The 144,179-nt window shown below is 38.2% G+C and overlaps 7 protein-coding genes across 11 annotated transcripts; 3 read left to right on the top strand and 4 right to left on the bottom strand.

Moving 5' to 3' along the window:
* Positions 1-818: 818 nt before the first annotated feature.
* LOC124165222 (homocysteine-responsive endoplasmic reticulum-resident ubiquitin-like domain member 2 protein) lies at positions 819-8,814 on the bottom strand. Of its 2 annotated transcripts, none has more exons than XM_046542515.1 (6): positions 8,707-8,814; positions 8,179-8,358; positions 7,574-8,094; positions 6,824-6,987; positions 2,324-2,513; positions 819-2,239 (listed from the first exon to the last, which is right to left on the bottom strand). In XM_046542515.1, the coding sequence occupies exons 2-6, from the start codon at positions 8,317-8,319 to the stop codon at positions 1,906-1,908; spliced, it is 1,350 nt and encodes a 449-aa protein (XP_046398471.1). In that variant the 5' UTR covers positions 8,320-8,358; positions 8,707-8,814; the 3' UTR covers positions 819-1,905. The 2 variants fall into 2 exon arrangements, with proteins under 2 accessions (XP_046398471.1, XP_046398482.1); XM_046542526.1 differs by lacking the exon at positions 8,707-8,814 and adding an exon at positions 8,562-8,664.
* Positions 8,815-8,943: 129 nt separating this feature from the next.
* On the top strand, positions 8,944-18,674 carry LOC124165231 (acyl-coenzyme A diphosphatase NUDT19-like). The gene is made up of 4 exons (XM_046542538.1): positions 8,944-9,780; positions 12,453-12,657; positions 18,001-18,252; positions 18,370-18,674. The coding sequence occupies exons 1-3, from the start codon at positions 9,067-9,069 to the stop codon at positions 18,222-18,224; spliced, it is 1,143 nt and encodes a 380-aa protein (XP_046398494.1). The 5' UTR covers positions 8,944-9,066; the 3' UTR covers positions 18,225-18,252; positions 18,370-18,674.
* Positions 18,675-20,863: 2,189 nt separating this feature from the next.
* On the bottom strand, positions 20,864-49,053 carry LOC124165217 (membrane-bound transcription factor site-1 protease). The gene is made up of 15 exons (XM_046542502.1): positions 48,065-49,053; positions 47,589-47,739; positions 46,169-46,392; positions 43,879-44,063; positions 43,216-43,332; positions 42,610-42,747; positions 41,864-42,040; positions 39,634-40,056; positions 38,653-38,779; positions 37,157-37,401; positions 31,188-31,390; positions 26,943-27,092; positions 26,584-26,722; positions 25,481-25,591; positions 20,864-22,371 (listed from the first exon to the last, which is right to left on the bottom strand). Exons 1-15 carry the CDS (start codon positions 48,647-48,649, stop codon positions 21,978-21,980), a joined length of 3,369 nt encoding a protein of 1,122 aa, XP_046398458.1. The 5' UTR covers positions 48,650-49,053; the 3' UTR covers positions 20,864-21,977.
* Positions 49,054-51,570: 2,517 nt separating this feature from the next.
* LOC124165238 (cytochrome c oxidase copper chaperone) lies at positions 51,571-52,010 on the top strand. Its single transcript, XM_046542549.1, has one exon. It carries the CDS (start codon positions 51,610-51,612, stop codon positions 51,790-51,792), a length of 183 nt encoding a protein of 60 aa, XP_046398505.1. The 5' UTR covers positions 51,571-51,609; the 3' UTR covers positions 51,793-52,010.
* Positions 52,011-54,366: 2,356 nt separating this feature from the next.
* On the bottom strand, positions 54,367-54,669 carry LOC124153256 (dolichyl-diphosphooligosaccharide--protein glycosyltransferase subunit 4). Its single transcript, XM_046526357.1, has 2 exons — positions 54,552-54,669; positions 54,367-54,473 (listed from the first exon to the last, which is right to left on the bottom strand). Exon 1 carries the CDS (start codon positions 54,666-54,668, stop codon positions 54,558-54,560), a length of 111 nt encoding a protein of 36 aa, XP_046382313.1. The 5' UTR covers position 54,669; the 3' UTR covers positions 54,367-54,473; positions 54,552-54,557.
* A 4,490-nt stretch (positions 54,670-59,159) lies between these two features.
* LOC124165263 (deoxynucleoside kinase-like) lies at positions 59,160-71,157 on the bottom strand. Its single transcript, XM_046542593.1, has 6 exons — positions 71,020-71,157; positions 70,652-70,815; positions 70,446-70,579; positions 70,109-70,227; positions 62,473-62,627; positions 59,160-61,299 (listed from the first exon to the last, which is right to left on the bottom strand). Exons 1-6 carry the CDS (start codon positions 71,069-71,071, stop codon positions 61,168-61,170), a joined length of 756 nt encoding a protein of 251 aa, XP_046398549.1. The 5' UTR covers positions 71,072-71,157; the 3' UTR covers positions 59,160-61,167.
* Positions 71,158-71,237: 80 nt separating this feature from the next.
* Positions 71,238-116,419, top strand: LOC124165241 (trafficking protein particle complex subunit 8). Of its 4 annotated transcripts, none has more exons than XM_046542563.1 (26): positions 71,238-71,597; positions 71,675-71,869; positions 71,998-72,105; positions 72,259-72,442; positions 78,553-78,733; positions 85,770-85,937; positions 88,160-88,378; positions 89,134-89,237; positions 89,450-89,794; positions 90,576-90,999; positions 92,895-93,176; positions 98,410-98,612; positions 99,107-99,234; positions 99,334-99,578; positions 101,030-101,174; positions 101,438-101,556; positions 102,166-102,355; positions 103,722-104,019; positions 107,488-107,668; positions 108,629-108,728; positions 108,847-108,912; positions 110,418-110,470; positions 110,753-110,971; positions 112,660-112,934; positions 113,691-113,777; positions 115,144-116,419. In XM_046542563.1, the coding sequence occupies exons 1-26, from the start codon at positions 71,450-71,452 to the stop codon at positions 115,523-115,525; spliced, it is 5,049 nt and encodes a 1,682-aa protein (XP_046398519.1). In that variant the 5' UTR covers positions 71,238-71,449; the 3' UTR covers positions 115,526-116,419. The 4 variants fall into 4 exon arrangements, with proteins under 4 accessions (XP_046398519.1, XP_046398527.1, XP_046398532.1 ...); XM_046542571.1 differs by having other exon boundaries at positions 78,553-78,724; XM_046542576.1 differs by lacking the exon at positions 85,770-85,937.
* The last annotated feature ends 27,760 nt before the right edge of the window (positions 116,420-144,179 follow it).

Raw genomic sequence — 144,179 nt, forward strand, 5'->3', positions numbered from 1 at the left:
CTTGTTTTTCACACAAACTGTACACAATTCTACAGTAAATGTGGAGCACTCCAATTTCTTTCCAAATTTTAAGCAATGAATTCCATTACACATTATCAAAGGCCTCCACAAAGTCGACAAATGCCATAAAAGTCAAGTTTGTGCTCCCCCTTTCTCTTCCTTAGAGCCAAAATTACTTCTCTTGTGCCCTTGCTTTTCCTAAGTCTGAATAGGTCCTCAAACAGGAATTCTTCGGCTCTTTGTTGTACATATTCTGCCATAGATGTGCTTGATAGTACATATCTTCGATTTATGCGTCATCAGGTTGATGGTCATAAAATCTTCACACTTATCTGCTCTCTTCTTTTTGGGGAATATGAATGATGATGTTCTACAATAAAGATATTATAAGATACTTAGATAAGATAAGATGTAGATACTATGACACCTTTTTACAGATTTCCTCACTCAGTGATTCAACCTGATGGTTGGTTTGGATAGGTGAGGGTATAGCTCAACTGGGACAAATCCTCAGGGTAAACACACATTCATGGTATGAGGGCCAGTTCCTTTCCCTGGGCCACCTCACACTTCAAGAATTTTATTTGCAGATGTCCTAAGGCCTCTCCCAGGATTTTAACCTGGTCCCTTCAGTCAGCAGCCAAGTTCCCAATACCCCTATATTTATTATGCTTACCCAGAATTGATTCATCATGTTTAAAGAATTAAAAATGAAAATAAATTCCTTGCTATAATTCATACATACACATATGCAAGGAAACTTTTGGAAATTCAGTGGAGTATTGGAGTAACAATTTCACACACTAAGAACGATGGAGTGACTTCAAGCTGTGGTCTTTAATTCAATATATAAGCATATATACACTCAGATATGTACAAAGAATGACTAATAAACAAGAATTACACATAAAATTAGGAGCAATCATACACTGCTGCAGCAATGATTGTTTCAACAGATTTTTCATACCCAAAAAGGTATCATAATAATTTCACAAGCATTTTCTTCTAAATAAGGAAATAATCTTTGGTGTAGTGGTAGAAACATTAAAATAGATTATTTAAATAATTATGGGTAGCCATGCAAATTAAGTAGCTCGAGCAGTAACGACTCAAGAGACGATGGCAAAAAATCCGGTGCCAACTGACTGGTTGATTTAATGTTGCTTAACACATCATCAAATATAATAATTCTCGAAAGTATTCTGACCATCATTAGAGGTCTAACTCCTGAATATCTGCATGGCCCCTAGGAGGACAATGGAATAGCATCAGGGTCATCAGAGCAGATTACAAGGAATAGCATAAACATGAAGTTGAATGTATCCGCTTATCATGGGTACACAAAAAACTGGCACATATACCAACAAGATGGATGGATGACAACAAGAGAGTTAATTATTACACGTATGTCAAAAGGACAGTGTGGTAAATAAAGACCAGCTTCATCTTCTCATGGGAGTTTTCACCATTAACATATGGCACTGATACATCTGCATTATGGGTTAAAAATGAACATGCTATGGATAAGCCATGAGCTTGATGAGCTTAATAAGGAGAAATGGTGAAAATCAGCTTCATTCCTAGGAATGAATCGAAAAGGGCTGTTGAAGTCACCATCTCCAGCAATGGATGGTCAGAAGCCAACTATATTAATCTCGGTTAATGAAGGAGATTCTTATCATTTCATTCAATGCCAGATTTACACCTTGCACCATCTCAAGCTTGGGCAGCAACTGTCACTTTTGACCTGAGCTGATACACACTGGTGCACGCTTCTTATCCTGGTAAGGAGTTTACAAACTAAAGCATCCACCAATGCTTAGTATTTTCCAGGCTATTCCTTATTCCATCATTCAACTTGTGCGCTTTCCTTCACCCCACCAATCATCTGACCCAAGTATGCTTTCAAATAGCATTAGGGGAATCAGGAATGAGAGATGTAAAAAAGGATGTGAGAAAAGTCCAAGTTACGGCCCAAATGGTTGGCGCCTCAATCTCTTCCACCGCAGGGTGACCCCTGTTGACTCGTGCCTCCTCGTCCTCCGACCTTGCTGCACCCTCTCTCTCTGCCGTCGCATTGTTGACATCAGGAGCAGCTTCAGCTCCCCGTTCAGCAGGTCGCTGATTCCAGTCATCCGCATTGTTTGGGGGAGGATCTCTTACGTCTGCGTCCCTCACTGGGTCCCGCTGACCATTAGGAACAGGTGGTTGTTGGAGACGGAAGAAGCCGACCTTCCACCTGGAGAGATGGAGGCATGAGAAAGCAGATCTCTTCTACATACAATTTCTGACTTTTAAATGGCGCTCTCACAATTCAACTTACAGATACATTGCCATTCCAATTCCGGTGACGAGAAGAACACGGGCAAGAGTGGAGTAGAAATAAATAATGCTGAGGAAAACCATGAATCGGCTACCAAAATAGATCCAGTCAATCCAATCCCTGTTTTGACCAGGAGGAAGTCCATCTGCGCCTAATGCATCAGCGTCATCACCCCTATCAGCACCAGCATCTACCAAGACAAATCCAATGCACAGAGTCAGAAAAGAAAATGCACACTCACGACAAAGGAACGACACTATTACAGTTACGAGGATAGTTTGTTTTTTTTTTCTTGTTTCAAAAAATTAAAATGTCTCGAGTACATATTTGTCGCAGTTTGATTTCAAATTGATGATTTCTAATTGTTAACATCAATTAAAAAATGAAAATGTTAATACCACAATAAACATTTCACTCTGAGCATCACAGGAGATATTACGCAGGACAAATTGCCACGATTCAACCACCTGCCATATGATGGTGTAACAAACGGTTACAGACAATCAGCAATGGCATCTCGTAAAGGCCAGCTTGGTGGGATAATTTACAGTTCAAAACCTTTGTGACAGCACTCACTTCAAAACTGCAGATACCTTATTTTAGAAATAGAATCCTTTCTGCATCATAAAGGGTTCCACATAACCAGTGTCACACTTCAAAGCTTGCATCAGGCCTCGTTCACTCCCGTGACTTCTTCAAGAAAACCAAATTTGATGACGTTGACTTTTTAAATGATACTGTGACTTTCGCATGTTCAGTGAGTAATGCCATTGGCAATGTTGTTGTAACGTACATCATTCACTTTCCCAAAATAGTGGACACTAACACAGTGACACAATACAATCAGAAGAACCATAAAAAATCCATGATTAATGTAAGGTGTGCAGCTAATAAATTCCAAAACAACGATTGCTGTCTAATTCATTATCTTTTTTAATATTATGGTAGTTGTCTATTTCCTTTCTTTTGGAATGGATTCTTCACATACTATTTGTTTCATTGCATGCAATGCCATTTACTGAGATTTTCCTCATACAGTAGACTATTGTTAATACGAACAACGCTATTACGAAGTTCTCATTATAACAAAGCAAATAGTTGGTCCCGACAAAAAGGCCAATCTAATCCATAGTAATAGAAACGTTATTATGAAATTTTCGTTATTACGAAATTAGAAACCTCAGTCCCGGCCTTGGCGGTTACTAAAAGCACTTTATTATGAAGTACGATGGGTAAGCAACGGCATTTAGGAAGGCCGCTATACACAGTGAATGATCATGCTGAATGTTCATGTGATCATTCACAGGATCATGCGAGCAAAATAGAACATGTTCTAATTTTCACTGAATGATCATGCGCATGAAGGTTCATTCGCAAATTGTTCTGTCATACATGGTGAATGATCATGTGAATGAAATCATTCGCCGTGTATAGCGGCCCGGAGAATATACACGACGATACGTTATAATCATTGTGCCACTTTTAAGTTCTCCTTGTGAACTGTGCTCAAGAGGGTTAATTATGGTTCTTTCTTCAGTAGGAGATACTCAATATACACATAACATCATATTATAAGCTCCATTCCTGTGGAATCATGGTAACTCACTCATTACCGCTCATAAATTGGGTGTAAATGAAGTCCTCTTCTAATGAAAATTCGATTTACGAACTTTCAGAGATGAAAACATTTGCAAAATTCAAGCATGCCCTAAGGTTCAAATTTGGCGCCTTTGGAGTTACCCGGTGTGACACGGTGTGGCGTAGAGGAATTCGCACGTTGGGCATAATCTGAACAAAGCAACATTTAATCCATTGTGAAGTCAGGGACTGTTCACCGTTTTACCCGTTCTTCCTTCCTGAGGATAGCCTTTTTTCATCCGCTCTAGCTGCGTCGCACGTGCAATTTGAATGCCTAACAAAGGTTTATCAACTTACGAAAAAGATATTGGAACACACCTCGATCGTATACCGAGGACCTACTGCATTCGCAAAGATATCACCCTTTGATTATGTCATGCCGCATTCTTCTATATAGATACAACCAAAGGAATGTTCTTGTTCTTATATATTTGCTCATTTAATCGCATATATTATACACATGACTGAAGCTCTTCTGCAATGCGGCTGTAAGTATTGGATATTGAAGAGACATGAAATTTTGACAAAGTTTTTTTTGCAATGATTCCGAAGAGAAACGTTCATACAAACTTCGTTACTACAAACCTCTGATTTTTCGGTCCCGCGAACTTCGTAATAACGAGAGTCTACTGTATTGTGTACACTAAATATAATTTATCCGGGCATTAACCGGGCAAACTTAATTCATTGGTGTATTTAAATTTGCACCCGTGCACGTGACTGCGTACAAAGTTACTTGTTCCTCTAGTGCCCTGTAGGGCCAACCGACCCTGGATATGTCATCAGCCTCTACATAAACTGATCTTGCCCTACATACACCACATCAAGCCATACATGTGGCCGTTTTTGGAACTAAACGGGCCCTACTTGATCTAGTGCCCGAAAATTATCAGACGTCTTTTCTTAGTTTGGTAGTTAGGTCTCTTAACGCAACCAGGGGCCGTATTCTGTATCTCCAAACCGATCAAAGCAGCACCGATTCGTCGGGTAGGAACATCAACTCCTGGCAAGCAGTGGTGTGATTCTGTACGAACCAGATTGGTGCGGCACCGACGTGAGGACGGGAGATCATCGGTAGCCGTACCGACAGCAAAAAGGTGTCGGTACGGCCACCAAATAGTGGGTTTCATGAACTCCCCGGTGTGAATTGTACATTTTATTTTGTTTTCACCTCATCACCGAGTGAATTATGAGGTTTTCTGCAATGTTATCTTTTTCTGTCCCTTCAAATAGGCCACTATAATTCACTATGTCATCATCTATATTGATTACCTTGACAGAATTATAAGATATTGGTTAATAAACATGAGGTTTGCCACCGTATAATGTGGTGGAAAATTGGCACTGCACCATTATCTATTTCATTTCTGAGAACTTGACGACGGACTTACCCCACCACTTATGTAGGATTGACTGAGAAATGCACTTAGGGGCCTTCTGTTATGTAGGGACCGATATGTAGGATCAACTAGGAACACGGGCCTAAGGACTATAATTTTACAAATACCCATGCCCTGAGGGGAGAAAAGCCCACTGAAGTAGGATTTGACCCTGCGAACCCAGAATTAGCAGGCGAGGACTTAACCCTGCTGCCACCAGAATTGACTCAGTGAGCAAGGACCCATGTAAACCATTGATGCATACAAAAATAATAGGTCTGCAAAATGTTCTCAAGTATTATTTTGTATTTTTAACAACCTTAGAAAATTAGAAAAAAGCTCATTACGCTCATATGGCAGGGATTCTAAACAAACCAATGATGCCCAAAATACTTAAATGCACCCATATCTGATACATGATCTAAGAATTGCATTGAAATTACCAATATTAATAACCTTAAATAATTCCCTGCAACTCGGAGATTGACTTTAGGCATTAAAAAGAACTGCCTCACTTGTGCAATGATACATTTATCCTCTCTTTCCTCAGAAGACACATCAAATGAACCGCCCATCTACTGATGCAGGTTTTTTTTAAAGGGCAGAATCAACTGAATAATTTCGAAGTTTTTTAATCAAAAATACCAATTCCAAAGAATGGTGCAACAAATTCATTGACATCTTTATTTCACAATTCTCATTTAACCCATGTCCTCTGGCATTAAATTACATAAATGCTTGGCTACAGAACGGCAAGCAACTCAGCAGAGCCCCTTGTTGACATAGGGATCCCAAGCAAAGAGTCAAGAGTGCTGAAGACATTTTGACAACAATCTTCTATACTATTTCTACCGTATAGATATGTTTTTCTTATACGCAACCAAACTCTACAAATGAGGTACGAAAATGCACAGAATTTATCAGAGAACATGCGACGGCTTATCTTACTTCCTAAATATTGCTATTGTTTCCCAAAATTGGTTTTTAAATAATTAAAACAAAAAAAACTGTAAATATTCCTGACGTTTACGGCGCACAAACTGATACATTTGTTCATTTGCAACAATATCTCGTATTCTCTAAATAACTTTTATCAAAATACGGCTGATTCCACATTCAAGTCTCCTGTTGATACGTAAGTATGAGTCATCATGTGCGTTTAACAGAGGATAGTGTAATTACCTCCAATGTTGTGTTTAAAGAGGTCCTCTGACCTCAATTTGTACATGAACATTCCAATTAAATTTGTGCATAAGACTCTGCCTTTTAAAATTAGAAACGCGCCAATCCCTCTGTGGACCTGCATTGAAAAGAGCAGGGGAAGCCCGCTGGGAGCGGGCGCAGCACGCTTGTGCTAATTACATCTCTTTTTGTTTAGACAATGGTGACTGTTATGGTAGTCCTAAAAATTAATAATATACTAACTTGACCACTCGCTGAGAAATTCATAGCATACACTATTAGAAAAATAAAGACTAGGTACCTTGAGCAGCAGGCTCATTGTTATTGTTATTCAAAGGTGGTGTGAAGACAGGTGTTCCAGGGCCTGAGGACTCCGAATTGTTGAAGCCAGAGCCATCTGATGACATACCAGCTCCAAATGGTGTTGGAACAAAGAATCCCTGTGGTGCAGCACCAGACTGAACTCTGTATTAATGAAAGATTTCTATGATGAGAACAGGAGATAGACATATCGTGAAGGAAAATTGAAACTTCCTCAATGAGAAAATAACTTATAATGGAGAAGATTAAGAGCACAAGATAAAATGTTAATAAAAATGTAAATTCTATTGTTATCTTTTTCACTTCCTAAAATCTGTTTTTTTTTTGGAAGAGAGAAAGCATCACTTTTTAAAGAAAAGTAACCACAGGAAACATGTGAAAATATTTTTCAAAAGAGAAATTAACTGATTTCAGGCCAACAGCAAATGTATTAGTCAAGTATATTATAGAAACACCAAGAGCAGAGGCATTCCATGAAATTATGAAGAAATATTCCTCGTCAACCAATAATCAAACATTTATATTCTCTGCGTGTCTACTTATGGGGCTATGCGGGATCGAGGAGAGACGAGTTGGAAGCCAGAAAAAAAGTACATATTGGTATTGACAAGTGAAGATCTATTGGTACGCCTATCTTTAGTGCCCTCTCATAAAACTCAGAAAAGAGATTTAATCACTAATTCAATTTGATATTTAGAGTTATCAATGAAGTATCAAAACAATGTCTTACAATTGCATATACTGTGCAAGGTACTGAGCATAAGCCTGCTGCATCCACTGCATTTGCCATTGCTGCTGTGAACTTGATGACATCCCAATCTGCTCCATTCCTTCGGTGGTCTGCATTGCCCAAGCTGCCCAAGGGTTGATGAACATACCTCCACCCACACTGAAACCACCCTCTACTTCAGCCTGTCCTTCGGAAGTAAACCTATGCCTTAAACCATCACGAGAGACCTCATCACGCGATACTTCTTCATTTGCGGCTGAATTATTATCTTGCACTTGATTTCCAACGGTTGGACCACCGGATGAACTTCCATTTGTCGGGACTGAGTCTCTTGCGACAGGAGGGGTTTTATTTGACGTTGAAGACGAACACTGTGGCGGAGATGAAGCAGAACATACTAAGTGAAGGGTGTGTGTACTGGGGCCATCATCTTGACCTTCGTACCGCCTGAGAACTTCCTTCAAAGTAGATGAGTCGTGTAACAGATGACCGGAGTATATCAACTTCTGTTCCTCGGTTCTCTTTAAATGGAAAAAATGGAAATAAAAAATTACAACTCTGCTCGGAATTTATGCATGAAATGCACATGAAAATAATATACTTACCGGTTTACTAGGGTATACTTCGGAAAGATGGCTTTTGAGTTTATGAACAGTCCAGTTCAGTTGACACTGAATCGTTTGGTCTTCAATTTGTTGGTTTGGAGCTTTAACGATTAACGTCACAGGCATTTCCATGCTCTCCATTATATCACAGTGCGTAATCACACTATTTTACTTTTGCATCTGCAAAAAATTATTATTTTTATCCAAAATGAATACTTATAACAGTTTAAGAGACGAATTCGTTCTAATATGCGAACGAAAATGGTGCGCAATGTTTTGTAAACAGTAAATCCGTGACTACACTAAGAAGGGATACAATGCAGAATGGTAACGTCTAGAGCAGCAGAGTTGAAGACAATTTTAACTTTTATCACTGTCCGCACATTATGTTATCGATGAGGTCACCAGAATGCAGCATAAATATATACAACCAACTCAATTCCTTATCAGAGCGCTATCATTCAGAAGGACGAAGCATGACGGCCATGATGCAAAGAAAAACAGAACGTGAAAATAATTTATGATTACCTAGACAAGTTCTCAGCACCAAATATGAGATAGGACCACAACTTCAACCACGTAAATATTGTTCTCACAAACCTAATCACAGCTAAACAGACGAATCCATCGCACAATGGTAGTACGGAATATTTGGCAGGATGGGATTGGTGCACGATTGCCTTAATTCGATATCTGATTGGTCGATGTTGTAGCTATGGAAAGGGGTCGACATTTCGTCATGCTTTTAATCAAGTAGTTATGAAAAGATAGCGGAATGTTTTTCTGTGACTGTAGACGGGATAGAAGGGTTAAATTAGCAACGTCGCAATTGCTGCGAGCGAAATCGTCGTGAGAAGCTTCTTGCTGAGTTATTATACAAAAGCGGTCATGTCAAACTCTTGCATTAAAGCTTCTAGTGTTATTGTGTTTGGAAAATATGTCTTCTCGAGAGCATCTTCAAAGCTAAACAATGCTGGAGAAAAATGTCTCTCGCCGTTCGATTATAAAATTCTTGTTGCTAAGCGATCTGCTAAAAGTTCATTCATGCCAAATGGTATTGTATTCCCTGGTGGTATCGCCGAAGAAGCTGATTCCAGCCCAGCTTGGCTTAGCTTGTATCGTGGAATGGATTTGGGCCACGCTCTAGAAACTTACCCTTTCGTATTCAATCCCTCCTCGATAGACAAGAAAGTTAGAGGTGATAATTCACTTAGTTCCCGTAGCAACGGCGACTGGTTGCCTGACAATATATCCCGTAGAATAACTGCCATTCGAGAACTTTTCGAAGAATGCGGACTGTTGTTAGCTAAGAAAGCTAGTTATGTAGCCGATAAAGAATATTTGAATTCAGGTTGGTCCTCCTTTCTTCACAGTCACGAAATTTTGAAGTGGCAGAGAAGGGTGCACGATAACCCTGGAGAATTTATTAAACTATGTGAAGAAGTCCAATGTGTGCCCGATGTTTGGAGTCTAAAAGACTGGATTATATGGCTTACACCAATGCACTTACCCACTAAAAGATTCGATACTACTTTTTTTGTGGCAGCGTTAAATCAGATACCACCTACTGCCCCGGACTGCAAGGAGCTCGCTGAGTTGAAGGTACTAAACAACTTTGGAAATATTGGCTTAGTGAGTCTTGGATAAACAAATCGGTTGCAGTCATATATTTCCTGAAAGTCAACCAAATAACGCAGTTTTACAGAATGTGAATGGCTAGTTCCAACCTCGCATTTACTACCTAGTTTATCCATTGGTGCCTAAAAGACTATAAGGTGACTGGCTAATCAATGCACAATCATCCACAAAATTAACAGATTTGACCATCAATCCTATTGCTTTACGGCTGGCGTCAAACTCTTCTTACTCCTTTAACTCCACTCCTCAACACCTTAAATAGTCAGAAGCAAGCATGAACAATAATGGTCGACCTTGTCACAACTCAGCCAATGCTTCCCCACCCTGATCACCCTCACCTGAGCAATCAGAACCATACACAAATTTCAAATGTGAGTAATCTGCCCCTCCAATCTTCTTGTCTTTTTTTAGAATAATTATTTATTTTACCCAGTCCATTCTACAAAATTCTTTTTCAAAATCTATGAAGCAAAGCATAGATGTAGGTACTGGGTTAAATTTTCTTCTACACTTGGGTGCTCATAACCTCCATCCCATCACAGATTGACTTTCCCTCCCCAAATCTACGCTAATCTCTGCCATAGTAATTATTTGCCATTGCTTCCATTTGGCTATTTATGATCCTAAGCAACACTTTTGCTGCATGTGATATTATAGGATTCGGGGAAGAGCGGGCCATGTGGCCTCTTCAGATCCAGTATAAATAAATGAAAGTCAAATGTTATAGGCTGATACGGTCCCATAGTCTCCTCATGCTATGGTCTTCTCCTTTTTCAGTGGGTGCATACAGAGATATAGGATACCCTACCTTTCAGGGATCCCTATTATCAGGGAAAAAAGGAAGTAGAATTGACTTCATACAATCCTACAGTCTACGTCCCTTTTTGTGTATCCTTGGGACAGGTTTAATAAATGTTCCTGCATTTCCTACAATTTTAAAAAGCCATTTGGGTATATTTCCCATGCGTGGCACTTATCTTGCGCGTATGTTCAACATATTTGGCCTGATCCTGCTGTCTTATAGATTCTCCATGTATTTCTATAATTTATTTTGAACTTCTTCCTGTTCTGTTTACATCATTCCATTCTTGCTCCCTTATTTTGGCTTTAGTATGTACTCATTGGCATCATAGGCACTTAACCTTGTTTTAATTTCAAGTTACATTTAGTGGTTAAAATAAGCTATAACTTTTAAAGGCTTTGGTTGTTTTTCTAAAGATTTGAAAAATTTTAATCAAAGCTTCCAGTCAGGAATTGCATGAACTTTTGTCTTTTCAGGCATTTCAATGGCCAAGAAAGTATTAATCAAGGCTACTAATTGTGACAGATGCCACTCCTCATCCATTTCAATTACTTTTATTCGATAATATTTATAATACTACTTTAAATTTTGTAAGCCCACCACTCGTTCCTCTTAAGGGTAGCCCTGTTTTGTGCAATCTAATCATAGTTGAAGTCTCATACACCAACTGATGATTTCTGGTGTGGTTTTAACTGTTTCGTGTATGTAGGTACTAGGTACTCATGACAAAGCTGAAGCCATAAGGTTGGGGGGATCAAGGGTTCAAATGCTACCCCAAAATTATGGGGGGCTACAGTTCATGCGTAAAATCCTTTCCAAATCCTCCCTCCAAATAAAGCCCACCAAAAATTCCTTCTCTACTGTTTGCACCCCGAGTGGGGGGGGGGGAGTCATGGCATTCTCAAAGACTGGGAAGGGATGGAGAGGCAAAGATATTACTATATCCCAAATGTCTCAGGTGTTTCCTGGGTTTCCAAATGACAAATTGCCTCTCTGTGGCTTAATTACAATACATGCACTTGACTTTGAGTAAGTGTTGTAGTGTACACTTAGAGTGGTACCAACTCACTGCCTGTGAAAGGGGCACCACCCTAAGTGTACACTACAACATATTAAGATAGAACGATTCCTCACGACTGCGCCATTAAACACGGCGCAGTCGGTAGGAATAAATTTTACATTCAGAGCCCTGGCTCTTTCGACAACTCGCTCCACAACCTTATCATGATCCAATTCGGTTTTACCCATACACAACAGGTCGTCAAAATAGATAATTGACAGCCAAATGTTGCATTGAGTGACAACATTAAACAGTAAGTGTCCCACAGTTTGGGTAGGTTAAGCTGACATCCCTTTTCTATGCTGAAATTTTCATCCTCTAACGGAATTTTATGCTCTTTTTCTGCATGTACTGTGAGTTTCCCATCTAATCCCTTTGCCTTACCCAGTGCTTCCATGTTGACTTGCTTTACCTTTCCTGCAATGGCAGATGGGAACTACATTCACCTACTTTTCCAAGGAGGACAGCAAATCTTCTCCTCCAAGCAAAATTAAAAATATATCTTTGTTAGTGGAAAAGCAAGAAAGAACGCACCTAAAGAGTTGGGCCATAGCTTTTAGGGACCACAATAATGATAGCTCAAAGAATTATTTAGCCACCCACTCAGTTTTTTGCTGTTCCATTGAAAACCTATTTCATTGTGTTATCTCATGACTTTTATATTTAATATGTTACTACTTCATACATATTTGCACTCTAATTTGAAGTTAAAGTTGAGAAACAAATTTGATCTTCTTTGGTCGTCTCAGCTAATTAAATATTTTTTCTTTTAAGTGGATGGCACCTGATGAGTTGTTAGGTGAATATAATTCAGAAGGAATATGGTTACCTCCACCCCAATTCTATGAACTTTCAAGATTGGCAAATAATTTCCACCAAGTCCAACAACTTTTAGACTACTCTAATGCCTGGTATGGTTGCCCAAGGTGGATGCCTGTTGGCCTCAAAGCAGCTGATGGCTGGATATATCTTTTGCCAGGTGACGTTGGTTGAATAAGTTTAAACATTAATTTTTCAGATAAATTTTCATAGTAGTAAGTTTTGTTTTATCTTCACCATCTTCAATGTAATTTGTTGAAAATTAAGGTACTACTCCACTAAAAATACAAATAATATTTTCATGGTATTACCGGATATTGTGCTGAGCATATTTAATTTTTTATCCCAATGGAAGTTTGATATGATTTTCATTTGAATCTGCAACAATGAATAGATGACCCTTGAAAATCAAAATTTTCATTTGCTTCTGCGTCTTCAGCACCTGAAAATCTTGTAACCAGGAATACCTGGGTTGTTAACAAATAGTATTGATCGTTGAAGTTTTCTGGGTCTGGATATTCAGGTTGCCTAGAATTAATTTCACCCCTTTTGGTGTTTACCAAACATAAGAGTGCTGGCCCAAAACGTTATGCCCTTGAAAATCAGTTCCCAACTCTTAAAATAAATATTTGAGGAAAGGAGCTAATCCCCTGTGGAGGAGGGTGTTGTTAGTTCCATTTTTTTTTGTTTCTGAGCTATGCATCTTTATACTTATATGGTTCTCAATGTCTCCCCACAATGCTGAAATATTCTTTAAGTTGGAATGATCCCTCTGAATATTTGTTGATCGTTTATGTAGATGAAAGTAGAAGGCCTTAGTGGATAGGATTTCTATTAATTTGGATAATTTTTATGAATGGCTATCAACACTCCACTTACCCTTGGGCTACTGCCTTGCTGCGGTGGGAAGGCTTACACCTTCCTATGGCCCAGAGAGCTGCAGTGGCAGGGTAAATTTGTGATTACTCCCAATAGGGCCACCCATGCCAGATAGGTCAAAGGGTAGGAGCCAGGTGAAAGGTAGTCCACGTGATGGTGTCACGTGAAAAACACTGTTGGAATGGAAATGGGGAACCCTATCAACTCTCTCTTCCCTAAAAACGTTGAGTACAACCAAATGACCCTTGGGAACTCATCAAACGGGACCTGTCCGCAAAGGGCAGGTGTCGTTCACAGCAGTGAGGTCGGCAAGGTCCTCGGGGTTGTCAACATGTGAAATCCTTGCAGAGACTTGTCATCATCATCAGCAGCAGCAATGAAGAAAGAAGACCAAGAAGATGGAGAAAAAGAAGGCAGCAATAAATGTAGGGATGTGGAATGTAAGGACAATGATGGGGGTGGGGAAGATATAAAATATCAAAAGGGAAATGCAGAAAGGGAGGATGGATATCTTACAATTATTTGAAGTGAGGTGGAAAGATGGTGGGGACTACTGGAGTGATGGGTATGGTGTTATACATATATAGTGGTGGGAAGGAAAATCAACGAGGGGTAGCTTTAATATTAAACGGGGAGATCGGTAAGCGAGTGGTAGGTATAGACGTAGTGAGTGATAGGATTCTGGTGGTAGAAATTGAGGCGTGACCCACCAATCATGTGGTGGTTCAAGTTTACCTATATGCCCACTAGTAATCATAGGGAGGAAGAAGTAGATGAGGTGTGTGAACAGTTCGAGGTAATCAATAGAGAAACTTGGGAAAGAAAATTCTAGATTTAAAGAATTCTAGAAAATTCTAAATTGATGGGGGACTGGAATGCTTCTGTTGGGTTAGGGAGGAATGGAAATGAAATGGGAAAATTTGGATCAGGAATGCGGCATGACAGGAGGGAGAAAGCAGTGAAATTTTGCAGGAGGAACAGGTTACTCATCACAAACACGTGGTTCAATTTTTAAAGGGCAAAGGTACACATGGAAAAGTCCAAGGGATATGAGGAGATATCAGATAGACTATGTCACAGTAAGACAGAGATTTAGGAATAGTGTGAAAAATCTCGCATCTTCCCTACATTGGATGTGAATTCAGATCACATCCTAGTGCTTATGGAATGCAATGTAAGATTCAAAAGACTTCTGAAAGTTAGGAAGGGGAGGAAATGGAATGTATAAGCTTTGAAGGGGAGTATTAGGAGAGAATATCAGGAGGTAGGAGGTAGGTGGAAAATATGTAGTATCCATAAGATTGGAAATGCACCGGCTGTAGAGGAAGGTTAGGATAATATTAAAACTGCATCTTCCCTACATTGGATGTGAATTCAGATCACATCCTAGTGCTTATGGAATGCAATGTAAGATTCAAAAGACTTATAAAAATTAGAAAGGCAAGAATCTGGAATGTAGAATCTTTAAAGGGGACTGAAAGGAGAGAATATGAGGAACTAGTGGACAATAATATCCGGAAGACTGTAGAGGAAGGGTGAGATAATATTAAAACGGGAATAGTCAAAGCGGGATATAGGTATGTCAATTAGCTACATTGACAGCAGAAGGATGAAGAAGCCGTGGGTTACAGTGGCAATGGTAAAAGAAATGGAGGAGATACGGAGGTGGAAGAGCATGGACACACAGCATATAAAAAGGTTGTATAGAGAAATAAATAATTGACTACGGCATGATACTAAGAAAAAAGGTGTGGAAATGATAGTGTGAGGAAATAGAAAAGATTCAGAAGGAAGGAGAGGTAGCCTCATTGTAAAGTTGCTATCAGGTGGCAAAAGAGGGCAGGTAATGTCAAAAATTTAATCCAAAAATGTAAGGATGCCAACCGATTGAGACAAAGTACAGTAAGTGGAAAGAATACATACATGGAGGATCTGTATGACATTAGGAATAAGCTGGAGAGATTGAATTTAGAGGAGTGCAGTGGAGGAGGATAATCTTGGTCTGGGGATCTTCCCTGCGGAAATCGAGAGAGCCCTTTATGATATGAAAACTGTGGGTGAGGACTACTACATCCTATGTGAGCTTCTGAAGAATAAGGGGGGGATGGTAGGAGAAGATTTTTTTAAATAGAACGCAAGATCGATGTTGGCCGGAGGATTTCATGAAGACGTTTCTTATTCAACCTACCAAAAAAGAAGAAAGCTGTAGAATGTGGAGATAGTAGGACTATTAGCCAAATATTGCTTGCAGGGAATGTGTTACTGAGGACACTACTAAGACAAATGGATGTCTGCACAAACAAGTATGTGGGGAAGATCAGTTTGGCTTCAGAATACAAAAGTCAAAATCGTGCTTCAGTAGCGATAATGAGGTCCCTGGTGGAGAGGAATCGAGAATATGACCAGGACGGCTATGCCTGCTTCGTATATTTTGAGAAAGTATTTGATATAGTGAACTGGGTAAAGTTAATGGATATTCTCAAAAAAAATAGGAGTAGATTGGAGGGGTTGGCGACTCATTCATAATCAGTATATGGCCCAGACTGCTCAAGTAAGGATAATAGACAGATAATCTGGTTGGGCAACCATTGGCCGAGGAATGAGGCAAGTCTGTTCTCTATCTCCGTAGTTTTTATAACGTGAATGCCAAGCAGATGACAAGAGAAGCATGGGAAGAGTTGGAAGCTGGGGTAAAAGTGGGAGGAATGGTGTTGAAATCAGTGAGGCTAGCCGATGATCAAACGTTGATTAGCCAGTCAGTGAGGGGGCTGCAGGCTCTATTGGGTGTGTTAGACAAGCATTGTTGGAGTATGGCATGATAATTAATCACAAGAAGACCAAGGTTATGCAGTTTTGTAAAGCATCGTGAGCTAGGAATATGAGACTCAAGGTACAAGTTGGTGGGGAAAAACTAGTCCAAGCAGAGCAATTCAACTAGGAAGAGAACTGCCATACAAGGTAGGCGTTCATGAACAAGGAGGAGCTTATCTGAGAATCATTATGGAAGAGTCTAAAGAAAAGTTAGTGAAGAGTCTGATCTGGAGTGTAGCACTTTATGGTAGACACGTAGACGCCACGGAAGGATGAGGAGAGAAGACTGGAGGCATTTGAGATGTGGATGTGGAAAACAATTGAGAAGTTGAAGCGGACGGATAGGAGGCTGAAGGAAGTAGTGCTGGACATGGTGGGCGAGGAAAGGCAGCTTCTGGATGAGATAAGGAGTCAGAATGTATAGACGAAGCGAGTACTTAGCAGGGAGGGGATGTTGAAAATAGTATTGGAGGGTTGAATTTTAGGTAAAGGAGGTAAAGGAAGGAATAGAATTTTTTTGATATACCTAATTAAAAGGACTAGGCCTTATTGTGAATTGAAGAAGGAAGGGGAGACTGGCAGAATGCTTCTGAACCACTCCATGAAAACCTACCTTAATTGGTGGAATACTTTGATAATAGTCAACAAAGCACTGAAGGAACAAGTGACTTTTTACGCAGTCACGCGCACGGGTGCAAAGTTAAATACACCAAAGGATGAAGTTCGCCATGAAAAAATATTTGACTTAGCTTTTTTCATGGCGAACTTCATCCTTTGGTGTATTTAACTTTGCACCCGTGCGCGTGACTGCGTACAAAGTCACTTGTTCCTTCAGTGCTTTGAAAATCGTCGCCGCAGACCAGCGGAAAATAAGGGTTTTTCTCCCCGACAGTGGCTAAGTAAGCACGACCCTTGCCACATGAGCCACAGTGTGGACTTGTGACGTCAACATCTTGTTCGGTAAAACCCATCCCGAAGTTCGCTCTGAGAAGATGGCTTGGTGGTGTAACTGGTAGCACGCCTGACCGGCAATCGGGAGATCCGGGTTCGAATCCCGGCTAAGTCAAATATTTTTTCATGGCGAACTTCATCCTTTGGTGTATTTAATAGTCAACACTTGAACGAAGAAAGCAGACATGATGATAATAATATGCCTGAAATATATCACCAACACCATCCAAAGTTTGATTCCTCCCAGAAGAGGAGGCAAACAACCTCAATCAATTATAAAGAAGTCTTCCTGTCATTGTTAAGCTAGGAAGAAGTATAGAAGAGTGAAAAGTAGTTGATGTGACATGTGGTAAGGGTAAAAGTTTAAATTATATTTTGCTCCTTTATTATGTTGAATCACCTAAACCATGTCTCAGTTAAAAACATAGCCACTCATGCTCAGTGTGAAGACTGAATTTAGAAGAATTTAAGTATATGTACTGGGACTAGCCACAGTGAATGAATTTAGAAGGAAATACTGCTATGCAAATGATGAATGGCATTATCTTCAGCACCAGTTGTGAGAATATTTTCCTGTTTCATATCTCATTTGGGCTAAGATGAAGATTCCTAGTAAAAATACTGCTGTAACTCTAATAATATTGGTAAAATACTATTGTGCACCTTCATAACTACCCAAATAGTTCCAAACTTGGGAAGAACATCACATATTATTGGAGTTATCACAGGAAATGGAGGATGCCCATGGTCTGATCATTAGCCATAATACTTCTCGCATATGGAAAGAATGATCTGGCTTTTAAAATTTTAAATTTAAGCACCAAATTTTGATTCCATTTCATGTAAATCATTTTATTTACAGGAGATGAACTGTATCCTGAAAAACCGAATTTCTTTGATACTGAAGAGTACAAAATGTCAAAGAAAAATGAGAGTGAAATGAATATCACTGACCTGAGAGCTAAATGCTCCCGTCTTCATCGTATGGAGATAAAAAGCCTTCATGATGTTAATATTATCATCAGCCAAAATCCATCATCAGATCAGATGTATCCCAAGTCTAGTTTGAAAAATTCAAGGCTTTAGTGATATATTTTCGAACTAAACCTTGAGAGTGGGTACAGCTATTTATTCTGTTTAACCCTTAGAGTGGGGGAATGTTTTTATACGTTTTGCACAATAACTGCGGCATTTACCAAATTTTTATTGTTTCCTGGATACTTTGCACTAGGGCACCCTAACCATAAGGATTGATAAGGGGCATAATTCAACCAGACCAGCTTTCGTGGCAGGGGGTGCCTCCTGCACAGGTCTCTTCTGCAATGGCTTGCAGCTAAAATCGTGAACTTCCGGAGCCTAAGGGTTAAACTATGGATATACCCAAGAAATCATTATTTCATCGGAGGTTAGAAATGTCTCATTTGATCATTGCTGTCATCATTTTATCATCTGAATCATTGTTTACGCATGCTAAGTGAACAGTTGTTGTATATGTATTTATAGTTTATTTTTATTAAAAATTGTTGATATTTTACTATAAAACGAGTCTTCTTTTTGAATGTGATATGCATAGTTAGATATTTAAGGGGAAAATTCTGGTTGGTATCAAGGACATACCAAGGGTACCAGACATTCCCTTGGTTTCCGGGGCAATTTAACTTGATGGTAGCCACCCCCTAGCACTAACAGGTTCAAGAATCAAAAAATTTCAAAGTTTAATTTTGGCACCCCCCTTTATGGCACTTGTAGTGGCCACCCTATTTCTCTTCCACCCCTACCCTTTGGTATGCTATTGGTCAGGATTGGTTTAATCTAATAAATCATTTGATAATGCAAAAATTATCAATAGCAGCTGGTTGGAATGCAGTATTGAGGGTTATTTTAAAATAAGGAGTAGTTGAATTATTTACAGCTGTTTGCATTTTGCCTGTGCCTAGAAAGTAACAAAACTTGCCAGATTCGGGCATGCTTTCTACTCAAGCATGCTATTTGCAGAGGTAGAGAGGCTGTCTTTAGGTGTAACAGGGAAATTTAAATGCTAACAACTATTTTGTGTCCCATCAAAATGAACTATGCATAATATGTGAATTAGTTTTTACAGTGTGTGATATCAGCAATGATTGGAAAGGTATAAGGTTCAAAATTTAGGCAGATACAATACACATACAGTTTTTAAGATGAACCATGCTTGATCTGACCTGTAATGGTAGAAGATTTGGTGTACAAAGTTGACACTAAAATTTAAGTAACTAGAATTTTTATGAAAAAAAATCTGGAAACTGACAATTAGATTTCCACTATGTAAGTAAAACTAGCATAAGTTTCAAGGTCTGGGCTGTTAAGTCATTTCCACAAAATTGCAATTCAGAAAATTTACGCACTTCGGGTTCCCAGGATAAATTTTGAGAAACGATATCGTAGAAAAATTACTAGTGCTACAAAATTTTTGACCACACACAATGCAGAAGGGGGAGCGTGGTGGCTGAGTGAGAAGAGTGTTGGGGTGCTAATCAAAGGGTTCAGGGTTCAACTCCCAACTTTTGGACTCCTACAAATGAAAGAAATCCCTCCATTGGAAAGCCCAGGAAAGGCACTGGCTCCAAACTCAGAATGCGTGAACTACACATGCATAGAGGTCTAGGGTGAGCTCTACCCCACCAATAAAATACCCAATCTTCGGGTTGAAACCCTGAGTGAGTGAGTGGCAGTGCAGGAGATAAAATATTGGAAAATGTTGCAGCACGAATGAACATGGGGAAACCTCCACAACACTTCATTCACAGTGGCAAAATATGTCGAGGCAACACAGTTTTTTGCCTTGCAATAACTAAAAATTCACGTTTATTGATTACTTAAAATATGCTCCATTGATATACAAGTATTCTGCAAAGAATGTTGTTCACGCATCTTAAATGCATCCCTTATTGTGTGCTGAATTGGTGGTACCCACAGTAGAACTTTAATTCAAGGTCATACCATGTCTGGTCCTCGGTGGATCAGAAAAAAATATGTATCTCAAGATACAAAGTGAAGCCTAGCCACTCTCGTATAGTTCACGATCCATGAGAATTCTATTCCTTCATTTCAACTAGCTATATAGTCAACAAAAAACATGTCTATTTGATGCAAAAAAAGGAACTTTTCACAGCTTCCAGTACCTTAACCCTTCATAGAGTTTTGCTTCTGAAGAATTAAGTTGAGTGTTGCATACCAGCAGAATTTCTAAGTACACTGCTCATATTACATAAATACCTTAACTCTTTTGATGCACTGGACAAATCGTATGCATGAAGAGATGAAGAATGTGTGTACACACTACGATGAGACGTACCCATCATATGGAGAAAAAGCAGAATCTATTGCTCAATTGCTCCCAGACTTGCAAAAGCTAACAATTGCACTCTGATTACTTTTCACTGTTAAATATAACACACTCCTTATTTGTATATAATTAGACTCACAAATCAACAATTCAAAGTGGTAAAAAATGTGCTGGATTGTTGCTCCACTTTAAACTAATTTCATTAAAAAATCCATTGCTTTTCCTTTTCATCATCTTTTTCCTTTGATGGGTAGAAAATAATTCATATAGATCCAATAAAATTGTAGAATACATGTATGCACCAAAATTTCTGGTTTGGAAAGAAAGAGGAAAACGGGTATTAAGAATATATGTGGTAACACAAAAAATATGAAATCAAAGGATATGGATGAGATAACAGGCATTGATTTAAGCGATATTTAATAAGTCCTCAAAGATTGGCAAATGCATTTCATAGTGTATTCAACAACTTCTATGTTCCTTAGAACGACAAAATAAATTTCATATTCACTGATGCATAAATACAGCAAAAAAAATCAAAACATATAAACATGTAAAAAGTTAATTTTCTTAAGATACTGCCTTTGGTTATAACAATACTGTTGGGTTCAGCAAGAATATTTAAATATAAAATTGGTAAAATGCAGGTCACCCAGTGGCATACAAACATATTATAAAATTCATTCATACCAAATTAACCATTAAATATATATATAAACAACAATAAATGATTTAAATAATTCACATGCTTACAGCTTTATCTTTCATCAGGTTAGCCAAATAATGACCATAGCAACAAAAAACATGATTCACATTCATTTGACTGGCATGCAGGAAAATGTATGGGATATTTTTGGAGTTTCAAAAAGGATAACATGGGTGCCTGATTATCAATATTAACATATAAAAACCTCCAAAACCCTTGAACACACCACATATATAAATTATTAAATGAGGAGACATATTTGCCCAATTGATGAGACACTTTCTAATTCCCACATGAAACAGCTACTCAAATACAGGATCATTACGTTCATGAACCACTGATACAGCCATAAATATAACTCTGCTCAAAGAATAAATATCTAGAAAAAAATATATATCAGGAAAACATCCATAACTGTGATGAGTTAAAAGATACAATACAAAAATTATTCTATTTATAATCAGTTCATTTCTTTCATTTAAAATTGTTGACCTTTCAACAGCTGTGACCGAATTCATACCACAACATTGATAAATTCAAGGGTTAAAATTTTATCAAGGATTTTAGGTCAAATACGTACATATGCCATGAAAAATGGGGTATATGTCACGGATAAAATAAATAATGTAGGTAAAACAGTCCAATACCCCATTTCCCCTAAATTCTGTCACCCATTGAAATGTACCCATTTCGAACACGCTCCTTTGGAATTTGATGCTCTAAATCACTACATGTAATTCAATGAATGGTTGATTGGAATTCATCACTGCAAAAGTTAAAAACAGTTTAATGTTCCAAATGAGAACACACTTCACACAGAAGGGGTGGTTCCTTTAAGACCTCCCACTAAAACACCACTTCCGCTAAGGAGTCTGGTTGAGGCAACCCTGCCAGTTCTAACACGCTTCCTCCTCCTTACTCTAAATCCCACTACAGTCCTCCCACGGCACATATATCCCCATGCCCAAAATCCTACAGCTGCTGACAGGAGAACAACAGCAAGCAAAGGCAATAGTCCTTGACTATATAGTCCACCTTCAGTCAAATATGTTTCACCATTCAAATTCCCCACATAGTCCGGGCTACCACCAGCACCAGCTATGACAGGAGTAGGACCTAAACCTAAGTCTGATGGTCTCCATGGAGGTAAATGCTGATTTTCCATTCCGCCCACAGAGAGAAGCTTTTGAGATTTGTAGAGGTTCCTGGAAATTAAAGCAACATTATCAATGTAAATAATATTGACCTAAACTATTTCTTCACGTAAACATATCCCCAACCCAATCCCCCATTTGCAATATAATCCCACTGATTTTAGGTGAATTTAAGGTAGTCTAGATAGGGTAGCTTAGCTAGTGGATAAGGGCACTGTCGGAGTGGTCTCATATAAAAATTCAGAATTTGAATTCATTGCTTTTCCTTTCTTTTGTCCCAGAGCTAAAATTACATACACAACACTGCATCAAAACAATCTACTTTATAGACAGATATGTATTATAGACAGCCTAAGCAGACTTAGTGTGCAAGGTGGCCAGAGGAAAGGAAATGATCCCTTGCATGTCACAAAAATCCATATGCTTGGTCATGGGAGAGATAAATCCCACCTCTCAAAACTAACTTAAGGGTTGAAGCAAAGAATGAAACGAATACAATGTCTCATTCTGAACCACTTGAATACATAAAGATGAAAATATTTGACAGTGAATGGGAAACTTGCATGGATTTTTTTATTCCAAAGGCGGGCAGAAAATTATTTTCTAAATTCAACAAAGAAAACCTCATGTAATTCTGATTTTTCCTTCACGATTCATTCGACGATAAATATATGACAAATTGTAAATCACGCCAAAAACTCCCTCACCCCCAAGCCACTGCTGATGAAGCCCCAATGATGTCATTTGTGCCGAAACATCGCCCAAAATGGTTCACTGCTGGGCTAACAGTGCACCAATACGGGTGATTCAAGTATGCCTACTACCAAAAAGTAAGTCCATCGATGATTTTTAATAGAGTAGGTGATCATTTAATTATACACAGTTGATATTTCACTACAGTAATGAGAAATGCGCAGGCAAGATTGTTTAAATGCCGAAATTTCACCTTGCTTTTGCAATGCGTGCCACATACATCCAGCCAACTCCCTATCATTTTAATTAGCCAGCGAGATGAGTTCAAGATAGAGGTATAAGTATTGTTAAATACCTGGCTGTAGAAATACCTCAACCAAGATGCTTGATGACCTATTTATTAGTTAGTCTAAAAACTCAAGAAGGAGAAGCCTGTGGCTCCGAGCCATTCACTGAAATCCAGGAGATTTTTCAAAGAAAACTGCTCTTCATCTGCGAAGATCATATTAACGCAAGTATGTATTGAAATATACGCAAATTATGTGAAAAGCTGTCCAACTAGGGATACGTTGTTAAAAATATTACTGATTTACTTGATATGTATTATTAAAATGACTTTTTGATGTGTGAGTTTCAGCCCAAGTCGGAGGAATTTTCTCTGAGCCAGAAGTTCAGTTTTGTTGGAAAGAAATAAAAATTTGCTTGCACATATTTGTTTGCAAATGAATTGATTATTTTTTAAAAGGTTATTAACGTGACACTCGTTTCCATTTATAAGTAATGCACATTTCTGAATTGTATTAACCTAAACAAGCGAAGTACCGTATTTGTCTGAATATAGTCCCCCCTTTTTTTTAAAAAAAATGCCTGTGGTAGATGTAAGGGGGGACTATACTCAGACCCATTTTTTAAATTTTTCCCCAAAACTCAAGCCTTAAAATTAGGGGGGGGACTATATTCGGAGGAATATGGTAAATTTACAATTGTGTCTGTTAATGAATAAGAGGATTTGTGTAGTAAGCCTCTTGAAAATCTATTGAAGCTGTGATGAAATGCAAAAAAAAGAGTTGAAACTGTTTAGATTTGAGTTGTAGTGATGTGCACTGTGCGACTGAGTCAGTACAAATGTGCAACTCGGCTGATTGAACTGTGAAGTGACAGAGTCTTATTTGGTGAGTCGCGACTCCCTCTGCTCACAACTCTCTCCACACACATTGTGCGCTGAGGTTGTGCAAGGGGAAGTCAGACACCCAGCTCTCACGACTCCCTCTATGCACACTGTGAGTGGCAGGAGTCAGACTCCATGCGCACATGACTCCTGCATACATTGTAGGTGTTAGAGTGCGAGACTCATCGCAGGTTTGGCAGGTCAAATGGAGCACATCATCAACAGTGTATTCCCCCTCATCACCTTCCCCTCCCTTTCTTCCACTCCCCTCTTTCCCCCCAATACCAAGAAATACTTTGTTTAGTCCCACTGTGCAAGCAGTCACCAAAGTGTGCTGTGAGGGGTGAAGCAGCTCACCAAAAGGAGTCCTTTATGCCATCACTATTGTGTTGAACTGCTTGTTCCTAAGGCAGGGGCTAGCGACCCTGTTGAAACTGAAATATATTATAGTCAATGCATCTAACGACATGTTGGTGTAATTCTTGAAGTCAACACTAGCTATTTCCACCAGTAAATCTTTACCGAAGATACTTTACAGAGAACCCTTGAATATTATCGATATAAGTTTTGACCTAACGTTAAACTAGGTGAAAATGGAATAAACAGAGTGATACATGGTTATAAAATGCACCGAAGTATGGAGCACCCCAATAAATCAGGAAAATTGAGGCATTCATGCATAATTTTACCAAACCTAATCCTTCAATATTACAAGTTTTTTTACGTCGCGAATTTCCGCCGACGTATAGCAATAATTTGACATAACAAATTCCTTGAGGGCCATGGCATCAATTTCAGGTATACTATCCAAACGAGAAGCAATTTTATCATCCATTTTCCTGATAACAGAAACATACGAGGTAAAAAGCTTGTATTTCAACATCCCAACGTCGAATTATTAATATAATATCCCAAGTAATAATCGTGGCACAATAGCAATAAGAAAACTTACCCAAGAATAACGGCACATAAACAAGTGACAACAAGTGGCTAAATACTCCCTCAAAACAATGTTTACAGCATGCGCTCAGTGCATTTCCAGACTCCTGACAGCAGTTAAGGTACATATAACGTCACGCCTGGCCTCAGCAGAGCTCGGGTGTCTCTGTGCAGTGGTCCCTCAGAGAAATTTTGCATGCTTTTTAAAATCAATTTTTTCATTTCTTTTGATGATGAATGGAAAAACTTAAGGTATTTTTGCGAGCTAATATATCTGTTTTACCTCTTCTAAATAGTTTTTATAGCAATCGATGACCGATGCAAGTTCCCCATTGATGCTGATTTCAGAGCTAAACTTACGTTGGAGCAGATTTGTTCAGAGGAAGAGGCTGGGCCCATGACAGTCGTGGACATGGTGGCAAAGGCCTGGCTTGAGGCGGGCCAATTCTATTCTCCAACACTTTAGAGTACCTGCAGTGTTAAAAAATGTAGCAACAACAAATTAAATAATGAAAAACAAATACGTAAATATTGATCTAATATTTACCCACCCACAAGGAATGACTACAGAAGGAACAAACCAGCTAAGTTATGCTGAAATAAAATTAAATACTTCATCAATTTAAGCAAACAGCAAGAGGAAAACAGTGAAAAATCTTTTTGATTAAAATATTTCCTCTAAATCTTTACATCATATAATAACATAAACTTGTGGGGTGAGAAAGCATTTCATAAATGATTATTATCACTTTCTTAGAGAGAATTAGAGTTTTGTTCAGCTTTTACACATTACTTAATATATTGAGTTATTTAATGTCCACATCAATAATTCTGATCAACTCCAATGAGAGGCTTCAAGTGAAAGATAATTTGCTAATTTCATGAGGGAAATTCATCATACCTAATACAGATGTTCTGATGCTGAGCTCCACTCATGGCTCAGCACTGTGACTTGAAATAACAATGAGCCTATGTGGATGCCTTCAGACCCACCCAAGCCCATTGTCCACAACTTAGCACCTCGTCATTATGCTACGCTAACCAATTTTGAATGGCATGGCAACTTCTTCCATTTGAAATGCATATGGCTCAAAGATAAGTCAGTGATTTCTCAGAGCACACTGCATACTCAACTGTATGCCCGCAGTGACATTCTTTGAATTTGGACAGGATCGGCCCATACACAAAGCACATCACAAGATGGCAATATCATGGATTATACAAAGCAAAATACCAAGTCATGGGTAAATGGCCTCATGAATTCCAACAGAGATCATTATTATAAAATACAATGACAAAATAATAAAGATAAACACAATTTTTAAAGACTTTAACACTTTACTACACAAAAGGGTATGCTTCAATAAATTTTCTCAATTGGCTTCACATAAAAAAATTATGTTTGGACATATGATTCCAGCAAAATGTGAAAAGTTCTTCATTCTGAAGAATATTTATATTACCTGTATAAATGATTTCCTTCCATTCGAACGGGTAACTCACTGTCAGCAATTACAAACTTTGACTGATGATCTGAAAAAACTGAGGGTATCTGACCAGTTGATGTGAACTCCAAAAAGGCATCAAGCATCCAAAAACAATCTGCGGATAAAGTAATCAGTAAAATAAAATACAACATTGGAAATTTCAGGCTAAAACAATAATCAGAAGTTATTTCCTCAACAAAAAATTTTCTGTTAGCTACTACTACAAACATGTTTACGTGAATAAGAAAAAAATTATAGTTAAATTATTATTTACACCTATCTGGTCCTTAATAAATTATTAATCAAGCTTAGTTTAAATGCGATAAAATGCTCACCTTTCTGCAAATGGCTGTTATCTAAACAGTTTGAGTCCCCATAAATGACTATTCGTCCTGGATTGCTTCCAGCAGGTCCCTTGGGTTGCAGCAGTCCTAGAATTGGTACGTTTTCTACTCTTCTAGCTTCTTCACCTAAAACTTCTCTCCCTAATTCCAAACAAAACATTGCTTAAACTCCTTAAAGATCAATAATTTTCATAATAACTCTCATAATAATTTTCAAAAATGATGACCAGCAAATTAGTGATTTAAATTAATGACACAAAAATTTTTCATGAGGTCATTTAAAACTAAGCATACCTACCCTCTTAACAGTAACTATAGCAAATATTTAACCACCTATTTTTTTAAGTACACAGCATTTTACGATGGACCACAAAATATTAATATGTGTGTAGTTAAATAATCATATGATGATGAAGATACATGCATCAATACTGAGGCCGGTAATGACAAATGCAATTACAATCAAATCTAGATTTTAATGAAGTACCAGCCATCCCCTATCATAAACGGATTTTCCAAAATTTATTATTTCCATGATAATTCGCCCCCATGCACACCAGTCTGAATCCCCAATGGCAACCTGTCTACCTCCTGCCCAATATGATGGCCACAGACACTCACACACTATGCCACTGATCTAGAGATCTCTGACCGAACAACCTCTCCACTTCAACACTGGCAATCCCTCCTATGCAGGGGTGCAGCTAGAAATAAAGGCTGGGGGGGGTTTAGGTGCAACTATACCATTTTTCTGAACTGATGGTGGCTGACCTTGAGCGCGCTCGAAACCCATCCACTCTTCTAGCCAATCACAGGAGAGCGATAGTAGAAAGTGTGTAGGAGCCCGCAGTTTCTCTCCAAACTCCGTGCAGTGCAGATCGCTCTCCAGCAAGCAGTGTTGCCAAATCAAATAGCTCGGCGTTCGTCCGAGAATCTTCCGCCGCCCCCGAAAGTACCGTTATTCTCAAGGCTGGCAACGCCGGTCGGCCGGATGGAGGGGAGCAGAGCGGAAAAGGGAAGGGGATGGAGGGGAAGGGAGAGGTGGAAGGGGCAGCGCTTCTGATTGACTACTTGCTATTTTCCACCCAGCCGCCATCAGTTCAGAAAAATGGTATAATAGTGGGGTGTGTGAGGGTATGGAATACCCAACAGGATAAGCGGTAGGTGCGAGGTTAATAAATTATGGAATTTTAAGATAAATGGTTCAAAATGGTGAGTTTTACTGCTTTCTGTGGAGTATTTAATACTCCTAACCCTATTCTATTAATAATATAAATCCAATTAAGTAAAATGGATTAAACTAAAAAATTAATCTGAGCTCTGGGGGGGTTTTATCCCCCAAAACCCACCCCTCGCTGCGCCACTGCTCCTATGATGATCTTTTTTCTCAGGATTTATCATTTGGCTACAGAGTCTGCATTGCAAAAAGTCATACAAAAATGTGATACATTTACCCAAGTATGTTATCCAAATTAGAGGCCTCAAAAAATGTAACTATAGAAGAATTTACTTCTGGATTTCACTGCGAGAAAATCTGCCATTTTAAACATGCTTAAATTGAGGAAAATGCGTTAGCAATTTGATGTTGCCACTAGTTAGCATTATAAAGAAACAGGAGAGTATTCCTAATGACACTGATGGATTCAGAACAAAACACACCTGATGCACACCCAGCATTGTCAGCAGACCAGTTAAAACTTGTCAAGGTTTTCCTACTGTCTTTGCCAGGACACTATTTTCGACACTTAACATTCCTTCAAATCTGAATAGCTTCTTGCATTCCATAACACCGAAACACAGAGAACTGCTTTTCGAAAGCCCAAGGTTCCATCCTCGTTGAATCATCTCTCATAATCACTTCTCATTGCCTCACCTCGGATAAGTGTTTCGTCCACTGCACTGAAATCTTCAGCATCTAAGGCTCTATTAATCGCTTCCACTTTATTCAACCTTACCTTTCCATTCTTCACACCTGGATATCCCTCTCTCCCTTTCCTAGTCAATCTTTTGATCATGAGCCACGGTTCATTTGTTTGCCTAGTACAGTAAGTCCTCGACATACGAACACGATGCATTCTGAGACCATGATCGCAAGTTAAAAACCCAAGCAAGGCATTGAAAACTGTAGCTATCCAGCAGCATGCAGTGCTGCATTAAAATTTTGTGTTAACTCACTCACTGATCTAGATTGATTCTCTAATCAGCCATCAGTTTCCCAATACTCTATCAATCATGCTTAATGGCATTGTTTATCAAGCAACATTTTTGAAGGCATGTCCCTGAAGGATAATTTCTATATAGAACGATAATACAATTAAAATTCGTCGCGACAAAGAATTCGTCATGTCCTGTTAGTCCCATAGCCCCAAAGAGTGAGTTACCCTGTGCCGCACTGCAAATCACATCAACCAACTCCAAAGATGCCAAATTTCGATTTTCAGACAATAGGGTAGATTCCTTCAGGGTAGATTAAAGAAAATGAAAGGCATTGATTGCGATTCGTTATCCACCATTGGTGTATTCATAGTATACAAATTATTTGGTTTTAGAAATCCCAGTTTAGACAAGTGCTAATGGTCAATTTTAACCGCATTTGAAAAAGGCCAGATTGGCGCACATGCGATGCCACTCCACGTGACTTCACAGGGACCTAGTTGCTATACAAGTAGATACGAGTTTTACATCATCTGAGATTACCAATGCATGCATGAGGCACAGAGCTCAGGGAAACATCTCTTAATAATGACCTATTAAAAGAGCCTAAGGTTGGAAAGTTTCCTTCGTTTGATAGGGTATTAATAATCCTTATTTAAGCCAAGTGCTACCTGCTAGCAGAGTACTCTATGCTACCACCATGCTCGGCAGGAAGCAGCCTGCATCGTAGCCGTGTTCATAGCATTGCACCCAGGTGGCCTCACACAGCAGCAGCCAGACGTCACACGGGCTTTTCCCAGTATTCATACTTAGCCGTCGTGTTTTCGCTAACTTGAAAATTTTCACTTTTCATTTTATCGCAAAAAATAGATATCGCCATTTAAAATCTATAAGTGTGATATATATACTCCAGGAGTAATAATCTTTAGATTTAGGTAATAAAATAACAATAGGAAACCACCCTATTAATGATTATCTTTTTGGAAGTTCATAAGTAGAGGACTTACAGTACACTCAAGAAAGAATATTGCTATCAATAATGCAGCATCCCCTCTTTTTCCAATCTCCTCACTTTCACTTCTGAATGATTATACTATCTCATTGTCAACAAATTCAGAATGCCTCACTCCCAAAGTCCAAGAAAGGTAAACTCACAGGAGAGTGATGAAGTTTAGCTGAGGAGGCACTCCCTCTCACATTTGATTCTCTTTCTTCACCACACGGGAGACTTTTTCCTTTTAACTGCCTCTTACTTCTAAAATAAAATTTCCTAGTTCAAGATTAAAAACTACAAAGGAAAAATTTGTTATAGAATGTGCTAGACCCTCAGCTAGTGTTGAATTGAAATATACGCTGGAAATATACACTAAGGTGCACAGAGAATGGTGGCTTGCAAAGACTCCAACACCCCTGTATAGCCACGATCGGCAGACAAGGTTACTCATGGTGCAGAGTCATTTGATGCCATAAACTTCACAATGTTTTAATACTAGTGCTACTATCAAATAACCGTGTTGTACAGAGGCTTAAGTTAAGAACAAATGTAAGTACGATTGAATGGCAAGAGGACAAAAAGACCCTCATAAAATTTTTCCTGATGTTTTCTTGACAGTACATAAGCAAAATATATGCTGCAGGGGAGTGAACTTCCTATTGCTAACTGTAAAACAGCCCTACAAAAACTGTTTTCTCAGAAGATTTGGAAGGTATCCCTTTACATTTAAAACTTCATAATGTTTCTCTTCCTTTCTGGTAAAAAATTATCAAATGACCACAGCCACATTAATACAGTGTGTTTCAAAGTTATGACTCAGAAGAGCAGACCAATTTAAAATAAAGTCGGCTCATAAAAAAGTAAATACCTAGTCATTCCATTCAGCTTCTTAATAAAATGGGTTTCACTGGACTTCAAGTTTGGTTCAAATTAAAATGATAAGTACACATTACTAACTAGTAATCATCAACAACAACAAACACTATGCATCAAAAGTCAGAACATAATGGTAAAGCATGGTAAATTATCAGTGAAAGCATCAAAGATACTTATTTCTGAGAAAAAGGCTACAAAAAATTAAGACTTGCCTTGATCATTCAATGAAGCTGAGATCACAATGCCATCTTCAGGAAATTTGGCAAGGTTGGTTCCAGAGGCATAGTGCATAGGATGAAGGCCAAGCATAAAGTCTCCCTCATACACACCATCACCGAGGGCTATTCCCCAAGAAGAGAGCAGGTCATTGAGCGCAGGGATATTTGCACCACCTGTGTCAGGCATCCACCATTGCCTAAGAAATAGCATTAGATTTTCAAATTACTTAAGTGAGAATATTAAATTTGTTAAATATGTCTAGCATTCATATCTGATTGGCTAGTAATCCTTCCTGAATAAAAACAGACAATAAGGCACAAACAGGCACTTCCTAACATTTGCATAATACCTATATATTTATTGGCAATATGATGACAACTAAAAAAAGGAGGGATATGGCCATTGTTGTTAAATGAGTACAAGTTAAAAATAGCAGCATATATTGTACAGCTGAAATTAAATTAAATTACCTAAAATTTAACAACAGAGTATAGCATTTACTAGAAATTACCGTATAAGCTTGTGTAAGAGGCGCACCCCTATTTTGAGCATCAAAGCTATGAAGAAAAAAAATTTTGCGACATTTTTTTTATCCTATCGTGCGGTGTTGCAGACGTATGCCTGGAATTTCGACAGTTATCGAAATGTCCTCTTTCAGTACTATTTGAAAGAGGAAATTTTGATAACTGCGGCGGCATAAGAGGGAGTAAAAAGAGTTCCGATCCTCTCTTTGCATACGCCATCGCTCTACGTTGCTTGTCCTTCTCACGACCAATTTTGTTTAAAAGCTCTCGCAGGAGTATTGCAATAGAATTGCAGCCTTGGAAAATTTTAAGGCAAAACACGACAGGCAAATGGTAGATTGAGAGATCTCCCAAGAGATTGAACAACAATCGGGGCAATCTCAGCGCCGTAGGATAATAACCACGTCGTAGATTTAAGGCCCCTTGCACACGCACGGATTTTGAACGGACGGTAAAATATCGGCCGTCCACATTCCAATAGTGAACAATGGGAGAGCATTGGAGCTTGCACACGTACCGACCACACGCCGGCACCGGCAAAATGCTGGTTAGCTGCCGGCTATTGTCACTGTGGATCGCCGACGCCGGCTCAAAAACTTAGCAACGTATCGTTTGACCGGTAAAAATCCGGCGCGTGTGCAAGCATCGCTTCGCCGGTAAAATATCGGCCAATATTTTACCGGCCATCCAAAATCGGTGTGTGTGCAAGGGGCCCAACGGAACTACACTCGGCTCTCCATCAGCTAATGCCCCTGCCGTTTTTTTCCTTTCCGAGACTCCACAGGAAAATATCAAGTTACAGGGGAACAATGGAAACGTGTTTCATCCCTACCCCATTCCACCAACTGACCTTTTTCGATCTACCAGGTTCAATTCCCCGAGTTTCTGGAGGTGAAATGCAACGTGAGTCACCTTCTGAGCTCGAAGATATCTCGATATCTTTCAGCAATTGTATGACACGCACGAGGTTCTAAAAAGAATTAGACCTAACGCGACGTATATCTTACAGCATTTAAGTTTTTTGAGCTCTAATTGATTGACACAAAGATTTATAGCTAAAATAAGGCTACTAATATTCAACATAGTCCAAACAGCACAATTTCGGAAGAAACAAGCGCAGCATAAGCGCATTCAAACAAGACGAGACGGACTGGAAACTCAGGCAACGCAAACTGCGTATATCACATTGCTGCGCCTTCGCCCCTTCGCTTTAAAGGCAATGACGTCACATGCAAGATCGGACGTGTTCTTCCCTTGCTCCTTCGCTCGTAGCTTTAAATACGGAGGGGAGGGAGCCCTCTTCCCCTCGACCTCTCCTTCAGCGCTCTTCACTTATAAGCATTTCCGATTTCTTCTATCCACCATTAAGTCCAACAATGAGCACACTCGTTCGAATTTTTTCAACCGCAGGTTTTGACACCAATATTACTATATGCAGTATAAATGCCGCTGGATGCCCACTCGTGGCAATAAATTTAGCCCGCGCTCCGGAGCGAATCACCCCGCGCGATCTTTTCAATGTTCACCTCTGGGGTACCGACGTGACGGCGCGATGCTTGCAAGAAATTCAAACAGGAGCATTTTAAAAATACGTCAGTAAGGGAGAAACTCCCCTGCCTGCCGCTTGATTTTGACCCAGGGTTTCAGATGACTGACTCACGCCGAAAACCAAGGCCACTCAGTTCCCCTTGAACTTGCAACCGGTGAAGGGTAGGGGGGAAGATAAGAAGTTTGTGTAAGAGGCGCACCCCCATTTTCGGCTGCAATATCTGGGATAAAAGGTGCGCCTCTTACACGCGCTTATACGGTATATGTATGTATTGCATGTTAAAAGTCAACGAACGATTACTACTTAGAGCCACAAATACTTAGCATTTCCTCACAACCTTTTGGCACATTATAGATCCCTTCAAGGCACACTAAAGCCATACATAACTAAACATACATTTAAAATCACCACCACATCATAATTGAATAATAATAAAGGATAAAAATAATCATAAAACCATAATGTATTACATTTAGAACTATCAAACAATTGAGATTAGTAAAACCTTAGGATTAAAAAAAAAAATGTATCAAATTTCATAGAAGCTTATCTTTAGGTAATACAGTAAACTCTCGATTATACGAAGCAGGATTTTACGAAGTTTTCGATTATACGAAGTGATAGTGCGGTCCCGGCGAAAAGCCTATGGTAAATACATGGTGCTATTCGATTATACGAAGTTTCGATTATACGAAATGTTTCGAATTTACGAACCTCGGATCGGTCCCCAGGAGCAAAAGGCATTCGTTTATACGAACTATGGCGAAATATTTGTCAACAAAACTAGTTACGCCGGCGTAAGTAGCTAAAAAAAATCAGCGCTTCCAACTGTGGTTCATCAAAAGTGTGAAATCGTAAATGACAGTGCAACTTTGGAGAGAAAGGGTTCGCCTAAAACCTCACGGTGGGAATTTAGGGGAAGTAGGACTTAATTAAAATATCGCGACTGATATAATGCCCCTATTTATGTGGCTATTCGTAAACATCGCATCGACAATACTTCGTAGTTAAACATGTCAGGAAGGTCGAGCGGGGTATTTCGTACACTCCTAATTAACCCTTTGCACTGCTGTGAACGTACCTGGTACGTTCGCAAGGCAGGCTGCTGTGAACGTACTTCGAAGACTACTTGACTACTTTTCGCCGAATCACTTCGAAGGGTCCCTAATCCGGGACCCTTTCCTCGACGAGCTCACCCTCGCTGGCCCCTCTCTTCGACCCTCCGAGCATGAGGCCTTTTCTCCCCAAAAGTGACCGCTCTGACTGCATTTTGAAAATCTATCAATCAATGCCATCATCAAAAATAATTGTTTGCATCGCACTCCTGCCTATCAGGCATTCAAGTACGTCTCTGAACCGTGTTTCTGCGATGAGGAATAACGACTTTGTTAACTTTGCTAAAATGGCCAAGTTAATAAAATTGTCATTTTTCATCGCAGAAACACGGTTCAAAGACGTACTTGATTTCCTCCACTACAATCGCAAATTGCTGGAAATCGGCCGGATTCCCTTTGATAGCGCATCATGAGGATGTTCTCGAGGTTGGTCTTTGATACAACTAGCCTGCTAGTAATTCTACTGCTATAATATCACGGCTATGGTTGATTCGTTACGTTATACATTCAGGAAGCAGCAGCGGATAAAATCGCGGAGGAGATTAGAGGCTTAAAAGATGATTTTGAAAAATTCTTGGAAAAAGCAGGAAGAGCACAGCGCGCAACATCAAACGATTATATTGCCCTTGACGATGATCTCAGGGCTTGCGACAATGGGACGCCGGTACATGCGTCGGAAGAAGCAGCGGCCGGGACTAGTCATAATAGCAGTGACGACGAAGATGAAAGTGAAGCAATTTCACCAAATAAAAAAGAAGTACCCGCTGCCCTCCAAACATTAAGATATATTGATCTGGCTAACGAGTTAGGTCCCCAATTTAAATCCCATTTATGCAAGTGAGAAACCATGGTGGAAGCGGAGATGGAGAAGGGCAAAAAGGAAAAAAATAATTGATATTTTAGTAGTATCTTTTTGTGTATATAATAGCCTTCCTGAATAAACAACTTAAATATCTTAAGTATTGGGCTCTATTAACCACCAACTTATTTTTCAGTCTACTCGTAATGAAGACGCACTTCTAACCGTGAACTTTCTTCACGCGCGTCTCCCCGTTTTCCCATGCCGAGAGATCTTTCTTTCCAAAGTCTTTGTTTACTTCCTCCCACGACCTTCTGCTGATCTTGCTGTCACCCATCTTACGCATCCCAAACCCCTCCTTCCCCAGCATTTCCCATTCACTCCCTCCCCCCTAAGGTGACAGAGGTCGAGTGCGTCGCAAAAAATACGGCCCCCAAACGTAGACTGAGGCAGAGCTGAAGGCCATTTCTCCACCCTTCTTTCTCCTGCCCCCTTCACCACTGTTCACCACTCCTTTGTGCTGACCACACTTCTTTCCTGAGGCAATCCCCATCCCACTCTTATTCACCCCACCCACTGGGAACGTTCCCCGATTGTGGAGAAGGGCATGGTTCATCTTTACCTGCAACGGGGGTAAGTTATTAACCGGAGAGAGGCTGAAGAAGTATCTTCCACTATCAGGGAAATGGTGCCGCGCTTATAATTCTCTCTCTTCTTCTCTGCTGACGTATCAATTGAAATTATTTTCTTTGCTCTTTCCTCACTATATTTATTTACGATTATTGCGCGACTATTTTGAGTGCTAAAGCTAAGAAAATCTTTTCTCTACGTCAATGATTCTTTGAATAACTTTCAATACGGAGGAGAAAGGGACACGAAAAGTAAATGAGGTGAATGTACAGGTTTTTGCGTGTCATTTTTGGGAATTCACGCAAGTGAACCAGTACTTCACACACGTTAAGAAATGATGAAACATCTCTTGTAGAAAAACAATCAATGCGGATAATAACGTTTCCCTTTTTATTTCTCTGATAATGGAAGATGTTTCTCCTGTCGTTTTCCGGTTGGAACCTTGCTCCTGTCGGCATAAAAGAAGAGAGAGAAATACTATATGAACATAACACTTCACACCAGGTATGAAGAATATGGTCCGGATGAAGAATAAAGTCTTTCGTAGCAACGTCTGCGAAGATGATGGAGCACAGTATCCGGACGGAGAGCTCAAACAGAATTTACTTCAAATATTCGCCAGAAGATAATCATATCCTACGAAATTTAGAATCGTAACTGAATCTCAACAAAAATAACCAATGGAAAAGATAGCACATTCAACTGAATATACTGAGTAACTCGAAATATTAACTTACGAAGGGTATATAGGAAACGGGTGGAGGCCCTCGTTTTTCTTTTTTTTTCTCGTCACTGAGCGATAGAGGGCGACATAATTGGCGGTTAGGCCGGCTGCCGCTAACATTCCGTGGGTGCTGGAAACAAATATCTATCTTACGCGAGCTTAATAGTTGTTATTCGCTCCTAACCATAAATTTATAACATTAAATTCTTATAATAAACTTTGCAATTCATTATTTGATTACGTTTTCTAAACTGGTCGGAAATTTCTTAAGCGATCGTTGATGTTGAAGTATGAACAAGAAATGGGAATTTTATGGTGGTATAATTATTTAACGATTTTTCACATCATAAATCGATAACAAAAAGCCTTTTCTATGAATAATACAGAGAATAACCACCGAAAACATTTAAATAAGACCACTAAAGACAAAAAACAGCGGAAGAAACAAAAGCCAAAATTTTTTTCGTGACTTATGAAAAAGGTTTGAATTTACGAAACTCGATTTTACGAAGTGCCGATTTTCCGGTCCCACTGACTTCGTAAAATCAAGAGTTTACTGTAATGACTGAATGCTATGGAGAAAGTATAAATATAAATGGGTGCAATAAAAATGGTATTTACCTAGTGTTTTCATCATAGAACTTCACTCGACGCATCACAGATGAATTGTACCAGTCAGCAAAGACAATGACAGAAAGTCCCCGAGTAAGGACATCATCCCTGAGTTTATCAATTTCTTCAGGAAAAAATTCTTCCTCAGGGTCAACCAACAGAAGGGCTCCATATGATCGTGCATCAAAACAAGTGAACGGTGAGCCGAGCACTTCGACATATCTCCCTCCTGACCTCAAGTGACGATACATATCCTAAGAAAAGAATTATCCTTTAGCCAAATTTTATTCCAAGGAATAAAAATTGTTACTGCAGCAAAAAATATGATGCAATATAGTGTTATTAAAGATATAGGGAATTTAAATATAAATGTTTGGGTAGCTTTCAGCAAATTACACTGAGACAGTAGCATGCACAAACATAATATTTATAACTAGCAGTTTATCAACAGATGTGATAAAAAAGCTGACCGCAATGAAATACAGACAAAACAAGCTAAACACCTCAATCTCTCATCCCCAAATATATTACCAACAGAGCACTTAATGGCTTTCAAATGCAAAATCCACAAATTAGGTTTGTACATAATATAAAAATCTGGAGTCTAAGAATAAACTGGATTTTTAAGTATTATTTAAGATGTTACACATTTTTATCATAAATTATAAGAAGGGATCCACTTAAGTCCTGCCTTCTGATTTAATGCTTCATATGATTAAGAAAAACATACCTACAAAGGCAATTGCTGTTATGTGTTCAGCAATCGAAAAATTTCTTGCTTATAAAGAAATTAAAATCACCACACATCAAACCTATTTACATGATAAACCAAAAGGCCCCACTAATTTTCAAGCATGTAACATGGAGAAACTTCTTCAATTACTAACGAAAAACCAGGACGTATAAGAATGTTTTACACTTAAAATTTTCTAAAAATTCTAATACCTAAGAAGTCTGTATAACAAGCTTGAATACCAAGAGCTGTTATAAGAACATCTTCACTCCTTTCAAGAAGTAGCTTTCCTGAGCTGCTAAAATACAACCACAAACTGTTCCACTCCTTTGCAAAGTCACACATTTTAGCTAGCACACTTGTACACAGCCGGTCACAATGTATAACAGCAGCTTAGCTGTTAGATAATGCACATAAAAGGAGAGTGAGGCACTCATAAAGACATGGGATCAACATTTAACCACAAAAAATTAGTACCTATAAAGACAAAGGGTGGTGGCCTTATACTTTTGGTAACAAGCCACGACCATTTTTGAAACAAAAATTATGAATAGAGTTTTAATGTTTCCACTAGATGTTCAATTTAAACTGGACCAACTTTTACACAATCCAAATTTCTAGCAAACTCAATAGTCCTGAAGACACTGACAGGCATCATCAAAAAGTTGTTTTTTAACTTCAAACCCCCTGAGAAACCCCAAAACATTCTAAAATCGAGAACAAAGCTGAGATGCAGAAAAAATTAAAGACACCTTTTATGAATACAACTAACCTTAAAATTGGTGTGGATGTGGTCTCCATTCCAGTCAAGGGGAGCATTCTTCATACGTAAATTGTCTCGTGGGAAATAACCAGGAGGGTATCTTAAATTATGGTACTGATCCCAAAGCACTCGTTTACTGAAGATGGAAAGAAAACGATCAATTAGGAAAGTAAAGCCTCCAAATAATGAACCACCATGACTACATTTGATAAAAACACATATATTGCAAAAACTTTCCATAACGTAGGTACCTCTTAATAATGAGGTCCAGATGTGGGCCTGAAAATATAGTGTGACTCATCTGCAAAGCCTTGTATAAAATCAATTTTTAAAGAATTCATAGATAATTTTACAGTCGATTTAGAAATAATGCATGGAGTTTCTCTTCGTAGCAAGGTAAAAGCCTTGCTTTCAACAATTGGATTGTAAATTACTATGGTATAAGTAGTCAGTCATTATTAATTAATGATATTCATGCATAAAAATTTCTATACAACCAATTTAATTTTTTAATCATTTGATTGAGTAAAGATATGAAATGATACTTAAATGACACCTCATTCAAAATGCATGATATATGTAACTGAATAAAAGACATCTTTTGTTAAAGAAAAATTAGCTAGGACAAAGCTAAAAGAAGACCCAAAATAAAGAACCAATCCTGAGAGAAAAAGTGGATCCAAAATCCGTGATTCTGCATTTTTTTTCAACCCATTAGATTCATGCTTATTTTTATCAATTAATTAATGATACACCTGATGTCCTACTACCCACATCAAGGAAAGCCTGACCAAACAAAGAAGCACATCAATAATGAATAAACATGTACTTAGCAACAATACTTCATTACATCAACTATTCCGTGAAATTGAAGATGAGTGATTACAACAAAGAAAAAAATATTCGCTTTAAAACAGAAAGTTTAGCAGCATCGCATGACTTTAAATAGATTAAGTTTTACTCTTATTTACAAACGATTAATACACTTACTGCCTGGGAGGAGTAGGTATGATCTTTGCTTTGATGGGCAGTCGAACTGAAGAACGCCTCACCCGCTCCCCATCATGAGAGGCAGTGGTTCCAGCCACTTCTTCTTCTGCAGGGGACTCCACCGTTAGGGATACGTGCCCCTGAGCAATTCCTTCCCAGGTTGCTGCACTCTTTGGTACACACAAGGCGACAGCTAAGTAGCCAGCCCACGGCCAAAGAACATCTGAGTGCTGCAATGCAACCTCCAGCCGTCCACCATTTTGAGGTGCATATGGATGCCACTGAGGTCCACCTCCTGATATTCTCCCTGACACCCCCAGTCCATTTAGGATAGTTACATTCACCCATGTAGGCATTGCACCATGGTACAAAGGCTGGGTGCAGTAAGGCCACATGTATTGACATTCAGTCAAATCAACATAGCTGGAATATTCAACACACAAAATGCCATAAATTAGTATTTACCTATGTGTTACTAATAAAACATATTCGATATCATTTCAGTACAAATTAGAACACATGTATTCACATAGAAGCTGAAAACCTGTATCTGAGGGATTTGAGTCTACTGAGGGCAATGCTTCCCATGGGTAATTTGTTTTTCTTTCTGGGTAACTTTATATGGCATTTAATTTATTACTGACATTATTCTCCTGCACAGGAAACTTCATCTGAATTGACACTTAATAAATGTGGAACAGACAATAGATCTATGAAATCCAGATTACAATGCATCTAGAACTGCTAAATTTTTGGGTTCACGAATATGGAAATATAAATGAAATAAGTCTAAAACAAAATGACAATATGGACTACATCAAGGCATTCTCAATTGCTTAGGTGATTTACACACAGTGGCGCCGACTCCATGGGGCCTGAGGGGGCCCGAGCCCCCTCAAAGATTCGTTTGGGGGGGCGGAGCCCCCTCAATAATTCAAGAAAATTATTAAGTTATACAGTAAAACCTCTTTATATCGTATCGGTGGGGGCCAAAATTTGGTCATTTTGATGTATGGAGGTTCACTATGGAGAGGTTTTAGTGATAGGCACCATTTTTTCATATCATTCAGAAATGAAAGGCACTACTGTCTATAAAACCATTATATGTATGTGTTTAAACAAACAAGCATGGATTAGTGAACATATATTTATTACCTATATACATAATAATTACAGAAAGCGTGTGCTATCACAGATTTTTACTACGATTTGAGAGAAAATTATGAGATCTCTCTTAATTCAACAGTTATTTAAAATGATTAGGATAGTTAGATACTTTTGTTCTTATTTACTGTTAGGTATGCTCTCATATGGAACAAAATGGCCACAACTAATGATTAACGTGAAAATTACAGCATATTAAAGGTATGTATATAAGAAAAAAATTATAAGGGTGAAACATTTATCACTGAAAATGCCATTCCATGTACATAATCACGGCTGCATTAATGGTTTGATTTGAAGAGGTAGTTAGGCCGTCTCGGGGGTATCTCCTTGGTATGATAAGAGGAGGTTTTACGATATAAAGAGGTTCACTACAAAGAGGTTTGCCTATAAATTTACATGTAAATCTGACGGGACCGTAGGGGTGGTATGAAGTATGGAGGTTTATGATGTAAAGAGGTTCACTACATAGAGGTTTTACTGTATTATGCTTTGTGAAATCACAAAAATATATTGGTAATTTTTTTCCCATGTTTGACGATAGTCACCTTTTAAAATAAATTCAACAATGTGGTAAAACAAATAATTATAAGGTTAAGCAGGTTAACTGAATCAGGTGGTGTGAATCATGACAGCTTTTCGGCGCTGCGACACACTTTGAATTTAACCTCTTCCCGGGGAAAAACCTCCGATATGGGCCCCCCCAATATTTTTTATAAGTCGGCGCCCCTGTTTACACATAATGCAGTCTGTGGATCCCTAGTGTTTGCAAACATTATGTTATAAAAATAGGCGACCTGAGTCAGTTTACTCAAGAAATTTTATACTGGTTTGACTTCAGACTAATCTGGGGTCAATTGGCAAAAATGCAGTGAATGAATGACTAGCATTGAGCCCAAGTGGAAAACAGACCATCTGCATCACTCTTCACCCACCAGCTAAGCACCAAGTGTACAAACAATTGGATATATATATATTAGTCCCTTTCTGGCCATGAAAATGGATAAATATTGACTAATGTACAGAAAGAACAATATAAACTTAGTAGTCTTTTTGTTATACTTGCCTAGGACTTAGGCTGGCCTGAGGCTTATATGTAGTCAGCAGTCTATAAGCTCGAAGAAGATCAAGTTTACCATGGCCTTGCTCAAACATTCCCACACCAGGAAGACGACGGGCTGAAGCCATTAATGCTTGTTTCATACTTGCAGGATTAATAACATTACCCCGATGAAGCACGCCACTAAAACAAATGGAAAGGTATAACATCAACTACTACAACACACTAATACTGTCATTCATTATACATCCAACCACCCGCAACTCTCTAAACAAAGGGTGTGTCTATAAATCATGATATTTTTTAGGCCTAAGAGCCTGTTTTGTGATAATAGGTGGAACTTAGTAAACCCACTCCTTATTGGGTGGGTATTTATACCATTTATTAGGAAACTACAACACAAAGTTGTGTAACACATTAACAAATGGATTGTTTTCAAAAAGCAATGGATAGTGGAGAAGGAAGTAATTAAAACATTAACATAAATAGTATTTGGAAATAAAATATATGCTACATGAGATGATACAAATGAACATATGTAATTCTACATCAAAGAAAATGCCCACCCCTACTTAGTGACTTCTCACCAATCCCTACCCCATCATCATCTGAGATGATTAATAGACACCCCCAAAGATACAAATTGAAGCAAAATGAAACCCTGAAATGACTCACAATCAATTCTCACTAAAAAAATTAATCAAGGAGTAATAACTAAACAAATGAACATTTAAAATAGATAATCCCATTACCTTGCCAATAAAGTCACAGCCCCAGCTACCACAGGAGATGCAACACTGGTTCCAGATAAAGTACGGCACCCTCCTTTAATACTTGAACCCCTAACAGCCGATCCATAAGTAACAATGTCAGGCTTGACACGCCCATACCTTTAATGTAGTCAGAAATAATGGCACTTTTAAAAATCAACCAATCACACCATTTATTTCCAATATACACAAATTTGAACAAAACATGTCCAGCAACCATAATAATATTGGGTGCATTCAAGAACTTAATAGAGCCAAAAGTAAAACACTGCAAATGAATATGAAGCTTACTTAAAGTATTGATCTAACTCACAATGGATCAGGGTGATTACAAAACTTAAGCAATTATAGAACTAGTGTTAACTCCACGGTCAAATCCAAGTGATGCTTTTTCAAAAAGACTGAAGTGCATTGTGAAACACATTTCCAAAAGAACGGAAAAAAGAATGGACGGTGGCAAAAGATAGTGAATCAAATTCTATCTTTAATTACTGACATATTTGAACTATTGGCTGCCAAGTGATGATATGATGTTTGATCATTGTTTTGGCAAATTTGTTAAAAGTGCTATCAAAGGACTCAAATTACCCCTGAGGGAGCTCCCACGTGGTCATACCACGAGAAGAGAATTTGGCAATTTGATCTTCAAAGTTGATGCCACCAACTCCAATAACATCCATTTGGTCAGCCGGATTATTAAGAGTCCTGGATAAAAATGGAGAAATACAATGAATTAATGCCAGACATAATTGAAGCGAGAGACAAGTAACTAATGAGAAAGTAGAAAACAAATAAAATTGGAAATAAAAAAATAAACTTTGTACATTCATTGAATTTTTTTAGCATTTGGTGCTCCTTTAATCAAAGACTCAAATTAGTTTCACCTATTTTGAGTTTAATGAATTAAAGCAATGCCAGCTTACCCTTACTGTTGGCTGTTCCTGCAACAATTCATCCTCCACACCAAGAAGTCATTTTCCCAGTCCCAGAGTTTTGATCTCATGCAGGTTTTTCTGCATAGCAATCTAGACCCCCTTAGTTGTGACACTTATTACCATCTTTAATGGGGATCTATAATACTCAAGACCTTTGGTGACCTCAAATTTCAATGTTTTGAAAAACTGAACTTAACTAATGACTAGAGTTTATACATGTATGTATATATTTCCTCACTACATTCTGCATGCTTACTGCAAAAGATTAATTCACTACACTCTCGTGACAACTGAAGTGAGACTCAGTATTACTCACCCATAAAGTGGTCCATCATTTCCAATTGCAGAAACCATGATCACACGGTTAGCTGTCAGTTCCCAAACTTTGTCGACAAAAGGTCTATCCATAAAATCTGGTCCCCCAATGCTCAAATTAAGAACACCTATTCGTTTTAAGATGGCATAATTGAATGCATCCAAAAACCATGAAGTGTAAGACACCTATGAGAAAAACAATTTCAATCACTACTAACAGCAGGAAAGAATAATAACAGTATCACATAATAATACAAGTCTGTAAAATATGAAAAACTATGACAAGCCTTTAAAAAGCACAAAATTTGTACCTCAAAACAATAAAAGAAAACTTATTATAAGCTATTAAATAATGGGAAAAATGATAAGGAGACAGTGGAGAAAGGATTATTTATGGTATTGTCTTGGTAGTAAGAAGCAATTTTTCATTGAATTCTAGGAGGAGGGACCCAAAAATAATCGGACAGAAATCGCTGCACATGAAACTATTATATTTTGGACTTATCACACTAGATGGGTGTTATTTCATCATATCTGAGTCAGTATGCAAAACGGCGTGGCTTTAGACGGTTATAACGAGCCCCAGTGACAGTTTACATTCAATGATTTTTTTTGTCCCCTCAATTTTTCAAATGGCTGATATTTGAGAACAGCGTGCAGCGTTGAAAATTTGTTCTCTACTTGGTAAAATTTAGTCGGATACAGTTAATCTTCTGTCTACAGCTTATAAAGAACATGCTTTAAAAAGAACTGAAGTGCAAAAGTGGTATTTGGAATTTCAATGTGGCAACATGTCGATTGAAGATATTCAATGCCAGTGCCGGCCTTCCAGGACCAGAACTGATGAAAATGTAGAAAAAAAATCGTGGCCTTGTGCACGAGGATAAGAGGCGTACTATTTACGAACTTGCTGAACAATCTGGTCTTTCTTTGAGTTCATTGCAGTGAATTTAAGTAGAAGATTAGCAAATGAGACGAATTGTGGTGAGATTCATCCCCCGTTTGCTGACTCCTGATCAAAATATGACATGTGTTGCTGCTTGCTGCGACTTGAGTTTTTGGTAAAAACTTGTATGACACTGCTTTCTCACCCACCATACTCACGAGATCCCGCACTTCGTGATATCTTTTTGTTCCCCAGGACGAAAATAGTGATGAAAGGGAAATGTTTTTATCACGTTACAGCGGTGAAAATGGAATCGGAGGCGGTCCTGCAAAAGGGATCGGAAACAACGAGTACCAAAGGTGTTTGCGCAGCTAAAAAAAGGTTTCAGCCAATGTATCAGTTTAAATGGAGAGTACTCTGAAGGTAACTGGCATTAGTAACAGAAAAAATTAAATTTTGAATATTTTATTTAAATTGTGTCCAGTTATTCTTGGGTCCCCCTTGTATAAAGAACCACTCAGCTCTAGCTCTTTGTAAGCTCTGGATCAAGGTCAAGAACCCAACCAACCCAGTAACAATTCAAGCCCTTAACACTTGGTGCAGTTTGCAATGACTCATAGTATGCCACCAATGTTACAGGATGATTGGAATAGGATTGAAAAAAAATTGAATACCATAATCCTAAGAAATTCAAGTGATAATTCCCCATATTTTATTCCAGTTATCATGAACATTTTCAAGAGAAGCCAATTTTCTTATAACTGTTCCATGCCAGGGACTGTAACTTATTTACATGGAGCCAACTAATAAATATTTTTTGCATACATTTAAAAAATATGTCATTGATGTAAAGAATTAACTTTAGTTTTAAATGGCTCTGCACCAAATAAAATAACCTTTTGTTATGTAACCAAACAAGGCAATACATGTCATTGTGGAATTTTTTATGCCTCTCCCCCTTTTTAATTTTATCACAAGTTTCTCCGCTTTGGACAATGCATCCTCTGAACTCAAAAACAGGACTTTGGCAAAGAAAATCCAGTCAAAGACACTCGAACAAATGATGACAAAAAAAATACTTTACTTAACTCAAATAGCCAAACTACAAACTAGCTAAATTACAATTGGCAGGATGTAAAAGCCGTAGTCAGCCATGTGTTAAATTGGTGAGTCTGTTACACTAGAACTATATAACAATTAAAAAAGCTGGAATATTTAGAGGGTAGGAAAATAATCATTTATGAATTAAAAACCCACTCCAACATCAGAAACAATCACTCTATCCTGATCATTAATCTTCGATCTACCAAAAAAATTAAGAACTGCTCTGATTGTACTGAGGTTTTCTATACCATGGAAATTTGATGACTTGAATTCTATTCTCTGGTGTTTCATAGTGACCAACCTGTGCATTAGTGAACACACGGTACACATGGAGCTCAGCATCTGGGGCCATTCCCAAACAATGGCCTTTGGCTGCTGCCACCAGACCTGCAACAAATGTTCCATGTCCTAATCCATCCTCAAGGGTGCGCTCATGAGTCCAATCTGTGCGCTCCTGCACCCGTCGGAAATGAGGATGTCCTTTCGGCAGCCCAGTGTCAAAAATTGCAACCCTAACTCCAGCACCTGAAAGAACAAAATACCTCATATTTACTAAAATTCTAACAAGAAATCAGATGAGATCAAAATCTATGGAGCCTTTTATCACTAACTCAAATCATTAAGCATAGATCTATTTCCTGGAGTTATTATGTTGCTCCACAATTTCTATCTTTTGATCAGTAAACAGAATGTAAATTACACTAAAATCTCAATTACCAACACTAAAGAATCCATCACGCTGCACATTGGGCTACAGAAAGAATTACACAGATGTTAAAAAAATTAGGCTAGGAGCCGGCAGAGACTTGGGAGGCTGCGAGCTAGGATTAGATTACTAGGACTGTGTGATTGAGAATGAATTTTTCATACAGTTGACAGAGGAGGAGATCAGACATAATTTATAAGTTAGAAACATAATCAGAAAAATATAATGGGGTTAGGATTAGATGAATTAGCGTGGTTTGATGAGGAAAATTGAGGGCTACAGTTAACTGATCTTTGAAATACCTTACATTACTAGGGAATATGATAAAACCTTTGCAGAAATATTACTGCCTACAACATACGAATCTGGTTGATGGAATAAAATTGTTCCATTTTGGAATGTATAAATGATTTCTGTTTATCCTATTTGATTACCAGTAATTGACAGTCTGGGTGTGAGATAAACCATTAAAATGTGAGTTACATATTACTGACAAACTAGGTGGAATTTAATGTGAAGAAGAACACACATAAGTTTTTTATTAATAAATAACTCTTACAAGCAACAAAACTGAGCACAGCTGATTTGATTTTCACAAGGATTAAAATTGATCAATGTAAGCAAAATAAGCTGTTTTAAAATAAGTTTAAGAGTTCTTAAAATTATGCCTCAACACTTGCAAAACCTGTCAGAATGAGAACTAATGTACCAGCCAAATGAGGGGCCTGTCTCCATCACTAGTCATGAGATGGCTTTTAGCTAAGTATATCCGCTGCAGAAGAGTAAAATGTAGAGATATTTAATAAAGTAAGAAAATTTTTAGAGAAAATGTGAAAACAACATTACTAAAATATCTGAGTTCCAACACCTGCCTACCAACTGAATTCAATAGCTGAGGTCACCTCGTTTCGTTTAAAATAATATCCAGGGAAACAAGTAAAAATTAGGAGGAAAACACTTCTAACCTAAGCACATCTAAATTCATTGGAAGTAGGTATGCAGCTTAAACACACACCAGTTATTCCCATCGACCAGAGAGCATCAGCTTGCAAAACACTTGTAATCTGCCTTGGAATGGCACGAAGAAGCCTGCGGCTAGATAAACGTCCGGTTGAGTGCCAAAATGCATTTCCTTCTGCAGTTGTGGCGTCGCCATTCTCTCTCTCCTGAAATGAAACATAATATTGTAAAATCGGATGACGTCACAAACTAGAACTATTTACATCCACCAATCCCCTAAGTTGTTCCACTACCCGCGGTAATTAGAGTACACATATATTAAAATACCAATACAATTTACACTTATTGTAAATTTATTTGACAGGAAGACTTAAGTACTTGCAAGCAAAGATTGGATTCCTCTTACAATGCCTATCTATATTTGCAGACATAAAATGAAATATCACGACAGGAAGCTTTTCAAATCCTACTACCTCAACAAATTAAGGGTGAAAATTGAACCATAATTCAGGTTATATGAATAAAACTTACGTATTGACCGATGGAATTTCCCCTTAAAGAACGTGAGGACTGCCATCTCTCATATCCATCAACTAGGCTTCCATTGAGTACACCATCCGAATAATTGTGTAATTCCTCGGGGACATTGTAAACTTTTAATGATCTTTGTACTAAGCGCTGCGGAGTGACTCGTTTTACACACGGATGATCACCAAGTGCTTCAAGATCGTCTCTTAACTGCTTTTCCCAAGAGCTGCCACCATCTTCACACAAAAGATTGCGATCTAAAGTCAAAACATCAAAATCGCTCGGATAGTCACTAGCAGGATTTGAGCGAGGTACAACCTTCCACGCGATAGAATATTTTGAACCTAAAGCAGCACGAACAAAATTTTCCCTCGCCTCTGCTCGATAGTATCCACGGAAAGTAACGATGTACTCATCTTTAATTACTCTTGAAGAAAATCCTATTTTAACATGTTGCATAGGACCTACAGAACTATTGCACGCGGCACCCGAGATATTGTCCTCGGTAACTCCAAAGTGAGTAAGGAGGAGCAATAGAGTAAGTATCGTTCGCGGGTGCCTTTGGCGTAAGCGAACTTTGAGTTTCATTCCGCACGAGTTTTCCAGACCAAATATTTACATACTCAAGCACAAAAGGTGGTCCATAGATTGAACTTAAAATAGTTTTTAAAAGCACATTAGTGTAACTCCTGTGCTGTTCTCTATTCACAATGGGTGGAATATATAATCACCCCACAAACTACACTTGAAAACATCAACAGAGCATTGCTCATACATTTCATTTGGCGCACATTTAACATAGTATTTAGGTGATCCTCCTACTACCTCCTCCTCGAACTACCGCAGTAACCATATTGAATGTTCATTTTTACATAAAAGAACATATAAGTCACGTCAAATGAAAGTAAACAACGAGAACCACGTATTGTTTCGTTAATGTGAAGGCTGCACGATATTTCATTCTCCGCACGCAAGCTCAATTTCAATTGTCTGCAGTGGATCATTGAATTGAATGACGAAAAATATCAACAATAGAAATTCAAAATTCTCGAAGCGCAGTCAACCAGTCGTGCAATCGTATTTTGAGAGACGAAGTCGGTGCAAGTCGTCATAGAGAAGGCCGTGTTTGTAAGTAACCTTGAGCTGTGGATTGACTCTGAAATACCGTAATTATCGCATACAGATATGCACTATTAAATCACAATGTCCAGAGATCCGAATAATTATCAATTTTTTAATCATTATTTAACTGAAATCGTTGTAAGTTAGAAAATGACAAGTGCGAGGTTTCGCACTGGTGGCTGACGCAATAATTTGCATATTTTATTTGAATTTGTGGTAATTGCTTGTAGTTTGGAAGAGCATTTGGATTGGGAAGCAATTTTTTCTTTTATTCGGTTGTTACGGTGGTTGCCGTGATGTCACATCGGTCTCAGACGACAGAGAAGTCCTCAGTTTTTTGTAAATATAAAACTGATGCACCATCGCGTTATGTAGAAAATATGCTTTTGATAACGCTGGTGCGAGTTAGCGTTCTTAAGAATTGGTTATGAGGATATCCACGCTACCCCAATTTTTGTGTCGCCTATTAACCGAAGTTAAGTTACATAGTCGACGAACTTATGTGTTTCTCTTTCGTTTTCATTGGCTGTTGTGCATTTTTCCGTTTCATAGTATTCAATATTTTCGTTGTGATTTGAATTAATACATATGATGACTTAATTCTGTCATGTTACTAATCTATTTTTATATTTAAATGCGCAGTATCTTTATGGCTACCATTCGCACTAACATTTTTGCCTTCCGTTTATCATTCAATGTAAATTATTAAATTATGTCCTGGGCATTAAATTTTTGAAATTTATGGTTGATAACTTGCGTCACTCTTCTGCTTAGTCATAGCTACAGTTTACCTTACATAATTGATACATTTCACCATTATTTTGGCATTTTCCAATTTTTTTTTTGTTTTATTCGTGCAGTTGTTACTTAGCTAGACTTGGTGGTATTTTAATGGAATGCCTTGCTGCGGCAAGTCAGAATGTCTTCATGAAAATTTTAGTAGTGCATTTTGTAATATGGCGCTTAACTTGAAACTATAACTGTCGACCAGTAAAATGTCATTGATAAATATTTAAATTCTACTCATAACTATGAGGTGGCATCACTTATGTCTATTGGAAATTTTCTGTCAGTGGTGCGACGCCAATTACTGGAGAAAGCGCAGCATATCACCAAATTTCCCTATTATGCACCGGCTCTTGCTGTCAATAGCTCCAATGGTCTTCAGATTTTCACTTGTGTGGCTTCTTTTCGCATTTATCCTGCTTTTTCTCATGCTTCATGTTTCGGTATTGAAGCCGGAGAGAGTGGGAAGGAGGAAAAAAAGTCCAAATCCCCCAAAATGTTTGAGAGCTATGGCCTTTCTTAGTATATCTTTAGTCTACTACCCCATTGATCGAACCCTCTGCCTCCTGAAACTTTTTTCTGGCAGAGGTCTTGCGTGGCCAGATGTAAAATTTATGAAGAATTGGGAGTTGAGTGACTGATTGTGTGTTTCAGATAATCTCAATTTTATGATAATATTATCAAATTAATTAATATTTCTTATGTATAGTTTTGTAATATTTTTCTGTTAACTGGATAAAGGGCAAAAACCCATTGAATAAACATTATTATCATTAACATTGCTTGCTAAGTTAGGTGAGATATAGCTGAAAGTAACGTGAGTAATTTTCAGAGAACTAGTTCTGAATTCCTGCTCATATGATTCAGTGACATGGTGAAGTCGTGAATGTGCACAAAAAATTCACCTCGTAGCCATACCATCTTGTATGGACACACCAAGAGAAAATGAAACTTGGTCTAGTTTGCTTCATGGACTTATGCATGTTTGGATCTATTGTAACCATTCACTTAAATGTACGCATTAACTTGTTCCCAAGCAGTGATTATCAAGGCCTTGACAGTCAAAAATGGAGAATAAATAATAGAAAATCCAGAAGAAGTACTTTCTTATAAATTAAATTAATTTCAATTAGAAGTTGTTAAATGTAACCAAGGAATGCCATTTTTGGTGACCCATTCATATTAAAGATTTAGAAGTTCTAAATGTGAACAGGGAAATGCAAACTTATTTGCATGGTATGTGAAATATGTAGTGATGTCCCAAAATATGAAGATGTTACAAGAGACTATGGTGCACATGTATGATTATTTCTTCAAAATATATGTAGAAGTTTAGTGTCTGTTTCTAATTGTACTGAAAAGCAGCTTTATTATGTATTTTGTTACCTTTATGTTGTCACTTTAAGGTGGTGATGTAGGCACGCGTTCAAATGGTGGAGGTTGTAGGTACATGCTAAATATGGATATATATATATTTAAGTAAAATTATTTTATTTTTATAACCCTCTTAATCCTAATTAAATTATTTAAATGAGCCTCTGTTAACTAATAGATGAATCCCTGTTATTGTGCTATGTTGACCCAACAATTTTATGTTACAGGTAGACTGCAGTCATTGTACATTTTAAGTTTGAAAAAATATGGGTTCCCAGGCCAGTAAACCACAAGAAGCACCTCAGGAAAAGAAGCTCAAGCCGTGCTGTGCGTGCCCAGAAACTAAGAAATTACGCGATGCTTGTATTATAGAAAAAGGAGAAGAGAACTGCAAAGATCTCATTGAAGCACACAGAGAGTGTATGAGGAAGCATGGATTTAAAGTTTAAAATTGCCCATATTTTAGTTGAGTTAGAGTTTAGGAATGTTGAAGGCAGTGTGAAACCAAATAAAAGTACTTAGTCATCGTTGGAGTGATGCCAATGTGCCATTGGAGAATCTTGTGCTCCTGCATCAACTCATCTATTGTGCAAATGTCTTGTGTAATTTATTTCATTTTTCTCATCCACTCATTGATATGTAAATAAACACGAATTCTCCTTTAAAATGATTTGTACAAAAATTTTACATACCTTTCAAAGAGCATCTGAGAAAGATCATTCATTCAAATTAAACTCCCTGCAACCCAGAGAGTTTTACTTTGTGGTAACTTTTATCTCCATAGCTGGGAATCTGCCTTTCATTTGCTGTTGTGCCTCACAATCAGAGAGGATTCTTAGGACTTGAGCCAAGCTTGATAGTGCAATAGTATTGCATGGTTCCTTGGGAAGCTTTGATATTCTTAACATTAGGTTTATTTTAGTGCTTTCTGAAGTTCTCAATTTTGTAGAAAGTGCTTGTGTGTACTTACATACAACTCCAATGGTTGTAAATTCAAATTAATTCAAATACAAAATGCACTTTCTACAGAAAAACCCTATTAAATGCAAGGGATATCAATGGTGAGGTAAAAAGGACAGCATCTTTTGTATAACTTAAGCCAAATATGGGTGTCTTCTATTGAATTTATTTATGTTCTGGGATCCTTAATTAAGCAGAGATTTCAATTAATTTTGGCTGTGAATTGTTATGCAACGTTCATCATCTAAGATACACTACATCGCTTTACTGATGACGTAACCCTATGTTAGATGTACATGTACACTGCTGCAAGGTGGGGTTAATTTGCTTTATTAGAAAGAAACTGATTCCTGAAACAGAGGAGGCCTGCTCTGGAGGCTGTTCTACACGGGGCATGTCATTGAGCAATCTGACTTATGTAGGAAGGCACTGTCAATAATGCATCATGTAAAGCAGTGAATTCCTAGAAAGGATGCGTGGATGCAAAATAGCTCCAATTCCAAGCCCGCATTTTCATTATGTTTTCAGTGCTAACCAGCGTAATGACGTGCCCTGTGTGAAACAGCCTTGACCAAAATTTGCCAAGAGGACCAAGAACAGTGTACCTCCTGACAGAAGGAGTGCTGCACTTGAAATAACCTCTGCAAAGAATTCAAGCAGGGATCTGGCAGTCTCTCCACCACTTGTAGGATTTGAACCCAGACTCACTGGAAAGTCAACACTTGCTGCCACAGAAACCCAATCCTAAAGTCATCATTGTCCTTCCTTGAGGAGGCAACAAGTATATGCTATAATTTTGTGTTCTTTTGTCAGCATATCTCAATTTTCAATCTAATACAAATATGAATTTTAGATACATATGTTAATTTCTCTTTCTCAGCAGTAGTCTGTACTTGCTGTGGCGACAATCTTATTACATATACAATTTTGTCCTTCTTGACTAACCACCTCAACATTTGAGATTTTTATTGCTGTACATATATTTTATATTGATTTGGGCTGTTTTATGGTTTTTATTTAAAGTTTAAAAGTTGAAACTAAATTAGAAAAAGAGGTGTGTATGCGACTGGCCCATGTCAGTGGAAGATATGTGAATACAGCAGCAGATTCAGGATTGGGAAAAGAGGGGGCTAAGTATGGGGCAAACTCCCAGAAGTATTGCGGGTCCGAACAAAAATTACCATTCTACCTATTGTATGGATGTCCAAGCAGGGGGCTATAGCCCCCATAGATCCGCCACTGGGTAAATACATGCTTATACGATATTGCCAAATCATGCAAAGCTCCATTTATTTGAGTTGAAATGGCTTCTTGCCAGAACTTCTGAAAAAAGTTGCATTTCAAAACATTTTCATCTTGATGCTGACCTTTTTATACAGGTGGTCAACATATGCACATTGGTGAAGATTCTGTACGTATCAATCACATTGAGTCATCTTGTTTCAAGAAAATTATGTAGAATTGTTCCATTTTTTTCCTTTCTCTGATTTGTTGAGAGTAAAAATATACTTTCCCATAACTTACACATCATAATTATCACTAATGCCCACACCCTTCAATTTTAAGTAGCTTACAAGCTCATTAAATGAGCACAAATTTAAGCAGCAACGACTGTATATTAGATAGTATACATGATGAATTCTGGATTAGCTTTGAGTTGGCTAAAGAGCACAAGTTGTAGCCAAAGGGAAATTCTTTCCTAATGAATTCTTCAGTGTCTTTATAACAAAAAATTAAAATAACATTAACGCATATCCCCAAAACGTGATCGTTGATGACAGTAAAATGTACCCACTTCAAGGTAGGCTTGCAAAAATATCACACAATTAACAATAGAATACATCAAAGGTCTAATTCGTTTCAACACAATTAGAAAGCTAATTTTTAAATATTCAGAAATATTCTTTTGATAATTTCACTCTGGTTTCAAACTATACCCTCGTTCCTTTCAAAATGTCCCTCTAAACCTAATGTGATCCTTCCGCTAGTTTATGCCTCACCTTCACGCCCATGCGAGAGAAAATCCTGTCACAGATGCTGGCGTTCAAATAAAATAGAGCTTCTTAGATAAAAGTTACATTTTATTTCACATCAGCTCACAAAAAATTGCTCTCACAATCACTGAAACATTATATACAAAGGATGTAGTGCCAAGTCCCCGAACGCCGGTCTGAAACAAGAACAGTAATTTTAAATGCACTGAGATAACTTAAGGCCAGGATTAAGATGAAAAAAATCAACCACTTACCCCGAATTAATTGCTTTTAGAGTAGTTAGCAGCTATGTAGTGATACAACACAACCAAGAGGAATAAAGTAACGCCGAGGACGTTGGCAAAGACAGCCAGCTGAACGTCGGTGATCATTCTGTAATGGATATTTCTTGATTAAATTAAACAAGAAGGAATAAACATGACAGAAATACTTGAGAATGGTTAATACCTTGAGTATTTTAGCGATATTAATTAAAAATCAAGCACTGAGAACGTCCACAGTGAACAGGATACGTGTCGCCTTATCAACAAACTACCTGCGCAGAGACGATGCGCATATGTTCGGACAGCCGGCGCCATTTTTTGAAACAGAAAAAATATCAAATATTTAAGTTCCAAAGAAAACTCCGCATTTTTTTAAATTTAATTTTCCTTTCCCATGCTACTTTTCCTTCTTCTGTCTGGTAAAATAGCTATCTACTACCAAAATATTCATGGATAGTGTTCTCTTCCTATCCCTGTTCTATCACACACTTATTCAATCCCCTTCCTCTATTTCCTGGCAGAACATATAATCAGTGAGTGTTTTGTGAAACCATTGAGGGAAGCAAGACCTTTGCAGTCGCCATAAGATTAAATCTTATCATAGATGCAGTCGTATCCAGAAATTACGAGCAGAATGACAAACTATAAAATTAAACTACGAAGAATTTTAAGATCATGAGAATGGACATTAATTCTGAGTGGTTCTGGAAGATGATGAAATACTTGAGATAGCGATGGACGACTCGTCCATTGAAACATTGGCCGTGATCGAGAACTTGACCCAGCGGATATCCCGAGTAACCTTCCACTACACAATATGCCGGGAAAGCTTGCGCGATATATCTTTCTTCATTTCTGAGTGGGTATAATATCTTAAGGGAGTTTGCATGTGGAATGTGAACTGCTATTGGGGAATAAGAAGTCTGAGAGGAGACCAATGGAAAAAAGGCATGCTTTTCACGGCTTCAAAGGGGGATGAGGTGAGAAGTCATTCATGCATGCAAGGATTTATTGGGTAGAAGGGGATAATGTGGCTGGAATAGACTTGAAATTGAAAGAATCTTACGTACATTCTCAGAATTTTTGTTACTGAAGAAGGTTAGAGCATTAAGATGTAAATTTATTAATTGGATTATTTTCTTCCATATTTGAGAATGGGCCAGAAATATGATAAAAAATCTGCCCAATTTAGTGTAACATTACTCTTACACATGAGTTGGGGAGAGTAATTCCATTGTGGATGCACATGCGATCAGACTAACTATCATTAGGGTTCATACAATACTTTTTTAAGCTACTTTTATTCAACAGTAAGGAAGTTCTTTGATTTCTTTTGTTTGATTTACAATATTTCAAGACCATTCAGTTTTTTTTTCCTTTCCACTCAAAATGCAGTATTCATGACAATTATTTCAATTCATGACAAGTACATATTTCCTGTTTCCAGGAAATGCTTGTCCACTCACTGGTTATGACTGCATCATAGGTAACTAACTCCCTAGGGTGGATGCACACAAACATCATTGCATATTTAGTACTAATGGGAGAAGGTTAAGGATAAAAGATCCTAGGGCAGGTCGGCTACCTGTCAAGACCATCATGCTTGGTGAAGAGCTACATTCTCTGTGAGGTGCCCCTATTTTTTGCAGAACATGACGTATCTAGAATCTGGCTGGTCTGTAAATCATCCCTTCACTACTGTGGACCCCTGTACCAAGGTGACCACCTCTGTGGGATCTCAAGGTGACTCTGGATACCAGGGATCCATTAGAGCATCTAGTCCAGTGGCCAGGGTAATGGCCGGGTGCCCCGTTGAGTTGGGTCCCAAATCGGAGGGACGAGAATGCCTGGGCAACTCCTCCCCAAAAAAGAGCTCTGTATGGAAAGGTTTAAAATATTCTTATGCTACTCGTTGCATGAACACTGTTTTCCTCTTGTAGGCGCCAGCAGGAAAGAGTTAAAAAGAAAAAAAAATTCTCACCCTAGGCTGCTGAAAGGCAGTCTCTGTCTCCATCTAGACAGGAGGGGGAGGCCCTTTTACCGAGCCTCGAGGGGATTGAGATAGGAGTACCTCAACCACCTTGACAATGGGGGCCCTTGCAAAAAACTGGTCCTACTTCCAACCACTTGGGGGAGGAGGAGGGAAACTTGTATTACTCTTCTGAGTCTACAATAAAAGAGGAACCTCTCTGATGAGGTAGGAACTGCAGTGGACCACTAGGAGGGACAAGAACAGGAAGAAGAGGGAGAGGCAAAGGGCTGCTAAGGCTGCCAGGGGATCTGTGCGTCTCCTCTGTAGAGGGGTGTGCTGCCTGGGACAATGGACCCAGCAGGGGTTCTGAGTGCACTCCACAACCTTATCTGCAGGCCGAAGAACATGCTGAAACCTGGTTTGCTTGGATTGGGGGCTTTCCTGGATATAGAAAAAGCTTTCAATTATACACCGACAAAACCCAAGTATGGTTTACTGATGGCCCAATGACTGGAGGAAAAATGGGGGCTGGTGCTTACAGCCAATCGCCCCTTAGGAGGATATTTATCCCTCTGGGAAGATATGCCACAGTACTCCAGGCAGAATCTTTGCCATCCTAACCTGTGCTCATGTCATTGAAGAGAAGGGCCTGTATAACAGACCGATCCATATTTGCACCGATAGCCAGGCTGCTCTAAAAGCCCTGAACTTATCTAGGAGCAGGTCTAGGCTATTAGCTGAATGTTACAAGGCACTCAATAATTTGGGTAGCCAATGTAAATTAGAACTTTTCTTGGTACCGGAACATTTGGGTATTATTAGAAACGAAAAGGCAGATGAACTGGCTAAGGCGGGCACTGAACAGAATCCAACTGGCCCGAAACCATTTTTGCCAGTTGCACCCTAAACAGGAATAGCTAACATCAGACTATAGGGACATACCCAGCACTCAAAGATCTGGCAAGAAACACAGCATCTACGAAAGTCTAGCCTTATTGGAGAACCATGCCCCAGATTTGGGAGACTTTTTCTTATGAACAGAATTAAACTTCAAACAGTAGTAGGCCTGCTTACTGGCCACTATCACATAAGGAGACATCTGCACCTACTGGAGAAAAGTGTTGACGGTTCAAGATGAGAGAAGAAATGACTACCCGTATCATATGCGAGTGCCCTGCAATCATGAGGAATCAATAGGGCTTACCCTTTTATAGAGCCTAGGAAGGTAGGAGATATTCCCATTGGAGATTGGTCTTCACTAAGGATATAAGGCCTCTATGGGAGATCAACCATTGGTGTTGGCACAGTGGACCCTTAGGTCTAAGTGCCCTGGGAACCTAACTCCCCCAATGCTTCACAATCATAAGTAATAATGCAATGCATTTACTATTTTAGAATGCAAGGCCACTGGGGATTAGGTTAGAAGTAGAAAAAAAGAAGTGCCATTATGTGTGACGATGGTAGAATGCCCAGAATTTGATTCCAGAATATGGTAAGAAAAAGATAAGAAAAGTAGGAAGCCAAAACAAAAGTATGGTCTGAGCTGAGCATATGTACATATTAAATTTGTGTAGAAGACATGCGCAGTCCTAGAAAAAGTGAATCTGTCATTTATCATTGAACAATTAAGGTAGAACATAACTTATACATATTGAAGTACGCATAAGGAAAAATGATTAAATTAAGAAAAATGTAGGAATTCACAGGATATGCAGGAAAAATTGATTTAAAATATTGAGTCTCTATGATAAGCCAAAAATTTGGCCAAGCAAAAAAAAAACCTGTAGGTGTAACCCTTGTTTATTAACCAAAGTAAAACTAAGGTTGTGAATTCCTCTAGCTTAAAGAAATTTTAAGTGAAACAAAAATAAGGAGGAGCACATATGAGCAGAGAGTACATTTAACTTACAAGGGTAGTATTCCAGAGGAACACTTCCAGATGAACACAAGAATATGAAGAAGAGAAGTAAAAGGAGGTGTCAAAGGGTTGTGCATACTTATACACAATGGGTAGGTTTGAGGTATACTTTCTCTTCCTCCTCTGCAACCGTATGGTATTCTGCATCTAGCAATATATACCACTGGGATGTGGGAATGAAAAACTTGATAATGGACAGGTAAGAAAGGGCTCAAAAGGAAATAGACCCACCAAGCTGACCCGACTCCTTTTCATTTTGAGAAAGCTGAACAGCATAAATAAGTAAATGATTAGTTGGTAATTTCACAATATTACAGTATATTTTCATGTCATTTGATGAATTTTCATGATTAAAAAATATTATTTTGCTCAAAGATTCCCAAAATTGTGACTTGCTTAGTATTTCTACAGCATGGAAATATCTCTCTAAAAATGGGAATTTTATTTGGGGAAAATTTTTCCTGGCAGGCTTACACTACACCCTTCACAATACTAACGAGCACGTGTGTAACCCCTTGCTTGGTAACTCAACTGTTAGCTCAACCTCTTACCCTTATCTGTGCCCATAGCTAAGCCATATTTTGCAAAACATGTCTGTCCGGGAAAGACAGCTGGCAAAACATGAGCTGGGCAAAGAGGAAATATGCTCACAATTTCAACAAGTAATAAAGACTGCACATATGTAATTAAATAAATCACAAAGCAAGAATTAGTTTCATCATTTATTACCAAGTAAAAGAAAATTCATAATTAATCACAATATATATTTGGTCTTTGAAGAGTGACTCTGACCACTTAATTGCCCCTAGTATCCCGGAAATATTAACACATACACACATAATTACATTTCACTAGGTGCAATATCACCAGAGTTCACAGATTAAACATTGAAAATCAATGCAGAATAATGTACAAAATTACATATCAGGAGAAATAACAAAAGAGAAAATAGACTGAAAATGCAAATAATATACAACATAAGTTAACCCTAGAAGTTACATCAAATCAAGGAAAATGATCAGTAATGATGGTACAACATATTTAAAAAACCTGGGCCAACTTACAAGTCCTTTGGAATTTTCATTAAAATCAAGACGAGGCAAAGTACCGATTTGAACGTTAACATTTTTAAAATTAAAAAATGTCAGAGACTTAATTTGTCAATCATATCTGTAAAAGGACTAAAAATAAATACTACCAATATCCAGGTCTAGTCTCAATGACACTCAACCTTCAAACAGTCACAATGTGACGTTTCACCGAATGAATATATTTAAGTTACAATAAATTCATGAAAAAAATTCAAACATATTATAGGCAAGGACTTCTTAAGAACTTATTTTTAAAAGAATGTCTCCATTGCCCCTCAGAATTAGAATGGTTATACAATTCTGAGGATGAAATGTCCCCATTAAATCAATATTTTAAACAAATGTTACCTTTATGCTACGGTGGGAACTACTGAAATCTATCATATTTCATTTCCTTCACATGACTCATGATACACGGCATAAAAAATCAAGATAAAGGAAAGAGAAGAACTCAATATACATATAAATTTCTAGTCACTGCAACACAACGACTTAAAGATCATAACACAATACTCACATTTAATACCTATTACAGTTACATAAGTATCAAAGACTTGTTCAGAAATTGACATCTTTCAAGTGATTTTCATGGAATAGTTCCAAAAAATTTGCTTAAAAAATGCAGTTAGCCATCAGCATGTTCATTAACAGCATAGAAGCACTTGGAAATAAAATTATCTATTATCTATTCCATGAGCTCCCAACAGCAATTAATATACATAGGCGCCTGGTAGAATCAAATTCATTAACTTACAATAAGTAACACATATGTATATTTATGAAGGTAAATGATAGCAATCAATTGCAACACATTAAAATTAAACTTGACTTCTGAAGTGAGCTCAGGACATTCAGAATACCTGATCCCTCTTGAAGGCTTTGAAATGACAATTCAAGAAATCAATTATTTGGTCATAAATGAAAGGTACATCATCATTTCATTAAATGCTGGTAGTTTACCAATATGGTAAAGTTCATACGACTTCTTTTCAATGAAAATCCTGAACTATCAATAATAATAAGTAGGATACGTTAAATAAATAATTTATAGATTATGTATTAAGTATTTTTAACCCAATGGATATCAGTTATGACATAAAAACAAATTAGGTAATGGCTAAATGATGCCACACAATCCATAAATGAGGTGAGTAAATGTTAAATACATCAATCTGTTAAGAACAACCCAACTAATAATACCTTTGAGAAAACCAGACTCCCCATTTCATAAAGATTCTCTGAGATTACGTAGTTCATTTGATGAACCACAAAAAAGATTCACAGTATCATGAAATGATTACAAGGTTAATTTCACAGCCACTCAAAGGAGACAAAAATTTTAATTGCAAAGCTGTAAAAATTAATTTTTTCTTCATCAAACCCATTCAATATACAGTGCTATATCTTAAGGTTGTAAGACTGATTAAATTGATTAAGCACACAAAAAATAGTGGGAATACTCTACATCTTGCTTGATCAGTCTTCTATTTCACTCAGTTTTCTCATAGCCCATAGGAATAAAAATTGTTAAATAATACTAGGAAAACAAGTCACTGATAGACTTACGAAGATCAGAGCTACAAAAATAAATTCAGTCTTTCTGAAAGGAGCACTTCACATGACCCACTAAGCAGGGACATTAGAATGCATTAGCACATCAGCAGTATATTGGTTTTTGCTGTCCAATATCAACTGAGCACATCTTTTTATCTCATCTTCCATGTCTGATAGCATTTTATCACCATCGATCACAAGAACCTAGAAAATGAGAAATGCATAAATTTCCAGAACAACTTTGCATGCCCTGTTTAATATAAAATGAAGTCTTTTGACTTTATAATTCCAAAATACAACTAAACAATCATAATGGTAATTTTGATAAGCTATGGTGTCATCTAAAAATAACCTTGAAGATGACACTGCAGCAGAGCCAGGTCAGGGGGGGCAAACATCAGTTTGCCACTTCTCTTGCTTCCTCCTTACCCCTTCCTCACCACTAAAGTATTTATTATATAATCACGGGGCGGATCCAGGATTTTTTTCCGGGGGGGAGGTGGGGGGGAGGGGAGCACAAGGGTCTGACAGTTCTCATATTTGAGATTAAAAACAAAATACAACAACTACTGAAGAAAATCTTCTCTTTATTTTCATATGACAGTTATTAATATTAAATGAAATGATTGAGGCTCCGTAGCACACCAAATAAAATGAATTTTATGATAACCATATTAAAAATCTTATCCATTTTTTTAAGCGTCTGGGGGGGGGGGGGGGTGAGTGCCTGTGCTCCCCCTACATCTGCCTATGAATATATGTAATACATCCGTTAGCTATTTCTTTGAGATGTACCAGTTGAAATTACACACTGTAAGTTTGCCGTTTAGAAGTTTTATTAATATTATTTTTTAACAATTTATACATTAATAATAATTGTTAAATAATTTAATTGGAAAAATTTATTAACTTTAATTATTAAACTTTTCAAATTTTTCTGCCAGGGGCACATGCCCCCTCTGCCCCGCCCTGCACTGCAGTATATGCATTGAATGAATTCTGGGACAAAAAATACCAATTTATCAACCAGGAACCACAAACTGAAAGTACAATGTTTAGTAAAAAATACTGTTAAAGAAAAGACTTGACTGAAGACATAAGAAAATTGAAGTTTTGGAACAGAGGATAACATAAAAACTGTGTCAACTATGGCAAAGCATATGATGTTTAAGTTGTGTAAAATAAATAAAGCTTCAGAAAATTTAGGTAATAGACGTTATGTATGTACCAAGAAATAGCACCAGCTAAGGCGATGTTTCAGGAGTCTATGAAGCACGCTTTATGTAGAAAATGTACAATTAACCTTGAATACAGAAAAATGATAGGTTCCCTGGTTTCAACTATGAGCCTTTTGTATTTAAATGTGGAGGTACTCACAGGAATGGCAGTGATGTTATTTTTCTCCTCACACAGCCATTTTTCATGCAAAGCATGCAGCTGCTCCAAGTAGCTTAATGGCACTTCTCTTTCCTCATTACGACCACGTTTTTTAATCCGGTCCAATGCCACTTCCGGAGATGTACGAAGATACACTGTAAAAAATAATATGTATAATTAAATGATTCCAACGAAAAGAGTATCAGTTGAAGACAGTTTTCTGTCATCATTACCATCACTAATAACATTCTCAATTACTGAGAAACAACCTGTATTTCCGGAGCTCAGTGGCCACCCAGTTCTTATGTACTCAAGCAGTTTCCCTTTCTCCCGACCATGTCAACTCAAATGCCTTCCTAGTTCTTCCTTTTCTCCTTCAAAAAAATATTTTCAATCTTTTCAGTATCTGAGGTTGTCATAGACATCCTCCACATACTCCTTCCATCTACTTTGTACTTTTTCTCGCTCTGTTAGCTTCCTTACATCTTTTTGACATGGCTTGCCCTCTTTTGCTGCTCAATGGCGACTTTACCTTGGCGTACAATGCACTTGACTCCCCCTCCTTCTGAAACTTCCATTTCTTCACACTGTCTTTTGCACCCAGCCTCCCTTGCTCTCTTAGGCCGTTTTCACACGTACTGGCAAAGCCGGTGCCGGTGTCGGTGCCGTCACCGGCACTGGCCAAAGGCCATTTCACACACACCGGCATCCCCGGGATCGGTGACCAGTTAAATTCTGGTCGTGTAAGAAGAAAGATGTGGTCTGAAGATAGGAGAGGTTATTTGATCTTGCTTTTTACCTTAGCGGAAATACAGGAGACGAGAAAGATAGTTCTCCGTGCATCCACTTTTGAAAGTTGGATGTTTGGGAGGACGTTTTTGTTCTACATATGAAAAACTTACAATGGACGACTCTTACTTTTTTTATTTTCTTTGTGTGAGTATTCATACGAATGATTTTCTCTCATACACATAGGATAAGCTATTCAGTACCAAGATGCAGTAAATAGAACATATACACCGCCGATATACACCACTATAACGTTTAATTATAATAGGTACAGAGAAATATTTGATAAGATTTTGTAACAAAAATATTTAAAAAAAAAAGCAAAAGTCCTCGAATGGAGGGGTTTGAAGGTTAGATTTGCGGGTCACAGGGGAACTGCAGCTGTTCACGTTGAGGCAATGATAATTGTCTACTGAAGACGATTGTTGCATGAAATCTGTTATTGACGCTGATCATAAGATGAGGAAGACAGAGAAGCTGATGATGAACGGGTAGGAGATAATTCTGACCGGTGATTTATCTCATGGTTTTCCTATTTTAATAAGTTTTAAGACACCCAGACGGAATTGATTTTTTTCCTCGTCGCCCATTTTCCTCTCAGCGAGTACAACGGATAGAAAAAGTGCTTGGTCTACGTCCTCTAGGCACCTGAGTTTTTTTCCGTGAGTGACAGGCTTTGTCCCGGTCATAAGATTCCTCATCATGTGCCTATATTTCTACTTCATGTCCCTCAGTATATGATACCTTCTCCTGTGACCCCTCTAGACTTTATACAGTATCATCTTTTTGACATACTGCCGTTAAACATTTTAAGTTTTCATGGTACGTATATTTCTTCGTATTACTTTGACAAGATCTCTTCCCTTGTTATTTTACTATTTAATTTATGCGATTCTGCCATTTCGTAAAAAGGACGAAAAATTACATTTCATTGCGATTTTAGCAGCGATAGTGGTGGAGGCCGGCAAAAAATAGTAATATATTCGAGGATATGAAAGGACAAGCGCGTAACGGGCGATCTTAGGATTCAGTGAGATTAAAAGTTGTAAATGTAACTATCTCCTGTGATCGACAAAGGTACCTCGTCAACCTCGTTTAGCTAAAATTTTCGTGTTGAAAAATAACAGGCAATATTTATCAGAGAGCATATGGTTTATTGAAAAGAAACGGTTTCATATTCAATTAATTAAACTTGCTGCACTTTACCAAAGCTAGCTGCACCACATTACAAAATTTTACGAAGAAACACTTCTTGGTCGTAGGATCGTAGAGCTATTAGTCAACGATATCGAGGGATAAATACAGTCAGTATTATTATAACACCTACAGGGTTTTAAGAAAGATTTGCGCGAATTTTAATTATGACCAACCGAGAATCAGAGGTTAGTGGAAATATATAAATTAGTATAGAGTTGAATTAGTTACTCTTTCAAAGAATGAAAAGTGGTGGGAAAACGGATATGAAACTTGATATTAATCATGAAATGCAAAACATGTAACTAAAGGCTGGGAATAAGCACAATAAGTAGATCTGTACATTTGATATGCAATGCCATGTGGTATTTGCTAAAATCTGAATTTTTCCTCAGCCGACAGAAGGGAAATAGCGAGAAATAGCAAATGGATTTAAAAAGGCCGCTCTCTTCCCCGAATGCATGGGTGCGGTCGATGGGAAGCACGAACCAGTAATGAAATTTTCTCGTGGTGGCTCAATGAACCTTATCGACAAGGTCTACTTTTCAATTCTATTGATGGCAGTTGCCGATTCAGACTACATATTTACGTATATCGTTACGTATTGACGTTAGGGGCCTGTAGAAAAGAAGGCGACTCATCCGTTTTTCAATCAACCACTTTGTTTGAAGTTGATGGTCAGCAAGAAATTGAATATTCTACCCCCGCTTCCCCTGAAACGCTACTAGTAGCGAAGATTTTCCATTTCTACATGTGATTGGTGAAGAATTTTCGCTGTCAGAAATTGATGCGACCATATGCAGGACGCAATCTTTCGGAAAAAAGCAGGTATTCAATTGATGTTTGTGGCGAACATGAAGAAACGTTAAATGTGCATTCGGTTTTCCGTGAAATAAATGAACAATTTTCCATAGATCCTGTTTTATGTCGAAGCAATTCGCGAATGACATCTTGAAGGCATGAGTGATTCTTCATAATGCAGGGTGACTGAAAGATGAGCGCAGATCTGAAGAAAGATACATTATATGTACATGACCCAGTTATTGCATGAAGTAAACAGATTTCCATGTTGCCGACCGACAAGTACAGCAGTCACCATAAGAGATCGTTTAGCAGGCTACTTGTAGGTCCTGAGTGGGCTTTGTCATGGAAAAGGAATAAAATATTATATATAAGTCCTGAATATTATATAAGAACCTTATAAAATATTGACTTCCCCACTTTGCGTTATCCTTTCTCATCAATAAAAAAATCATCTTCTTAAAATTTCCACGCTTCTTTCCATGCTTACTGTTGTTACAGCTAGTCTTTATAGCAATCTGCAACCTTGTCCCACAGGGAAGGCTTACTCTCTACTTAGTACTTCGATCAGGGTTGTTATATAATCTCAACAGATTCAGGCTTCAATTGGTGGAAGTTAGACATATTTAAGTAAATGAAAGATCGTAGCACTTTTCCACAAGAATTTTTAATGCGTACAACGCGTTTCGGCTCACTGAGCCATCATCTGGTACAAGACGCTTGAACACATGTGAAGATCCCTTTTATACCCTTGAGAAAGGAGAGTATTGGAGGAGAGGATTTGACATCTGTGAGGATGGGGGGGGGGGGGGGGTGGGAACGGGTGTACAGAGTATAGACAATGGGGAAAGATACAACTACGGGATGTGGAGAACCCACGTTGGAGGGAGGGTTCTGGTCATAACTGTAAAATGACGACACGTGCGGAAGACCATAGCAAAACAGGAGGAGGGGGTGTTGAGAAGAGTGAAAAAAGGGGGTTTAGGGTAAAAAGAGGCCGCGTGTCTTTTGAAAGTGAGAGGAGTAAGTAGCGACGCAGGAAAAAAAGGCGGGGGTGAGGAGTCCCTTTGGGTTAGCTGAGAAGGAGTGAAAGTTAGCGGGGGTACAAGGGAGGAAATTGCCAGCAATAGAAAATGGTCAAATGCGTAGAGAGGATGGGCGGACGGGAAACACCCCGTGGAAATTGGGGTCACTTAAGGCGTGGGTCCTCACCTCACTTAAGGCGTGGGTCCTCACAACCCCCCCAACATCCACGGGGTGTTTCCCGTCCGCCCATCCTCTCTACGCATTTGACCATTTTCTATTGCTGGCAATTTCCTCCCTTGTACCCCCGCTAACTTTCACACCTTCTCAGCTAACCCAAAGGGACTCCTCACCCCCGCCTTTTTTTCCTGCGTCGCTACTTACTCCTCTCACTTTCAAAAGACACGCGGCCTCTTTTTACCCTAAACCCCCTTTTTTCAATCTTCTCAACACCCCCTCCTCCTGTTTTGCTATGGTCTTCCGCACGTGTCGTCATTTTACAGTTATGACCAGAACCCTCCCTCCAACGTGGGTTCTCCACATCCCGTAGTTGTATCTTTCCCCATTGTCTATACTCTGTACACCCGTTCCCACCCCTCCCCCCCCATCCTCAAAGATGTCAAATCCTCTCCTTCTCCAATACTCTCCTTTCTCAAGGATATAAAAGGGATCTTCACATGTGTTCAAGCATCTTGTACCAGATGATGGCTCAGTGAGCCGAAACGCGTTGTACGCATTAAAAATTCTTGTGGAAAAGTGCTACGATCTTTCATTTACTTAAATTTGTTATATAATATTTAAAAATATAGATTTTCGGGAACAAAATAGAACCACAAATGAGAGTGATTACAGAACTATGAAAGACGTGAGCAACAACACGACTGAAAACCATCTCCCTTCCGGCACCGGCAAAATAAAACTACGTGGGCAAGCATAGGTAAAGAAACGTTGTAATCGACAACCGGTGGCGGCGCCGGCTTCCGATTTGCCGAGTTCATCGCTGGCTTCACTCGAAGGTGCCGGCAATGATGCCGGACCGGACTACTTGTATAGGCTTCCATTTGATTGTATTGCATCCGGCGCCGGTGCCGGTAACGGCACCGGTTTTGCCGGTACGTGTGAAAACGGCCTTAGTCTCACGCAGTAATCGATTATTTATTTCACTATAAATCCTTTTGGCCAGCTGTGTCCATGTTCTACCACTTCCTTCTCTCCTCCATTACTTTTATCATTTCCTCCATTATCCACGGCTTCTTTATTCTTCTACTGTCAACGTAGCCAGCATCCAATGATTTGATCAATGGGTTTTTCTTATTTATAGGAAAATCCTCCAAAATCGTTGGCACATTAACAGCTGAGCCAGGATTCGCTAGTGGTGGGCCCTGATCGCTTCTATAGCGGCGAGGGTGTTGCCCGTCCCTCTGTTCCAACTCCATCCCTACCCCAAAGGCGTCGTCGGGCTCCTATCGCGGTGGCGCCTCTTTCCTTTTTCCTTCCCTTCCAAACCCCTCCCCGGGAGCATGGGCGTGTCAGTTGTAGTACTGGGTCCCGGCCCCGGGGGTTGTAACCCTGAAAGAACCCCCCTTGGGTTCTCATTGGTGTCAATGTAGCCAATTGACTTCTCAGCCACTTTGACTATTCCAGTTTTAATATTATCCCAACCTTCCTCTACAGCCGGTGCATTTCCAATCTTATGGATACTGCATATTTTCCACCTACCTCCTGATATTCTCCCCTAATACTCCCCTTCAAAGCTTATACATTCCATTTCCTCCCCTTCCTAACTTTCAGAAGTCTTTTGAATCTTATGTTGCATTTCATGAGCACTAGGTTGTGGTCTGAGTCCGCATCCACTGCAGGGAAGCTGTGTGAGTTTTTCACTCTATTCCTAAACCTCCGTCTTACCATGATGTAGTCTATCTGGTATCTCCCCACATCCCATGGACTTTTCCATGTGTACCCTCGCCCTAGATGATGATTGAACCATGTGTTTGTGGTGAATAATTTGTTTCTCCTGCAAAATTCTGCTGCTTTCTCTACACTATTGTTCCATTTTCCTAATCCAAATTCTCCTACTTTGTTTCCATCCCTCCCTTCCCCAACTATAGTGTTCCAGTCCCCCATTACAACTAGATTTTTCTTACCCAGAGTTTCTCTAATTATTTTCTCAAGCTGCTCATACACCTCATCTTCTTCTTCCTCCCAATAATTACTAGTGGGCATATAGATAAACGCGAATCACCTCATGGTGGGTGGGTCGCACCTCAATTTCTACCACAAGAATTCTATCACTCACCTGCTCTATACCTACTACACGTTTACTCATCTCACAGTTTAATACTAAAGCTACCTCCAAAGATTTCGCATGTTGATGACCCCAAGGACCTTGCCGACCTCGCTATGGTGAAAGACACCTACCCTTTGCAGATGGGTCCCGTTTAATGGGTTTCTGAGGGTAATTTGGTTGTACTCCATGTTTTCAGGGAAGAGATAGTTGGTAGGGTTTCCCACTTCTATTCCAACAGTGTTTTTTACGTGACACCATCACGTGGACTACCTTTCGTTTGGCTTATACTCTTTGACCTATCTGGCATGGCTAGCCCTACAGGGAGTAATTTAAAAATTATGGGATTAATGTCATAGGAACACATTACCCTTTCCACTGCGACAAGGTTGTAGCCCAAGGGAAAGGTGATTAAGCAATACCTAGTCAAAATATGGAATAAAGGAAATCATTCAAAATTGGTAAACTAGTAATGGTTTTTCCAGTAACTTCCCAACCTCACTTAAGCAGGCTCGACAATATGTTGCCATGACTTCTACAACATGGGTAGGGAAACTCATTCAATTGTATTCAATTCAATTGTAGAGAAATGAGTGAGTGCGTTGTAGGTTGCCTACAGCCAACATACATGATTGCTGGTGATCCTTCTGTGCATAGGTGAAATTTCTAGATGCTGCTGATACATCACAGTAAGAATTTCACATTATAGAGGTGCCTTGAGATCCTTACACTGCCAGGAACTACACCCCTCCCTTAGTGGCCAGGTCCCTTTCGATTGGAAATCATGAGGCTCAAACTATTTTTTATCTCTACTTTTTCACAGAGATAGCTACTCGTTTGCCGAGTCCATCACAACAGTTTTCTTAATGTGTGAACCATGAGAAGTACACAGACTACCTTTTGCCTGTCACCTACCCTTTCACCTATCTGGCATGAGTGGCCCTACCCTAGTAAGGGTTACTCCCAGAAGTTACTCTGAATCATCCGGGTGTAATTTTCCCATTCAACAGCATTGTAGGCCACATGAAAGTATATCTACTTATAAAATGGATTTTATAACTTTTGCCATTTTGAAATTGTTTAGAATAATGTTAAAAATATAAATACACAGCATGACTCAATTTCTATTCTGAAAAATGGCTGAGATACGGAAGAATACAGGCTCAAAAATAGCCCACACTGTAAGGCAATTGCTATGAAATCATTATGAATTTCTTTGGCCAGGATTGAAAAATTGGAGTCATACAAGGACAAGTTTTAATAAACGGAAGAATTAATATTATTTTAGGTCCAATCAATTACCATCAGCAAAACATTTAATGTTAATTATGGATATCTATTCTCCTCATTTATGAAACAATAATATGGGGTAGGTATCACAAATGGAAATGCTCCATTTCCTCCCAAAAATGTAAAAAATGCAATACATCAAATCGAGGTGAAATGATTAACTGAATAATTGTAGTTATTCTGACATAGTTTTTAAATGAGATACATTGAAACTATGATGCACATGGCCTTAAGTGTAATTGGTTTGCACATTACCTATCATGTCTACTTCCACATCAACCTTTTTGCAGAGCCATTTGAACCATTCATCAAGAACAGCATACTCAGGACCATCTAAGAAACCATTTTGATGAAGGTTTTCCACAAAGCAGTGCCTACAATAAAATACACACAAATAACAAACATTAATAATCACCGAAATATTCACTTATTCCTAAGTAATGAACAACAGAGAAATGTAAACGTGAATAAAATTAATTCATTGAAATTTTAAGTACCCGCCAACATAAATCTAGCTTTTGCCGTCAAATCTAAATATCAGAAACTGACGGTACCATGGAGAATATTGACCAAGAAAATTGTGTTAATATACCTAGCACTGAACAAGGACCTCTCCATTACTTTAATCGGTTGAGGGCAGCGGCGAGTATGTATATCAACCATTGTCAGCTGTACGTAAGATTGAAAAGTCATCGCTGTCTTTTTAGTGTCGCTATAAAGAAGCTCCTAAAAATAAAGACGAAGGTTATGTAACTTTAAGTTAAACTGCAAAACCGGGATTGCTATGAATGCACATACCAGTAAGTTATGGCCATTAACATCCCGCCATTTATCAACGGGCTCTGCAAAAGTAGCTACGTCGTCATATCGTTGGAAGTGATTGATGAAAGTAGTTTTCCCACTGCCAATATTTCCTTCCACTATAACTGTGAATGGCCGATTGCTGGTTTTGGACGACATGCCTAATAGCAAAATAATAACAGAAACTGTAACCAGTAACACTCTCCCGACAATCAGAAACCGTTGCAGGTTGCAATAAACACAAAGCGCGGGTAAATTCTGACAAATGAGGAAGGGAACTAATGAAGCTAGCAGACGCTGCGTCGCAAATTATGTAAACACGAAATAAAATTATAAAATTTATACACTATCCATTAAGCCTTCACCTCTATAAAAGTATTTAAAGGTTGCTGATATAATGTTGCTTTTCCTCATCATGATAGCGATGGATATAAAACCAGGCAAGAAGTGTGAAAAAATACTTAAATATCATACGCGTGTCTGCTTCAACGAGCATTCCAAATACAAATTTTGAAGGAAAACAAAAGAACTTTGATGCCCGTGCGTGTTTTGCCGTCTTTATTGAGTGGAAGTCTCAATTGCGTTTGTTTTGCAGATATTGTGAGAAATTGAATTTATCGCTGGTCACCCTCCTCCGTCAAAGTCTGTCATAGAATTCGAAGAAACATCCAAAATCACTATACGATGAGATAACAAATGCGAATTTTGGATGAACTCATTCTTCATCAACTGTTGCGGTAGTGGTCAAGTAATTTACTTAAACGAGGAACTGTACACCGGAATCGAGAAGTGACAATGAAGGAGTCACCTCAAGAGTTCATCCAAAAAACATTTTCTCCCATGATTGCTGTGATCAGCAGCTCATCTGCCGAAAACATATGCCAGAAAAGCAATTTGTCATTCATAGATCTGTTGAGGCCCTATTGTAAACTCAGTTGTGAAGGTAACAGATTTTTTTCTATTTTTTCGTGATCCAAGCTATGAGAAAATTACATTTCTGCTGATACTCTATATTTTTAGCGCAAATGCGAGATCCCTCTGGGGCAGTCGTCCCAGTCCGTGGCTTGCGGCTCACTTTGCGATCTGTTGATCATGTTCCTCCTCCTCCCGCTGTCGGCCGAAGGATGTTGGATGATGCAGTATCCTCAACTCCTCCTAATTTACCATCGACCCTTCAAAATATTATGGATCCCTCTGGAACAATATTAAGTGAAGGTATTGAGTGGCATTGAAATATCTACATCACTTGTTTTTTTGTGTTTCTCTGCACTTTACATCGAAAAAACAGCAATTTAAAGGTAATGTTATTTTAACCATAAATTGATACTAAGTTTCTGTTTTAGATGTGTTGTCAGAAGATACTCGACTACCCTGGTTTGAGCTATGGCGTGAAGTTTTTCTTCAAGTTCAACCAGTATTTGAACATGAATTCATAAAGCATTACGTCGCCTGTATCCTTATCATTTTCCCCTTAAATGTAGCTTATCTGCTCCTTTACGAATAAGTATTAGTTTGATTGATTCCTCTTAGTAATTGATATTCATGAAGAACGATTTAATCTCTTTGTTGATTTGCTTGTCAGATTTCCTTAACTTGTATGTTAGGCTTCCTAGTGGTCAGTTCTTCGGAAGGCGACGTCTCGTCAGTTGAACGGCTAAACTCTCTGTGGAAAGAGGTGCAAAAATTATCCAGCAAGACCAGCGGAGGTGGACCAAAATGGTTTTTTCCTAATGCAATTTTGAAGTACTGCATTATTTTACACGACCAATCTACTGATGATCTCCAAAAGTAAGTGAATTAATCGTATATGATTGTCTTCTGTTGGCCTCATGATTTCAAAAATATCATTTTGATTCATCTGTGGGATTGATTTTGGGAAGCAGATAAGTCTCAACACTAGGGCATTTCTTTTTCACCCTAGAGAAGCATTAAATAAAGCTTTAAGAATAAGTACCTGTGATGACAATTAATAATGACTTACATTGTCTCAGGGAAGCATAGGTGATGTGGGGAAATAGCATTTGGTGGAACTAGTTCAGCTCCTTGGCAGTGTTAGATTTTGAAGCATATTTAAACAACGTATTGCTATTATTTTGGGTAGTTTCATGAACTTTATTTAGGCCATTCCTAAAATATATCATGAGTTAGCTTCTGACTCTCCCCTTGATGTCTTTTCAATGATATTCATCTATCCAGGAACTTAAAATACCATGAGTTTGATATTTGGTGTATGAATAATTATTTAAAAGCCAATTATGAATATTTTACCTAGTACAATGGCATTTAGAATTATGAGGATTTGAGGAACCATTTCAAGGAACGGAGTACTGGATACAGTATCATAAGGGACAAGTATGGAAATATTTTGATTGAGAACGAAGACAAAGCCGAGAGATGGAAAGAATACCTGGAGGAGTTATGCAATTGAAGAAAACTCAGGTCAAAAATTATTGAAGAGGTAAATGAAGTAGAGAAGGATGTTGTAGGAGCAAGCATCTTAAGATTGGAATTTAATGCTTCAATAAGAGACTTGCGAAAGAGTAAGGCCCCAGAAATAGATGACATTCCGGCAGAACTAATCAAAAATACAGTAGAAAAGATCTTCGCTCAACTGTAAAAAATTATCTGTTGTATGCACTTAGCGGAGGTTTACCTAGTGACTTTGAGAAGAATAAATTATTCCTATACCCAAAAAGATGAGAGCAGGGAAGTGTGAAGATTTTAGGACCATACGCCTGATGACACATGCGTCAAAGATTCTGATAAGAATAATTTACAGGATAATAGAACGAAGAGCAGAAGAATTTCTGGATGAGGACCAATTTGGATTTAGGAAAAGCAAGGGCACAAGAGAAGTTAGGTTGGCTCTTAGGCTGCTCAAAGAGAAGAGAATGGAGAGGAGCAAACCGACTTTTATATGCTTGGTTGATTTAGAGAATTGATAACACGGAATTCAATGCTTAGAATCCTCAAAGAAATCAGAGCGCTCTACAATGACCCATAGTCTGTATAAAAACCTAGTTCCTGTGATCAAATGTGGACCCAACTGCACAGAAGCAAGAATAGGAAAAGGGGTGAGACAAGGGTGTGCACTTTCCCCCGCAATGTTTTATGTTTACATTGAGAAAACCGTCAATGCATTCAAGGAGAAAGCTTTGGGTGTCAATAGTAACGGATAAAAAGTAAGGATGAGCAGAAGATGGTACAACATAGTTGGACACACGATGAGGCATTATGGCCTGATGAAGACAATCGTTGAAGGACAAGGGGAAGGGATGAAGGGCAATGGATGGCCCGGAATGAGTTACATACGATAGAAAAGAGGAATGGAGAGCTGCATCAAACCAATCTTAGGATTGTTGACGGATGATGATGAATATTTTTAATAGAAACCTTATTTGATAATTATGTAGCTACAGTGCGGAATTGTTTGCCATGGGTGTACAAATAGTGAGTCATATTCTCCTTCAATTACACAGGAAAGGTACTACTGGTCCCTTACCCTTGTTTATGCCATTTATTCCTTTCATGCATTTTGATGTGCAATCAATCCTGCGGAGGAGGTGGTATATTTACACACCGGCAGTTGGACCTGCACTCGGTATAAATACTGGGGAGAGAATTGCGGATCGTCGTTGTGCACAAATAGTGAGTTGATGAGAAGTGACTCATGAGTCTTTAATACAGAGTGGAAGTTAACCAATTTTTGAGTTTACTTTGCATCATTCTATTTTTTTTCTGGTTGATATTGCACTGTGCTATCCTGCATTCAGGTCCCTGGCAAAGCTGTTTAGGTGTGTCCAACGTACACATATAAGTTACATCTGCTAAGTTTTTTTGACTGCACAGCTCTAATTATTCCACTGAAGTTTTTCCATGAAAAAGGTCTTAATATAGCAGACTGTGAATAGCTGTCTCTTCAGTTGGAATTTTTGGTTCTTTTATTTGAAGCGTGTTCTTTAGTGGGGAATTGACGCTTTTATAAAAACAATGTTGTGTTATTGTTCCTTTAGGTTATTTTAAGGATTGCTGAAAGCAGAACTAGCCAAGTATCAAGTGTATTTCATGCTTCTGTACCCAGAATCAGAGTGCTCTGAAGTTTTGTGTTGTCCTTTCACCCATTAGCTGTAGGGAATAGAATATCCCTGATTGAAACAATAATTTGGTGAAAAACCTGGAAAATATCTAGCCTAATGGAAACCTGTGTCAGTATTGGATAGTTTAGCATTTTCTTTTAAGTGCATAATTGATTTCCCGCTGCAAAAATACCTTTTGTGTAAGGATAATGTGACATAACTGCCTAATGGTGCAGGCAAAAACTTATTAATGCTATACACTTGCATATTGCTGCTGTCTGGGATAGTGAACAGGGGCAGGCAGGGAGGAAGAGAGGGATGGAGGGGTAGAGCAGTGAAATAGTAGGGGGTGGTTGTAAGCCAGCAGTCAAACTCATGGATGTTACAGGCAGCACCTATTTTTCTCAAATCTGAGAAAGGGGATGAATATTGGATGGATCAAAGGAACTGGTTAAGGCCTTCAAGGATTTATAGTCAGTGGAAAGGTTGAGTGTCAGACAACTGGCATAATCATCATCATTAGTCAACAATTTTAGGATTCATTTCATATAATTTTCCTCTCCATTCGCCAATTCTGTGTGCAATATTTTAATGTATCTTTATTTATGTTCCTTTGCATTCATCAATTGTTTGATCTGTGTATCTCATTAGGCCTTGTTATGTCTCATGAAGTGAGTGATCAGGTCTCCCTATCTCTTTCTCAGGGTTTATTGACACATCTCTTTTTCCCTACCCTTCTTAGGTTTTAGGTCTGATTCACTCTGTTGATTCATTTCATTTTCATCATTCTCCTGTTGTGCCACATGTCCAATACCTCCACCTTTGACTTCTCCAACGCTGTCATCATTAGTGCATGGAAAAATAGTCCACAGTTTTGGGGAAAAAGTCACCCAACAAGTCGCTAATATTTGAAAAAAAGTCTTTATAAGTACAAGTTACTTTTATCAATTCTCACTAAATTCACCCTGTATTTGTAAAAAGACCTCATAAATGTGAGTTGTCATGTTGTCGTTTAGAAAACAATCTCAATAATACCACAAAATAAATATAACTATTTTAAATACCTAGTGCTACAGTTGATAACTAATGTATCTATCTACCATGTAGAAAAAATATAGATAACTATTATTTTTATTCTTAATGCCATACCTGATAAGTATTAATTTGTTGGATTGAGTATAAATATAAAAAAAACATCATGTCCAGGCTACCTTCTGTTAGAAGCCACTTCAGGGTAACAAAACGGAAGAGGTAAGGTTATAGTGAGGACCCTAAGAGAGCCTTTCCCTTGGCCTTAAAACAGGAATTTCCTGTTTTGTGCTATTAATATTATCATAATAATATGCTCTATTTATTATCCCAAATAGCCAAGGGAGATTACGGCCATAGAATTCAAATTCTCAAGTTGAAACTCTAAATTAGTCAAAGGTTTTATACAATTGCAAAATGAATTTGTGTTATGTATCCTGAATACTTTTTCAATTCAGTTTTTTTTTACTTAGTGTCCCTTGCCAAATGCCACATGTAATCATCTCAGATTTGGCACTTTTTTCCTAGAATATACCTTCATTATCAAATCCTCAATCTCCAATTGCCCTCCTACTCCCCTCCTCCCCTCCCATCCTTATCTTCCCTCACTCCATCCTGCCATGACTGGTCCCCCCTCTTTCCCTTCTGCTTTATGGAAAAAAAATAATGGCAGCTTTAGGTTCTCTTTTATCTCACATCCTCAGGATGTTTCTAAACCATTCTCTCTATACAAGTGTCCACCTCTTTAGTCTTGGTATCAATAATTTTCCTTAACACTTCATTCTAACTTTTTCCGTTTTTGAGAACCTGCCCGATATCCTTCAAACCTCTGTTTTTGTGGCTTGCAATTTACCTTTCTTCCTTTCATTTAGAATCCATGTTATGGCTGCATAAGCATTACAGTCTCCTTTTTATGTATCTTCTCTTGTTGTTCCTCAACAAGTCCTACAAATAATCACCTTAGATGTAGCACTTGTTACAAAATGTATGTGCATTATTACCATATCCTCATTGGTCCTCTCACAGTCCCAGAAAGTTTATCGTCATCGCATTCCCATAAATGGAAATGAAAAAATAATTCTACTTTAATGCTCCATAGCTTGATATTCTGTATTACATTGGCCCTTTTAGTCATCATGACCAAGTGGACATTGTGGTATTAATTTGTACGTCTTAACTTATTCCTGTCCTATCCATTTCTCAACTTAGCCTGTGGATGCATGGTAATCCTCAGAAATGATAACCTTGGGCTGGATATTTCCCATTTTCAGGGCAGAAATAACTTTTTCCTGAGGGCATCATATATACCTATTTTCTGTCAACCCTTAGACTGTCAAATCTTTCTTTCTTCTTTCCAACTTTAAACTCTCAAAGCAATGTGGTGTACCCTTGGGGTTTTGTCTTACACTACTCCAGTCTTCAAGTTGTCCAATATGAGTTGAAAAGGAAAATAGTATTACATATGTATAACCAGCCACTTCTAATGAATGGTTTATTTATAGTGAGGATTGCTGGCATGATCTGGGTCACTGCTAATTGATCCTCCTGAAGAGACTCATGTCAGTTGTACCTAGTCTTTTCATATTTTAATGATTGTTATTCCTGAAATAATCAGGCTCTGCTAATATATGTACATTAATGACATATCAGCCAGTTCATTAAAATCATGATCATTTTGTCTGAATCTAAATACAAATGGTCTGATAATTAAACGGAATCGCAATACAATGAATTGAGATTTTGAACAGAGGCCTTAAGTCTTCTGTGATAAGCTTTTTTCTGGAATTGTTTTGAATTATCAGTGTGATAATTTAATTGCTATTATGGTCTCTTGCATGTAAGCAACCCATGTAATTTGCAGCTTAACAAGTCCTTGCCTCATCCTCCACTACAGCAGAATTAAATCTCTCATCTTCTATAGAATTGTCTAGTTTTCTGTCTCTTGGACATCCAATTTAGAATCCAAAAATATCCTGTTTTCTCTATCCTAAATTATTTGTGATTAAAAATCTTAACTTTAGGAAACATTAAAATATTTGTGTGTGCATGTATCAAAACACATGATGATGAATTAAATATGGATTAGAGTAAAATGTAATTTCTTACCTACCAATCAAAATTCCATGGGTAAATTCTTTATCTTACTTTATCTTTATTTCTTTATCTCTTAAAAGTTCTTTATCTTTGGATGTATTTATAGTGATTAGCATTCAGGATGAGAGAAAGAAATCGTCCAGAAATTTGTTTTGAAACATTGTGGATGAAATTTAATTTTAACCCACTTGAAATAAAGGAAAAAATAATAAGAAATGTTTTGTCTTGAAATCCCTTCTTTTGTAATGAATTTACTAGTGGCATTTGAGAGCCACAGATGTTCTTGGGTTTCCCAGATTTTCATCATTCCTACCCTACCTTTACCCTTGGATTGGTCCTTGGCTTTCTAAGGCTCTTTCTCCCCCTTAGAGAGCCAATTATGTGTGGAAATGAAAGAAGCCAGAAAGAATAATCATGAAAGGGTGTAATTTATTTCTGATAATTTTCCTGGAGGTTGTTTGATCCCTGGTTTATTGATCTTTGGAGAGCATTCCATCCTTCTTATGAACAATCAAGCATTGGCATCTTTCATAAAGGGCAAGCTAATGCTAATTACAGGTTTCTCACCATCCGTCTATCCCATCCCTTTCTTTCATGTCACAAATGACCCAAGCCATACATGGGGTAATAGTTTTATAGTAAATTACTAGCTGAAATTCTAAAATGAGTGGTTAAGAATGGTATTTTTCATTTTCTTAGAGCCGAAGCTGCCTTTTCTGAAGTGAAGTCTGTGTTTGGTCTTGGATGCTACCTTTTGAGGATTAATTCAAGAGAGGCTGAGGAAAATGCCAAGGAATCTGGGACAGAAGAAGGTGAAATGGTTGATCATTGGGTGCAGTATCTTCCAACACAGAGCCTGAACACTCCTGAGGTATCATTGGTTAGAACTATTTTATGACTTTACCTTTAATTTTGATGGTATCTGTTAAAAGTATGCTATATTGCATGTAGTACACTATTTATTTTGTATAAATACAAGTAAATTTTCTGATGAATTAATGTATTATGTACCAGAGTATACTCTTGCCAGCACCATTATGGAATGTAAACAAAACAAATCAAGGTAATAATACTAAAAAGTAATTGTTTTTATCATTATTCTGTTAAAAATATGTTCAAAAAAAAATTTTTTACCCTCACATAGTGTATATTTTAAAGAGTTGCATTATCAATGTCTAAGTTAGTTATTCAGGGTGTGGGTTAAAGAAAGAAGTCAAAGAAAACAAAAGGCATTGATTTCGATTTTGTTACCCACCATTAGTGTCTTCATAATATACAAATTATTTGGTTTTAGAAAATGCAGTTGAAATGAATGTTAATGGTCAACTTTAACCTCATTTGAAAAAGGCCAGATCGGCGGCCATGCGATACCACTCCATATGACGTCACAGGAGCCCAGATGTTATATGAGTAATCGAGAGTTTTTCATCATCTGAGATTACCAATGCATGCATGAGGCACAGAGCGCAGGGAAACATCTCTTAACAACCACCTATTAAAGTAGCCTATGGAAGGAAAGTTTCCTTCGTTTGATAGGGTATTAATAATCCTTATTTAAGCCAAGCGCTACCTGCTAGCAGCGTACATCATGGCGGTGCTCATAGCCGCGCACCAAGGTGGCCTCACACAGTGGCAGACAGAACCAGAATGATGTCACACGGGCTTTTCCCAGCACTCATACTTAGCCGTCGCGTTTTCGCGCACTTGAAAATTTTCACTTTCAATTAATCGCGAAAAATGGATATCGTCATTGTAAAATCTAAAAGCATGCAATATGTATTCCAGGAGTAATAATCTTTCTATTTAGGCTATAAAAAAATAGGAAACCACCCTATTAACCATTATGAAAGTAAATCATCAAGAAATGAACACTGGTAAAGGTAGAGCTTACCCATTAGGTGAAGAAGCTCTGCCTCCCCTGTTATCATGAAATAAAATTAATGCTTGGAAATGTATCCACTTACCAATTTGTAAATATGTACTTATTATTTCCTTTCTTAGTTGGTATGTATCACTAACTTTAAAAAGTGAACACCTTCTTAGATACCAGTGCATGGTGCAAAAAAATGTACAACCTTTCATCCAATCATCTCTCTAAAAACTGTTTTCTAGTGTTCCTATTGTTATAGTGTAGTGTCATGTTAAGTAGTACATAGATTAGCAACTGTAATTCCGTTTGACTGTCTGTTAGAAAATATCATATTTGTATGTACTATGGGGGAAAAGAGAATCCCAGTAAAATTTGTGCTGCCACTATGGCTCAGCAGAAAAATTGGTTTCTTTTACAGTGGGTTGTTATTCTTTGTTTGACTCGGGAAATTCTAACGAGACAAACTATCTTCATTTTTTCATTGTCAAAATATGTAGGTGCTATGTACATCATACTATTTAGTACATTCCTTAGCATTAAAAAGTAATGGTAATATCTATTAGACATTTCGTGACTTTCAGCCAGTTCTATTTTATTATTGGGGCTACATAAAAATGTGACACTGTGGTAGTTATATTATATGGTCAAAATGTCTGCAGCAATAATAACTGTACTTAGTCTCTTTGGTCTACAACTAAATCCATTCCTTCAGTCCTTTTATTTGAAGGCCCAAGAAAACTTATTGATCTAATAACAAGAAGATTTCAGAAATTATGAGGGGGGGTACCCACACCCTCCACAACCCCTCTCAATTTACCACCGAGTTCTTATCTCTTAATTACAGTATTATGAAGATGATTATAATAAGTGATCAAAATCAATGAAATTTTTGATTGGCATAAGAATAAATATGTTAAAGGAACAGATGATTAATAATGTATATTCCAGAAAGAAACTTAACAACGCATACTTTCAATTGTGTCAAAAATTGTTGTCAAAGAAAACTCTGCTATTTTCACTATGCAAAGTCTGAAAGGAAATTTAAAAGAACTGTTGGAATCTCATGCAATCACATTGAAATTATTGGGAGAGAAAAGAATAAATTAGTTTGTATTGTATGGATTTTATTTGTTCAACAAATTTTCCACCCCGGTTAGCTGTGTCAAGGGCTGATAGGTTTGCTTGGGAAAAGGGAAGCCATTTGCCTGCTGCCAAGTTGATGAGTCAGACCTTCCTGCATGTTTGTTCCCAGCAGAGGAAGTTGCAACTTTTTTCCTCTGTGGATTTTTTGCACAATTTGTGCATTGTGGGGACTCCATAAAGTTATCACCATGGCTAGTCCCAGTATACTTAAATTAGTCAAGAGTGACCTCCTCTGTGTGGTCAAAGTTCAGGCTTTGCTCTGGGGCTGTGGTGCTGTGTGCACAATTTGGACTGCTTGTTGCATCATATGCTCAGCAGTCCATGCTACCTAGTCCGGTACATTCCTCAAATTTCTATCGGGGAAATCATGCCTTGGTAGCTTAAATGGCTAAAGCACTCTACTGGAAATTGGGGGATCCGGGTTCGAATCCCAGTAAAGGCAAATGATTTTTTCTCTTTGGATTTTTTGCACAATTTCTGCACTGCGGGAGGCTCCGTAAAGTTAACACCGTGGGTAGTCCTGGTAAACTTAAATCATAACTATGCTCGCCATTTGCTTCACTCCTCCCGTCCCTTTCCTTCTCTTCTACAGTGCAAACCGTATCACTAAACAAAGGTTAATTAAACATCAAAATATAAAGTAGTAATAATGTGAATAACTTTTTTCCAATACTAGCGAAATGTGCTCGTATGAGGTGCTGACGGGGCTTTTAAATTTTCTTTGAGTCTTGAATTTTTGAAAATAACATAGCAATACAATAATATTTAGTAAATATAACATAGCAATAATAATTATCAACCATTTATGGCACTCATAAAATTACCACAAAGCTTATCTGTGGGGAACACATTTATAGGAGTGTATTCCTTCTTTCTATCGATTCGTATGCCTATGCATCAAGAAATTCTTGAAAAAATATCATTGTAAGTGATGCTACTTTTTCCTGATGTACCTTTTTTCATAAAAAGCTGGTTAAAAAATTGTTGATGTAAAGATAAGTTACTGATGATATTTAGGATACATTTAGATACATTTCCTGTTTATTTCATTATAACCAATTGAATAGTTACCAAGATAAAAAACTTCTAACTCGCGTATCTGGACTTTCTGCAGTGGTGGATACAGATGGGGGGCGCAGGGGGCGTGCGCCCCCCCCTTGTGGGTCCGCCTGTATTACCGAACATCGCAAAACCACAATTGTAACATTTTTATATCATAAGATGGCATTGTCTTTTACATGTTTATAATCACTTTAAATAAAATGTTCATATACTTTGCCTGTGACTTGATCATCTTTAATTACGATAAAAGTAAAGACAACTCAAGATATGTTGCGCCCCCCCCTTGAGTTTTTTCTGTATCCACCACTGATATACCCTTATTCTAAACTCTAAGTAAGAACATTTTCCATTATGAAACAGTGAAACTCTTAGTTTTTTTCATATTTATAATCTTTTTCCAAAATGTTTGTTATCATGTTCTAATTACTTTGTGTGAAAGTAAGAATAATGTTTATAGAAATCAGTGAATACGTTGAGATTGGAGGATAAGAATTATCATGAAGATCATTATTTGTGAGGGTTCATGTGGTAAAATGATAGAGAGTATATTATTTATTTCAATAATTGTTGAATCTGTTTAATTAGTACATATTCATAATTCTTGATGATTGCTGCAAATAAAATTTCCCATTGCAAATAATTGCAATATAGAACTTAGGCTTTCCGAGGTCAGTGGTTACTGCATTGATTACTAGGTTATTAATTATTTTTACAGAAATTTCAAATGACCATGATAGTTTTAAAAGAATAAGTTTATTCTAATTCCCCAAAATTCTTCAAAGCCTTTACCCTTCATTCAATTACCATTTCCATAAGTTCCTCATAAAAGGAATATTATACTTCAATTGTTTGTGCCCCTAGCTGTGCCATTGCATGTGTATAATGCGTTTCATTAATGATTTTCCTTTTCTATTGGGATTACTGCTTGTTTTATTCCGCATATAGATTCTATTCTCATGCCAGAGATATTTAAAGAATGGTAACCCTTGTCATGTATTATGTTATTTGGGCATTAATGTATGTAACCCTTAATATTCCTTTGAGAATTAGAGTAGTAGAATAATGTAGAAAGTATAATTATAGAGAAAGGAATAATGTAGTTATAACTTCACGGCAAACCTCATAAAAATCTGGAATAGGGAAGTGCACTAGTGTTTCAAATGCACCAAACACATTTTTTAAATTAGAGTTCAGAATAACATAATGTCGTAAAACCACAGTTTAAATCCTAATAGTGAATACTTTATTCGAGATGACCGTCTGAAATATGGAAAAATTCAAAGGCCGCGAAAACGGGTGTCCATGTTGAATATTGACCGTGACGTCACAAGGCAGTAGCAGAAGGCAGCTTCTACACCGTTTAGTTCTACCACTATTATTGCATAGAAAAATTACAGAATTTGAGGGTATCCGTTTTTTGCTGTCATAAAATATCTTCAGAATATATATGTGGCTGCTTCTCTTTTGAGTAAACGACTTCATCATTGCGTAATATATTAATATTCATTTACGTGTCAACTTCAAGTTTGGAAAGAGTAGTACGAATAGCACATTGAATCTTTAATAAATGCATGATGGCATTTATTTTTCGCTGGGTATATTTTGACACAATGCCGTTTATCATGCCAAAACTTTTTTGTAAGAACCGAGTCAAACTAATAAACCTATTTCAGACGTTTGCTGCAAGACTTATTCGTTGCGTATGTATTCACGCCGGCCGGAACGTTCGCCCTTCGCAACTAGAATCATGGGATGTTAGCCTTATTTCCGAGCTGCCTGGTTGTTGCAATGGTTCGCTGTCCAGGATGGGTTCAAGAAAAGATAATCTTGGTTGGGAGAAGGAAAATTCCAACGATTTATAAATGGTATACCAAACTTTGATGTATTTATGGTTACTGAATTTTTGAATAAGGAGTACAGGTTCAACGCTCCATAGAAATGCGAGACGTTAAGGCTAACAAGGGGAGACCGCGTACCTTGTTGCATCTTTTTCAATTAGGGCGTTAGTTAGGCTGTAATTAATTAATTTTCATGCGTTACTTTTTACAAGTTATATATATAAATCCAAAATGTCCATGTTTATCCAATGGGTCGGTTGGGGTAGTGGTAGCGTGCGCGATTTTAAGGATAGATCTCACCCGAAGGATCGTGGTTCAAGACTGCGTCATGGTATTATTTTTTGTTGTCTTCATTGTGATCATACGGCATCAAGTTTATCATTAATTATAATTGCAGCAGTCATTGACATGAGACAATTTTTTATAATCATTATGGCGTTTAGGTATTTTAGCAGTGTCATTACAAACGCAGAGCTACGATGACTACAAGGGTTGGTGTGCGCTAAAATGTTAATTTTTTCTTTGCTTATACTGGCCAACTTCCACATTAAAAATGAAAACCACTCTTGCAAGAGCACATACCATTAAAGGCTCGCGGCAAGCAACAATATGCGTACAGGCATAATTAATAAGAACACAAAGCGAATATAAAATGCCATATATCTCGAACACTTGTAATTCACATTACTCCAAAGGGAGTTTACTTACTCAGTACATACCTCAGTACCTTGTACTCAGTACCTACCAGTTTACCTCAGTAGCAGTGCTAAAAGAACCATTCTGAAATATAATTTCAACTAACAAATAGGATGAAATAAAAGTTGATAACCCTGGACCGGGCGCGCTGGCGTATAAAATACGTCAATCTTTGAAAACCAAGGATTTCGACATTGTATGTACATTCTGGGCTATAATGGTCTCGTGTATTCTTACAATGTACTTTGACTGCCTATATTGCGAGTTTTCAAAGTTCGAGGTATTGTAGCTAATTTTTTGGATCAGCAAGATGAACCCGTCACCAGTGGAGTACAAATTACGCCGCGCGACCTGCCGTGTACCTTTATATCTGCATCACCTATAAATGTACTAATTTCAACAAATAAAGATTAACTTTAACAAAAATCGTTTGTTATCATATATGCACATATCATGGGCAAAGTACGCATTTTGCCCGGTCGTGTAAAAGAACAGTCGCTCCATAATTCTTTAACCAAACTACTTTCAGTTTATAAATTACGTAGGTCTACGCGGAAGATGCTATATTTTGACTCAACACACTTTCTGATGTGACTGAGGTACCTATTAAGTAAATTATTATAATATAAATATCAATTTGATCTTACAATACCTTCAAATGATCTTCAAAACAGAATATCATCGATAGGTAAGAGTCAGGAGCAGCCTTGAACCATTTATTCCGTATAGCTTGTGCTTAAGGCACGGGAATGAATATCTTCTCCAGGCTTTTGTTTCGACGTCGAGATGAAATTTGGAACAAAAAATCATTTATAATTCTATTTTGAATTCATGTTTTCGGTACTAGACGACATTTTTAGGAAGCAAACTCCACCGATTCTCGGAAACTCTCGCCGCGCTAAAGAAGGCGACGGAATTCAGCGATACTCCACTGGTGACTACTGCCTTGTGACGTCACATCTCAATCAAGATGGAGGCACTGTGTTTCAGCGCAACACGAAATTTTCCGACTTTCAAAACGTTTTAAAGTGCATACCCCAGATGCAGAAAATAAAAGTGACTATACTAATGTTTCTTTTTTAGGCTAAACTTTCAAATTCAGCAATAAAAAAAAATTAGTGCACTTCCCTATTGGTTGCCTACTCATTGCCTTGTGAACGGTCTGTCTTTCTAGATTAGTATTCATGTATATCTTTTCAATTAATTACATGCCATTCCAGATGATCAGGAGGTGTGTGTGGTTTTTTGATGGCCCTTAACTAATCTTTTAGTAGTATTAACAAAATGTACTGCTTGTTGTATTTAAGGAGGAAATTCATGAGCCTTCTAGTCATAACACATTATCACAAAAGGGATTGAATGCCGATGTTGGGGAAGAAGCCAGTCCAGAGATGGATAGAGATGATACAGACACTGCCAGTGTGTCTGTGTCATATGTAGTACAGGATCATCCACTAAGTCCTGACTCAGATAAGGTACACATCAAACACAAACGATTTGGTGTTCATTTTTATTAAGTTCCACAGTTAAGTACCAGAGGGCAAGGGTGGAAGTGATTCATTCATTGTGATGGAGTAGTTATCTATTTTATGGTTCCACCAGTTATTATACTAATCTCTAATTTTATTTCAGCATTTTATTTTATCTTTATTTTGAAGTTATGTAGAATTTAGTCTCTTAGAAAATGTAAAATACTCTGGGCATCGTCATATATTAATGTACCCCTTAATGAAAAGAATTCTTTCCATCATAATATCCCAAAACATGATTGTATTACATTGACAATTTAATGATACTTGTTGTGTGAATTGGTATACAAAAATAACCAAATGAAATTTTCATTGTGTGTTGTTCTTTTTGTTTGGGCTACTTGCTGAAGATGGTAGTTATGTAACCCTCCCCAAGTCAGTATGCCAAATATAAACCCTTTAAATGGTTGTAGCCTGCCCTGTGAAATATTTTTCTTAAAAGTGGTTTTTCAACTGCTTTGATTTTTGTGGAATGGCTGATACATATTGACCTTTGTGTGGAAATGTAAATTTATTTTCCACTCCTTAAAAAAGCCATCAGATGTCACTTTTGGTATGTTATGTACAGTTTTTAAAAACATCCTGGTGAAGAAATCAAGTCTATGAGTGTTATTCCCAATTAGAAGGTGGTAAAATAATTCAAAGTTATTCAGTGCCTAGGTCCATCTAGATTTGTAACCAGCATAAAAAATGAATATCATATGGTAGTGCTTGAGGAGGAAAGGCATACTATTGAGGAAATTGATGTGCTATGTGGTCTTTCATGGAGCTAAGTGCAGTGCTTTTTCTCTGAAGATTTGCCAATCTGGATAAATACCATAATTGGGTGACTCCAGGGCTAGAGAAAAGGCACACGTGTGTTGTGGGTTTCATCCACCAACAATGATGCCCTCAGCTCCAAATCGACTCATTTTATTGGAAAAAATGATCAAGTAACCTGTTTATTGAAGTTTTAATGTCAATGCTTTTATCACAATTCTTGTCTCTTTCCCTAATAACTAATCCTGGTGTGTATTACCAGGAAAATAAAAAAGCAGCATTTTTATTTTTTGAAATTTTTAACTTTGTGGCAAAAATTCTTACAGAATACATTAGTCAACTGAATAAACAAAATATGAACTGCAAGAACAGAGATTTCTGTGGTTTGTGATGAAGTTCTTCATTTTCACCACTTCAGCTGCTACCGTGTTGGTTGATGTGGCGAAGACAGCAGTTTTGCTGGCACTACTGCCTGTACTGGAAGCAGTGCCAGCAAAACTGTGTCATCACCACAGCAAAAGATGCGGTAGTAGCCAAAAATGAAGAAATTCAAAGCATGAACGCCCTAATTGGGCGTAGCAGTCTGACTCTGGATCAAACCATGATATCCAACTTGACTTTTGATAGTTTTTTTTTCTTCTTCAAAATAATGACAGTGAATACACTGATTTGGATCCTGGTGGGGCCAAATAATTTTTTCAGAGAGAATTTCACCCTTTGTGTGTATAACTTTGCATCTGTGGCTATGATTGCTTCAAAGTCATTTGTGTATGCAATACTTTGGAGTTTACTGGTTTGGAAAGAATATCAGAGATGGAGTAAAACGTAACCTCAAGGAACAATTTGTTGGAAAATTGCTTGTGTTACTTATGGGTTTGTTCTTATTATGATATGGTCAGATTTTATAAATAAACTTATCTGGTCTTCCAAACAATTTTTCATCTGTCACCTCGTATTAACTCTTTTACTGTCAGCCTAGATTTAGTGGGTTTTGTAAAGACGGTCAAGGTTGTTTTCAGTAAGTCTGCAGGATTTCAAAATTTTTACTTAATTTTATGTAATTTATCTAGATTTGTTCAGAATATTAAAAATCTGTTTTGGGCTTAAATCCATGGAAGAACAATGGGAGTTTAATATTATTTTTATACGGGAAAAAATAACAATTTAATTATTGTTGTAAAAAGTTGGTCCAATGCATCGGCCTGATGGGCAATGTTGGGCAATCAACAAGGGGTTATATACCAGCCTGCTGGCATTAAAAGGGTAAGGAGATTTGCTCCTCTGTCATTCATCATCTTCCACTAATGGTAGAAACCTGATGTCTTCAATTAGCTCCAAAGCCAAGCATGAAAGTATACCTCTCATATGAGTGGCATATATAAACATGTAGATTTCATCATGGATTCTAGGTCACCTCAAATATTATGAGCATCAGTGATTCAGAAATGAATGTATCAATGACAATGTCTGGAAGCAAACCTCCTTTGGTAAATTCGGAAAAAATGGTGAAACATGGAATGCAACTATTGAATGAAGACTTGGAACGCATTCAGTCCATGGTCAATGACTTCTGCACTCGGCTCTTTATTCCCCATGCTGAAAGACAGATGCAAATTCTTCATGAAGCGGTGAGTAAAACTTTATTAATTTTTTGGCTTAAATTCCTTTGGCATCCCTGCTAATTGGTAAATTGTAAGATGTAAGGAGTGTCAGAATATTTTGTGGTTAATTAGATCATCCTACTCATCTATGTGTTGATATCTATTTCATAAGCACCCATTCCTCATTATTCTTTCATGTTTTTGTTTTATGGCTTGGTATATTTTCTCTTTAGTGCATGATTTTCCTTGAAACCTTGAAAAATATTTTTGTCCTCTTATTTACGTTAGAAAGCGAAAGAATAAGGTGAGGGAGCTACTATAACTGGCCGCTTACAGGGCCGGCCTTAGGGCGGGGCGACCAGGGCAACCGCCCCGGGGGGCCCCTGCGTTCGTGAAAAAAAAATTAAAATATACGATAGTTTTGAAAACGCTATTGAAAAAGCGTTCTTTTTATGTTTATTTTACGTTATAATTTTATGAATAAAAATAATAATAAATTTTATTTGTATTATACTATTTTGAACTCAAGTGCGTGATGGTATCATAACGGCGTAATTACCAAGTCTGAATTTGGGAGGGGTACACATACTTAGCCAGAGAGTGGTAGGGATTCAAAATGCTCGAGTTTGTAGATGGGGTATAGAGTTTAATATTTTAAGTGAAGGACCCCGCACTGAAGGTTCGCCCCTAGCCCTGCACCTGCTAGGGCGGGCCCTGGCCGCTTAGACCATAGGGCCCACTTTACCAGTCTAGTATGTCTAAGTTTCATTTTTTTTGTCCAGATATCAAATCGGAAGGGAATGAGCCGGTCAATATTCAGTGCCACCAAAAGATGGTTTGGAGGCAATCGCCCTGGACTGCAAGGGCCGCCTGTGCCATCAATAACGTAAGTTGTATTTGGTATCTTCTGATAAATGTTTTATATTTGAAATTGCCCATAAATTTCATTGTTGTTGATGGTTTATAATATGGAGGCAATATTTAATTTCATGTGATAGGTGTCTCGCATTTGGCATGATTCATCAAAAAATGAATAAATGAAAAAGAGGATGAATACACAATAAAAGTGTTGGCACAGCATTTTTTGTCTTTCCACAGCTATGCATCTGATTCTCCAGAGTTGCAGCTAAGGCGTTTGGCAGATCTTTGTTTTCTATTTGGCCACTATGCCATGGCATCAGAAGCTTACAGATCTGCAAAAAGGGATTTTGCTGCTGATGGTGCTTGGACACACTTTGCTGGTGCTCTGGAAATGGCTGGGCTGGCTGCATTTCTGCATTGGAACTCACCTGGGCCATCTCCAGCAGGGCCCGTGGGGACTTCAACATCAGGAGTGGGAGCCTTAGGATCGGTGGTGGGAGGAGGTTCTTCCTCCACAGAGGCAGCGCGGAAAGCTATTGAATACCTGGACCAGAGTGTGCTGACTTACCTTAACACATGCAGGTGGGTTTGCACTGTCACCAATTATGTATGAGCATTAGAATGCTGTTATATTTTTAATTTTAATACCTTCTTCACCTTGGGCTACCCAATTTTCCTAAGACTTGTGAAGCCTACGGTTGGGGTTCACAGCCACTGAAGCCCATTGTGTTGTCTTATTTTTCTTGATCTTCTCATTTTGTGTGTATAAAGTAGTGTTATTATGCCCAACGTATCTCTTTTTGTTGTCAAAATTCATCATACAACTGAGGACCTCAAATCTGGAAAGCTTGGGACCAAAGGGTTTCTGGATTTCTGGTTTTTCTAGATTTCTGGTCTTCATGGTATACTTTGTTAATTAATTAATTTATAAATGCGTTCAGACTCGTGTGCTCGATATTTTAGATCCCTACGTGTCCCTGCCTAGGTTGTTAGCATATGTTCATAGCGTGTGCTAGCTTCCTACTCGTCCCAGAACAAAGCTCGGAGAGTGGTGCCACGAGGTGGCTAGTCAAAACCCTATGCAGAGGAATTTTCAAACGTTCTGGATTTCTGGGTTTCTGGATTCCGGATTTGAGGTCCTTAACTGTATATAATTTTAATGGCTCATGAAACAACATTAGTACATATCAACTCTTTTCTTGATTTCTCAAAAAACTTAGTCTGCAAGGCTAAGGTGCATGTAAGACATACAGTGGAGAAAGTGTTAAGATAAGGTTTAAAATTTGATACAGTTTATTTGTGAATCTGTGCTTATGTATAAGTCAAGAATTAATGGATGTACTCCAATTTTTCTTTGACCCAGAATGTATAATTTAGCTACAAGGGCAACTCTTATGGCTTCAGAAGTTCTATTGACTCCTTGGGCTGGTAATAAACATGGTGATGCTGCAGCTTCATTAGTGAGACTGGCTGGAGAAGATTCAGACCTTCGCAGTGCTCTTCTACTGGAGCGAGCATCGTTGTGTCTTCTTAGCCATGGACTTGTTCATCATAGCTCATCTAAGCTGAAGTCATCAGTTGCTAATGCTATAAACAATATACAGCCAGTGTCTCCAAACTCAGATGCATCTCAGCCTGTAGTCCCAAATAATTTAACTCTCGCATTGTCTGCATCTTCAAAAGCTTTACCTCGTAAAGCTGCCTTGCATGCTGTTCTTGCCGGACATCGCTATTCCAAGGCTGGACATCGTCCTCATGCCCTCCGATGTTATGCTCAGGCTTACAAGGTAATTCAAGTGTTATTTTGGAATATTCTTGTGTTATATCTGATGTTATCAAGTGATGTAGAAGTCATATTTAATTGATTTTGGTAATGATTAATCCACATCCATTGCTTCTTTTGTGTTACTGTATCTGCTGCTAGTAATGATATAAAAAATTTAATAAATATTACCATGTATGCATTTCTCTAAGCATGGGTGAAATAGAACTTTTGAGATATGCACTATGTAAATACTGTAAATGATTGCATATTTATGAAACATTATAATATACACCCATGTCTCGTATAGCGCAATTTCGATTAGCGCAATTTCGATACAGCGCAAAATCGTTCCTCGGGGAAACATTGCAACGCAGTGTAGCCTAATCAAAAATCTTAAACGCTCTCGTGATAAAACGTGAACTTGCGCTAAGTACACACGAAATTTCTATCATTTTACGCATATTAATATTATTGCTTGCCTCAAATCTTCTTTTTTGTTTATATATTAATCGAAATCCATTGCTGTGCAATGGCCAAAAGTATTACTCGTCATTGGGTCCAGATAGCCGGCCTACCGAAGTAATTTATCTCGTCTCCTTAACAGAATGAGTTAATTTAGATCGTTAATTAAGCGTGGGGCTAGTGGAAATGAGTTTTTTTAAGCAATACTGGTTGAGACGTAATTTTTGCCGTCATAGGTTATCGAGCGATTGACTTCCAGGTAGAGAGTCTACGCTAAAGCCTTCAAGGTCATCGGTATTCACGGGGGAGAAATGGAGCGGTGGCCGAGTTGCGCATGAATAGCATCAACATATAAGAGGGTCCGCTGTAGAGTCTCAAACACAATAGCTTCGTTCCCTCCCCGCAGTCGTAGGCCCTCTGCGTCTCAAGAATACAGTTCAGCAGTAGAAGGTGATGTCGATAGAGCCATGCAGAGTAAAAACCAAGATAAAATGGCAAAAAATAGGAATTCGGGTAGAAAAATCAAGAATTTATCAAGAAAAACCATAAACCCAGAAGAGAAATTGATATAGGTCAATTGCTTTGAAAATGGAGAACATCAAAGCGATATTGCGCGGAAGTTTAAACGCACGATGCCTTATTCTGAATAAAGACGAAGTTAAAACATCTGTGACCTCAGCCGCACCAACTTCAACCAAGCGGTCTACACATACGGAAAGTTCATAGTGAATCAGTGCAAAAAGACGAGAGTGGTAATCGCTCCGAGACATTTAGTGAAAGCTCCGGTTGGTTCCAGAATTTAAACGGCAAGCAGGTATTTTCAGTGCGGCGATATCAGGTGAATCTGCAAGTGTTAATAGCGCAGTCACCACAATATTTTCTGATGAACTCCAAGCTGTGATTGAAAGTGGCTCCTTTCCCCCTCAACTAGTTTTTAGTGTTGACGAGACGATATGCTTTGGGAAAAGAATGCATTCTCGTTCATTCATTTTCAGGGAAGGAAAACCTGGGTCAGGTTTCAAGGCATTTAAAGACTGTTTCACGTAGCTGCTAATGACTCGGAGGACTTCAAATTAAAATGATTTATCATTCTTAAACTCCGCTAGCTATGAAATGGCATTCAAAGTAGCATTTGCCTGTCATTTCGATGAGCGACAAAAGGGCCTGGGTGACACAATAGATGTTTTTAGATTGGTTTGAAAAATCGTCAACTGCCGGCAATGCATTATGAACCCCTAAGATAGCAGATGTTAGCCCACCCGCACGACAGGAGGGAATTTCAAAAGCAGGGTACGAGACATGGGTGTATGTAATGATAAAACAAGAAACAAACATAGCTGAATGATTGTCTGTTTAATACTAAATGTAACATTTTGCACATGTTGTTGTGCATTATTGTATGAGTATTGCTGGATCCCAGAATTAAACAATTGATACTTGAACTTTTTTTTTCAGGTTTATGAGGGCAAAGGCTGGCGTCTTGCAGAAGATCACATTCACTTTGCAATGGGCCGACTGGCTTCTCACTTGAAGAGGCCTCAAAATGCTGCTCATTCATTTTCGCTCCTGCTCTCTCCATCCTTGAGTCCCCCTTTTTATGCCATGGCATTGACACCATCTCCAACCTCAAATCAGCCATCTCTTCCTCCAGCATCTGGCCCTACTCTGATTCCCACAAGAAACCAACCTCCTGTCCAACAGGCAATATATTTGAAGGAATTTTTAAATGCTCAGCTGGTTAGTATATGTTAATTTAAATGTATTTAAAAGTAGGAAAGAGGACCAAAGGTTTGTTAACAGAGTAGTACAGCTCACTCCCGATTATTCGGGCTAATGATGGGGAGAGAATAACCGGAAAATATAGATAACCCAAACTTTCCCTTTAATGACTTGTAATGTTCATAATTTACGTGAAACAAACAATGTATTATTAATAGGGTGGTTTCCTATTATTTTTTTATTGCCTAAATCGAAAGATTATTACTCCTAGAGTACGTATTTCACACTTTTAGATTTTTAAATGAAGATATCTATTTTTTCGCGATTAAATGAAAAGTGAAAAATTTCAAGCGCGCGAAAACGCGACGCGTAAGTATGAATGCCGGGAAATCTCTCCGTCTGGCTCCCGCTGCCGCCCTGTGAGGTGACCTTGAAGCGAGGCTTAGCGCTGATACGACGCAGGCTGCTAGCGGGTAGCTGAGTACCCTGCTGGCTGGTAGCGCTTGGCTTAAATAAGGATTATTAATACCTTATCAAACGAGGAAAACTTTCCGACCTTAGCCAGTTTTAATAAGTGATTATTAAGACATGTTTCCCTGAGCTCTGCGCCTCATGCATGCGTTGGTAACCTCAGACGATGTATAACTCCTATCTTCTCGTATAGAAACTAGGTCCCTGTGACGTCACGTGGAGTGGCATCGCATGGGCGCCAATCTGGCCTCATTCAAATAAGGATAAAAATGGACCATTGCCATTCGTCTAAACAGGTATTTCTAAAACGAAATAATTTGTATATTATGAATTCACTAATGGTGGGTAACGAATCGCAATCAATGCCTTTCGTTTTCTTTGATGAAGGAAACTACCCTATTATGCAGTTATTTTGTTATTTTAGAGTGTTTCCGGGACTCATTTTGAGCTTTCTTCGCCGGTTCACGATCTTTTTAGCGGCGATAACATGGTTGTACTCGTATTATTAATATCTAAAGTAAAGGCTGTTTTCGAAAACCACATTTCCGTGGCAGTGTGATCATGGATACAGAAAAGTGGATTGCACAAATGCTTCAAAATCACTGTTCGACGTTGGAAACTACACTGTCAGGCACCACACCATGTAGTCGCGTCTCACACAAGTTGCCCAGGTAGCAACTGCTGCGGGGCTTGTAACCGTGATCACGGAACGCAGTCACGCACTGCGAGGCTTGGAAAACAGGAACATAGTACTCCCGTGAATGCAGCTAGCTTGTGAACACTTCTGTTTTACAAAGGGGATTCAAACTGAAATAATAAGCCTGGTGTATCCTAGCATTAATGCAGTAATGCCGGTGATTATGTGCCTGATTTTGTTTTTTTTTATAAAGAGTGTGGAAAATATTGAGCGAGTGTGAAAATCATGAATGGATAATCCACAACACAGATATACCACATCCGGATAATCGGGAGTCTGCTGTAGTTCATAAGGATCCTTTTGACCTTGATGAGTATTGGGCATTAGTAGGCCATAAGGCTTACCACAATCATACTTCCCCAGACTGAATAGCAATATTGAAAAGAAATATCATGATTTGTATACAGCTCAGGCTGTGCTGTTTTAGGATTAAAGGACAGCTACCTTAGCTGTTAAGTTTGCAAATTAATGTATTCTTGTAAATAGCAAAATATGCTCATCTATATTTACCAATTAATCTAAAGCAAAAAATAATTGCATCATTGAAATCCAAAAGCTCCTTTGTCATTCATGGTATGGAGCTGCTTCAGTTCTGAATTTTGCCGGATAAAAGATTATCAAAAGTTTAGCCAACATATATCCTGCCATATTCTTATTTAGTACCTCTTTCCAATAATATTAAGGCAAATTGTAATGATTATTTAGCTATGGTTAAGGACTGGATGTACATAAATGATGTATATGATTTATATACATAAATGGTATATAGGAATAAAATTAAAGTTTCCCTGTAAAAAGTGATTGTTCATCAATTCTTCTTTCCTCATTGAACAACCTTCATGTCACCATGTGAGCAATAGAAACTGTCATTCCTCTCTTTTGTATGAACTTTCTTGCTTTTTAAAAGAAGTATCATAGTGGTAATTACACAAGTTTTCCAATGCTGAGCAGATAAATAATAGATTATTCTTTCTAATTGATTTTATGTACAGTTATGTTGTGTCTCTTATGACACTATTAACATCTTATATTACCAACCAGTTTTCATTGCCTTTTCCAAAAGCATTTTTGTGATGCTATGTTGGTATGTATCCATTATTATATAATATTTTGTATTAATATATATTAGTGACCATAAGATGTACAGTAAAACCTCACCTTAACGAACTCCCGCTAAACGAAGAACTCCGATCAACGAACAAATGCTATTGGTCCGGCCAATTGCCTATGTAAACACATTAGTGAAAAACCCCGATGAACGAACTCCTCTTTTACAAAAACTCCCGATCAACGAAATGAAATTTCGGCGCGATCGAGTGAAATTCACCTCCCAATAACCAATTTTTCCGGTTAAATTTTTATTTTCATATGAATAATTTAATATTCGTAGCGTTGGAGGGCAAATCAGAGACTTCCACTGAATAAGCCAATCAGAATCGTCATTATTAACCGTAACCATAGCCTTCCGTCGTGTGTTTCCGCCGACCCCAACTCGCGGCTCGCGGCGAATTGCGAAAAATATTAATGCTGACTTTCGTAAAAAACTCGATGTCCAAATATTTACACGCTCAAAGATATGATATCTAGAGCAATATACTTCCATCGCATTCTTTTGACGGTTGTTTAAGATATTTTACAGAATTACAACGCGTAGATTCCGAGAAGCATTTTTTTTCACTCGCCGCCATCTTGGATAACTTCTTTAAAATTTAACTAAATTACGGAAGATACAATGTGCGCGCTAGAAGATGAAAGCCAAAATTTGCATCTCTTAATTATCTTTAATATATGACTCAGTAGTTACTCTTGTTTCATTCACATTGTTTATTTCAACATCATCTAAAAAATAGGAGAAACTTTTGCATTTGCCGCACTCTTGGATAAAAAATATTCGCACTTAAGACACGAAAGCCAACATTTCCCATTGATCTAGACGTTACTTGAATTGAGTGCTTTATACTAAAGGACAGTCTCTGTCTGTCGGCTATTGTAGCGATGTCCTAACGTGATGTGAAGCGGTGTTTATTTTCTCCTGAGAAAAAGGTTTGCGACGGCCGTCAATTGTTGCATGAAGAAGACGACATAGTCTAAATATGCCATGTTTAGACTGGGCCAATGGTGATGCCTCACCCCTGTGGTAGCAGCAAAAATCCATGAATGACAGCGGGATTAATTCAGCGGTGGTTGGCGGGAGTTGATGCACTCATGGGGAAAGTAGATTTCTTCCTCGATCGCTGCACGGGCCCAAACATAGGACTAACAATAAAAAATGTGCGTGTTATTTTCTTCCCCCCAACTGCAATAGCTAAGTTGCGACCTCTCGACCGAGGGGTTATTTCTGCGGCAAAGCGGCATTACCGTCGGATTTTAGTGGAGTTTTTGGTTTGTCGAATGGATGTAAGGGATCGGCGAAATTGAAGAGGACCATTTTGCAGGTTTGCAGTCAACAGCATCATTATCGTGACTTATTTTACTTCAGGAACTCCTGCATGAGGCCTTCCAAGCTGTTTTCTTATCAGGAGTTGTCAATCCGGTTTGCAGTCAACTGCGACCACGCGATGGAGAGTGATGACGAAAGCCGTGAATCCTGGCAGGGTCTCTCAAAAGATATGAATATTGAAGAGTCGTTTGATGAGTTCACTGGAGTACACTAAAATTTAGTTATCCGCGAAGCCAGTGAACTGAGGGTTGCAGAACATAATTTCTCGAAAACTCATTTTTCAAAATCGTGACGTATTTTACTTCGAGAACCCCTGCATAGGGCCTTTCAAGATGTTTTCTTATCGGCAGTTGTCTATCCGGAATGCGATGGAAATGATGCTAGTACAATGAATTATTTACGAAGCCCGCGACCGCAAATATTGCTATGGAGTATTCTGGATTCGACTACTATAAAGAAATGCTGCCACCCACTGAGCTTTAATGGGTCGACGAAAGTCGCACTCGCGCCGTTATGGTAGAGCGATCTTAATTTCACGATGAAGCTATAATTGGCGCTGTTACTTTAACTTTATATTAGTAATGGTCAAATCTATCGAATTCTTAATTTTTCAGTGTAAACTTCGCGAATACATGTACTCTATTTCAAATATTGAGAATAAAGGGATGGCCTCGCACTCACCGCTACGTTGCATACATTTTTGAAAACCGATGAAAAAGCACGCGAAGTGATTGAATAATACGAACTGAGGCTTCCTAAATGTGGTCTATTGCCCGCGATTTGCATTGCAGCTGAAGAAATAAGCACTGTTTTGAAGTATGCGAAGGTAGAATGAAGATAACGCATGCAGACTTGCTTCAATTTCCGAGCCCCTAGAATGATGCAACGTGCGCATCACCTCCGGGGAACGAACTCCCGATCAACGAAACGGCAAAATTTCGGTCCCTTGAGTTTCGTTTAAGAGAGGTTTTACTGTAGTTAGTTATAAGCACTGCAGGAACAAGTGACTTTGTACGCAGTCACAGGCACGGGTACACCAATGGATGAAGTTCGCCATGAAAAAATATTTGACTTAGCTGGGATTCGAACCCAGATCTCCCAAACACACCTGACCGGCAATCAGGAGTTCATGTTATTATATTTTCTGGAGTTTAGGTCAACGTATCAGGAGTTCTGGGTTCGAATCCTGGCTAAGTCAAATATTTTTTCATGGCAAACTTTATCCTTTGGTGTATTTAACTTTGTACCCGTGCACGTGACTGCGTACAAAGTCACTTGTTCCTGCAGTGCTTTGAAATTCTTCGTCACCGACCATCGACAAAACAAGGGTTTTTCACCCTGACAGTGGCTTAGTAAGAACGACCCTCGCCACATGTGCCACAGTGTGGATTTGTGACGTCAACATCTTGTTCGGTAAAACCCATCCCGAAGTTCGCTCCGAGAAAATGGCTTGGTGGTGTAATTGGCTAACACACCTGACCGGCAATCGGAAGATCCGGGTTCGAATCCCGGCTAAGTCAAATATTTTTCATGGTGAACTTCTTCCGTTGGTGTATGTAGTTAGTTTTGTTTTACACTGTAGTGAAATATTTATTGTAGAATAACAATGTCTGTTAAATACGATAATTTTTTATTTTTAACAGCAACTTAAGATGATGGAATCAGAAGAAAGTGGGAAACAGAGCCTACCAGTACTACCCATTCCTACCATTGAGCAAGGTTCTATCAAGGTTCTGTTGGGGTCATCTTCATCGCGCTCTGATGGGCCTAAAAAAAATGGTGCTTCTCCTCAATTTGCCTCAGGAGTTGGATTCAACTCAAATCATGATGAAGATGGATCAATAGGGTAACTGAAATTTTTACACTTGGAATTAGAACTACAGTAAGACCCTCTGTACAATGAATTTGTTGGGACCAGAAAAATCATAACTTTGCTATAGGGGGCTATTTGCTATCATTGTTTCATAGCTTTTCAGAAGAGCTTCTACTTGGTAGTGAGAATATGATGTGTGGGTTGCATATTCGCAGGACCAATCACTTATGTATTGTGAATGTTATGCAATGCAAGTTACATAGATTTCTCAGTCTTGTTTCATTTACCATAAATTTTCTTACATTAATGATAAAAATGCTATTAATTACAATCAAATATCGCAGCTATCATTGTTTGATAGCTTTTCATAAGAGCTTCTACATACTATAATTTTATCCATTGAATATTTATCCATGGCTAAGTTATTTAACTTACAATAGATCACCTATCTTCATTTTATGAAGTTTTTTGATCTACTTTGAAAAAATGATTTTTCAAAATTAATGCATATTGTTCTTATCTGGCAGGTGGGCCAAACTAGAGGAAAATTTATTGTTGGCTGCTCAGGGTTCAGTCCCAATGGTTTTCATTCCTACTGTACAAATGTATTCAGACAGAAGTGATAATAGCACTAGTCCTATTGGTGTTATGGGTGGTGAGTTTTCATCTCATAATTTTTAGGGATTACATACCATGTGAGCATTGTATTGCTTTAATTCGATTACCATGTCTAATATTTAAATTTTATTTGCAGAGCCAGTGTTGGTGCAAATCAAATTGTGTAACCCTCTCAGCATACCTCTCCCCCTTAGTGATATTCGACTACTCTGGACTCATACACCACTCCCTGACCAAAAGTCTGGGTCAAATATTCCGAGCGGCAACTTAGTGAATGACTGTGGGTTAGAAACTAGTTCCTCCAGAGAAGATGGCGAAGGTGTTGTGGCTCGAACACAATCTGTATCTTCCCTCGTCTTGGCTCCGGTTTCAAATCAAGAAGTGAGTATATTTGTGTGGTTGTTCGTTTTCTTATTGTTATTGAACTTTTCCATTGCGAGCTCGGGTGTAAATGGCAACATTGATTCTATTGGAAGTTGGTTCCCCATTCATCTTAGACCAAAGAGCAAACATTAGCATTACTATGTATGTTATATATAATGCACCTATTTTGTGAGAATAATCTCAGAAATTTTTATGGTTAGTTGTATTTTTTTCATCGACATGAATTTTTTCTCATGGGGCAATACAAGAAACTGTTTATGATTGGTGATGTGAGTGGCTAGTTGCCTTTCTTCTGCTAGTTCTCTTGCTCTGAATTCTGGAGCCATCAGTCGGTAGATTAAGATTTCAAAAGTCACAGAAATTTTATTTGTACTATGAATTAGTATGCATCATTGTTGTGTGCTATAAATTTAAACAGGAGTCTAAAAGTCACTTTTAAATAGGCATCTAAGAGTGCTTTGGCTATATTTACCATCTTGATCAGGGTGGCCTAAACTTCAGGGCCAAGGCAATGAACCCTTCTGACACTCTTGACCTGAAAACTTCATTTACCCCCCTCTCCCCCCCCATGAAAGAAACAGTTAACCCTTTTGTCACTAGTGAATGAAGAGGTCATGGGGGATGGGGTTGGTGTGGTGGCTAGAGTGTTGGCTTCCCACCTGGCGCGCTCAAATCCCGGCAGTGGCGGAGAATTTTCAGAGACTGCCCGATCCCTTTGTGAATGTTGTGTGGAGGATATTTCAAGCGTCCGTCGGATGGGACGTTAAGCCATGGTCCCCTTGGCACCTTTCGTTAAGAGCAGGCTAATGCAGACACCGGGTTTTTCTCCACCCTTCCTTCCACACCCTTCCCTCATGGCACAAATGACCTCAGCTGTCGGTCGCCTCCTCCAAATACCATACCATGAAGAGGTCATCTTCTATCCTTGCTTAAAAATTGTATTCTACCCACTTTTTTGCCCCTTATGCTAGCAATAGCAAATGGATTCTATATATGTATTCATGGTACTACTGGTCTTAGCCATCCTCAGTTTTTGCGGCAAAAATCTTACTTAGATACTTTTTGATTATTGTTTGTAACTCTATAGGTATGAAACACCATTTTTTCACAACTTTGTTGCTTTTAGCGATGGGTCAGTGCAGTTACCCTGCCAGATGCATATAATGAAGTAATCCTGCCAGCTTGCTTACCTTGCTTCCAGAGATGTAGCCCCTGACATTTCTGCAATTGTATGTGTTTGATATCACTATGCCATCATAAAGTGCGAGATTCACCCTCATTGCATGGGTCAATGTCCCACACCCTTGAAGTGGGAAACAGTTTTAATATTGCTCTATGCCTCACTTGTAATTCTATCATAATCTGATTAGTAAAATCACAATTTTGATATAAATCTCTACCAAATCATTATTATAAATGTAAATGTACGAATATATGTAATTCTACAGGTTGTACTATCATTAACACCTCTGTGTATGGGGGAACTTCGGATTCAAGGAATAGCATTCAGTTTGTCTAATCCTACACCTGGTGTCCCAGAAGCTTCAACGAAACTGAACCAAAACCCAGTAAATGGGAGCTTAACAGTTGAAGGTGGGTATTCTATGATACATAGTTTTGTTCTACAACCTATTTGCTTTTTTGTATCTGTTAGATTTATATAACATCATGATATCATCTCGATTGTTCTATCAATTTTCAATCAATGAATTTCTACTTTCTGTACATGTATGTACGTAGGTTATGTCATGTAAATGTGACACTATAACCATGGTTTATATTATGTACTCACATTCACTGCCTTGGGTGAATTATGGATGGAAAATTTTGTAACATTTTGTTTATTATTTCTTCAGGCATGCTACCATTTAACATCAAGCGTTCTTTTACAAAATCCAGCAAAAGTGATTCACAGAAAGAAGTGGTTGATAGGCGACTGCACATAAATGTTTGCAGACCTATGCCTTTGTTACAGGTTGGTGCTGCTTATTTTCTCCTTTATGTACTACCGTGATGCTATGTCTCATTACAGTCTTTATGTGTAGCATATTTGATAGTCCCAAAATTTTAAATGTTAGTTATTCAGCGCTAGGAATTGGTATGCAAGGGACGTAATTATAGATGCCACAGAAAGCCATTTTAGGTTTCAGGGTGGAACGGAAATAAGTCCTGATATTTTCAGGATGGTAATTAAGAGAGAATTTTCTCTTCTCTGTTTCTCAGAAGTGATACTAAGTGCTATCTGATCCATGTGACGATTAAAATTATAAAATTTGCTTTAATGAGACTAACCATCCTCACGGTTTAGTTTCTGGTATCCCTTATTTAGTTAGCAGGGTGTGTTCCTGTAAGAATTATATTCTATTTTCTCAATTTGTATATGCAAAATTATTGCAGTTGAAGGGCATGGGGCTGACATAGCCATTTTTATGAATAGGTACATATGGTGGTGTACCACTCAAGAGTGCATAAGACGTTTGCTGTTATTAATGCTTATTCAAAAGTAATATGCCTATTCAAAAGTAATATGATATCTCTTGTATCTCAGTACATTATTCTATGAGTTGTATCTATTTCGATGCAGGTTGTCTTCAAAGAACTTCCAACTGAACTAGTGGGTGGTGAGATTAGACGCACGGAAGTTGAAATCTGTAACATTGGACTGAGGTCTTTATCACTGAAATCGCTTTATGTTGCGACGCCTTCACCAAATTCATTTTGTTTTGGTTTTGCTGCTCCTCACATAGAAGAAGGAGGTGATACTAAGGCTGGTGGTAAGTGTCTTCGTACAAGGATGTGGATTATGTGATCATATCTTCTTAGAAATGTATTATAATGAGGGCTTGGAGGAAATAGTAATACTTTGTACTGGTATATTTCATGGTAATCTAACAAATTGATTTTGGAAGCCTGAATTATTGTTGTATTTATGGCTGTGTGGAATGATCAAATGAATGAGTCTATGGCAGGGGTCTCCAAAATACGGCCCGTGGAGGGCTTTCATCCGGCCCGCCCACTCATTTCAAGTAGCGCACGTTTCTCACTTGTTAAACTCTGTGAGACGCCGCTAGGAGCATTGCAGCACTGTACTGCCTGTCAAAGTCGCCTTCAACTGTTCGTAAATAAGAAATACGCCACCGGATACTTCAGGAGATGTTGGTATCGAATACTTCAGTCATTGGCAAATTTTCTATCCGGTCTGCGAGGCGATTCGGAACTTGGAATGTGGCCCTCGTGGCCTAGTAAATTTGAGACCCCTGGTCTATGGTATGAAGATTGCCTCCTAAATAGGAGCCAATGGCTGAATTATTGGTTTAGTAATAGGCTTTGTAAATGTGCAGTGTCTACCAGTTCTTGCAGTGTCTATCAATTGGCTGGGGATTTTTATGCTTTGTGGCTCTCGTAATTTTTCCTCACGTTGTGTAGAGTAAATCTTTTGTCAGTCCTGTAAGTATAAAGAGTGATTAAATTGTTTTCCCCTATAATTTAATTTTAGGCTAAAATCATAGAAATTAGGAATAAAAAGTCAAGATAATTTGTGGATTTTTCAGATAATAGAGGCTAGCATTAAATTTGTGTAGCTAAGGTAATGACCTTATTCTTTAATCAATGTTTTAATGGTTTGTCCTTAGCGTAAATCTTTTCACGACCATAGGAAATTTTGCTTTATGGTGGGAAATCAACTGATGTTTATTCAATGTTTTAATTTTTCAAGCTATCAATGATGCTTAAGAATTGTATTGTGCCTGGGTTACTAATAGAAAGAAGGTATGAGGCCCATGCTCAATTACACATATTTGGGCTCAAATGGAAACTATATTATGGAGGTTTTAGAGTGCTCAATTTGCTTGGAATAATCCCTGGAAATGATGCTCACTTAATTAGCCAAGAGTGCTTGTGTGTTGATAGCTTCTTCAGAATTACATTGGTAAGCTTTCAGTTGACATACTTTGGCAATTGTTTTAAGTATTTTATGTAATCTTGAAAAAAATTCTTGGTTGTTAATTGTGCGTCATGTGATTGTAAATGTGTTTTTTTACATCCACATTTACCTGGTAAGGTACCAGTTCATTTTTCATAAATGGGGTCTTTGTTACTACCATAAATGTGTCATGAGAATATCGGAAAAATATTTTTCAGATACTGTTATTGCCAAGTGGAGGAATGTGCCCCCCGGTGATGGTTTGACCAAGGATAGATGTCTTCCTCCTGGGGTGTGGAGATTAGGTGTCAATAGCATAGCAAAAAGAGCAAGTGGAGAAACCTTGGATAAGGATGGGCTCTTGGGTCCTGGTCAAGGTCTCGTTCTTCCAATGTGGGTTCGTGGACCAGAGGGGCAGGGAGAAAAGTCTGTGTCACTCAGTCTTCTTTTTTATTACGAGGCTGCTGATGATCTTCATGTTGAAACCTCAGGTGTTCAGAAAGGTAGTTTCCAAAGGTTAGTGTGTTCTTCTCTAACTAATAAGATGGTAGATTATTAAAAAACAGGCTTCTGTAATACATTCTTGATATATTTGTATGGCATCTTCATTAACTGGGCTTTCACAGTGCCCAGTTTGGTCTTTTCAGGAACACATGACTATTGTCATCTCAATTCATGGGGAAAGTTGACAGTTCCTCAACCACTTGCACTTAATCATCTGCAAATTCATAGCACATATCATGCCCATTTTGATTATCAGAAGCCCATCCAAAATTATTTTAGTAAGGTAGAAAAGTTTCAGTAAATTCTCAATTTTATGAGGCAAATAATTTGAAGTTTTGATATTACGAAGTGAAACTGTCGGTCCAGATGAAAACTCAACGTTAAATGCTTTGTGCATTTGAATGATAAAGTTTAGTTTCGAAATAAGAAAGTTTTTGAAATTGTTGACCTTGACCTCAATCCCTTGGAAAAAGGGCAAAATATGTAATCAACATCAAAACTACCTAATCAATTAACTCATAGACACAATATTTGATGATACGATAGCGAGAAAATTTAGCACCTTGCATTTGGACTTAAGCTTTACGCCTTGTTTTGTACACAAGAATTTTTTCCCAAAAATCAAGCCTCAAGTATTAACCCTTTTAGTGCGGCGCGCCGATATATTGGCTTTAACCGCTCGGCTGAAAAGTGCGGCACGCCGATATATCGGCTTTTAAGTTATTGTTGTTGAATTTGAGGACATTGAAATAAAAAACTTAAATATCAGTAAACGCATAAAAATGTTGTGATTATTGTCCAATTTAATCTCATTAATTAAAAAAAATGCTTAAAGATATCTAAAAAATTAACTACAGGCATCCCCCGAGTTACATATGTCTCGACTTATGTAAATCCGTACTTACGTAAGTGATAACCGTATATCAAGTGATTACGTTAATCATGAACACATAAGTACATATGTTCACGACGTTAATTTTCGAATGCGAGCGCGATGAAGTAGATATTCGCTCATACACCCAATGGTAGAAAAAATATCGAATAGCAACCAATTTTTTTATGTGCTAAGCATGACAAAGTGACCCATTTTTATCATTCCTTGAAGGTATTTTTATTAATTTCTGTAGAAAAATCGCTTATAAACCCCAAGTCACCAAACAACGTGAAAATTTGCAGTTCTGGCGATGGAAGTGGTTGCGATCACTACTGTACAATACAGCTTGTTATGCAGAATACACAGAATACACACCCGAACTCCGACTTTTAACTATTTAAAAATTGTATCCTTAAGTTTGGACATTTCCATCTGTGGAATTGAAAGAAAATGAAGTTCGAGCAGAAATCTTTATTGCGGAAAAGAATTGGTTTGTACCCACGTAAAGGCATTAAAATTTTGAGTGTTAGCAATGAACGCTGCGAAAAAGTGAAGAAAAAGTTGACACACGATGTTAATTGCGTACTTGCTTACATGTTTCTGGCGACTGGGTTACGATGTTGTATTTTGCAAAAATTTTATTGAGCTGCATTTTCTCGTTCTCTCATGTTGTGTGAAAATGTAAATGAATACTGCGTCATTGAAAGCTTTTCCCCACTAACTTTGTTGCACGTAAATGACTGAGTTGGCTGAATGAAAGCTCACATTAATTTAATTAGCTGGCGCATTTTGGTTGGCAATGCTCGATATTGTAACCCCACCGTGCGGGGCACATTCGGGGAGGGGGAGATTGGAGGGCAAAAGGGGAGGGCGGAGGTGTAGCGGGGATATTCCGTGCACCTGGGGCGAGGGAATGGGATTTTGGGAAAGGGTAGGAGGGGGAAGTTTAGGGGTGATGAGACCTGAGACAGGAGCGTTCGGATAAAGAAAGCCGTTCGACTGCGTAGTTCGCTCAACATAAATTTAATGAGTTTAAATATGATCATTTACAAATACAAGCAAATCAATAACAAAAGTAACAATTAACTTCTTCTCCTTGAATTCAATGAAATACAACGCATAATTCACTATGCTGCACTACAGAAAAATTTCAGTCCTTAACCTAAACCCAAAAAAAAATCACGCTACACGTTTTCACATTCATAACCCATACAAAAACCACAAGAAAAGGGGACCAATAAATAAAAAACAAAAAGAAACGGGGGAATGGAAATATGAAACAACGAAATAGATATTGCACTGAAATTCACACGGTAATGGGGGGAAGTACTGTCCTCTTCTCTATTTGTGCGGGGGGAATTTTATCAATGTTTTTAATGGATTCTCTTCTCGACTTGGTGAAGTGGGAATTTTCTTCTGTTCCTTGAGGGGGGGATTGGGGGATGGGATTTCGTGGCTTTTTCTCTTACAGTTTGATGAATTTTCGGGGCTCTCGATCTGCTGATCGTGGCGATTCGGTTCCACGGCGTATGCTGCTCTGCGTCAACTCCGGCAGGTTCACGAGTGGGAGATGGCCTCTCTGCGACAGTTGGGAGATCCTTTCATCAGCACCACGAGTCTACCTCGCAACTCCTACTCGTATTGGGCACCCTCTCTCTCTCGGGATCTCTCCACCAACTTTTTTCTCTGCCTCCCCAAACTCCGCCTACTCTTGGGAGCGTTTTTTGTTGCTTGGAATCGCCAAAAAAGAAAATCATCTAAGCCCCTTTTCCTCCGGTGCACCACGTTATATAGCCAATGAGGGGAGGAAACACCAGGGAGGGAGGGGTCAGGAGAAAAAAAAAGGATGATGCACTTGGGGCTGGACGGTCACTTCACCAAGGACACGAGGGAGGGGGGGAAACCACGCTCTTCTTCGTCTTAAGAGTTCGACTTGCACACTTTAGGAGGGGGGGGGGAAGCATTACACATTGTGGGGAGGAAAATAGGGAAACATCAAATGGGGACTCAATGATTCATGACACTCACGCACACATCCACACGGACACATATCAACAGAAAAAAAAAACGGCCTTCCTTTACCTCGCACTCCCGTCTCATGCGCCACTATGTAAGCGGGCAGAATGCACCGGTTACAATATGCAACTCTCAGACTTTATTAATGTTTATTGATATTGTATCTAATAACGTAAGAATGTGCGGTAGAGTTCATGAATATCGTAGTGAATTGAATGAAACTTCACCGAGAATTTTCCGCGCACTTCTCTGCCGAGAATTTCACCGCGCGGATTGCAATCTCTGAAGCAGTAACGCAAAGGTTCGACTTACATAAATTTCGACTTACGCAGAGTCTGCCGGAACGCATCTCTTACGTAACTCGGGGGATGCCTGTATATGATGTTTATTTTTCCTAGTTGCTACATTTTATTAAAATACCCTCTGCATTTTTCGACTGCACGGCAGGAAGAAGGATATCACTAAAAGGGTTAATAAAATGCTCGGAGAAATTCTTTATTTTCCACTCCTAGTTTTCTTTGAAATATTCATCAATATTTAGAAGAACAAAATGTATGAATACCAGTATATTTGTTTGTTGTTTATTTCAGAGGCCAACGTCGACCCTGCCATCGTTTAATTAGGCATTCTTGGAAAGTTGACATGCTGGATGCTGTTGAGTTGAGAGGAAGAGGTGGGGGGAGCATTGGAGAAGTTTTGCCTGGGTGTGGAAGTAGTCCTCAATCCCTCAACCTCACGCTTAACTTAAAAAATTGCTCACCTTCAAATTTGGTTAGTGTAATTAGATATTTTTCTTCCGTTCAGCTTCCATTTTTATAGCTCTCAATTTGATATTTTTGTTTGATTTAAGCCTGGAAATGTTAACTTACATGATGGATGATTAAGTTGGACCGGCTCATTACTTGAAGTGTTTCTCCTTATTGAAGACAAAAGGAGAAGACAATCCAATTTTATTTTTCAATTTATGGATAAAATAAATACAAAATATTCTGATACAAGAGTGGTCTGATGGCTACATCATTGGAAATTGCAGTGCGGTTGAAGCATGAGGTTTAATTGTACTCCACTTTTGATGATTTCTTTATTTTGCCTTTATTAAAAGAAATATGGGTTGTTATTTTGTGAATTCAATGCTTTTGGGGAATATTTTGTGACTAACCAAAATCGAAACAAATAAACTCATTGGCAGATGGTCATTTAACTTGCAACTCAAAGTAATCTGAAGCATTGCAATTTTTGATGGGATATGTAGATATTGCAATGCCAGTGCATTAAAAACCTTGAGGTGTGGGTCGGTCATGTATTCGTATTCGTGAGTCGGTCATCCTTATTTGTATTAAATAATACATTATGTATTATAAATATTTATTGTTTTCCTATATTTCAACCTCTTTTTATCTATTGTAATTTAGACTTTTTTTTGCGTAAGACTTGAAAATGCGTGATCCTGCCTATATTTTGGAAATATATTTTCTGCTATCATGGTTTTGATATCCTGTATAGTATACAGAAATCGTATGACCCAATAATGGAAATATAACTTTTTCATAATTTTTAATGTAAAATAAACACAATATTTTCAAGATATTTATAGACTTATGAAAAAATCCTCAAAAGTGCACAATTAAAAAGGTCATGATGTCTAATCATCTGAAAATAATTTTACTCAATACTCATTCAATTTCTTTTTTCCTTTTCTTATGCCTGATATTAATTTAATTCTTCACTCAGAGGCCTGGTGTTGGCATGGTATCTGAGGTGCGGTTACTGAGGGCATCTCTAGCAAGCCTTCATTGGACCTTAGCTCCAACCAGGCCTATTTTGCCCCTTGGTGAGTGGCTTTGATTTGTCATATTCATGAATATATTTTCATGGTAAATCAGTTACTTAAAATTAGTTATTTTTTCATTGCTTGCACCATGTATCACATTTGCCTCCTTCTATTTTAGAGGTAAAACTGGGAGCACAGGAGTCCATAAATTTACTGTTCAAGGCGCATAGGTCAAGTAATGAAGGTAAGCAATATGAATTTATTCTGTTTATGCATGCTTTCTATTATTTAGTTCTTCAATGGATTTGGAATGATTTTTTAAAGTACTCATGTGAATATGATTAAGTTACATTAAGCAAACTACTGTTAAACCCCTACATAAAGAACTTCCATGCAGTGAAATTTTGTGAAAACCTCCTTATAGTGAAGCCAATGGTCCTAGGTTGTTCCCAGTAGTAATGCATGGAGAAGAGCTGTCCACGATAAACCTCTATAATTACGAAACTTAAATGTAATGAAGTGAACATGTGGACTCTCGTGAAGAAAAAAAATTTATTTTAGAAATCATTTTACCTTTTGTTGACATGCAATTTAACTTCTTAATTCCTCTTTATCCTAGATTTTCTCTGTATTGTGGTATGGAACCTTGTTTTCATGAAGCAGTATTTAGTTGAAGCATCTAATCTGCGCCATTATTGGAAGTAGTTGGAAAAAAATTTCTGTAATTTTGTGATTCATGTTGTACATACACAATTATTTGGAGGGCCCGCCAAAGTTAAAGTTGGTAGACTTGTTTCTCTAGATACTGGGGGTAAAAAAGGAAATAAAAAGAACTTAAAAAAAGCACCAATCTCTTCCTTATCTGAGTAATTAACGTAGGGTAAGATTCCCTGAGTACACTAGCTATCAGAGGCTGTCGATTGAAGGTATGCAGAGATAAACTGTAATTTGCACTGTTTTAAATTTTTTTTTGGGGAGGGTGAGAAAGTCGGGGATTTTTTCTCAAAATCACTGTGGTCCCCCATTATGTGCAAAATTCTAGCTATAGCTGTGCTAGTTCTACTGGAAGTGATCAGCTAATTCTATTCATCAGTCAGTGAATTAGTCATTCCTGCCAGGGATTTTATATGTTATGGACATGCCTTATTTGTTACCGAGGTCAGAATTCCTCATCCCTTATGAAATTTTACTTACTGACTTCCCCTGCAACTGCTATATTTATCACACATGTTTCAAACTACATAACAATAAGTTCACTCTTTGCTCATTGTGCGATAACCTAACCTGCAAAGCACCCTGCATACTGAACCCCCCTTACAATTAAGTCACTATTCATCCAGTCCCTACAAATTCATCATATTGAGATTTTACTGCATATGAAGAGGATATTAAACTTTAAAAGGTAGCATTTGATGATTAGTATATAGTAATACTTAGAATGTCTATGTGATGATTCAATTCGCTTTTACAAAATCAACAAATTCATTGGAATTAATGATCTTTATATATATGACTTCAAATACAAATTTTGACTGCAAAAATTATTTTTACAGTTTAGTATTACAAATAAATCTCTCTTATTATCTCTGTGAAATGGATTTTAATCTAGGTACATCATATGATGGCTTTCTTTCCAATAAGATTGTTAATGTTTAACATTCATTAATGTTTTTCAGAAGAACTTTTAAAATAATAATTCACTTGTCATGTCAATGGTTACTCATATAGGAAATTTTCCTTTTTGTCCAGATTCAAGAGAAGATGAAATTTTGTTCTCTGACGTTGTTCTGGATAGCTCAGAGGTAAGAATTCTGGATAAGTAATGCTACTTTAATATGTTCTTTAATAATATATTGATGGATTAAATCAATGAAGTGCCTTATGGTTTTGCTATATTTTAGATAGAATTTTTGCAGTATATTTTTTCATATGTGATGCATAAGATTTGCTTTGTATTTATTTTTATTTATGGTAAATACGTTGAATTCTTTGTTGCTCAGTATCTTGCTCATTTTAACTTCATTTAAGCGTTTACTGTTAAGGAAAGTATATGTGGTTCTGTAGCTTACAATTTTGTATCCCAGAGTCCAGAAGTGCAGTTGGATCCTCATGTGCAGCATTGGGCATTGCCGGCTATGCCTTTTTCTTACCTTTCAAAAATTGGCGAAGAAAGCAGATCAGGGAAAAATATGAATGAAATGGGAGATGATGATAAAGGAGGGAAGTCTGAGTCCGATGCCAATGCCTCTAGTGAACCCCCAATGCCTACTCGCTTAGATGCCACATTAATTCTGAGGTGGAGGGTAAGTACTTCTATAAGTTTGCCCACTTTCCCACTCGTGCTTTATTTCAATCTTTGTTTTCAGATTGAAGACTTAATTTACTTGGTAGGTTGCTATTGCAGTTTCATTTAGTTTTGTTAATGACATGAGCTGAATTCACATGGGTGTGGAATGGACCAGTGGCATAACTAGGAATATTCTTTGGTTGGGTTTGGGGGGGTGCTGATGGGGCAACCCCCCTCTACTCCCCTACCAGACAATGGGGGTCAGGGAAAATTTTTGAAAAATGACATGCCTGGAAATACATTTTACATCATTTTGGCTCTTAAAATTTAAGTTAAAGCAGATGCAGTTATTATATGTCAAAACTAGACAGTAGTAATATTTTTTTTATTTTTCTGAGGCTTTGGGAGGATCTATCCCCCTGATCCCTCCCCCCTTCCCCATAGTTACACCACATAATATGTATAATAAATGAAATACATTATATACCCTATCTTGGTGGGTGTAATGGTTTTCTAATGTAATTTTATGAGAATAAAATTTTCTGCCGTTTTTGTCATAGTTATCAATCAATAAAAGTGCTGTCCACCATGTTTTGATGATCTGTGTATGGGTGAGCAAGATGGCCAATAGGGTGGTTTCCTATTATTTTTTTATTGCCTAAATCGAAAGATTATTACTCCTGGAGTACGTATTTCACGCTTTTAGATTTTTAAATGACGATATCTATTTTTCGCGATTAAATGAAAAGTGAAAATTTTCAAGCGCGCGAAAACGCGACGCTTAAGTATGAATGTCGGGAAGTCTCTCCGCGTGACGTATTTCTGGTTCCCCCTCCCGTCCTGCGAGGTGACCTTGAGGCGAGGCTTAGCGGTGATACGACGCAGGCTGCTAGCGGCTAGCCTAGTACCCTGCTGACTGGTAGCGCTTGGCTTAAATAAGGATTATTAATAACTTATCAAACGAGGAAAACTTTCCGACCTTAGCCAGTTTTAATAAGTGATTGTTAAGACATGTTTCCCTGAGCTCTGCGCCTCATGCATGCAATGGTAACCTCAGACGACGTATAACTCCTATCTTCTCGTATAGAAACTAGGTCCCTGTGACGTCACGTGGAGTGGCATCGCATGGGCGCCAATCTGGCCCTTTTCAAATGAGGATAAAAATGGACCATTGCCATTCGTCTAACCCGGTATTTCTAAAACAAAATAATTTGTATATTATGAATACACTAATGGTGGGTAACGAATCGCAATCAATGCCTTTCGTTTTCTTTGATGAAGGAAACCACCCTATTGAAAATGACAATTCAATAATCATTTTTAAGGCAGGTAATGCAATGGAGATAAAGAAATCATGGGAACTTGATAGAAGGGACTTAAATTTTGAGGTTGTTAAAGCAGGGTTATACGAACTGCAGTTTATTTCTGTACTTGTACCCTGTAGTAATTAATTGTATTAATAGTAAACTGATGAATAGATGCTGTAAAACTAAAATAGGGGTTTATTTTGTGCCAATTTAATGGATGATTTTTATGACATCTAATGTGCTAACTGCACTTGTTTTATATCCACATTATAATGCATACAAACTGCGTTGGTTTATCATTGACTGAACTATGTTTTTAAATTGAGAGTTATTATAATTATCTAAAAATTACCTAAGCGGTACGTTTCATCTTACTGTTTTGTATTTCTGATTACAGGCTATGGTTAAGTGGAATACTATATCTGATGGAGCTGAGGCAATGGTGAAGGAGCACTGGGTTTATGGACAGCATCAAGTTTCCATTGATGCCTTGAGCTTAACTCCCGGGTCAAACCAGTCTGTCTTGGGTGGCAGTATGCCATGGTCTCAGTCAACTCTTCATACCCTCCCAAGTTTGGTTTCCCAACTTTCACCCCTGGAAATACTGCAACGTCTAGTCACTCATACAATCTATCATCCCCCACAGGTCACCCATGATTTTTCCTGCAGTAGGTATGGAAACAAACTTGATATCACTCTTTGTTTGTGCTGAAGAGCATTTTTTTAATCAACAACTATTGCTTGTTGGTCTTATATGGGCAAGCATTATGACCACGTGTAAATGGCTAACCATTAAAAATTTTTAAAGCATAACTATGAGGCAGATATATTTATGTGATGTATTTCGCACAGAATGAAAAATAAGATGGGAAATCTGTAAACATTTAAATTTGAAACTCTTCGATGGGTATTATTTATTTTTACTGTAATTGCTCTAATACGAAAATGTTAGCGCTTGTGGAGATTAGTTTTGACTGGTGCAATAAATTTGATGTCAGCAAATGTGAAATTCTCTCTCGAGAGCTAAATTCCTGCAGTGACCATTTAAGAAAGCTAGGGGTTGAGTTCAGAATTATAAATGAACGTGTATGTTTGTTTAGGCATGTTATTCTTGTGCATTTTATGCTACTGAGATGAATATGAATCAATCTTAAAAGGAAGATTACTCCAAATAATTACAGTTAGCAAATATCAACTGGTTATTGGTTGAAGTAAATTTAATTTCATCCTTGGTATGCAAATGTTTGCCCTAGTTCATAATATGGTGTACCTAGCAATTTTTTCTTACTTATCCTGTGTTGAAGTTATTTCAATAGCTTGTCTTTAAATTGATGATGATCTGTCTTTAAATTGATCATGCAAATCATTTTAAGAGGAAATGGTGTAATCTTGCATTGTTTTGTGAAAGAAGTTCTTCTTTTTTTACAGACTCTGTTTAGTGCCTGTTAAACTGCTTCTTCAGAATTGCTCTAGCTACCACTTAACGGTGGAAGTTCAAACATCTAGTATTGGCGGGTATGTGAAACACTTCTATGTTTTTTTATTGAATTTATTTTCTTATCAATATGTATTTTTTTTAAAAGATCTACACAAGGGTTTGTACATTTATTATGTTTCAAAGTTGAAAAGAAAGTTATTATTTCAAAGTAATGTCTTATTTTATTTATTGTCCATTTCTATATTTTATTGAACCTCATGTTAATTCATGGAGCAGTTCTTGAAATCATGGAATTCAAAGTAGAGTTAACCATTAACAAAAATACATTTTTCATATGAATCCAAATGTTGTAATGATAAAGGGAGATAGCACTTTTTCCACAAATTTATTGAGTAATGTGCAGTGCGTTTTGACTGATAGGTCATTTTCAAGTAGTTTTTTGTTTATTTGAAAATGAACCTAACTGTCAAAACTTGTTGTGCATGACTCAATGAATTTAAAAAGGTGGAAAAGGTGCCATTTCTTTTTTTCATGAAATCAGGATGTCATTCCACTACATCTTGCCAGACTCAGTTACTTTTGAATCCCGATGTTGTTAATGTAGACAATTGCCTTTCATGTTCAGTTTATTTCATTACATCCACTCACCTAGATACAATACCTCAAACTAGGCTAACTTGACTTCTTGCCGGAATAATAACTAACTTCATAATAATGAGAGGCTACTGTATCACGTACCAATTTTTAGAATAAAGAGGGATTTCAACAATGTAAATCAACAGATATTTTTCAATTATCATAAAATTCATTCAAAAATTTGTTCATCATAATAATACTTATTATTTTTCTGTAATGTAACAATGTCTATTGTAATGATTAGAGATACGTGAAAATCACACTTTCATTTTTATTTTATCGCACTTTCAATAACAGTTTATCGCATTTTGTAGCGTCTATTTTTTATTTTCATAATGAGGTAGATGACGATAAAATGTAGTGAAACACAGTTATATGACAAAATACAGAATATTTAAAATAATTATGTTGTAGAACAATAATAAATTAAGGAATAAGACATAAAGTGGTGGAGGTGTAGCTTGCCCGCGCCTACTTGTAGTTCGCGGCCACGTAGAGTCCCAGCCAACTAGCAGCCAGTGGCTCACATGCTTTAAGTGGTGAGTGTTGGCGGAGCATTTAAACCTCGCTCTGCACAAAATGTACGAATTTTGCCATCGAAAAGGCAAATTTGCGTAAAAATATCAAAAGTCCAGTCATCGTATTTATGTCGCATTTATTAGCGCACATTGCATCTATATCGCATTTTTCGCATTTGCGATTTTCATACATCTCTAGTAATGATTAGTAAAAGGATATTAGTCTGTATAATTATTATTATTTCCGACCAATGCTAAGTATTGTGAATGATCAAGGCCTTTATTTCAGGTATCCGGGCAACAAGAATCAAATGTATAGTCCACATCCATCAGGGCAGTTTCTGTGGGTAGGTCGTGTGTCAGCCATTGTGAATTTACAGCCTCATGCTCCTTCTCAGGATCCCATTACCCTCACTGCCGCCTTCCCTGCACCAGGAACTTACAATCTTGCCTCCCGATTATCGGTATCCTGTAGACAATGTGTGGACAGGAAGGAAAAGAGTGTAACTCAAGTGTCATCTGACAAGCCTCAAACTGCTCTGGAGAGTGAAAAAGTGCCCATGGAAGGATCTGTTGATTTTGGAAGCCTGGATTTGAGGACTCACTTAGGTAAAGAAGCTGTTACTCAGGTGTGGAGAGTTGAATCTGCTGTTGTTGTAATTGGTGCTTAGTACCCTCATTGTGGGAGTAAGTAAAGTTAATTTAATGAACTGACATTAATGTCAATTATGAGAGTAAATACTAAATTAACACCGTCATGCCACAACCTTGGAAGGTTGCTGACGTTGATAGAGGTGATGTAATGAGTAACCATATGCTATGTATGGTTTACTCTGTGTATGTCACGACAGTGGTCAGCTGTCTTATTTTTTGTTCCATGAGAGGTCTGTAAATTTAATCTTGTTATAGTTTATGTGAAATGCATGATTGTATTTCATGTCTTAAGAACTGATTGGAACAAAGACACTAATTTTACTCATTGCATAGTATATTTATGTTACCGGTTGAGAGGCCTGGCATGTATATTTCAGTAAGGTATTAATGTGGTCACATTCATATTATTTTTCACGTATTGATTTTGTAATTATATATTTATTCCTGTGATAAGCCTTTACTGGGAATTATGTGAGTACCATACATTTAAAATTAAATTTATGATAGAATTTTCTTTTTTGACCTGTGACTTAGGCTGTAATTATTGCTGATTCTTTCTCTGCCCCAATTGTTTGTACACACTTGTATTATTGATTGGGAAGTGTGCTGAAAAGAAATGAAAATTGTGATACATTGTTGACTCAGCTAGGTACTGCTAAATTAAGGAGCACTATTCAGTTAAGGGAAGAATAGGAAGATATAATTATTGAAGGAGATATGGCTGTTGTGTCGAGGTATATTTTTAAAGTTTATCAGTGTGGGGTCATTCCAGTTTTCATCTTATAAATGCCTACATATATGATTTTTGTTAAATGTGTAACTTAGTTTTTTAATGTTTTTCTTAAGAAGACAGTTGTAAATTGTCATAATGTACAAAAAGGTTCATAGCAAATAAATTTGTTTTGTTTTCATTAACGACTGTCCTTAGTAATACTCAGTCACTGCTCCTCTCCAAGAAATTCTACTCTTGTTTTCTTGCATTCTTGTATGTTGGTATGGTCATATTCTCATGTGATCTCTGGCATAATTAAACATAATTAGTTATGGTCTATAAAACATGTGTAGACACAGTTTTCCTCCTACACAGCTGGTCATGTTATCGTTCTTGTTTTGTGCCCCTTGTTGTTTATGTATTTCCCAAAAAGTAGAAAAGAAGTTAATTTGAACTGGTTGTTGAATTTTCATTAGCTTGATTTGTCTTCTGTTTTGAATGTTTTTTTTTTCAAATGTTATATTGCTGCATCATTTCTGTTCTTATGTACTGGATTTAAGGCTGATATTTCCCCTAGACAAAGCAAGTTAGTTGTCACATGGTATGTAGTTAAATTCAATTTTCCCTCTAAGAAATTAACTGGCATTACAGATGAAGTTGTCAAAACCATATATATGTTGAAGTCTCCCCTCAAAATCATAAGCATCTCGTTTAATGAGAGCCCATATTAGTTACTTCATTACAAGTTATTTATAAATACAACTACAGTGGAACCTCGTTAAAGCGAGTACGGGCTATAGCGACACCCCCGCTATTACGAGAGATAGCCGATGCACCGTCAATTGACCCTATAAGCAGCGTGTTGAAAAATTCGTTTTTACGAGACCCTTTTGGTGTTGGCTCTCCCCATAGCGAGGGTTTCACCGCCGGTAGACTTTCATCAAGACTCCTTAACCTCTGTAATTGCTAGCGATCTGTTAGAAATTAAGTTAATGGAGTGCTCAGTCTCAAATTTATGTGGTAAACTGTCGTTCGATAAATATAATGATTGACGAAACAATGCTTTGCATGATTTTTATTCAGTGCGGCGCTTATAAATTGTTTGAATAGTTAGTCGTTATTTGAGTAAGGAAATTTAGTGATGCCAAGAAACATCGCCTTTCGTCTGAATTTATGCTTACGTTTATCGGATAGATGTTTATCTGTCGCCGCACCAATCCTGTTCCTGTATATCTGTTCGCAACAGGTATATTGGCTATTATTTGCTCCACCTCCGGTAAAGCGACAATTCGCTATAGCGAGTGTTTATTAGTGCACCGTGGGGTGTCGTTATATCGAGGTTGCACTGTAATATAGAACAGGAGTATTAATAATAGATTTTTGAAATTCTTTCCCCTGTATCGATAGCAGCAAAACTGATATTTTTGGCTCCATATTTGCGATCAGTTATTATTGTTATTTCGGATATTGTATGGTTAACCTTTCTGATATTTTACTTGCTATGATGCCAATATTATTAGCTGTTGAACGATCCCTTCTCTGAATTTTAATCAAGATTTTTGCTTTGTTTTATGAAATTTTATTCCAAAGCTTTGGCTTGGTGGTACTTTATGGTAGGGATTGAACATAGCCATTTCATTTATGCCAGTGACATTTTTTCCTCCATTTGTGTGTTTTTGACCAAAAGCCAAAACCTCAAAAGGAAAATGATTTAAAAAATAGTCAATAAAAATAAAAATGAAGCAATTCAACTGGGATGTTCACTGGCAATGAGAATCAAAATTGCCGTTCATAAAAAGAATTAGGTAGATGGAAGGGAGAAATAATTCATACAGAAAAAAAAAACTTATTCATTTTGCCATTATTTCATATTAATAAAATCACGAATTTTTGCCTCTCTCAATTCATGAGTTAGTGATGTCACAAGAGTTCCAGTTTATAAACTGTATCAGGAAGAACCGCTTATTGTGGGAAGTCATTGCTCTTAAGGTATGAAAAATGGCGAAGCACCTGAGGAGAATACGCAAGCCAAGGACATTGGCGGATCTAGGGGGGGGGCACGGGGGTACGTGCCCCCTCAGACCCTTAAAAAATGGGCAGGACTTTTAATACCGTCCCGTTAACATTGCGTTCATTTTGTATTTCCGGGTTATCCTTGTGCCCCCCCAGAAAATCCTGGATACTGCCTTGTTTGTGCCCCCCCCCCAGAAAAAAATCCTGGATACTGCCTTGTTTGTGCCCCCCCAGAAAAAAATCCTGGATACTGCCTTGTTTGTGCCCCCCAGAAAAAAATCCTGGATCCGCCCCTGGCCAAGGAGTATCTGAGAAGTGATAAACCATGAGGCAGGATAGCGTGATGCCATCAACTTATTTGCAAAAGGGTTGAGGCCGTCGATTTTTCGCTGCGATTTCCTCAAGAAGTCTGCAATGGAATCAAAAAATGGAAATAGTACTGGCGTTAATTTTAATTGACAAAAAAAGACAAACACATATATTAATTGTTTCTTAAATTCGTCTTGAGAATGCGAAAAAATTTGTGTAGGCCCTTATGCTTTATTTAAACTTTCGCTGTATTTTAAAATGAAAAACATTGAGCAGGCCCGGAACTAGGGAAGGTCGAGGGTATGTGCTCCGTGCGGCAGGTTCCCAAAAGGCGGAAAAATTTGAGAAGTTCATTTCAAAAAGTTACCTAATTTTTCTAATTGAATTACCTAACAATAATTATAAATTTATAAATCATTAAACAATAATATCTACAAAAATTTATAATAACAAACATACGGTGCGTAATTTTAACGACCGCATCTCAAAAATATAGTTTATGGATGTATTATAGTTTAGGTTTGGGATAGGGGTAGGGAGGGAGCGATGGGGGATCAGGGGAGGGAGAGTGACATACTGATCTTTGGCAAAACTCCTAGTTCCGGCCCTGATGTTGAGTTTTATGCAATAGCTCCAAAATGTTATTTCCCAGCACCTGGGTATTTATACATTTTTCTCCCACTTCCGGGAATCAGTACCAGCACCGATTTAAATGATCGTAAGACCATGTGCATATTTGGGTGTGTTTTAGCGTAACACATTATCCTAAGTTAACGTCTGGTTCTTACTCGAAGTATTATGTACTTACATCCTTTATGTTATGCTTCTTTCAACTCGCTGGTGAAATGCTGGTTGCAGATCGCACCGCGCCTACCTGATAGTTACCGTTTACATATTTGTGGGTACCTCGTACGTGCAGCACTACTTTTAATGAAATCCTACATTGCTGAGTGCGTCTTCATTATTATTATTTCACTGATATTCCTTATTCCCCATTCGCGTATTGAATTTCCACGATCAAATTTGCATAAGACACATTGCCCATCGTTCCATCCATAAATCCTGTTCTCCTCCTCCCCCTTCATCGCTTACCCTCCATTCTACCTTTATCACGTTCTTGATCATCCCTACTCAATACTAGATCCATCTGAAAACTCTTGCCTCCGACTTATCTCCTCGAAGCAGTTCCCTCTTCTCGCCCACCTGAATATGCATCGAGCATATGGGATCCGGTGCGGAAAGACTTACTCCGTGAACTTAGAAAAATAAAAAGGAAAACAGCGCAATTCGTGAAAAACTGCTACCGGCGCGGCGTGCAGAAAGCGTTACACCGATGTTAAACTAATTAGGTTGGGAGCCGCCAGAGACTCGGACGCTGCACGCTATAAGGCTTATATTACTCGAGCAATTGAGAATGGACGTATTGAAGTGCGTCACTGAGAGCATCGTATTAGAACCACACTGCATTTCCAGGTCTGACAGAAACGATGAATTAAAAGAGATATTTTACCGTTCTAATAGGTATGGGAAAATTGTTTTTCCCCCGTACGATAAAGGACTTCAATAAATGCTAGGCGTAATTTCGTGAGTGCGTTTCTTTTTCATGTGTTAATGGCTTGTGTCCTGACATCCCCCGCCACACGCCTACTGAGGCGACTTACGGGGTAGTATGTAGATATAGATGTCGAGCACTTCCTCTTCTCTATTCCTTTTGCTACCGTGATAGATTTTGTATTGCTGGAAGCTAGCGCTTGATGACCGTTCGACTGTTATCATAGTGGAAGGCATGGTTTGTTTTTCTTTATACTTTCACTGGAGACTTAAAAGACGGCCCTTTGTTCTCTGCTATTGGATTCTTCAATTAACTAGCTGTCCGATTTCACGCGGAGTTTATTATTTTTATTGCCTTAGAGAACGTAATCATATCAATGCTTACGGGCAGAAAATTCTCACGCACTCAGAGACGTTTTTATGACATATGAGCGATAAATTTCCGCTAATGATAATCTAAGCGTGTCGGCACGTGAATTCGCGTAACAATTCTTTTACCGTCTATTTTTCTCTTTCCCGTTGGTTCGGTGGGTTTAAGGTGGCGAAGGGAAACTGATTTGGAATTCTGGTGTAACTTCTATCTACTCCCAAGGTATAAAACTTTTTTGGAGGGGTGTGGTATTTGTATCGAATTACGTGTATTTCCATTAATTGGCCCCGAAGAGTTGGGTTCCAAAATTTGAAGCTCATTCTGGAGATGACCGAAAATTTTACTTTCTTGCTAAGAACTTTGCCAATAAGCATGAAATTATAGCATACATATAAGTTCATCGGAAGTAAACCCGGCAGAGATGCGTCCCGGCTCCTTTTATAGCTCCTTGCAACGCGATCGAAATAAGTTGTTTCAAAATATGCACTCTAACGACACACTACGAAGGGTCATATCTTCGTCGGAATGAAAATTTTCAAGCACGGCAAATTCCGATCGTACGGTCAACCAATCGGAATCAACCGTTAAGAATGAAAACCGATCGAAATAATTCCGATCAGTGTCAAGCCCAACCCTCCTAGGCGACGTGTGTTTGTAATGAAGCCACCCGTCGCCTTCTTGTCTCTCGCGCTTTGTCCAACTTTCTCAACCCGTTTCTTTTTTTACTCACTTTGCATTATTGCATTTGCCATACTTCACCCTTCTGCCTGTTCCATCTGCTATATTTCATCCTGCTGCTATTCTAGTTTTTATTAGTTGTGATGCATTCATCAATCTCTCAGGAGTACTGACGGGTAGTGATCATCTCCATCAAGATTAAGTGCAGTGTCACGGTCCACCCTTGTGATTCGACATGTTACCTGAATTAACCTATCGTTATCAGGAATTGATACATCTATCCGTATTTTTAATATCCATCGATATTAGACTTACATTACGCGTCTATAGTGTGATTACACAGCCTTATAGCAGATCTTCTTCTCTGGAATTAACAAATAGTGATGATAAAACACTGTCCTATTAACTAGGAATACTCAACAGAGGTATTCATGGAATCATCACTAAATATTAACATCACCAAAGTGCTAAGTACATACTTTTTCTCGCCGCCTGTGAAGGAAATTGATGAAATAGCTCTTCCGTATTTGAGTGCCTCATACTCATTTTTCTCTTGACTTCGTGTGCACCAGCTCATTACATGTATAAAAAATAGCACACATGAATGCTATTCCCAAGGATGGTGGTGAAAATTTAAGTAAATTTCATTACTTGTGAATTTTTTTGCCTTTTATATGTTTTTATCCCTAATGACGATGTAGCTTTGGTGTTCTCCTTGAAACTGTGGCGTGAATGTTAGTCTCGGCTGCCTATGTGCCAGTTAACGTTCCTCAGTATTATTTACTTTCCTCTTGAGCTAAAACAAGTAGGTGCCTATCGCTGAAGACCAATGTTTGCTTTGTGACGCGTGACGCTTGGTGAGTCGTATTGATGGAAATTACTTTTCTTTTCGCTTCGGATTGCCTAGCCTTATGCTGCAAATAAAGCGTTTTCGCGATATTCTTAATGAATGAGTTATTGCCGAGAAAATTCGATGTGTAGTATCATTAAAGAAATAATCGCGGGTTAGCCGGCTTCGTACCTTGGTGAAGTCACCCGCAAAAGCACTGTAAGAGCGGAAATTCCAAAGAGAAAATACGCTGTGCGCACAAACATGCTACCCGGCGGTATCGTATGTCTGGCAGCATAAATCATATTTCCCAGTAAAGCCTACAAAAATTCCGCAATCAAAAAAGATAATGATGATTTTCTTTAAGGGTGTTTACCCATTTTACAAAACACCTGACACGAATCCAGGAAATGTGGTTTCAAATCGTGGTCAAGCGGTCAGTGGCCCGGTGACCCAGCCAGTGACCCGGGGGGTCCAAACCCCCCGAAGTATAAAAACACAATTATTTTCCCTTATAAAAGAAAAAATATTGGAAAATCATGAATTTACAAAATATTTCTTTAACAAATGAAGTTTATTCGAATATGGAAAGTGTCAAAATTAGTTTAAAACCCATTACTTGGTACCCTGCTTTTCAAAAATTTTCCGCCCTGGTTTTAGACCCCCCTCGAACGAAATTCCTGGTTACGCCACTGGGTCAAGCCAAATGTGATTATGCTCTGTGGAATATTCGCACCGTTTAATAGGCTGGATGCCTAATTGCGTTTGAATCGGGGCGGGAGGTGGGGATTTATTTTCAAAGACATTTTCCCCGCTGATCGCCTCATTCACTTCCGTGTTCGGATTCGTTCTTCCATTTTGGGTGGAGAACTTAATTGTTACGCGTCGTCATTAGATGCTACCATCTAAACGTGAAGTGTTGGTAACCTACTTTCTCAGAACCGTGGGTACAGTTTAATTTGTGGGAGGCAACCGTTGGAGGATTCCAATTTTGATTGTGGCGCAGTGTGAGGAAGGGGAAGGGAGAGAACAGGGTTCATTGACGTAATGATAACCAATATGCGGAACTGAATAAGGAGATTCGATGTGAGAAAAAGGCATGCCCGGGTGATGCGTTCTTTTAACATCTTTATTTTACCGATAGGAGTCTCGTAGCAGTATTAATAAGAGTGGCCAAGAGTTATAAATTTTAGATGTAAAGTTCCACGCAAAAGATAAAATTCATGTCCTGCAACTTTTTTTACCAAAAACGAAAAAGAGATCGCAAGCGAGAGAAATAGCGCACGAACAAGTTCGTTTGAAAGCTATGGCCATTTTTCTAAAGTAGAAGCCAGTGACTGAGAAGTAAAGTTCAGCTGCGGGAAGGATTCTCGGGTTCTCCACCGGGTAATTTGCTGCATGTTTCCCGACGTTTCGAAGAATTGTCCTTCAAAAAGTCGGGAGAAAGAGAAGAAATGATTCTCGAGTTATCCTCCGAGCTGCATGAAAATTCGGTACACATGAAGTCAATTACCCGGTGGAGAATCCGATAATCCTTTCAGCACATGGTACACCGGGAAAATCTAAGACCCAACATAAAGTTCAGCTCATTATGAGCAATTCTTTAAGCGACACTCGATGAATTTTGACCGAGTGAACGGGATTATTAAATCAATCATCTTTGCCGTCGTTCTCATCAAAATTCGACTCGAAAAACCGCGTCTCATGTTTTGAAATGCGGCGGTTGCGGCTTTTCCTCCTAGGTCTGACCAGGGGAGTGTCCAAAAACCGGATCTCAAATTTCAATCAAACTTTGGAGTGTTGTAGTCCATTGGAAGCTGTCCTCGAAATACCCTCCACATGGGGTTATATAACCAATAGTTTAAAAAAACGCATTTAAACATTTACATGTTAAATATACTCGTTTTCCCTTAGAAATGCGTCTCGATCAAGAACAAGCCAGTGATTACGATGTTCGAATCTTATTCGGAGGTCATAGGATCGATTCTCACATGAGGCACATTTTTTTCATAATTTGTCGCTACTTTTTATTTTACAAAAACCTGCTATTCATCATTATTTCCATGATTTTCATAGAAAATTTTATTTTTTTGTGTGGAAATCTTTTTTACGTTGCACATGTACTTGGTTTCCTTTTATGTGTCAATATGGACTCATATTCTTACAATTCAAGCCTAATTTTTGGAATTGGATTGCTTTATTAGTTGAAATTCAGCACATTACGGATTATGAAAGGAAAATGATCACCGCGAAGCTATATATTTTACGCATAAGAATTTTTATGCTCCTTCGGGGAGAGGTAAAAACAAAATTTATCATCAAGATGCCTCTAGGGAGCCTCTATAGTTACAGATGGTTTGTAAACAGTTGAGCGACCACTCGCTGAAATGATAGATGACCGCCCGGAACTCCGGAAGAAGACTCATTTCCCTCCTCGGGTGACTGTCTTCGGATTTCAACGGTTATTTTCCAAAAATATTTATGAGCTTATTTTACACTTGTATCCGTTCCCTATCGCAGGACATAAAGCACGAAAGTGTTAGTTGCTGTATTTTGAATCGTGCGTAAGCTTTGAGGTTTTTAGCTTCCAGTGCGGGCAGGTCTTCGCAATAGGAGTCGTGCATCCGCAAGTAGTGGAATATATTTAAACTTCCTCGAGTAATTATATTTCGGTTAAAATCAAATAGGTAATTAAAATTTAGACTATCCAAGCGTGTGTATTACGAAAACACTATGTTTTGGGACACGGAAATTACATAATTGAAAGTCTGCAAAAACTGGGGAAACCTCAAACGCCGCAGCATTGCAGAAAAAGATTTACACGCAGAAAAATAAAATTTTCAGTGAAAATCATGGAAATAATGATGAATAGCAGGCTTTTATAAAGTAAAAAGTAGAAAAAATTTATGAAAAAAAGTGTCTCATCTGTAAATCGATCCCAAGACCTCCACAAATAGGAGTCGAGCATTATAACCAGCAGAATATAACAAAATATTTCTATTCTCTACGCCTCGATTTTAAATTTTTCTCCGTCCCCCCTCCCACCAGGAAAAGAATTCTGAAGGAGGGTATTAAAATATTGGCGCATAATTTATTCAAGTTTACGGATTTATTCAAGTTTCTACAGATTAAGGAAGGTTTCTATGGAGTACTGTGGAGAGAAGCATTCTGGCGGCTTCCCTTCCTTCCTGTAATTCCCTCTTCAATTCACAATAAGGCCTACTCCCTTTCATTCTATTGGTACAAGGTGATATATAATGCTGGGGAAGAAAATCAACAAGGGGTATTCCACTTGGCTATATGGCTATAGCCATTGTATTCAACGTGAAGCTGGAGAAAAAAGTGATCTCTATGGAGCAAGTATGGATTCTTGTGGTGGAAATAAGTATAGGCATGAGCCACAAGCATTGCGATACTTGTGTATATTGAGTGTGTCCCCTTGAAAACAGAAGGAAGTGTAAGAACATGGATACTAAATGAGGCAAAAGGATTTTTAGGAGAAATAAATTGTAGATTATGGAGAGAAACCAGGAGGGCAAGAGAGGCTAGGTGGAATTTGAGGCAATTTGAAGAATGGATAAGTTTCAGAAGGTAGCAGTGGAGAGTACACCCAGTGGCAGTTACGAAAACTCAAGGATGGGCCAAAAATATCTTGAGCCACCTTTACTTTTATCGAAATAAAAAAATTAATTCACTTGCAAAGTTTGAGAGAGTTTTACTTAAAATGATAATCTGGCAATGTGGGTGGCCCTGCAAGGGGTGGGGTTGGGGCAGGGGCGGATCCAGGATTTCTTTCTGGGGGGAGCACAAGCAAGGCCGTATCCAGGATTTTGTTCTGGGGGGGGAGGGCTCAAGGATGCCTCGTAATACAAAATAAACGTAATGATAATGGGACCCTATTAAAAATCTTGCATATTTTTTAAGGGTCTGGGGGGGGGGGGGGCACATGCCCCATGCCCCCTCTCTAGATCTGCCTATGGGTGGGGGGCCCTCCACTCCCCCTCCACTCCCCCATATGTATCTGCCACTGTGTACACCATGGTGGTAAGGAAGGGAAGAAAAGGTATAAGCTATATCAAAAATTAAGGCCAAGAATGGAAAGAACGAGTAAGGGTGCAGCGTAGGTGGGAGGAATTTATGGAGGATCTATTTGGTAGTGGGAAGAGGCCAGAAAGACTGAATGCTGAGGAGGAAAATATGGTAGAGAAGTTACGTCTCAAACAATCAATTTTGTGGTGGAGTAGGATAAATATTGGACTGGGGATCTTAAATGTAAAAATTGAGGGTACACTTTTGGATATTTAGCCAAGGAATGCAATGGGTATGGACATGTTCCATGTGAACTTCTGAAGAATTTGAAGAGGAGGATATCTTGAAGATATGCAGTTTCAATAGCTCCACCAACAATGATGAAAGCTCAAGAATGTGGAAAGAAAACAGTTTGATTTCAAGAAAGAAAGGGTTACCTGTGATGTGATCGCTGTAATGAGGACTCTAATGGAGGAGAACCTTGTAAATAATCAGGACCCTCTGCTTGCTTTGGTGGTTTTGGAAAAGCATTGGATAGAGTGGAGTAGTTTAAGTTAATGGAAATTCTTAAGAAAATAGGATTTGAGGGTTACATGACTCATGTATAACCTGTATGTGGCTCAAACTGCTCAAGTGAGGTAACGTGATAGAACATCATGGGGAGCAAGCATTGGACAAGGCATGGGACTAGGCTGTCCAATATTGCCTTTGCTGTTTAACCTAGTTTTGCCATAAATTCATTTTTTCTCAAGCTGTAAACATTTTCAGTAATTTCTTGCTATTTTAATTCAATTATGTTGTATCTATCTCATTTTCTTGATGTTTCCACTCATAGTAAAGAGTAATGATGCGTTCCAAAATTGGAACAATGGGGTTGATTGTGAACATGGGAAAAAAATATTTTTCGTTTTAAACATCTGTTTTATTGTATGTTCATAGAAAATTAAACTATAAGCTTTAATCACTAAAATTAATGATTTCACAGGATATTTAAATTTAAATTACCTTTTCTCATCATTTTATTGTATTTTTTTATATGGAGTTCACCCATGTTCAGTGGCGGATCCAAAGAGGGACCAGGGGAGCTACAGCCTCTCCCTCGGCTATCAAATTTACACTAGTTAAAATGATAATTCTTTTTGGACTTCCACTTCTGCTGGGAGGTTACACCTGAAGCCCCCACTCCTAGCCCCCTCTTGTCCCTATCCTCAATCCACTACTGTCCATGTTGCTATGCAGCATTTACAAGCTAATGATTATAATCATATCATAATACCTATACTGGGAAATCATAAAATTGTACGCTGTTTTAGTATTATTATATTATATGAGTGTAAAGGATATCCTTGCTTGAAAAATTATGCCAAGTATACTTTACCATCCTTGTCTGTGTTGGAGTCCTCGATAGGAAGGTGCAGGCTTTGTGAATGCTTTGCAGCAATAAAGTTTCCCTGTGATCCCATTTGGCTGTTTTGCTGCAGCTCACTCTCCGGAAACCTACCCTCCACATGCGGTGAAAGAGTTGAGAGCATTGCTGAGAGGAAGAAAAGGTACATTCACAGCAGCCTGCCATACCAGGCACGTTCATTGGAGCCAAAGGGTTGAGTCTTATAGTCACATTTATAGTCTGTGTACCATTGGGTGGCACATGGGCCCGTGGGCTACGTGAGTCGGTTCCATAGTTTTTATGATTGGTCCTTTCCTCTCCCCAGCGCTCGTGGTTTGCGGACCGACTCAGGTAGGTGGTGGGCCCGTGCGCCAGCTACCTGAGTTGGTCCCGAACAGTTTTAATGGTCAGTCCTTGCACCCCTCCCCCGGTGCTGGTGGACCTGCACGGGCCTGCCAGCTACCTGAGTCAGTCCCATAGAGTTTTTATGGTCAGTGCTTTCCACCCTTGGCACTTGCGGCTTGCAGAACAACTCAGGTAGCTGGCGGGTACGTGTGCCACCCTACGGTATACAAACTATAACTCATCGCAGGACACCCAATGCATGTTTAGATTTCTGGGCTACTGGCCACACTAATTCACCATTCAGATCTAATCCTCAATTAATTTATCTAAAGTCACCATGGTAATTGAGAAACCGGAGTAGTGCTAGCAAGCCTGGATGGCATAGCAGTCTATGCAGGGGCGTAGGAAAGCCAAAGGCCTGCAGTTCTATGCTCATGACTGTCTTAGCTTTCGGCATTGGCATAGACCCAACCAGCTCTCTCATGTTTTTGTTGAGGTTGGTGCCTTGAAGCATTTGTCATGTTTTACGGGAAGTAAAGTGATTTATGATTGAAAATATGCAGATTTGTGGACGATTATATTACAGTGACTACTTTTTCCAGTTGTATAAATCAAATGCAATTTTATTTCTCATACCTCATTTTGAGCACACAATCACTGCAACAGGTAGTTGTAGTCAGGTGGATGGCTAGAAATTAAGGCTAGGGCACAACTAATACTGGGGGTCTGGGGGATATGGAATACCCACCAGGGTAAGGCCTACCATACATGTTCCGTCCCGGCCTCAAGGCCCGGCCTTGAGGCCGGAGCCTCAGGCCCACCATACACGTTCAGTTTGGCCTCAAGGCCTGGACTGTACAGTAACGTGTATGGGGGGCCTAAGCAGGAGGTGCGGGTGCCCTCCCCCAGAAAATGTTTAAGATAAATGGCTCAAAAATTGTGAATTTTATGGCTTTCTTAGGGGTATTTTATTAATCATTACACTATTCTATGAGTAGTCTTTATCCAATTAAGAAGATAAAAAGCATTAAATTTCAAAATTTCTCCGAGCTCTTGGGGAAGGAGGGGTTATCCGTCAAAACCCCTCCCTTGCTGTGCCAATGGTTGTAGTAGCCCATAATTTACTCATTTTCTTATTTTACTCCATGAAATTTAAAGTATTTAGAATACATCATAATTTGGAAAGACAGGAATTTGACTTTGGTCTGTTGGAAATCATGTTTTCTGTGGCGAGCTCTGGTATTCAGAAAGTGACTTTGATGAATTTTAAATTGTATGATTTATTTCTGCAAATATTGACCCCATTTAGTCGAGAAAAGCTTAATAGTTGGGGAAGTCTTGGTCACAAAAGGATGATTGCAATATGTTATGATATCTATGCATTTGTTAATGGGAGGAGCACCACAGGGTAGAAGTAACTGGTTTCTTATGACAAATAAAGTACCTCATTTTCCCACACTTTTCTCATCGCAAATTGTAGTACATGGCAAAATTTCCCAGTCACCATAGAAAGTATGGCCACAATGTGGCCGTATAATGGCACACCATTATGTCCATAGTGGGTGACTATAATGCCACCATAATGGTTTTGACCTCTGGCTGTATTGTGGCCAAAGTGTGGCCTGCCATAATGTGGCTTAAGTATGGATAGCCAAAATATGGCCACATTTTGGTTAGCCACAGCAGGGGCGCAGCTAGAAATTAAGGCTAGGGGAGGTTTCAGGCGCAACATATATTGGGGGGTCTGGGGGTGTGGTGTACCCACCAGGATAAGCGGGAGGTGTGGAGACCCTCCGCCAGAAAAATATTTGAGATAAATGGTTCGAAATGTTGAGTTTTACAGCCTTCTGAGGGATATTTTGTTAATCCTCACACTATTCTATAAGCAATATTAATCCAATTAAGTAAAATATATTTAAATTAAAAATTTCTCTGAGCTCTGGGGGGGGGGGGGTTTATCCCCCTTGCTGTGCCACTGAGCCACAGTGCCCCACCCCAAATATAGTAATACATACTAATAAAATAATTCCTTTGTACTAATAATATAATACCTCCTTCAATCCTGGCTATGCCAATCAAGGCCACCATTCAATGCACAAATAATGAGCTTTGGAAAATTAAATATGTAAGAACCATAAATTAAATAAAACATTAAAATTTTTATTCACAATCAATTTATGTGATATATAGGATAGAATGCCCTCTGGTTGGTCTTGGACCCCCACCGAACATAATTCCTGGATACCCTACTGGCCTTATCATTACTATATTGCCTTGGATTTGAGAAAGGAGCATGTTACCCATCCACCTACAGATATTTTAACTATAGGCCTAAAGGCCACCCAGTCAACACAACAATTATGGCCACACTGTGGCTGAATTGTGGTTTACCTGTGGCAAATATGGCTATGGCTAGCCACAGCTTGCCACATTATGGCCCGAGTGTGGTTGCCATCTGGCAAGCCATAGTTTGGCTTGCCAAACATACGCAACTATGGCCACACTGTGGTTCGTCTAAGGAAGACCACATATTGGCAAACCAAATATTTGTAAACATAAGTATATTACGGTTGCTATTGATACAGGATAGTTGGTAAGTTATTAAAATGGAAGTTGGTTGATTCCATTGATATAAAGAAAGTGGGCGCGACCGCAGTTGGACCCCCTGGTCGGCGCACGATAAACTTTTTGAAAAATATGTAAAATTACTGCAAAAATACAATTTTATTTGTATTTAAACCAAAAAGAAATAATTAATAAGAAATTTATAATTTTACAGTAAAAACAATTAATTTGACTTTGATTTTGGACAATGAAACCTTTCATACACCAATCTAAGACATACTTTTGACCGTATACAGGCAACAATGCAAAATATTCGCTGGAATATTTCACCTCTTTCAAAAAGCATTCATCAAAATTCTTCTAATAATCCATAGATTCCATCAAAATCATGCTCGAACGTTTTATAAATGGGTCACTTCGATAATAAATCCGGGATTTGTTGAAAAAAATGAGGTAACCATAATGCGTGGCACCAATTGGGGAATAAGGGGTTCCAACTCCGGTTCACCCAGAAAGTGTGTTACCCATACTTAAACCACATTATGGCGGGCCACACTTTGGCTACACTATGGCCGGGGGTCAAAACCATTATGGGACCATAATGGCAACCCACTATGACCGCAGTACGGCCACATTGTGGCCACAATTGTTGTGTCTACTGAGCAATAATTAACAGGTAAAATTACATTTTTAGTCATTACAACATTTTTGGTAGCCAATATTCCCCACATTTCAATATTACAGTACTCACAGTAAACTCGAGTAAACACGCCTAAATGATGAAATCAATAACTAATGTGGGAGCCCTTAACTATAAATAAATACATATTCTTCTTTCTTTAACACACTTTCTTTATATCAACAGAATCAACCAACTCTTATATTTTCAATAACTCATCAACAAATCTTTATCAACAGCAACTGTAACCATACTCATGTTTACTGCCAATATGTGGCCTTCCTGAGATGATTCAAAGTGTGGCCTTAGTTGTGCATGTGTTTGGCAAGCAAAACTACGGCTTGTCAGATGGCACCCACAGTCACGCCATAATACGGCAAGCTGTGGCTAGCCATAGCCATAAGTGCCACACATAAACCACAATTCGGCCACATTGTGGTCATAATTTTTGTGTTGACTGGATCAGTAATATGAGTCAATATTTAAGGTGATTTATGGTTTAACTTTAAAATCAATCCATATGCTCCGCCAGAATTTTTCCCTCTTACAAAGAAAGTCCCTAAAGTTTCACCAGCAGATTTTATTCAAATTTTTCTAGGTGATAGGATATGGATACCCATGAGGTGTGGTTTTTTTTAGCCATCAACACTCAATACTTTTAGAGATATTAGCGACGGAAATTACCAAGGAAATGCCTTTATGTATGCAGTACTCTTCATCCTAGCAACGCAGTGGAAGGGTCTATTGTTGTGATGCGGGTTGCATACATGTGGCCGTTTCCCTTGTATCCTTTGGGACACCATGTTAAGTCACCTAATCTATTGAAAATGGTCATATAATTAGCGTATTTATGTTTTAATGCTATGAGTCATCGTACCTACCCTCACTATACCAAAAAATATGATCACCTGCACTATTTAAATTGTGGAAATATTGAGTTTTTTTTCTAAGTTCCTAAATATGAGGCAAAATTTATGACGGTATATAATAATCGATAAAGCAAAAAAAAACATCTCCAATTTTGAATCGAGATAGCAACTTCTACAGAGAAATACGTGTACTAGAGTTAAGTTATTGAATGCTTCAATCATTTCGCACCACCAATCACTTTCGGATATTTGGATATTTTCGCTATCAGTTATTCATTGCTCATATACTCATTCATAGGTAAAGAGAAGAATCCCAGCGTCTCCAAGATGAATTCATCGTATTTTCTACCCATTTCCATAGATTTGTTCCTGTTAAAGAATAGCAAGAGGCCAATTGCTTTCTAATTATGTCTGATAAACATTCTACAGCCGTCCGTAAATTTTGTATTTCCCGCGCAAAATTGTGCCGGGAATTCCAATTTGCTCCGCGTTAAAAGTTGCATATGCAAGGCACCGTGATATTCTCAGATTACCCTCGCTTTTTTACATTTATACTCGTAACTATGGAGCCATAGTGTGTAAGAAAGCAAGCGGAATTGGAGGCCTCACGTCGAGAGTTCTGTGAATTACGACATGGTCTTGAGCCCACCCACCCAATTTAATTTAATCCTTAGAGAGCTATTTCGTAACTTATCAGGTCCAAATCGAAGTATGGATTATTTTGCGGCCAGATTGTTTGCAATCGGAAACTCTTTGGGAAAGAGTTACAAAATACAACGATTCATCGTGACTTTTTTCAGTGGGCGGGAATACTGTTATCTCTTGTTTACCCCAGGAGCCGCTTTCATTATTTATCCTTTTTCCATGTTTTTTGTATGTTTTCTGACTACCGCATATCCTGAACTCGTGTAAAATTTAGTTTTTCCTGTCTGTTTTACCTTTAAGGGTGGGGTAAGAAGTGTGTCGGTGAACAGATGAATTTTTAGGAGACTGTTGGTACTTTTTGAAGAATTTTAAGAAATCATAGGTGCAAAATTTTTTGCACGTTTTCTTTTTTGCGTTGTAAAATTTTCCTGGATTTTATTTTACGTGATAAATTATATGCTACTTTTGGGAAGAGCTATAAAAAACATCGAAGTAGGGAATTCTGCAAAGCCCTACCATGAAAAACCCCCCTTTATACGTCGATTTTACTTTTTCTTTGAAGAAGCAGCATTTTTTCCTCACTGGGACTCGATCCCACACAATTTTTCTACTCTCGTGAAATATTTTTGTTGTTTTTGCATCCCATTCCAGTTTTTTGTATTCGACTTATTCCTTTCTTCTGTTTTTTGTGCAATCCTCAGCAAAATCACCGGTCTCCAGCATAATTTGGGAGGCTCTCAATATATATTCTAAACAAGTAGTCATTTTACACTAGTGTAAAGTACAATTTGTCATTTTCCACCTATGTAAAATATAATTTAGATCTAGGAATCGATGAATTATGCCAAGCTGTTCGATATATATTCAATAAACTGCGCCTGCACCAGATGGTGATGATATTGCAAATACATCGAAGCTAAGGTCAATATTGAAATTTGAATGCCTTTGTATTTGTGGTAAATTATGTTTTGTTTTGCCTCCGGAAAATTTTCATTTTCGAGCAATGTTTTATCTTGGAAGTAACTTAATTATAATATTCGAACGATAAACAAGGCAATTACTTTGTTTTTTGAATTGGTGGAAATATAACATTGGAGAATTTCACCCGAAACCTCTCAGCTTGTTCCACCAACTTGTGGGCTTAATTTCACCTGATATTCTCAATGATTAAAATCCCTTGCCCTTCATTTTCCTTTATAGCATCTCCAACTTTAACCGAGTCACCCCCAAACATTTCCGCCACCGGCGCGGCCCAAACACGTGCTCGCGTAGTAGAGAATAATACGCTCTCAGTCACGTCAGCGGCCTGATACCGGAATTGATTACGTTGAACCCGAAAATGGGAAAAGGCCCCCGAAAATTGCGAGAAGTGTTACACGGAGAGGGAGGGGCTAAAGGTAGCGTGTCGCCACACGGAAAGCGCCTTTATTTCCCTCGCTGCTTTAATGGGCCCCAAGCCAGAACTCTTCACTTTCTCCGTCTCTCAGGGTGTGGGAGACGCGACGGTCGATGGTGCCATTGACCTCAGACATAGACGCCTTACCTTAGGAAGATCAACCCTCAGTTTCGATTTCACATCTATAGCTTAGATAATGTCGAATTCAATTTTAATATTTTGACCAGTCACGTAGCTTAACTTAAGCGTAACTTTGCTTCAGGGGGTGCTCGGGTGATATCCGGTTAGCCTAAGGCGCTAATTTGTTGTCATTTCGCACGCATCGGCAAACCATAAATTTTCCATTAAAAAAAACTTTAAATTTAGTTTATATAGTCATAAAGTTAATGGCTATCATTATGAATAAAAAAGTTTGGGCTATGTTGCCACCCAAGAATTGACGCGGCGACATAGCCCAGTTTTTAATCATAATGACGAGCACCCGCGAAAGTTTTGACGAATAATTTATGGCTATCGTCGGTTTTTACTGGAACGGAGGTAGTTATTTTTACGTGGACTCCATAGGCATTTGTTCCCAAAATTCGTTTGATTTTTCGTTAAATTTTCAACTTAATGGGTAGAATTATTGACATGAATTAGATTCGGTAGCAAATTTTGTGAAATGCAACTGTATTGAAATGGTAGCGTCAGAGGGTAGTTTCCCCAGGGCTATTGTGCTCTGCTGCAGATATATCGCGGGTAGTCGCAACAAGTGGTCGCACAAATTTTCGGGAAGGGAAATATAGGGGGAAGGCCTGAAGCCATCAAAACCTCTGGCTACGTGCCTGATTTTGACTCTAAGGAATGTTGCTCCCTTAAGAAACTGCGTTTGTAAAACTGCGCGCCTTCGATTCCATGTGCCGTAGTTCCTTCTTTTCATAAAATCTAAATAGATATTCCTTTCATCAATATGTTTCTTATAATGCTACCCTTCCTATATATCTGTATTTTAAACCCATTAATGCTGCATCTCATTATTTAATTTTAAAATATCTATTCTTCTCCACTCATAAATATAATCCGCTCGTATTGTATTGGGATTAATTCATCTAGATAATACATCGGCAACACATCAAAGAGAATAATTATACGACTCAATTTGCATTTAAAGCCTGGGCAATGTCGTAATTTTAGGCTGGGAATGTTGACGGAACGGGGGCATCAAATAAATGCGTCGGCTACTACCTTTAATGATAAATTTATAAAATCGCAACTAACAATTTTACATACCATGTAGTGCCAGATTAGAAAATTCGCGCATGCGGAAAATATATACGTATCTTATGACGCAGTAATTGCTTAATTAAGCTCGCGAGAGTGATTCACTGCTGGCAAAATTAATGTAGTATAAAGAACGTGCAGTGACAAAAGGAAGATAATACTCATGAGACTTGGAAAACAAAATTATATATTGATGGAATCTCTTTTATCAGTTTACCATGGATTCATTGCATTACCTCACATTTGAATTTAATTTTCCAATTAGCCTTTTAATCGTAATTTGAATATCAAATTTTGATAATATATTAGATGTAGTTATTAGATGCATAGATACCGGAGATTCCTATTAAGCTATTATCCATTTTCATTGTTATTAAAAATTAAAAACTAATCTGCTGGCTAAGGTAGGTTTAAGTGACTCCTTTCTGAGCGGTGGGGTGGTTCTTATTTTTCGAAAATTCAAACATTTTTACCCACGAAAAATTCATCTTGTGTGAGAAAAATCTTGCGAAATTTTTGTTTAAGTGCAATACACTTCAGAAAAAATGTGTAAAAATATTTTTCCTTGATGAATGGTTGTTATTTCAAATGAGGATGGTATCCCTTTTCTTAAGGCTTGGGAACGGATGAGAATGAGTTAAACGGACAGGAAGGCAAGCGAAGGATTTCTCGACACGGTGGGCGAACACTGGAAACTCTTGGATCAGATAAGGAGAGGAGAGGCGTCACAGAGGGAGGAATGTTATTCATCAGGAAAGGGAAAGAAGATGACTGACTTCAAGAACGGGATCAAGGAGTTTAGAAACGAGTACGTTAATAATCCGAGTGGGGGAGCTGTAGTTGAAGCTACACACATCAGTTGAGATAGATGACGGAGCGGTGGGTAAGTTTGGCTGAGATGTGCGACGATGATCGTGATGGAATATCCTAAATACGCCGCTGGGTGTACCGTCATTTTCGAAGGAGCTTAGGGGACCGAGTATTGCTTTTGAGTTCCCAATTCATGTCCCCCAGGCAGAGATTGAGATTCAGTGGAAAACCACCACCAGGATTAGGTGCTCAAAGGATGTGAAGCCATTTTATTTATATATTTAAATCATTTATCACATACAGTCGTGACGCCAGTTTAAAGCGAAAATTGAAACTAAACATGAAATAGGACAAAATACAATAACGATATAAAAACTAACAAAGAATAATCCAAAGGAGATAGAAAAACATTCAATAAGCTGGCAGATGAGACAAAGCTTGTACAGTGAAATTGTTACATAGTAAGAAAAATAATCTATGGAGAGAGGGAGTGAGTTTAGAAGGGAGGAGAGGCGATAAATAGGTCAGCGCTTGGATAGGGAGATCCTGAGAATAGGCATGAGGAGTAGGGATTGTGACAGTTTCCACATATAACTGTAACCCATTATTCCATTAATAAGAAGTAACGACAATGCATCGCTAATCTTCATCGACGTTTCTAATGTTCGGCCCGCACGGGTCGATGGCTTAAACCGTGAAGGTCGTAGGAAAGTATTCGGACGTTGCGTGGAACGGAAGATAAAAGCTCAATTCTGGCATTAACTTGCTCTTTAACGAAATACCTCTGAGGACCTCGGATTAACATCTCATTTGACGGACAAGTCATAGCCATGAAACTCGCGGCCAACCGGAGCGCTTGACTCAATTTTTCTGTAGTTTAAGAATGTTTTTTCTACCGATACATCATTAGTAATTTTGGTTACCACTGGCATCAGGGTTAAAATTTCGTGACACAATTTTTCTCCACCCTTATATGGTATAGGCTTCTGGCTGCGGAGTAATATATATTTATGATTCACGCCGTTTTTCGTTGGTCAATGTTACATGGAATGTTATGAGTGTATTTTCATACCATAATGAAATAATTTAGAAATTTTTGGTGTCAAAGATGATTTGGATGAAAGGAGAAGCGAGACTACAGGGGGTCCGTATGACAGGGGTGCTGAGTAGGTCACATGTTTTCCCACGGGCTCAACTTTTTGTGGGTGAGCCCATATCGGAGCAGGCAAATAATTTCAAACTGTCACAACATCACAAACTCTCAAGGGATACCCATCTCTTCAAGATTGACAGCTCGCACTGAAAACCTGATTAATCCCTGAACCTGATAAATCAACGCTCACTCGAAACCATGAATGTCTTAAATCAGAGATATCCAACAAATAAACATCTTCGACCTCCATCTTCACCTTTCTTTGCGGGATTAATAAGCACATATCACATTCATTCTTGTCGGTTATACATTTTGATTCATCGCAATGGAATTGAAATTATGCTAATGTGTAGGAGGTGCGTATCAACTTCCATTTTTTCTTATTCTTTTTATTTAAGCACTCCTGAAATACTTTTTCAGATTCAATGCCAAAAACGTTCTATGGCACACACCACGAGAACCCCCACGGGCACCTCATACAATAAGGATGAGGGATCTCAACTTGAACCAGGAAGGACAATTGAGGAGATATAGGCTAAGGATAATAATTGGCCACTAACTCAGCCTCATCGATGCCTTTGCAATATTTGATGGAATCGATAGAGGGTCAGTGTGTCATGTTGTCACTAATAGGTGCTATGTTAGCTCGGTGGTCCGGGATTTCCCTCGAGATGGTTTGTATCCGAACCGACAGATGGCTTAAAAACAACAGCGACTAATTGCCATTCTCTTCATTTACATTCGTAGTGGTTTGGAGCTACGAAAGCCCGCACGTGGAATCCTCAGCCGGCCAGCCCACTCCGCGCTTGGCTCATAGCTAATCGAAACAGACGTGTTCGCCTACAGTCTATATGCGATGGCCGTGGCGTGCGGGCGCATTTTTTTGGGGCGTGCGGCGCGCGCTGACGGCCATGTTCTCTAAAAGACACGACTTGGTCACTAACGTTGAAAAATTGAGTTCCGATAAATATGTTGTACAAAAGAAACGCTCTAAAATTCGAGTATACATTCATGTACGGAGCAGGGGCGGATTCAGCATCAAATTTAGGGGTGGGGTCATGACCTGGGTTCGGGGGGTGTGGAACACCCCCGGGAGAAAGGGGCGTTTTTACAGTACGATAAATGCAACTCAAATTTCTCTCACGTTTGGGATTTGTAGCCATGCATTTGCATATACACTCCATTTACTCATTTACAAATATACAAAAACTATTATACTAATAAAAATTTTAAAATGTTGATAAAATTTGGAGGAGGAGGTCACGACCTCTGTGAGACCCCTTCTAAATCCGCCCCTGGTACGGAGCGTTTCAGCAAACTCGACGCCGCGGCGCGGACTTTTCGGTTTCGGCGGCGCTCACCGCTAGTGATGAGCGGAACTGTGATTTTCGGATCACTTCGTTACCTGTGACTGCTACTCATCAGTAACGGTGATTCTTAACTGTGATTGCTATCACCGAGGTGAATCACTCTTTAAAGTCATCGGTGATTTATGGCGCTGCTATTCCTGCTACTTTGTCCAATTCCAAGGAATGAGCTCTCCTCAATAGGAACAAATAAACTTATAGAAAATTGTAAAATTAGGCAAAATATTTTTTTTGAGGGAATAGTTCTAATTCCGAGTTTATATTACAATAATTAAGTAAATTTGAAGTGGTAAAAGAATTGATAAGGGGCAATCATTTTTTATACATATTTATAATCAAACCATCATAATTCAAAGCTTTAGCTGTATATTTCGCACAGAATGTCTTATTTATCATACAAGATGAATAAGACATCCTTATTTTACTATTGGTAGCATCATGGTAGCTGCCGAAGCTAACTTCACCGTATTCACAGTCGCAGTGATTTAGAGTATTTGGTGATTTAGTCACCGGCAGTGATCGGCTACTTCTCTTCAATCACAGGTTGCGATATATCGCATATCACTTGGTAGCAGCCAGAGCTATCTTCACCGAATCCAGTGATTTCGAATATTGAATCACCGACAGTGACTGCTACCTTTCAGTAACGGTGATTCAATCACAGCGATATATCGCTCATCATTACTCACCGCTCACACCTATTCAGAACACCATGTTTTCCCTGAAAGGTGCTGTGTAGCCCAGTGGCCCAGGATTTTCCCTGATCGGGCTTGTATCCTAGAACATTTTCCCCGGCTGAAGTCAAACCTCTTATTAGTTCTTGTTCTATACTAGGTGAATGTATTCTACTATCGTAGTCAACGCAAACATTAGACTTCTTTCGTAACTCAATTTCTGATGGCAATTTCGTTGTCGAAGATTGCTTGCGCTCCTCAAATTCATTCAAGTATTCTGCGGTGCTCATCTTCTCTTCTCCTAGAACTTTCTCATCGCAAATATGCAAGCAACACTGGTACATTAAATTTATTCAAAATCTCTTTTGCTTGATACTCGTGAATATTCATAAAATAACCAATAATAAACTATTGGAACTACCAATCGTAACGTTTCCTTAGCTTCGCCTTTCTTTTTTGCTGTCTTTTCTGATTATTTTTCACGATATTGCTTTGTCATTTTTATCCCTTTCCCTTCATTTTGAATCATTTTCTTTAATGCTGGAAGAGCTCTGTCTACATCACCATGATGAACTGATACTTCAATCAAATTCTGTACCTCCGTTTTACCATCAATTTATTTATGAATTAGAAAATTAGCATTGTCAATTACTTTATAAATTCAAGCACTTGAATACAGCAATTCTAAGAGACTTTAATTACGAAAGCTTTAATTGAATTGGGGCGCAGAGGTTTACCAAGCAACGAAACTTTTTCGAACTGGTTGATGAAAACTAAAGGTGATGGTCAACCATCCCTGAGGACGATGAAAAAGCATTTCAGCGAATGTCGGGAGTGCCCAACCCGGTGGGAAGCCCGAGAGTCATTCACAGCCACGCTTTAAACTGTATCATAAAAATTTTTGGGGAGCATTGGAACCACTCGTTACGGCCTTGTCGACGGCGCCCACTTGCATGCCTAACTAGTATTCCACGGATCAGAGTAGGCGTCGTCGTCCTTGCGGACGTCGTGGCTAGCTCTACACGCATTCCCTCTCATTCCTTTCCCACAGTATTTCTCTTGTTTCTCTTTCTACGTTGTGGACTCCAGCCGCCATGCGTGGAACCGAGTCCTCCCTCCCACCTCCCCCATACCCGCAGCAGCGTGTTTTGGGAATGAAGCCGTGGCGGAACGGAGCGAGCCTTCCCATCAATCATGCCACTTCGTGCGATGATCGCAGTAAATGCGGGGCAGAGGAAGAGTAGCAGCGTAAACACTGATTCAGTTCCGCCGTGGTCAACGGCCTTGCTCGTGGTGAGCGGAGCGGAGAAGGTTAAGCTGCAATTGTGCGAACTGACTCATTTTATTTTGACTACTGTAGTCATATTTGCTGTCTTCACTTTGGCGTAATGGGTTTATTTCGAATTTACTTCGGTCGGGTTGCTTTGAAAAATTTTTCCCGAATATTCTGACGCATTTTTTCGCACTTTTCTCTAACTTTTAGGTCTTAAATGAAATATCAATCGTCTTTGCCTAAGTTTCGGGATTATAGTATTACTTGTATAAAGCTGAGAGTTAAAGTGAATTCAAAATTTCAGTACTAAACAATATATTATTCAATTTCAGCAGAAACTGCAGCAAATTAAGAAGTACACACATGATAGAACTTAAACTGGACTGGAATAAACAGGATAAAAAAATAAAAGCATTAACCAATGAAAAATAAAGTTCTGAAATGGTGACTGGGAGGTTAACAAATTATAATCCCACCACCTGAGGGAACTCAAATCTTCAAACGGAGGTATACTCTATTGAAAATTTGCTTGATAAAGACATCTGCTGCGTCGTTCCAATAATATGGGCGCTAAACATCATTTTTTATCCTCGCTTCTAAGGTACTGAATATAATATACGAGGAACTTTCGTGCATTCTTAATGTGCCAGCGGAGTTCGCATTCTACGTCTTGTCAAGTGGATGGATTCATACCATGTCTGGGTCATGGGGTCAAATTGGTATGAAAACTCATTGCTAGGAAGTTTATGGTTTTAATCGTCTGTGAAAGTGAACACAAGTCGTCAAACATGAAGTCATTATATGATTCTTTTTTATCTCAATACTGGTTTTCTTTGGATATCGGCGCAGAGTATCATTTACCTTGGTGTATGCAAATGCATGTTTGCATTCATCCGTTAGTAAACGCATCAATGTGATCCAGTCCCCCATCTGATATGTATGTTACGTAAATAGAGTCGAACGGTTATTCGTTTCATATATCTAACCATCGTTTATTTCTGTATGCCTCATTTCCTTGACCTTACGGAATAAATTTTCAATTCGATTCATTCTCATTATATAAATATAGCAATCGAGATCATTCCACGTGAGTGCGAAGGTTCACTTGGGAGGCTGGCCGTGCTCCAGTACCGTGACGACATGCGTGCAAGCGTAAATTTGAAGTACTGAACTACTCGATGATTTTTGCGTGTATCAGTTTTAAGAAATCTTTTAGGATTTAGCGTCATGGAGCCTCGAAAACTATCATTCACGGTCTAATGTTCATACGACTACACTATGGAACAGTGAAAAGCTTTTTTCTAGTGATTTCATGGTGCCGGAAAGTACCGGAACGCTGTTCCGGCATGGGTTATCAATGGACATAATAACTAATAACATTTTTATCAATTATGGTGCCTCAAAATTTCTAATATATTCATTCGTAACAAAATAAAATTTTAATAAAACGTAAATAATTACTTGTAGTGAAAAAATCGCAGAGTAATATTTCACTTCTAAAAATAGTTAAGTGCCTTCCGGCACTCCTAATTTTGCCATGACGTCACTACTTTTTTACAAAAATGAAAAACATACCTTAATCGATGGAATACTATAATAATAAAAAGGTATTGTTCAAGTATTTATGCCTTCTGAATTAACAAATGATGCTCAAAACATCGCGTAAACCACAGTTTTGGCGCAAATCGTATGGTTTTCCAATATTATCATCATATGCGAAGCCAACACATACAACCTGTGTGTCCAATAGTTTATTGATGCCATCTAGCTACACTTCGAAAGGGGCATGGTAAATGTTTTTCACCAAAGCAATAATGCTTCTTCGGCATTCTTTTCGCCCATAGTTCACAAAATATGTGGCAATGACTGTAAGGAGAGTTTAAATAATATATTATTGTTACACTAATTTATCGCATTGGCATAAATTGTGAATGTGACCGATTTGTGCAAAATCTGTGGATGATACGATGTTTAGTGTCATTTTCTCATTCACGAGGTTAAAAGACAAGAAGAAAAACCATCTTTTTTTTTTAGTTTTTGTGATCTTGTAATTTGTTGTTATAAAAAAGGCCGTAGTTTTTATTATTATTTTCATCGTACCGATCATCGTCTTCATAGCTGACAACGCTCATACTATATCACTTAAATTGGCTAAATGAAGGTGCACGTGACGCAAAAAGGAAAGATACGTCTATCATTAGAATAATGATTGAGATAATGAAGGCGATGTGCATTTAAGCCACCGTTGCGTTGGAGCTTCCCCTGTTAAAGGGCGTATAAAATTTTGTAGGATTACATGATGCACCTACTTGTTTAGTGGAACAATTCAAATGGCGTCAAAATTTCTATGCTCTCAATTCGAAGTTCATTTTGGAAGTGATATTGTGATAATTTTACTAAAATTGTGTGATTATTGAAAGATAAGCTGATAGGCGGATTGATATAGGGCGACGACAAACCAATCTTCGGATTGCTGTCTTTTGATGATGATGATTGAAATTATTTAATCAAAAAGAAATGGGAAACAGAACAGGCGTTAGATATTAAAAAGATAACTTTTTACTGAGAATGATCGTGTTTGCAGTTGATGCATTCCTTAAAAAACGGTGACGCAATAAAGTGGTTATTTTTCTAAGTATCCACTCTTGCATGGTCGCTATTGCGGAGATAAATGCTTGTACTAAATAATGCTTTGTAAGTTCATCCGCTAATGATAATTTGAGTAAATGAGCACAAATTTACCCAAGGACCAAAGTGTAGCATTATATAATAGCTCACGGACGTACTCTTCTTAATCATCCATTCTCCGCCGTAATTACATAAAGCATACGATATATTACTCAGGTTTTTTGAATGACTTCGTATTTTTAAGGGTATTTCCATTAATTTATTAACTCCGCAAGTTACTTATTTTTTTAAACATGTTGCCTTTCTGAGGAAATAATCCTATTACTGACTGCGTTGGCAAAAATTTGATGTTAGCGATCGATTGAAGTATTTTTTTTTGTTATACCTATTATATTTTTGATTTCACTTTCCACAATTAACATTTTACAGCTCGAATAACAGTGAAGTCTACTTGATGGTCCCGCTATCTCGATATATTCCACAGGGAAGGAGGGGTTCGTCGTTTAAAATTGATTTCAGGAACACCGTGAGGCGCTGATAACGCTATTAGTCTCGGAAGGTATGCTCATTTATTGGAATGAGGGAATGATAATATGAACTTCGAATTACTCTCTTATAGCTCTAACTATACTTCTCTCATAGCTGTTGCCGATCGTAATAATTTTGATTTTTCTGAGTGTATTAAATGTGATTTGGTGAGAATTTCTCTCTTGAATTAAAATCTATCGTTCTTTTTCCGCTTTTGACATACGGCATTAGATACGGCTAGTACAGTGGTGCGGGGCTTGAAACGAATCTCCCGCTGTCGCCTTTACGATGTTAACAAGGTGGAAATGCAGAGGATGGTCGAGTGAGAGTCGGTCCTGGCGTTGAATTCGATGGTATAGCGATCAAAATAATTAGGTTAGTCCACGAAAAAATGCTGTCGATATAAATACTTTTAAAGGCTCCAATAGCATCGCGAAAAAAATAAATTTGATTTTTCTGAGTGCATCACTTTTGATTTGAACTTCTCTCTTGAATTCAAGAGTACCATTCTTTTTCCTTTTTAGACAGGGTAAGGGTAAAATTTTCAGCATTTTCATTCTCATGTTGTACTCACCGACAGGGCACCTACGCTTAATAAGTG

This window comes from Ischnura elegans, chromosome 1 (genome assembly GCF_921293095.1).
Source record: "Ischnura elegans chromosome 1, ioIscEleg1.1, whole genome shotgun sequence".
Classification (NCBI taxonomy): Eukaryota; Metazoa; Arthropoda; class Insecta; order Odonata; family Coenagrionidae; genus Ischnura; species Ischnura elegans.

Coding starts and splice junctions, on each gene's coding strand:
- LOC124165263 (XM_046542593.1), bottom strand. CDS start 71,071: ATGATGAGGAAAAGCAACATTATATCAGCAACCTTTAAATACTTTTAT. Junction 70,816..71,019: donor CTTTAAATACTTTTATAGAG/GTGAAGGCTTAA, acceptor TTTTGCTATTAG/GCATGTCGTCCAAAACCAGC. Junction 70,228..70,445: donor AGGTCCTTGTTCAGTGCTAG/GTATATTAACAC, acceptor ATTTTATTGTAG/GCACTGCTTTGTGGAAAACC.
- LOC124165238 (XM_046542549.1), top strand. CDS start 51,610: ATGGGTTCCCAGGCCAGTAAACCACAAGAAGCACCTCAGGAAAAGAAG.
- LOC124165241 (XM_046542563.1), top strand. CDS start 71,450: ATGAAGGAGTCACCTCAAGAGTTCATCCAAAAAACATTTTCTCCCATG. Junction 101,175..101,437: donor TGGGAGCTTAACAGTTGAAG/GTGGGTATTCTA, acceptor TTATTTCTTCAG/GCATGCTACCATTTAACATC. Junction 112,935..113,690: donor CATGATTTTTCCTGCAGTAG/GTATGGAAACAA, acceptor CTTTTTTTACAG/ACTCTGTTTAGTGCCTGTTA.
- LOC124165217 (XM_046542502.1), bottom strand. CDS start 48,649: ATGAAACTCAAAGTTCGCTTACGCCAAAGGCACCCGCGAACGATACTT. Junction 44,064..46,168: donor GTGTGTTCACTAATGCACAG/GTTGGTCACTAT, acceptor TTTTTCTCATAG/GTGTCTTACACTTCATGGTT. Junction 22,372..25,480: donor CTGAACAAATCTGCTCCAAC/GTAAGTTTAGCT, acceptor TTTAATTTCCAG/GAACCTCTACAAATCTCAAA.
- LOC124153256 (XM_046526357.1), bottom strand. CDS start 54,668: ATGATCACCGACGTTCAGCTGGCTGTCTTTGCCAACGTCCTCGGCGTT.
- LOC124165222 (XM_046542515.1), bottom strand. CDS start 8,319: ATGGAGAGCATGGAAATGCCTGTGACGTTAATCGTTAAAGCTCCAAAC. Junction 8,095..8,178: donor AAGTATACCCTAGTAAACCG/GTAAGTATATTA, acceptor TTCCATTTAAAG/AGAACCGAGGAACAGAAGTT. Junction 2,240..2,323: donor ATTGGAATGGCAATGTATCT/GTAAGTTGAATT, acceptor CCATCTCTCCAG/GTGGAAGGTCGGCTTCTTCC.
- LOC124165231 (XM_046542538.1), top strand. CDS start 9,067: ATGTCAAACTCTTGCATTAAAGCTTCTAGTGTTATTGTGTTTGGAAAA. Junction 9,781..12,452: donor AGGAGCTCGCTGAGTTGAAG/GTACTAAACAAC, acceptor TTTTCTTTTAAG/TGGATGGCACCTGATGAGTT. Junction 12,658..18,000: donor CTGGATATATCTTTTGCCAG/GTGACGTTGGTT, acceptor TTTTATTTACAG/GAGATGAACTGTATCCTGAA.